Source organism: Mustela putorius, unplaced genomic scaffold, assembly GCF_011764305.1.
Source record: "Mustela putorius furo isolate JIRA1106 unplaced genomic scaffold, ASM1176430v1.1 tig00003858_pilon_pilon_pilon, whole genome shotgun sequence".
Lineage (NCBI taxonomy): Eukaryota > Metazoa > Chordata > Mammalia > Carnivora > Mustelidae > Mustela > Mustela putorius.
The window spans coordinates 40,919,241-41,063,419 of NW_025422010.1; the positions used below are offsets into that span (position 1 = coordinate 40,919,241).

At 41.8% G+C, this 144,179-nt stretch overlaps 1 protein-coding gene across 8 annotated transcripts; it reads right to left on the minus strand.

Annotated features, from left to right (window-relative positions):
- Window positions 1-41,213: 41,213 nt before the first annotated feature.
- SMAD2 (SMAD family member 2) lies at window positions 41,214-116,277 on the minus strand. 8 transcript variants are annotated; one of them, XM_045065606.1, is made up of 12 exons: window positions 115,937-116,078; window positions 115,508-115,591; window positions 93,409-93,697; window positions 65,261-65,350; window positions 64,016-64,209; window positions 63,044-63,178; window positions 60,149-60,223; window positions 50,223-50,276; window positions 48,697-48,909; window positions 45,916-46,053; window positions 45,591-45,735; window positions 41,214-41,946 (listed from the first exon to the last, which is right to left on the minus strand). In XM_045065606.1, the coding sequence occupies exons 3-12, from the start codon at window positions 93,642-93,644 to the stop codon at window positions 41,823-41,825; spliced, it is 1,404 nt and encodes a 467-aa protein (XP_044921541.1). In that variant the 5' UTR covers window positions 93,645-93,697; window positions 115,508-115,591; window positions 115,937-116,078; the 3' UTR covers window positions 41,214-41,822. The 8 variants fall into 8 exon arrangements, with proteins under 8 accessions (XP_044921541.1, XP_044921538.1, XP_044921537.1 ...); XM_045065603.1 differs by lacking the exon at window positions 115,508-115,591 and having other exon boundaries at window positions 48,697-48,861; window positions 115,882-116,276; XM_045065602.1 differs by lacking the exon at window positions 115,508-115,591 and having other exon boundaries at window positions 115,882-116,274.
- Between the last annotated feature and the right edge of the window lie 27,902 nt (window positions 116,278-144,179).

Genomic DNA, 144,179 nt, shown 5'->3' on the forward strand with positions numbered 1-144,179 from the left:
AAATTTGGTAGAAAAACTGAGAACAATCTGCCTTTAAGATGTAAAACTTCTTGGGCGCCTGGGTGGCTCAGTGGGTTGAGCCGCTGGCTTCGGCTCGGGTCATGATCTCAGGGTCCTGGAATCGAGTCCCACATCGGGGTCTCTGCTCAGCAGGGAGCCTGCTTCCTCCTCTCTCTCTCTGCCTGCCTCTCTGCCTACTTGTGGTCTCTGTCTGTCAAATAAAATAAATAAAATCTTAAAAAAAAAAAAAAAAGATGTAAAACTTCTTGAGAATCGAGCAGATTTATTTTACATGCAAGGGCTTAGTATAAAGCTTTCAACCCTAGCTTCTGGATGCGTTCAAGCCAGACATCACCATAGTAATAACATCAGCCATTTATTGCATATTTTTAGTGTATGTCAGATACTCTGTTCAGTGTCTTACAAACAATTGGCCATTTAATCCTCTCCACAACATCATCAACTCCACCATAGCAAGATGTGGAGCACAGAGACAGTCATTTCCCAAAGTCACACAGCTAGTCATTTCAGGAGCCAAGAATTGAACACAGAAAGTTCAGCTTCAGTTCTCAGGCTTCTTAACTACCATGCCTGGTCTTGGGGGAGAGTTTATCAAATTATTGCCTTCGGGAATTAGGGAGCTTAGCTCTGCCACTAGAATACTTTGAATCATCAAATACAAGAACCACAAAATACTGAAGGAAGAAATAGTTAGATAATTCTTTCCAAAGTGGCACAGTCTATATCCTAATTTCCCGGCTGTAATCAGTCTCCCGCCACCTCCTTGATTCCGTCCTCACTGCCATAACCTGTGCTCTTAGTCACTTAATATCTTTTAAATCAATTCAATTGTTTTGCTTAAGTAAATTATTTTAAAAGGAAAGTGACCTCATGTCACTATTGTAAATGGAAAAGAGTATCATTTACCTTAAGTAAATGGTAACCTAAAAATAAAGACCATAGAAACAAAACAATGTCGATAAATTACAGTTAGATGCTAGCACCTGCCAAAGGCTCTGAGCCTCAATGAGCGATGTTCTCTTGGCTGAAACAGGGGAGATTTAAGTGTTAGAGAGGTGGTCAGGACAGACCAGCATCAGAAGTAATCAGAAGAATTACCAAAAAACTGGAAAAAAAAAAAAAAAAGTATAGTTTCCTCTGTAATTTGGGATAAGGTGACAGAAACCCCAAAGGAGGAGAGCCTGGGTAGCTCAGGGGTTTAAGCCTCTACCTTCAGCTCAGGTCCTGATCTCAGGGTTCTGGGATCGAGCCCCGCATCAGGCTCTCCACTCGGCAAAGAGCTTGCTTCCCTCTCTCTCTCTCTGCCTGCCTCTCTGCCTATTTGTGATCTCTCTGTCAAATAAATAAATAAAATCGTTAAAAAAAAAAAAAAAGAGAGAGAGAGAGAGAAAGAAACCCCAAAGGAACAGTGGCTTAAGCAAAATGGAAATGTATTTCTGTCTCACAGAGAAGTCCAGAGGTAGTAGGACTGGGACTGGTGTGACACCCTACAGTGTTGTAAAGAGATGCTTCTATTTTGTGGTCCCATCAGGTGTGGCTTACAAGGTCACTTCAAGGCCAAGGTTGTTGCTCCAACACCAGCCATCGCATCTGCCTTCCAGAGAGCAGCAAGAAGTAAAGAGGAAGAAAAAGGAATACTTCTTCTCTTTAAGAAAACCTCCTCACGGCTGCGTGTATCCCGTTGGCTAGGACTCAGTCATATAGGCAGGGAGCCAGGGAAAAGTAGGTTTTGTGAGGGGCAGTTAAGAGCTAACTAGAAAAAAAAGCGGGGGAGGGAATTCTATCATTAGAGAAAAAGAGGAAAATGGATGGACAATAGCAACATCTGTAATGTCATGGCCTTCCATGCTGTACCGGTCAGCCTAGCCCAAGCCCCACCCAAGCTTGGGAAAGCACTTCTCTCTCCCCACAAAGTTTGTATTTTCTTACCAGGCCCCTTCAAGCCAGCCCTGAACTCTGAGTCCACCTCCTCCAGGTGTGGCCTGGTGCCCTCCCAGAGAAGGGAGCACTGCTTACAACATCAGTCAGACACAGGTCTGCTTTCCGACCGTGCCCCTCACTAGCTGTGCCGGGCGTCACCGACTCTCACAGACTCGCCCTCACTGCCGGTGACGCTGCAGTGCCAAAGGCAGAGGTCCTGGCCACGGGCCGTAAGAATCCACGGCCCCAGGTCCAGTAGCAGACTGTCAATAATTCTGCCCCCATGCTCAAGGAGTCGCCCTTCTCACGCAGAAGGTGTGCCACGTGTGACACAAAGACCTATTCAATAGTCATTCTCCACATGAAGATATAAACAGAAGTTGCCAAGGATGATCTTAGCACTTGGCAACAAACAGGAGATGGAAACCCTCTCATAGCAGATGACCTTCAATTACAACCAGAAGAGGGAGGACCAGGGTAGGGAGGGAGGTTATGGGACACAGCAGTTGACAAAGATGGGTCACCGATGCTGGGCACAAATCCAGGGTAGGGCTGGGATCATGGGCTTGTAGATCAGGCAGCCATGGTGGGGCAGGGGGAGGTGGGAGGGGCTCAACTCAGTCATTCTCCACCTTTTTAGAATCAAATGTGCCTTTTAGTAAGGCCACCCCAAAAGACTTCTATTTGAAGAGATGCTTGCCAATTAAATAGTATAAATCCGAATTAATTCAGTTTCCTGGCTTTTTCACCAAAGACGGTCCGGTGGTCAGGGGCCAAATTGCAAGACCAAGCCGGGCTGAGGGATGCCTGACAGGCGGGTGTCCTACTGGGGCTCAGGTTGGAGGAAATCTCACCATTTTATGAGGAAGTTTTCAACACTGAAACGAGCTTCTCACCCAGCCCCACTGTCGGCCTCTTTCACCTTCTTCGTGGATCTCCCACCTCCCCCCAGTTTGGAAAGAGCTAATCTTCCCATCCAAGCCCCTCAAGTTACTGGTGGGAAAATGAGGACCCGGAAGGGGAAATGGCTTGGCCAAGGCCACACAGCTCTGGATGGACAGCTGGCCTTGGAACATGCGTTGCAGACCTGCCGGCGGCTCTGTCCTTCCCACCTCGACACGCTCCAGAGCTCAGCAGCACAGCGTGGGAACCAGCTCGGCAGAGTCGCGGGAGGAGGGGGCTTGCTCCCAAGGCAAGAGGTTGAGACTCATCCACACCCAAGGATATAAAGCAGAGAGGACGCCTGGATCAGAAGGCCAAGGCTGCACCAAAATGCCAAAGGTGCCATAAATTAAGCCGCCAAACGTGCCAGACTCGTTCTAATTACCCAGCACGCTGACAGCGTGTCTGAAGGCTGCCGTCTTTATGACGAGTCCCATGACATTAATCTGGCTTGTTATATGATCTTGTACAGGTGATAAGGGAAAGTATTGTTTTCCCCAAAAACCATCTAGATCAAGCTCAGACCAGACCACCCAGAAGGCAGTTGTCACCGGTCATGGTTAATGGAAGAATAAATTGCAGTATGCTGTTCCTCCCAGCCCCCGAAGAGCTCCCTGACTTCCTCATGTAAAGCGTCAAACATCCTATGACAGTGTCAGGAAAACCAAGCGTTCATTGGGTTTTCTGAGCCCCTGTGTGACCTTGAGCAGGTCACGGTTCTCAAGGGTCCGCAGGTCCTCCATCATAAAGGGGGAGTACTAGCCCCCGGATTAGTTTGCTGCGGCTGCCAGAAAGAAGACCCAGAGCAGGGACAGCATCAGCAGCAGACGTGTGCTGCCTCCCAGTGTGGAAGCCCGAGATCCAGGGGTCCGAGGGCAGGTTCCTCCCCAGAGGTGGTGGGGGCATCTGTTCCACAGCCCTGCGGTAGCTTCCAGCACAGTCCTGGGTCTTCCTTGGCTTGCCAACCCATCGCTCCCACCTCTGACTTCATCTTCACATGGCGCTCTCTGCGTGTGCACCTGTCTCCATGTCCTCACTTTTCATAAGGACTCCGGTCACCTCGGAGAAGGTCCCACCCATCTTAACCCGTTCCATCCACAAGGATTCCATTCCCAAATTGGGTCATATTCAGAGGTTCTGGGGGTTAGGACTTTAACATATGAATGGGGACTCCCACTCCAACCCATAACTGTCCTCTTTCCCATCTCAGCAAGGCCCACGAGCATCACAGAAGGCCGTGCATGTGACAGCATGTAGGGGTAGATAAAGCAGGCAGGACGGAAGAATTCATGGGGTCTCTTCAAACCATGGGTGCCACTGGGAAGTGGCCATGGCACCCCCAAGAGGCAGGAGCCTGGAGATGCCAGAGATTCGTGGTCATTCTGGAACCTTCCACAGAGGGCCCGGGGAAGGGGAGGTGGGGGGCAGGGTATCCTTGCTTACCTGAAACTCTTGGTGTAAAAAGGGAAACCCGTGAAAGTGTTTTCAGAGGCAAGGCCTGTCCGGTGGTCTCCAAATGACTGGGGAGACTTTGCTTTCTCTCCTGTCCCAGCCCAGGGTCTGCTGCAAGCTCCAGCAAATTCACTTTACCTAGACGTTGTTGGTGTCCCCAGAGAGTGTGACACACACACTAGGACTGAAACGGAAGGGACTGCCGCTTAAATAACTTACCCACCATGTGGAGAGAGGGATGCCCTTTCCTGTCACCATAGAGAAATACGATCTGGTCGGCCTGTACCTCATAGCCCAGTTCGGGGGTGATGAGGGTCACCTGCCCCCTGAGCTGCCCCTGCTCCCCTGTCCTGCCGCCTGGACCACCCTCTCGGCCTGTGCTCCACTCCCTCCTGGGACACAGAGAGTCAAAGGAACTTGTCCCAGGCCCCGCAGACAAGAGGCGGAGCCCGCATTCGGACCCAGCCAGTGTGGTGCCTAAACAGCCTACCTCCATCAGGCTGACAGGGCGACCCTCTGCAGACCAAAGAGCTTGGTGGACGATTAAAAGGTCCCCACAGAGGGGCTTAGCCTGGGAGAAGTGTGGAGGTTCTTACTCTGCACTTTGGATTTTTCCAACGAAGCTCCTCGAAGAAGTCAGGGCAAGTCCCATGGAGCAAGGACTGACCTTGGGACAGGTGAGTCGTTTGGAGTGGAGTGGAGTTCATTAATCGATTGATTTTTTTGGAATCATCAAGCATACGGACAAGGACAGACAATAAAATCCCTCCCACCACCTGGCTTTATCAAATTCAGCACTAAACTGTATTTACATCATATTCTTGCTTCTAAGAAATGGCGCAAGAGCGGAGCGCAGGGGCCCTATGGACCCCTCCGGCCATCCTTCCCTCCCAGAGGAAGCCACCATCATGCTGTGTTCACCATTCCCAGGAATGTTTGTGCACGCTTATGCATCCATATGCATTTCATAGTTCTGACCTGTGGGTCCTCAAGCCTCGCCCCCATGGCCATACCGGACATTCCGTGTGTGACTTGTTTTTCCTCTCTGCCTTAGGTCTCTGTTTGTAACCATGTTGATACGGAGGGCTGGGGTTCATTCATTGTCACTGTCATATAAATAGGCCACAATGTCCAAATTTTATTTTCTGGTTGTTTCCCTTTTTTTTTTTTTTTTTTTTCTGTTACACATGATCTTAGAAGAAGATTGTCCTCCTGACACAGCTCCCCTGCTCCCCTGTGGCAGAGACCGGGAAGCGGGGACGCCCAGGGCAACGAGGCAGGGGCACCTTCAGTTCTACTGACGATTGCCAAGTGCTCGGAAAAGTGTTTCTTCAATGTAGCCTCCCACTTGCAAACGTGTGAACTCACCACATCCTTGTCTACACTTAGGATTATCAGACTCGAACGTCTTCACCAAGCTCAGGGGCATGAAACAGCCACTCACTGGGATTTCCATTTGTATTTCCCCTTATTAGCAGTGAGATTGGGTAGCTTTTCATGGTTTTACTTTAAGGGCCTGAATCTTTAGGTATCTCCCTCTGTGAGGTTCAAGGGGAAGTGCAGAAGAGCCTGAACCTAAATCTTTGTCTGGGCCCTAAGTAACCCCAGAAACTCTCCCAGCCCCCAGGTAAGATATTCCCCATTGCCTGGATAGCCTGGAGTCCCTGGTCTTGCAGAGGCTGAGCTGGGGGAGTGAGAGAGGAGAGGCCTGTTCCAGCCCATCCCTCCACGGAGGCTGGGGCTCCAGTACGGCACCTGTGGTGTTGTCCCACGGGTGTTGGGAGGACAGACCACGGCAAGGCTTCTCAGTCATGGCCCAGGAACACCATGACAGCACAGGAAACTTCTGGAGAGAATGTAAACAAGGGAAGCAGTCAGATCAAGAGACTGCTCTCCCCTTGAGCAGAAACCACAGGGAAATTCTGGGTGATATGTTCTAAATAAACTCTAAGGAAATATAACAGATGATAGAAAAGTACACAATTGTAGGTACTCGGCCCTATCGATTTGCATGAAGTGAATATATTTGTGTAATCACCACTGTGATCTAGAAGAGAAAGTCATCAGCACCCCAAAAGTTCCTCTCGTCTCCCCTCCCATCACAACTCCCTCTCTCTCCAAGGTAGGGAGATATAGATAGATAGATAGATAGATAGTTGGATGATATAAAATTCTGGCCACTGTAGGGTAAGAGAATACAAGTTTTCTGGATCTTCCCTTGAATTGCACTAGGGAAGGTACTGAAAGTCTAAGGTCATCATAAAACATATGAATTTTAAAGTATTTGAGCACATAGCCTCCAAGGACAGCCAGGTGTCTGGGGTCCCTTGCTGGGGCCTACGGGAGGGAGGGCGGGAGGTTGGTTGTTAGGGTGGGGATGGAGTCCTGGGCTGCGAGGTGGCTCGGGGCAGCGATAATTTACTAACTGGCAGGACAGTGCATTCTTCTGATGCGTTAGTACCCAGCATGGACGCGCTGTGTGTGTAGCAGAGGCTCCACAGAGGGTACAAGTGAGAGAAACGAAGCCATTTAGAGCCTCCGCAGTGCAGGTGAGGGAGAGCAGTGGCTTGGCGTGACTGTGGAGAGGGAGAGAGAGATGAACAGCTCGTCAGGATATATGTTGGTGGAAGCATTCACAGGACCTGCTGATGGACTGGAGGCGGGGGTGAAGGTGAAGGAAGGTGTGTGAAAGATGGCACCCAGGGTTCTGGCACATTTGCCAAGACAGGGTTGGGGCCCAGAGGAGGAGCAGAGTGACGGTGAAAGTCGTGGGCGCTGTCTGGGACACATTACATCTGAGATGCCTCCAAGCCCAGCCTGGGGAAATGTCGGATAGAGAATGCAAAATAGGGTTGGGGAGCCGAAAGAAAGATCCAGATTGAAGATTTAAGCCTGGGAGTTACTGGCTCATGAAGGCTGCTTAAAACCATGGATGGCTATGAGATTCCTAAGGAAAGAAGCCAAGGACCTAACCGGTTACTGTTAAATAGCCTTGAAGTGTGTTAATGATATGAAGGCTATGTTTTTAAGAGTCCTTATCTTTTAGAAACATACCAAACGTTTGCATGTAAAATAGTAGGTATTATGGGATTTACCGCAAAGTAAACCAGGGGGAGAAGGACTATTATGAATATGTAGGCCTTCAGTTGGTGATTGTTGGAGATGGGTGATGAGTCCATGAGGGTTCGTTATGCTATTCTTTCTGTTTTTATCTATGTTCGAAGTTTTCTATACAGAAAGGATTGGAGGAAAAACAAGGGTACAACATAGGTCCTGACGTCCTCCAGCATTTGGCAGCCCGTTGAGGGAACGTGGGAAAGGCTTTTTTCCAACCAGTAGAACGGGGTCCCTGAAGTTAGTAAGAGGGAGGCACCAAAGAAGGAACAAGATGGCAACTGGCCTAGGAGGGACTGAGGACAAGTCGGGCAGATGTTTGGTTGTGCCTGCTAGGTTCAACAACGTGAAAGCCACTGGTGAGCCCCGTGCCAAGAAAGCAGGTTCAGGGCCAGGACTCCACCCGCAGTGAACTGAGGGCCAGGAGGCGTGAGACAGGGCAGGAAGACGTGTGGAAAGCTCTGACTGGGAAGCCTGATTGGGAAAGAGAGCAGAAGGCAGGCAGCTGGGAGTAAGTTACTTCTGCAACGGAAGAGACAGAGCGTTTTGATCCAAGAGAAAAGGGGAAATCAAGACACAGGGCAGGGTCAGTGAACCCATGGAGTGAGCCTCCAAGGGTCCCCTCGTCTCTTGCTGCGAGAGGGCAGGGGAGAAGCCGGTGTGGACAAGCCTGGCTGGAAGGTTCGCGGGCCAGTGTCCAGCTGGCGGCTGCTCTTCCCTTTTCCGGGAGCAGGACACGTGGTCCTCGGATGCCTGGGATGGGAGGGCATAGGACAGCTGGGGAGAGTGAGGTGTGCTTGAAACGGTCGTGCAGGATGGGGGGTGGTCCTGTTAAAAGAATCCTGCCAGACCGTCCCCCCCGCCCAGGCACCACTTTGGGAATGCAGCTTTTAATTCTTGTTTCAAACTCGGAGGCATGCCTGCTCACCGATGCTGCCGGAGGACCAGGACGCGGGAGCATCATCGCACTCGGGTGGGAAGTCACGGCGACGCCGAAGAGAGGGGACCCATGCCCTGAGAGCTGGAGGCCACCTCTGAACAAGAGATAGGGTCAGAACTGACTCAAGACAGGGCTCCAGGAGGGACAGACAGCCCCCACACTTGGCAATGATGTGTGAAAACACTGTAACTCCAAACGGGACATCCTGAAGAGCAAAGTAGCCACCATGATTGGCTTAATTCCCTCTTTTCACAACTTGCCTTCTTCTGTTTATTTCACAAATAAACATTTTACCTTTTCTCTTTTTTCCATAAACTGTGTTTTTATATAATCTGGCAGAAGGAAAAGAGATGGGTACAGTTTCTGGTTAACGACTAGCACTTATTTCTCACTTTTTCTTTATTGCTTCAGAAAATTGATTTTTTTTTTTTTTTTTTTTTGCTTTTGGAAATCTTTTTCTTTTTTTCTTTTTTCTTTTTTATTAGCATATAATGTATTATTAGCCCCAGGGGTACGGGTCTGTGAATTGCCAGGTTTACACACTTCACAGCACTCACCATAGCACAAACCCTCCCCAATGTAGAAAATTGATCTTGACTTAAATATTTTTCAGTGCCACCCCCTTTCAAAGGCTGACGGGTCCCCCAGCTGGCTGTCTCCCCGCCGCTGGCGGTGCATTTATTAAACAATAAAAGAAGCCACAAACCTGTACCGTGCATAGTGCCTGGAACTTTCTAAGCTGTGCCCTCAGCCCCAGCTGTCTGGGGCTGAGGGCAGGCTCCCGCTCCATGCGGTTGGCAAGACAGGATGGTGGTTCTTTTCATTTTTCTCTTAAATCTCCACTGGCCAGTTGAAGAATATGCGGGTCCAGGAGGGGACGAGATTTGCAAAGACTCCCTGGCTTGTTAAAGGCAGTGTCCACTAAAGCCCATCATCGGGCTCCCTAGTCAGGGCTCCAGGAGTCAAGGGTTGGGTTCTGAGGGACGGAGAGGCTGGGGGGCCGAGGGCGGGGTGACCGGAGGGACCCAGAATGAGAGCTCTGGCCGGTCCTCGGGCGCCCTCTCCTGGTGTCGCATGGTTAACCCGCCACAGTGGGTTTGAGCAGGAAGTCTTGTCCTCAAAGACAGCAGCCCTCCCAGGGCGGAAAGCGGTGAAAAGCTCCTTCCCTGCCAGAGAAAACTAGCGGCCTGCCAGGCTTGGGCCATCACTTAGACGTGCTCCAAGTTAGAACAGAACTCTGATTTTCTTGAGCCACGAGGAAAGGGCCAAAGGAAACACCAGTGGGACCCCCCCCCCTCGCACCGCCAGTCTCCGGAAGCAAGGCCCCTGCCCCCAGCCCTTCACCGATGCCTACCCCTCTACAGAGGGACAGTGACGGACCTAGTGACTCACTCCTCCCCAAGGAGCAGCCTGTGGAGGAAATGGCCCCGGGAGTGCATGGGAGTAGCTCCATATGGACGGACCTCAGGAAGGTCCTGGTCTCCAGGAAGGAAAAACAGAAGGACTGAAGTCACCATAGTTGGCAACAGTGTTATCCTCATGGGGTGCTGGTGCCTGGTGAGCGGCCGGCGGAAGGACGGTGAGGGGCTCAGTTGCCCTGGGAGCCAGCTTTCCTGGCCGCGCCAGGACGCCTCCCCTAGCTTGGTGGTGGGGATAAGGACAGACCTCAAGGCGCCTGCCTGCTTCTCCAGGCACAAGATCATGGGACCGACCACCCAGTCAGGGGTGATTCGCTGATCACATCTGTATCACCACCTGTGGACAGAATCATTGAAATTTCTCTTGCCCCAAGGCTAACATTTTTTTTTTTTAAAGATTTTATTTATTTATTTGACAGAGAGAAATCACAAGTAGATGGAGAGGCAGGCAGAGAGAGAGAGGGAAGCAGACTCCCCGCTGAGCAGAGAGCCCGATGTGGGCCTCGATCCCAGGACCCTGAGATCATGACCTGAGCTGAAGGCAGCGGCTTAACCCACTGAGCCACCCAGGCGCCCCCAAGGCTAACATTTCTAAGGATTTTCATTTTGAACTTCTTACTAAAAGAAAAGTCTGACTCCCGACTCTCCTCTGTCTCAAACCCCATCTCTGTGGAAAATAACGCAGAAAGTAAAAATACTAACAAGGAAACAGTGCAGACATTCAAAGCCGTGCTCCCTTATTGCCAGAGCCCCAGTCTCCGTCCCAGACCCTCGCAGACACAGCGGTGTTGGCTCTTGGTGTCGGCTGGACAGGACAGAAGAGAGCCAGCCGGCTGCATGGGGCTCCCGAGACGCTCTGGGTGGTCAGCTTCTCATCCGAGAAAGGAAAGTTCCAGGATGGAGCTCCTGGCAGGGGAGCACTCCGTCACCTTTCCTGGGGCATGAGAATGTGAGTGGACATGGGGAGACGGACTCTACAGTGCCCGGCACGTGTCCAGAAAGGCACTCGCCTCTTCCTGTGTTCACACAACTGTTCCCGCGGCCACCTGCGGACAGGTGCCGGTTGCCCTCTGGTGCCCAACGCCAGGCTGGGCTCCGGGCTAGATCCAGAGGGCAAGGAGATGGTCCTTGCCCAAGAGGGGCTCTAGAAGCCAGAGGGAAAAGAAGCTTGAACAACTACCGCTCTGGCAACATGATGCATGACAGGCCTCAGAGCTGTTGCAGTCCCTGGGCCGCGCCCTGGGAACCGCCCGCATCTCCCATGCTGCTGGGGTATCGGCTCCCCCACTTCCTTCAAGGGGCTGCTCCGACTCATCCATGCTGGGTGCCCTCCCTAGCCGCACCCCGTCAGCCCTGTCTTGTTCCCTGAGCCCGCTTTATGTTCCTTCAAGGCATGTATTACCCCCTCCTGGGCTCCCGCTGATGGATCATCTGGCCCAGAATGCCAGTTCCAGGAGGGAAGAGACAAGTCCTGCTCACCCGGGAGCTTGCAGCACCTGTGGCCGGGCTTAGCACAGAAGCTGCTCAGGGCCTATTTGTTAGAAAGAAGGAAGGAAGGGAGGGAGGGAGGATGGGGGCAGGGAAGGTGGGCAGGTGCCGGGATTCTTCAACCCTGGCAGATCTGAGAAGGGCTTCCCGGAGGAGGTGGCGTAGGGCCGGGTCCTAGAGCAGGAATAGGATTTCCCTGGGCGGAGAAGAGAGGATGGGCCGTTAGGCAAAGGGAGCGGCGCCTGCAGTTAGGGAGACTGGAAGGAGCCATAGGCCAAGCGCTAAGAGCTTGGAGCAGAGCAGCAGGAGAGGAAGCTCCAGACTAGAGGGGACAGCTCCTAAAGGCCTGAGCGGCAGGGCCGTGGCCTTGGGCTGTAAGGAATTGTCTAAGGCAGTTAAGCAGAAGACAAGGAAGGGTGGGGTGTGCTGGAACGGAGGGATGGAGCCCAGGAGCAGGGCTTGTTGGCAAAGAACTTCTTGATTTAGCAGCTGTCAGACATGCCAGCAGAGCGGGAGGAAATTCAGGGCGCCGGAGGGTCCCAAGCACAGAGGTATAGCCCAGGCAGAGCTGGGGAGGCTTCCCGGAGGAGACATGCTCTGTGCAGACTTCTGGAGACCCCCAGCCGACACCAGAAGGAAGGTGAGCTCTGGCTCGGGTGGGTCTCAGGGCCACTCGATCAGCAGGGTGAGAGGAAGAACGAAAGGGCTGGAAGGAGGGCACCAGGGAAGCTCTCAGCAGCCTCCCAGAGGGGCACTCTCACCCCGCCCTGCCACGAGGGCTAACTCTTGCCAGAAAACCCCTGTGTAGACAGGCCCACATCCCCAGCAAGCCTCCCCCTCCCTCTGCCCGGGCTGGCCTTGAGTAGCCTCTGCCCAGCCCTTGCCTGGTGCCATCTCAAGGCTGGAGACTTGCCCCAGACACAACTCAGCCACCCACCCTGCTCCCGGGACCTCCTTGGCTCTGTCCCAGGCCAGACCCTGCTCCCCAGCTATTTGGAGGGGGCTGCTCTCTGGGTGTCCCCGGCCAGGGCAGAGGCTGGGGGACAGGAGGCCGGGGGCGGGGTCTCCTCTTGTCTCCTTAGCCCCCTTGGCTGTGCTGCTTCTCCATCCCCTCCTTCTCCCCCCACACAGGAGGAGGGGGCAAGATGCTCCCCAACACAGACACCTCGCCCTCAAGACCCACCCACAGCCGACAGCAGGCTCTGGAAGCCTCGCAGAACGACACAAACACTGACAATTAGCAAGTCCACAGCCGTCACCCCACCCAGCTTTGGGAAGAAGGGGAGACACATTATCTTATATTTAGCACCGCTCCTTATAGCTCTAAAGTCACTTTTTGGTGCAAAAACATAAAAAAAAATGTATTATGTATGACTTGATATCACATTTGATATATTTAGATAATTTTTCAGAAAAGAAAACCAACAAAACCTCTCTGGGAAAAAGAAATTCCCTTTTCCCAAAAATTTCCAGGTTATTTTCGGTGCCTTCCAGGCTCTCCTCTGGCAAGCCAAAGGGTCGGGGGGCCCCCCCACTCCCAGCCCCAGGGGCCCGGCTCCGGGGAGAGGCGAGCTAGCAGCTCTTCCTCGGGCGCACACGCCCCACGGACGGGTGTCAGATTGATTAACTTCTTGATGGTAGAGAGCTCCCTAATGTTTTTCTTTGCAATGTCTCGGCTCTAAACGATCGTGACCCAAGGCAATTTACAGTTACTTCCATTTTTTTTAATGAAGTCTGATTTAATAGTCGGAATGGTTAATGGCCTCGTCTGTCACACATAATAAAACAGAGCCTAATTGTATTTTAAAAAGGCCCTTTTGGTATGAACAGAAGCAACAACTTGATTGCATTCGGAGAGAGGGTTTTGGTGTGTGCTAAGATGGCTTCCCAAGGGCACCAGACAGGTCTCCGTGGGTTGTCTTTCCCCTCCCCCCACACACACCCATAGGCCTTGCTTCTAAAGGAATTTCTCAATTCCCCCAGCCAGTTAAAGCCTGTGGCCCTCCTGCCAGCCTCCTTAGGACGCCCGTCCTGGCCTCCCAGGGCTTTCCACACCGCACTGTAATTACAGCCTTGCAGGCTCTCCCACGGAAGAAAATGGCCTGATACCCATTTTATACCTGGGAAAACTGAGGCTGGCTTGCCCGACTGGCCCGGAGCCCCAGGGCAGTGAGTCAGTGCCTCTGGTAGGTTCTGCTGTCAGCTCCAACCACCTGACACTCTCCACCCAGCCAGGCAGCCCCGAGCGCTCCTCCTGCGGCAGCAGGGGGCCCCTGGGAAGCTGGGGGGGCCTGTCCGCTCAGCATCACTGTGGCTGACCCCCGAATGCAGAAGCCACGAGGATGCTAAGGCAAAGAGAAGCAATTCACCCAGGAACACACAGTTTGTTCAAGGGGACCTGAGATGAAGGGCCTTTAAGCAAATACCCACTTGCCTTTATAAAATAAAAAAAGGCTCCCTCCTTTCCAGGAGCCTGGAGCCTGGGGTGCACACACCAGCCCACTGAACCCAGCGTTACAGGCAAGGGCTTGAGGATCCAGGGGGCCTGGCCGAGGCCTCTAGCTGGCACCACGCTGGGTGCACAGTGACCCTCGCCCCAGGCACCGGACCTGTCGTCATGAGGCCATGGGCTGGTTTGTCCCCAACCTTGGGTTCCCTCCCTGAGAGCCAGCTTTCCCTCTGGAACACACAACCTTGCTCTTCATGCCTGCCCTTCCCTCCGGCCCTGCTGCGGGGTCGTCCCCTCCAGGCCCCTGCCTTCAGTGGGAGCTTGGCTGAGGGCGGATGAAGGTGCCAGGCAGGTCCACAGAGTCTGCCTGGAGGGAGACCGGATTCCTGTGCAAGAAATGCCTGGCCACGGGGGCTGCTTGGCCTTGCCGGGGCATGCGCCCTGCGATGCTGGGAAATGGGGCCTGTCTGGACATTCCTATCCTTCGTCTTGTGGCCTCTTTTAAGCGCTGGTGCCCAAGCGGAGGCTGAGGAGGAGGATAGAACATGTGGGCTCTTGTCCAGTGTCCTTGGCCAGAAGGGTGGGTGGCTAGGAGAATTATCCAGGCAAGACGAATGCTGCTCCCCGGAGTTGGCAGGGCAGAGGGCCTGCGGGCTGGTGCCTGGACTTCCAGAGGCGTCTGCGGGCACAGCCAGGGCTGCAGGCTCCCCTGACTTCTCTAACAAGGGGAAGGGGTCATGAGTCTGGGGATCCTTCTAGCCCCTTGCCGCTACTAGGTCCAGAGAGGAGAAATGGGCTTGGGGTCGGCCGGACTGGGTTCCCAGCTGCCCACCTTCCAACAGGTGTGCCTGAAGAGCCAGGCTCAGGTGGTGGAGGGGATGAGCAGACCACACAGGGCCACGCTCACCCAAGCAGAAAGCCCTACGGCTTAGGGGCAGGTAGCAAACACTTGGGGAAAATGGAGAGGGAGCATGTGCTCTCTCTCCCTCTCTCTCTCTTTCTCTCCATCTCTAATCTTCAAGCTGAAAAGGACAAAACAAAAGTGAGTGGCAGAAATGGCTGCAGCAGAGGCTCTCCTGGAAGGAAAATTAAAATGAGCCCTTGCAAAGAGAAGGCTTGATGACTCTCCGTGTTGCCAGAAGTTCCAACTGGGCACGGGGACAATTCTCCTCAGGGACACGAGAAGGCAAGATTTCCTCCCGATTGTCTCTGCCAGCCCTCCGGCAACTATAAGTAGAGTAAGGAACCTTGGGCTGAATCTGGCATCTCCCTTCCCTTCTCATCCAGCCCCAGCCTCACGAAACACAGCCGCTGCGTGCTGTCCTTGCCTCTTCTCTCATTCTTCTCTAGCAAAGTCCCAGTGCTGGATAAATCCAGTGTCCATTCTCTCTGCTCCCGCCCTCAGACAGGGAACGGAGCTGGAGAGAAGCCCACGACCAGCTGTATCAGTCAGCATTGGCCGCACTCTGGTAACGAACAACCCCCAGACCTCAGAGGACACAGGCCACAAAGGCTCATTCTTCACTAGGAGAGAACAGGTGCACCCCGGGCGGCGCTCCCCTGTTGCCCCTGCTCCGGCATCCGGATTGTCCGGGCGGCCTCTGTCTGGGATGGGGCCAGGCTGGAGGCAGAGAGAAAAGAGAACATGGTGGAGACACCTGATGGCTCAAAGCTCCTGCTTTCCCTCCCACTGATGAGTGCAAGTGTCCTGGCCAAGTCTGATGTCATTAGGGCAGAAATAAGAGTTCTCCCCCAGGAAGCGCTTGCGACTCTTTTTACAAAATAATAGAGGCTAGCCAATGTGGGAGTACAGTCTCACTTGCACTACTGGGGCCTCCAACAGGCCTCCATCTGTCCTGTCCATTCTTCCCCCACAACCTGAAATCTTTATTTGACGCCTTTCGCACCCTTCTCCAATGCCGGGGCCAACCCACCCCCCACTTGCACTCTAGCTGATGCTGTCCTTCAATCACAGAAGAGACAGAGGCAACCAGAAGAAACCTTTCACTGCTGTCAGCACCAAAGCGACCAACTTCAAGGCCCAGTCGCGTGCTCCCTGCCCTCTCTCCCTTCCGTAGTTCCTGAGCTCTCTGCGCCTCTCTCCTCTTCTGGGCCCCAGCCTTCATCCCCTCCTTATCCCTCCACCTCCTCCTGAACACCCCTCTGTCTCCCTGACACGCCCCTGTTCCCTTCTTGGCTGCATCCTTCTTCTCAGACTTCAACCTGCTGCTTCAGCCCCATCTAAAAACACTCTCTTGACCCCACCCCCCACTCCAGCTCCCAGCTCGCAGCTGCTCCTTTGTATGGCAAAATTCCCACAAAACGCTGCTCTGCTCTGCCTCCACTTCCTCAGTGGCCCTTCTCTCTAGGCCCACTCCACCGCCCACAGAAACGGGTCTCCCTGGGCCCCCAGCTCACTCCACATTGTTCATCCCATGGTCCGTCAGTCTGTCCTCCCTTTTCGCAGTCACCAGCAGCCTTTGACATAAACAGTCCTCTGTCCTCCAGGAACCCTGGTCTCAGGGGCAATGCTATCCCTTGGTTGTCCTAGTCCCCTGGTCACTTCCACTCGACCCAACACTTACTAGTTGCCACTCATATTTCTGACCCTTAAACTTCAGAGAATCCAGGGCTTAATTCTCACACCTCCTTTCCATCCTCAGTGGGCTCACAGACAAGGCGTGGAGCACCACCTGCATCCTGATCAGGTCTCTACGGACACCCTGGCCCCATCAACTTGCCCCTGACCTTCAGATTCATCTAGGCAGCTGCCTGATCAACAGCTCTATTTAGACACAGTGAAACAAGGCCAAAACCCAACTCTTGACTTTTAACCCTAAATCCTCTGTTCCCACCCCTGTTGTTGACTTAACGGTTGTCTTGGTTACTGGCACCCACATACTTACCCACCCCAGTGCTCTTCCTCCCTTTCTACATGATATCATTTCCGTTCTGGTATCATTTCCTCTCAGCCTGAAGGACTTCCTTGACTGTCTTTCCTTGTGTGGGTCTTGCTGGCAAGAAATTCTGTCAGCCTTTGCTTATTGGAAAATGCCTTTATTTCATATTCATTTTTGAGATATATTTTTGCAGGATATAGAATTTTATGTTGACAGGGTTTTTCCTTTCAAGACAGTCAAGATTCATTCATTGTCTAGTAATTATTTTTCTGATGAGGAGTCAGCCATCATTCCTATTGTGGTGCATCTTTTTTTCTCCTGCTATTTTTAGGATTCCCCCCCACCCCCACCCGCCACTGCCATCTTTGGTACACTGGGTTAGCAGTTTAACATGTGTATCTAGTACTCTTTAATCTTTTTTTGAAATTTAAATCAATTTTATTTTCAGTGTTCCAAAATTCTTGCATAGGATTCATTGCTCTTCATGGATTTGTGGGTTGCTGATTTTGAGGAAACTTGGAAAATGTTGGCTACTATTTCTTCAAGTATTTTTCTGTCCTATTGTCTCTTCTCCTTCTGGAATTCCAACTACTTGAAAGGCACACTTTTTGATACAGGTTTTTGAAGCTCTATTTTTTCTTTCCCTCAGTATCTTTTTCTCTGGGTACTTCATTTGGCTATTGACTGGTCTTCAAGGACATGGTTGAATCTAATCTTCTAAATTTTTTCTTGTATAGATTGTATTATGCAGTTCCAGGATTTCCATTTGGTTCTTTTTTAGAGTTTTCATATTCTTCCTGAATATTTCCCATCTCATTACCAATTAGTCCATTATTCCTATTGGTTCTTAAAAAAAACTTTTCACATTTATTTTAGAGTCCTTGTCCTTGATTCCAACATCTATGTTATATCTGTCTCTACTTGTGTTGACTGATTTTTCTTTGACTATGGGTTACATATTTCTGTTTTTAGGAATTCCTTGTAATCCTGGATTGTATGTTGGACATTATGAATGATTTGTTGTAAGGGTCTAGATTTGGTTATCTTCCTTTGAAGAGTGTTGTGTGCTATTATTCTAACAAGCTGTTAAATTACCAGCAGATCATCTTAATCCTGAGATGGCTTAATTTTAGGATCTGTTTTGGTAGGTTTATTTCTGTTTTTTCCTTAGTTATGGAGTGAATCCCTTAGTCCTGGGATATATCTTTACTTCCGAAATGTGGGCTTCCTGGAGTTTCTATGGAAAGTCTGAATCCAAAGCCCCACTAACTTGAGTGTGGTAGGAAGTTGAAATTTCTGCTCAGCTCTTTTAGTCTTGCAGTTGTTGACTTCATTGAGGCACCCTGGAATTTTGAGCCCACAAGGACAAATAAGGAGTCAGGCAAGGATTTGAAAAGAGTTTATATACAGATTATAAAAAGAGGCTCTCTGCCCTATGACTCCCACTTTTCTCCTCAATTTCCAGCTTCTCTAAAAGCCTTAGCTCAGTAAGAACTCTGCTTGAGCTCTTTCACTGTGCATTGTGTGGGCCAATGAGTACCCTCAGCAAAACACTTGTATAAATGTGGGTCCCATTCAGTGTGTTTCCCTTCTCTCAAGGATTGAATCTCCTCTAGTAGGTGGTTGCGTTAGGTCATTCTCCCACGCCTCCAGAGTTATCATTATTATCAGTACAAGAGTTAGTCTGCTACAGGCTGCTCTGTGATAACCAGAGACTGGAGGTTCAACCTTTTGGACTTAGATACCAGCTATTATCTGGCAACTCTCAAATTTATATCTATACCCCAATGTCTCCTTGATATCCAGACCTGTATATTCAACAGCTTCTATACTGTCAAATAGGAATTTCAAACTATTCATGAACATAAGTAATCCCCTGATCATTTCCCTAACAAAATTGCTCCATGGCAGTAGCTGAGCCTGGGTGGCAATGTGAAAAGTAATGTGTCCTTCATGGCCACTTGAACCCCTTGTGCTCCAGAACCTCTGTGTGCTACTTTGTCTCAAGAATGTGTCTGGAAAACAAACCATGAAACCATCCCAGTAAAAATACCTTTGTCAGGCCCAGAGAAGACAAGGGTCTTGTCAAGACCAAATAGCTATTGGTGACAAGTGGGTGTAAGACCTTAGATATCCGGGGCTCCAGCCCAGCACTGATTCATTTCTTGTTATTAGGGTCTTAAAACTAATCACACCTGTCTCTTATCCCAGTCTCCAGGACTTCACCTTCCCACAGGCCCCACCTGTTCACCCACAGGTGGCGGCAACACAGGTTCCATGACCTCTAGGGTCTTTTCTTTCTTTAGACTTCCTTCTTGTCTGCTTCCCACCACTACTATGAAACTCAACTGTCTCACCCCCCCTTCTCTGAGGTCCCCCTACACATATGCACACACACACATGCACATACACACACACACACACACACACACACACACATCACTAAGCTCTCTCAAGGACCACCACCACAGTGTCTCCACCCATAGGACCTCCCAGGGTGACCTATTAGACTCCTAGGCTCTCTTATACACTCACCTACATCTTTTTTCCACCCATCAGACTCAAAAGTTGCTCATCCTATATCCCCATTACTGTGAGTCCTCTTTCCTAAGGGATCTAATTAATAACAACTCCAGATTGCCTTGGGAATAGGGTGTTTGTTTCATAGCTGTCCTGGGTGAGAAGCATTAGGGGCAGGATTTTCAATTTAATTTGTTTTCTTGCAGACCCTCTGAGCACAGGTGCTAGGACACTCCCTAATCCATCACCACTGCCCTCTAAGACTCCCCGAATGGGACCCAGGTCTCCAGACCCTAGGTAGTTTGATTCTCCTTATTCTACTCATTCTTTCTCTAATATCAAACTAAGAAGTCAGTGGCTGAATCCTATCCTGACCCTTAAATTTCTGCATGTGAACCAGAGACTTTGGGAGCCACTAATAAGAATGACTAATTATGGGAATGACGGTCACTTGGCAGGCAAACAGTAGTGTTTTTTCTGGGACAGGCTTTCACCTAATTCCAAGGATATCAAATACATCCCTCTCTACTCTTCTCCTGGAATGTTGGTAGCTAGAGGGGTCGGGGGGCTTAGGTAAGATTTTGTACTCTGGGAACCATCTTGTATAGACTCCATCTTGCTCATGCATGGACCACCTTTTGATCCCATGACACCAGGTACTTTGACCTCATGACACCAGGAAGAAAAGTAGAATGAACAGACCTCAGTGCAGGCAAATAAGAAGCCACAGACCTCAAGGTGGAAATTACTCGCTGTGGGCTCACAGGGGATTGGGCTCTGAGCTCTAAAGCCACCTTCCTTTGTTCAGTCTGTTATATGGGGTGGCCACAGAGTAACACAGGTAACTATACATAACTAAATGCCTTATTGATCCTTCAACACATGATGTGTTCAATGACATTCCATGACATGTCTAATGTGCTGTCCTTCACTAGCCATGCAAAGTTCAATGTGCTGTGCAAAATCACTACCAACACATTGCTCTAAAGCAACACTTCCATCTATCCATCTCACTGTGTTCATGATGTATTGCCTCCAATAAATTGTATCTCTGATTTTTCTGGATCTGTAGCTATAGCATACCCCAAAAGAGGTAGTCTCAAGAGGGCTCAATTTGGAAAAATGAATGAATGAATGAATGAACAAATAAATAAATGACATTATCTACATGTTCAAACTTGATGGCCCCTTTCTGGTCTCTAAAGCACTTATGCAATCATTATTTGTCATTCTTGGTGTTCTTCTTCCACCAGCTATAGCCCAAGTCTCATATAGAGAGTGCCCTGAATACAACAGCCCAAAGAGCTGTTCTGTCCAAAAAGAGTAGAAACCATGCAGATATTGCCTCTTCCTCCTCTCTACAAGGCCTTGTCTATGCTCCACCCTGAACTTGAGGCTGTTCTGATCACCAGCTAGCCCCACCTCCCTGAGGGAGATGAAACTATAGAGCCGGGAAGCCTAGTAGAGCAGTGGGATGGACTAAGGAGATGGGGAAGGGGTTGCTACAGGCGGACAGCTGGGAAAACACACCTTTTGATCCTCCTTCCTTCCCATGGAAATAGGATCCAGATCCCCGAGATGGTAGTGAAGGGGCTGTGCAGAGCCAGGAAGTTTCTAGTTCAAATCCTAGGTCTTCCACTTAAAACCAGGTGACTTTGGGGGAGCTACTTGGCCTGGCTGAGCATCTGTTTCCACACAGCCCTGTAGAGATACAAATTAGAGGACAGCCTCTGCCCTCGTGGAGCACAGGAATTGTGACTTGAGTAAAGGTTCTTAAATCAATAGATCCATTATTTTCCAATGAGAGATACCCTTCAACATAGAGACAGGCAAGGCAGTGTCAGGATCGAGAGATCAAGCTCTGACATCAAAAAGTCCTGGATTCAAATCTCCCCTCCACCATTTGTCTCCTTGGATTCAAATCCAAGTCCTGGATTCAAATCTCCCCCTCCATCATTTAGCAGCTCAGTGGCTCTGGGCAGGATGCTTGATTGGTGTGTGACTCAGTTTCCCCTTCTGTGAAATGGAGCCATTACTAGGAGTGTGTAAGGATTATGATCCTTACATCAGGAAATGATGTATGCCAAGCCGTTAGTACAGTGCTTGGTACCCTCGGTACATGTTAAGACTATCTACGTATCTCAGTGAGCCTTGCTCTCAGGACTTCTCTTTACAAAATGGATACGAGAATCAATTTACAAACCACAGGAAAAACAATTTCATTGTCTCAGTTCCTTCCACCTTTCCTGCTATCACCAAACAGCACCTTATACAGTCATCAACCCAGTCATTTGTGGCTGCTTCCAGCAGTCTGCCGCTGGCCCAGGCCGTGTAAACAACAACTAAAGGTATCAACGACAAGGCTCAAGGGAAAGTTCTCAGTAACGTCCTCAATGCTAGCATCACATCACGGGAGCAGGTACCATGCTCTGGCCCCTCTGTGGCAGATGGTGGTCAGCGGGGTGGAGAGGCTCTGCACAGCTATGGAAGTAGGCAGATTGTGGGCTCACAATCTAGTTTCGATAGTTGTCTGACCCCCCCGGCCCCCACCCTCCCCTGAAGCGTATGATAGATGTCAGTTTGGTGGTAAAGGGATGTTGCAGTGTTCCAGGCCGGAGGCCGCCAGGGTCAGTGGGGGTTGGGGGGAGCCCTGCGTTATCCCTCCGGCATGGAAACTCAGCCAGGCAGAAGGTGAGGAAAGCCACAGGGGACTGTAAGTGAGCCTAGCCCGTCTAGCTTTGTGTACTCATAAAGAACAGCCCACCCCTGGCCCCCCTTCCCAGGTTGCTAAAGAGGATCCAGAACCAGAAAGACAATTAAGCACTCTTGCCTCTGTGCCAGGTCTCCCAGACTCCTCTTCCCTCCAGGTCAGAGCTCAAGAACAGGGCAGTGACTCCAGTCTTTTAAGAGCTTTGTTGGAAGGTGTCCAATGTTCAGCCTTGTCTGGCTGTAATTCTCTTTAAATCTTCTGAGGTTTCCCCATTACTGAGCACTTCCCTGGCCCTCTCCTTGCCTGATGATTAAGCATGGAGGGAGATGTTAGTTTTTTTTCCCACCACCTACCTGTTATTTGGGTGGAGATGTCTTCTTAATTCTTTAGCCCAAGAGAACAAGCTACCTACTTCCTTTGACTCATGGTCTGAGACATACTTGGACATGGAGTGGAGAGGCCTTGCTACAGAAAACCTTTTAAAGAGAAGACCGAGTATAATTTAAATGCATAATAGATTTCTATCCCACTTGCCAAAAGCCATCCTAAAAGGGCTGATACAGTCTGTTAAATGCTGCTAATTATATAGTAGAAACACGTACCCTTGCAGACTTGAAGCCAGAGGGCTCCTGCCATCCTGGCCTCCCTAGACCAGTTTTTCTGAGCAGAGTCACAGAGGAGCCCCTGGAAAATACCCAGGCCAGGGAAACAGGGCCTGTGGGATGGACTCTCATCCTAGAAGTTACCTGACCTGGGAACACTGGGAATCAAGCATATTCCAAACTGCACACACATGAAAAGAAACCAAGTGGTCACCATTCAAGACCCGTCCCTGTTCATTCCAGAAGCTCTTGGACTTTCTCCTTTTCCCCTCTTCCCTCTTCTCTACCACTCACCCCTGCACCCACCTTCCTCCATGCTCACATGCCCACCACGCATCTATGTTTTCAAACAAACCACTATGTTTTCAGAGTCAACTGGCAGAGTCAACCAATTTCATTGCTCTTGTTGGGACCCCCCCCCTGGCACTTTGTGTCACAGACTCTGCTTTTGATCTTCTGATTCCACACAGCTTTATAACCCAAGTGGTCATACCCATGAGAGCATATCTAAGGTCTTCCTAAGTAGGTAGTGCCTTTCTCTCACAGCACCCAGAGAGCTAGACACGAAAGCAGTGTTTAAAAAGAGTGGTTGATCCTCCAATATATTTGATTCAAAAGTGCAAATCATAGGGGCACCCAGCTGGCTCAGTCAGTTGAGCGTCCGACTCTTGGTTTCGCTTAGGTCATGATCTCAGGGTCGTGAGATCAAGCCCCACATTGGGTACGTGCTCAGCATGTACTGTTGGAGTCTGCTTGAGATTCTCTGCCTCTCCCTCTTCCTCTGACCCTCCTCCCACTCACATGCATGTTGTCTCCACCCCCGCTAAAATAAATAAATAAATAGATAAATAAATAAATAAAATTTTAAAAGAAAAAAGGAGAAACGGAAATAATGTAACCGCACAAAACCGCAGGAGCAGCCATGGGCTAGACCCTGAGACGCTCACAGTCGTCTGTGCTCGCTCAGTATCCTCTTCCTTGGGGGAGGCAAACTGGGGTTTCCTGACGCCAAAACAACTTCTGTGCCTGCCTTGTTCTCTAAGGACAGTAACTCTTGACTGAGAGGTTTTTCTGTCAGGATGAGCTCCACCAGCCCCCAAGGAGGAGGGTGATCGTTAGGAGCCCCCTGCAGTGCCTACAGTTCAACAGAGACCAATCTAACCTCTCGTTCCCAGACCCAGATGTATGATAAAGAAAGTAAGAACAGGGTGAGATCCACAGAGTTTATGGCCTCCCAAGTCGGAAAGCCGACATTGCTCTGAAAGGAGCTGTGTCTGAAATCCACAGGGATGCTTTTGCTCCCTGCAGAGGCCATTTTCCTTCTGGGCACTAACTTAGGTTGGTCCCCAATCCTGCCTCTCCCCACAGCTCCCACCTCAAATGCACATACTAAGGCTTGCCGAAAGATCCCAAAGGAGAGGATGAGAGCATCTTGTCAAGACGGGAGCCTGTGGAAGGTAAAAAGAAGGTGGTGTGGGGGTAAGCACATCGAACATTTCAAGGAAAACAACTTAAAAATTAATGGACTCTCAGGAAAGGAAAGCATCGCAAGATAATCAATCAGGCTAGGTTTTCTGAGCACCTGTCAGTCGATCAAAAACATTCACTGGCTGCCTGCTAAGCATGAGGCCCGCCGGAAATGCTGAAGTGGACACAGAGATGTAGCATATATAAAAAAGAAATGTTTGGGAAAAACTGGTTTTAGCCTCTGCCCTTTGGGAGGTTTAACGCAAGCGGAGCAAACAAATCTAATCTAAACCTCTCTTCCTGAAGGCCCCTGTGCTTACCCACGCGCTGTCCAGGTTCCTTTCTCAGATGCCCACGTCAGGGTCTCCTAGCACCCCCAGTCTCCCAGTCCTCCTAGTCTCCCAGTGCCCCTGGTCTCCCGGGGCTCCCATGCAAGTTTCCACCCATGCGTCTTATAAGCATCCAAGTGCACCACCAGTGACGGCTCTGGGGGCAGTGGTTAGGGAAGACTTCACAGAGGAGATCAAATTTAAACTGGGTCTTGAAGAATGGATAAATTTGGAAGGCTGAGAGCTTTCCAAGGCAGAAAGGAGCTCACCATGTCGTTAAATGTTAGGTGCAGACGGACCTAATTCGAATGTGATGGATGCTCTCTCACTGGGAAAAACAGATTCTGAAGGGAGTGCTGAGAAGGGGCCTCGAAATGAGGGAAGAATGGCCAAAGGCCAGAGGTGGGGGGGTGACAGTGTCCCAGCAAGCTGTCAAGGGAAGGACATTCAAGGTACTAAGAGCGGAACAGGCAAAGACAGAGGCTGGAAAGAGCAAGTCTGGGGCAAGAGTATCTACGTGGGGCCAAGACTTTAATAATATTAAAGACCCCGTGTTCCTCATCAATGTCTCTATCCCCCATCCCAGTCTGTGTCCTCCAGCTAGGCCATGGAGATTAATAATGGCACAAAAGGAAAGGAGGTACAGTAGGGTAACGACAGTCACTATAAAGCTGTGACCCTCAAGAGTCTTTTAGTACTTTATTTTTCTTTGGCCTCTCTAGGAAGACAATAAAGGGTCTTGAAAGTCAGGTTTTTACTGAGAATGCAAAGGGAGTTTTACATTTTTAAGAGCCCCATTCACATACTAGAAGCAAGCTTGGATGGCTGAATGTGTAGTTTGTCTCTAAGCTGCAGACAGAGGGAACTTAGTAGAGCTCCTTTGTGAGGGAGAGAGTGGAATGACTCCCAAGACAGGGAGAGGTGCTCAAGGAGAGTAGGTTGTAAAGAAGTTAGGCCACCTGTGACTGCTCCTGCTTTCTTGAGGCCAAACCTTGGGTATGGATGGGGTCGGGGGTGGGAGGCATGGGTAGAGATGGAGAATAAGACAGAAGCTGCACGGTGGGGTTATGGACGGCTTTCCTAGGCACAGCCAGTATGGCACGGAGTCACTGGCTCACCACTGGTAGAGGGAATTGTCTAATTAAGACTGAGAAAATACTGTTGGCTTCCCCAAGCTTGAGCTAGATGTTCAGGGCATTCCAAAGTTCCAGCTTTCTTCCCACCTCTGTCCCCAAGGTCCAAGGTCTCCCTCAAGGCCAAGCATTGGAGAACTGACTTCCCATAAGCCCTACCTCCCATCTGTCAGATGCCATCTCAGGGAAGAGAAGAGAAAGAGGCTCTGAGAAGCTGAGCATCTCTTCCAAAGAGGCAGTCCGAAGCCTAAGACAGACTAAGAGAGTGAGTTATCTTTGCTTTGCAAGTTTAAGGCCATCCACCTCTTCCCACCCCCTTCCGAAGCTTGATGGAGCTCATGAGGGAGTCTAAGTTAGTGGTATGAAATGAAGAAACTGCAACTTTGTTTGCACAGTCTGAGTCTTAAAGTGTGGGAGGTGGGAAGAGGAGCAAGGTCTGCAAATGCACAGGGAACACGGTCTCACGCAGTGGTTTGCTGGCTGACAATCGCTTGGGGCTTTCTAAAAATGCAGATTCCATTGTCTCAATTCCAGACGTGCACAGTCAGAACGCTGGAGGGGAGGCCAGAGAGGCTGCATTTGAACAGCTTTCCTTGTGACCTCGTGACTCCAATATGGAAAGCACAGTGAAGCCAGGGGGCAGGAACCAGCCTGGGACAGAGCATCCCTTCCTCGGACTCTAAGGGAAAAAATGAGGGCGGTGCCCAAGGGCAACCACAGCAAGCAGAGGTGAGTGGAAGTGGAGGGGTGGGGTGGTTGGGGGGGAGGGGGCGGGGAAGGGAGCCTGTTGGAATAAACTGGTCTCAATCCACTGCACTGGGTACAGAAGAGACAGGAAGTAGTTATGCAGGTTGCAAAGGAACTTTGTCTTCATTTTCCTGTTTTTTTTTTTTTGTTTGTTTGTTTGTTTGTTTGTTTGAAGTGAGAGTCGGGGAGGCTGTGTAGGCTGTGGGGACAGGCAGGTGCCGCGGAGAATGAAAATCTGAGAAGGAATGTCTGATTGGTAGTGCTCTAGAAAAGCCTTGCAGAACTAACTAGGGCTCTGAGCACCTGGCTTAGTGCCCACCTAAAACACACTTTTTCTCTGCCACCAGGCTGAGTAGGGAGGTGAGCAGGAAATGGTGATGAGCAGAATGGGTTTGGAGAGTCACTCTGGGAAAAGCAGGGAGTCCACCAAGGGGATGGTAAAGACCCAGGTCACGGGGGCTTCTCTGAACCTGGAGACAAGTTCAACTTCCTTGGAAAAAGTTAGCTTCCGTTCCACATTTAGTACCAGGACAAAAATACCAAAAGGCATTCTTCAGGGAGAGCAGTAGTGATGGGCTGGAATGAAAGGAAATGTAATTTCTTCTTTAACTGTACCTATGGATTATTCAGAAGTTTTGGGTTTTATGAAAAAATGTTCTTATGTAACCATGTGGCTTAAAAAAAAAATACCCAAAGCATATCATTACATTTTTGGATTATATGTGATATGTATAATACTTCTTGGCAATACAGTTTATAAGTTGGAAAAAAGGGAAAAAAAAACAGATCTTAACTTAATAAGTGGCTAGTAATTTATCAAAACATTACAAGGAAGTAATCACAAATGTTTTAATGTAGTATTACTAACTGACCATCTTGGCATCTTGAATACTCCATAAGTCCAATATACTTTCTATACTCACTATAACTGAACATCTAATGCTAGCTGATCAATAAATTCTTTGGTTCTATTGCACACTTTTATTTTAGAATACTTAGGCAAGACAAAGGAATGTTTGCTTCCAAATACACTGATTAAAGTATACACTCCACTGAGGTGCATTTAAAAAAAAAAAAAGCATGCATGAAAAGGATGTCTTAAATTTTCATACTTAATTTCAAACTCCAAACTTTTTTTTCAGGGCGCCTGGGTGGCTCAGTCAGGTGGGCATCTGACTCTTGATTTTGGCTCACGTCAGGATCTCAGGGTCGTGAGATCAAGCCCAGCCTCGAGTGGTGAGTCGGGTTGGGGAGTCTGCTTAAGACTTTCTCTCCCTCTCCCTCTACTCCTCCCCACATGCTCGCTTTTTCTAATGGATAAATAAATCTTTAAAACAACAACAAAAAGCCAACAAAAAAAACAAGCTCCAATTATTTGTAAAGGTTTATTCACTTGAGAGAAAGCGTGTGTGCTTGTGGGGCGGGAGGAGGCAATCTTCAAGCAGACTCCTCGCGGAGCTCAGAGCCCCATGCAGAGCTCCATCTCACAATCCATGAGATCATGACCTGAGCCAAAACCATGAGGCGGATGCTTAATCTACTGAGCCACCCAGGCGCCCCACAAACTCTGAATTTTAAGTGGACCACATGGAACTTTTGTGTTCCTCAAAGCCAGTTAAAAGAAACTATATTACGTGTCCATTATGACCTGCTGAATGGATTAATATGTTTCAGAAATCTTTTCTTATGATTTCTAATAGCTTTCTCAACTGAATGTGCTGTTAGAGAAGCTTGAAACGTTTCCGATTAAGTATGTATGTACATCCAAAGAGTGGAAAAAACATACATCAGTGTTTTTCTCTGATTGTTATAATCTGGATTATTATTATTATTTTGGTGGTGTTTTTGTATTTCACAAAAATAGGGGGTCTATTAGGAAAAAAAAAGTTAAAAAAGCCCCATTTGCTGCCGGCCAGACTACAAAATACCTTTGTGTCTTTACATGAATATGATAATCAAAAAGGATTTGTGTGACCATTAAAGAGGAATGAGAAGGGGAGCCCCTTTAAACATATATTCACGGAGAAATACTCAGTGCTCTGAAAAATGGGGCAAACAAATGCTGGACGTAATTGCTGAAGGCGGAGGTCAACTCTGCTGTCTAGGGCTACCACGCCAGCCAAACCACCAGAGATGCTCGCCTCCTAACTTCCTCCATGGCAGAAACTGACTCTCTGGACAAGTTTGGATTCTAATATAGAAATATAAGCTGTGGGGCACCTGGGTGGCTCAGTGGGTTAAAGCCTCTGCCTTCGGCTCAGGTCATGATCCCAGGGTCTTGGGATCGAGCCCCGCATCAGGCTCTCTGCTTGACAGGGAGCCTGCTTCCTCCTCTCTCTCTCTGCCTGCCTCTCTGCCTACTGTGACCTCTGTCTGTCAAATAAATAAATAAAATCTTAAAAAAAAAAAAAAAAGAAATATAATCTAGAAACGGGACACAGATAACTGGTGTTTCCTTCCTAGAAATCTGTGTCAGAGTTACAGCATACTGTGATCGTGGCTAGAGCAGGATCAACAGGCTATAGGTAACATCGTTGCACCTAAGAAGCCCCAGAAATGTTTCGGAAGTGGTACTAATGAATGTAAGTGCTTATCATTAAAGGTTTCTCTGAAGTGAAGAACTCTTCTAGCTTGTACAAGCCAGGCTGGTTCTAGTCACAGGACAGTGGCAGGGGCAACCCTGGTGAAGGACTTCCCGAGCAGGCCGCAAACATGCTCTTCGGTTCTAACTCACCTTCATGGCGTAAGTCAAAATAGGCTTCTACTAAAGGCTCCCGGAATTTAAAAAAGCACTTGAACCAGAGCCCCTGCCTTGGCATCTGTTCAGTGTCTCCACACTCCCCACTCTGGACAACCCCAGGCCCGGGGGTGGTGGGTGGAGGGCACGGAGAGCCACCATTCCTCCTTGTTCTGTGTGGCCAGTCCCTGGCCTCTCGGCTCGGCAGGGCCTCTCCGCCTGCGCCTGGGCCTGTGGCTTGGCTCCAGGGAGCGCCCGTCAGCAGGCAGCAGGCAGCAGGGACAGGGGCCATGGGCTAGCCGGGGGAGGACGAAGGGGACGTGGGAGAGGACTGAGTCACACCAGGCCAGGCCAGCACTGCGGTGAGCCTGGCGAGACTAGGTCTGCCCTGAGCCACGCAGCCTAAACCCCGGACCGGACTCCTGAATGACATGAACTTCTACAGCTGCACAGCAGTGGTCTTCGGGCTTGCCCCATGTTACTTTTGGGGCCACAGAGAATTTGCTACAATAGGTCTTCCTTGGACACCTCGGAGGGTGACATCTGTCGCCACTTTTCTGCGAGGGGGAGGAGGTGGCGGGGAAGGCCGCACGCGGTTCCCCGCACATTCGGGCATCTGCTCCCGCACACCGGCCTTGTGCTGAGGGCTCCCGTTCAGTCCTCACAGCTGAACCTCAAAAGTCACTTCCTCATTTCGGGGCATCTGAGGAAGTGAGGAACCAGAGGCAGTCTGATGGCATGGTTTATCTAGTCACCATCCGTGGGCAGAATCGGGGCCCGAATCTGAGACCTCGGATTCCGAGTGGAATTGCACTTTCCATGACATCAGAAATGATAACCAAGGCTTCAGACCAACAGAATGGTATTCTGTCCAGTCATTAAAGACAGAAAAAGTTTGTTTAAAGAACACAACGGAGTTTTTATTCCATCATCCGAGATAACGGAAGTATTTGACCATGACAGGGCGGTCTCCTTCAAGCATTCTACCCTTCCTGAGCATTCCTGTGGTTTAAATGGCCCTAAGAATACTGCGATTCCCAGCTGAGAAACACTGAGACCGCCTGCCTTGTACAGCTCTTCTATTTCCCAGTGTTACCTTTAAGGATTTTATGTTCAACAGCCCTCTTCAGCCAATCACTACATCTGTAAATTGTAAATCTGAAGATCAGGTGTTCCTTGGGGATAGTACTGACTAGGAAAAAAGCACATCCAGGCAAATATAAATGAGGGAATAGTGGGCACAAAATGTGGACGGATTCTCACAGGTCATTTGAACAACCAGATTCTTAGACATCTCTCCCATAATGACTTCAGTTCTTACAGAAACAAATCAATGAAATATTCTAAGATAAGGCCGTTTTCTCAGGGTTTATGTGCAGGGGATCATAAGGGGTAGGGCAGAAAAGGGGGAAACAGGACACAGAGGAGAGAATGAAGCTGACATTTGGCAGATGAAGATCACACCATCGGAGGTTATACAGACATTGCTAGAAACTCCAAATTGAGTTCGCCAAATCTCACTTGATTTTATTAACACATTTGATTTTTATATTTATGTAAAATTTAAGCACCTGGATACTGAAATGATAAGACAAGAAAATAATGCTTTAGTTAATAAAATAGTTAAGCTTTTAGAATATAACAGTTTGTCAGTGGTTGTCATTTGAGAGTTTGAAAACTGAATTTCCTCTGCCTCATACTTCCTTTATACAAGTTAGCTGCAGTGGAAAAGTCCCCTTTGACAACTTCGGAGCACAGGAAGAAACCAGAGCAGTTTGCAGGCCACTAATTCTGTTACAGATGAAAGCATTCAATTATCTCTATAAAATTCAATTCCTTAGAAAATGTGTTTGTGATTGACTAAAGATGTCTCTAAAATGTGGTGCTACCACACACTATTATTCAAGATCTTGATTTAAAAGTTGGAATGATGTAGCTTGTGGTTCTTGGGTAAAACAAAGACAACAAATCTGGTTTTTTTCAAGATAGAAATATTTTCAATATAAAATGGCAACCTAGAATGCTTTTTATTCCAGATGTTAAGCTAGGTTCATTTAAATCTTACTTTTTCCTGCTGCAGCTCAAACATAAAAGCTTGTCATTGCAAAGGGGGTCATTATTGGCATTAAAATCTTTATATGGCATAAAAGTGGGATCAAGAATGGTTTAGAGGTAAGGTATCTCATGAATAAAACTTGGTCAAGATTTAAAATCTGAGTCAGTTGTAGCTGAAGTTCAAGATACATGGTCTCAATGGAGTATCAGTCAGGCAGTGGGTAAGGCCTCTGATGTTTGCTACTTATCGTCAGAAAAATCTACATATACACAAAATCCTGCATAAAATCCCGAAGAGTTCTCTAGATTAATAATCTCCAGCTCAAAGTGACCGGAAAATTGTTTCAGTCAATACACACACATACACATGTATGTGTTTCAACTCCCCACACCCAATGAGCAGCCCCTCCTTGGCTGTGGCCATGGCTGGGACTCTCCTATCCTTTGCTCCAGACTCCTTGCAAGGTGGCACAATCTCATTGTCAATGATGAAACTCAAGGTCCTGCACAGCTTCCTCTGGTTTTTACCTCCTGGAGACCCAGGCTCTATCAGTAGGTGTGGGCTAGCATCTACCTAGCTTGTGGTGGTCCATTGTCTGCTCACCGTACATGGCAGTAGCTCAGTGGTGTTGACCGTGCAAGTGTGGCTCCAATACCTAATTTTGGACAGCTTCTCGAGTCCTCTCCATCCATCCACGTTCAATGCATTCTTGAATGCCTTGCTTCAATGGTATTTTGTCCATCCTCTTACTGCCCATTATTCAAAAGGAGAAAACCAACTTCTCCTTTCTCGGGGATCATCATCTTTCCTAAACTACTTGAAACACTTTCAAGCAATCTTACTACGTCTTAGCTGTAAGGTAGGTGCAGAAGCAGCCGACAAAATTACTGAAGACAGAAGGTAAAACGGTGGTCAGTCCCTATCTCACACCCCATTTACTCCATAAACAACTGTAAGGTCACATAGCTTGCCGCCAAGCATAGGACCATGTTCTGTGGATTAGAGCTTCTGCAAGGCAGGCTTAGTCTGTTGTGGCTTATCCCTGAACTTGTTACCCATATGTGATTCAATGTTCTTGCCTTCTAGTAATGTGGTTGATTTTAAAAATGCAATTGTCCTCCTCTGTGCAAACCAGCATGACATTTGCTTTTTTACAAAATAACCGCTAGTTAAGCCATTTCTACAAACACTTCCCTATCTATTCATCATGGCAGAAAATAGCTTTTAGGTATGCCTTTGATTTCTTTCGGATTCCTACAGTTGTGAACTTTAAATTTCCACTTTAGGCTCATCTTTACATTTTGATGGAAAGGAGGAGTTTGTTAACAAGGAAGCTGGACAGCTGCATGCTGCAAATAGGCTCTTGAGGAGCAAATGAACATGGTCTTCACCTTGGATATATCAGGTGCTTAATATGACCACGCCAGAATAATGGTAACAGACCTGCTTCCAAACCAAAGGGCTTTCAATCTGTTTTGAAGCAAGGGGGAAGAAAGGGTTTGCCGAATGGGGATAAAGACCCAAACATACCACATACTTGTCTCCTAGCCTTCAGCCCCTTGATGACCATGTATAATTATGGACACTGGTTCTAGATGAGAATCTCCCAGGGCAGAAAACTAGCGTCACTAACAGGTTAATGAGCAGGCATGTTCCCAGGGTGAGGTGACAGTGGGAGAGGATCTCTTCCAGCCATCTGTCAAGTGCAGGGATGCTGCAGTCAATGCTGGAAGGTTCCTTCTAGACTGTTCATAGAGTTCTATGGGGTGGCAATTAAGTTGCACTTGTTTACATAAGTTTCTACCAACGCACCATGGTTGCTGAAGCCATGCCAGTCCCCGGGCCGTTCGAGGCCAAGCAGGGGCATGGAGTTCAGCTTCTGAGGCCCCTTGTTTTGCATCCTAAAGTGTGTCTGTTTTCAGTGCTTTGAAGAAAGCACTCTGCTAACCAGAAAAGTACTGATTCATCCCAGGAGCTGAGCTCTTACAAGGCACAAAGGAACAGGCTGATATAAAAAGTTATTTTAGAGTTTTCAATTACTTCATGACACTATAACTAATTATGAGTAAGCTGTGCCTTACTTGAGGTTTTTCAATGGAATCTTAAAAAAAGTTTGTTTTGTTTTGTTTGCTAACAGTCTATTTGGAGAGTAAATGTGAATTTCACCTTCTAGTGTGTTTTTGTTTGCAGCACAGATGATGTGTACCAGAGACCATTAATTTGGGACAAGCAGGCTCTGAAACAGACTAAAACGTGTAACTTACCAGCATGCGGGGTAGGCATATGTGTGTGTGTGTGTGTGTGTGTGTGTGTGTTGTGGGGGTAGTATCAAGCAGTGCTATCTGTCTGCCAGGGGAGGGGAGTAACTTTTTATATAAAACAAAACTTAAAAAAGATGAACTCTTAACCACATCATACTGCCAGGACGTGAAATACATACATGTCTTTGTTTCCGTATCATTTAGGGCACGGACAGCAAAATAGAACCCCCTCTTAAAAAAGATCTGTTTAAATTAAAATCAATTAAAAACAATGAAAACTTAGTCCCATAATAACATGGTAAACAACTCAAATGGCTTTTTCTTTTTAATGCTAGGAAAAATGTTCACCTTTCAATGGTGAAAGTACTGTTAACACAGGTAGAGAGCAAACAAGGTAAAAAGTGAAAGCACATACAGACACACACAAATATATATAAAAATTGACCAGAAATCACAGGACATTTAAGCAATGTTTTCTCTTAAGTAGAACTATTTTTTTTTTTGTACTTTAAATAGACTAAAATATTTGGTGTGGGCGGGGGAAGGAAATCAGTATTTCACAATTTTAACTTGAAAACCAGCTGCAATAAAGCCTCAGCTCATCATTTTAAAAAACGGAAAAAAAATGTGGAACCACGTCGTACTTCTGACAATCATAGGATTAAAGCTGACAAAGAACGCATCTACCGTCTACGTCACAGTGCACAGAGGATGCAGCCTCTGAGGACCACCACAGGCAAACGACAACAGGCTCTGCATCCGGCATGTTGCATTACAAAATTAATGCTGTATTAGAAAAATCTCACCTCCCGGGGTTGGTGTTCTAGCTGGTAAGCACCTGAGGGGTCGGGGGTCAGCCACACTGAGGGCACAGCTCAGTCTGGATCAGGACACCCAATGCCTCCACCTGCCATTGGCTGATGCATTCGGTAGCCTCAACAGAACATTCGCTGAGAATAAACACTACATTCTGGCTTCCTGAGCAGGACAGTCTGGGGAATGTAGCAGAGGACAGAGCATCAAAGGCCGAATTTTCCCTCAAGCGAAAAGAAATCCACAATACCACAGTTTTCTCTTACTGCTTAAAAGGTAAACTTCAGATCAGCTTGAACCCCATCAAGACAGGATTTGTACTTCCATACACACAGGTTCTGAAGAACTTTGCTATCTAGTTGTGTCTTCTCTGTTTCGTTAACCCCCCCCCCCCACCCCCCGGTTATCTTCCCTGGATTCCTAAGTGTTCGTCTCACCACCGCGCTGGGTCTTGCTGGTTACGAATCTCACATTCCACCCACAGCAAGAAGGGACTGGAGGACACCTAACCAAGTATCCCAAATGTTGGCAGCCCGAAGACTGTGAATGTAACGGCAATGATTACAACGTTTCAGGGAGTAAGGGTCAGTCACAAGAACACCTAGGGTGACCCCCTCCTCCCGGTGTGCCCAGGACTTCTCCTGGTTTGAAACGTCAAGTCCTGGAGCCAGGGAATGCCTCAGTCCCAAGGCCTCTGGGGGCCGTCGGGTCACCCTGAGCACACCACTAACTCTTCCCTTAGGATCACAAGGGAAAAGATAAGAATTTTCAAGAGCAGAAAGCTACCTATGAGGGCATCAGCTCAAAAAAATTTTTGAGGACACTTGCTAATGGCTAGCTCCTAGGAAGTCCACACATACCTTATTTAATGGTGTTGATTTTAATAGTCGGTAGTACCCTAAGCAAATTAGTGATCAGTGTATATAAACGATCACTCTTGAAACTTGTTTTCAGACAAGTCCTCTAAAGGTCCTTCTGGTTTTGTCCCAGTTATACAGTATTTCACTGAATCTTTTTTGAGATTTTCAGAGCTAAATGAATTTTTTTAAAAGATTTTATTTAATTGAGAGAGAATGAGAGAGAGTGTGAGCATGAGAGGGAGGAGGCTCAGAGGGAGCAGCAGACTCCCCACCAAGCAGGGAGCCCAATGTGGGGCTCGATCCTGGGACTCCAGGATCATGACCTGAGCCGAAGGCAGTTGCTTAATCAACTGGGCCACCCAGGTGCCCAATAATGCAGTTTTATATGTCTTTCCATCTTCTTTTTTAGGTGAAAACACTCTCTGCCAAGTATTTCCCACATTCTTGCTTCATATATTGAAGAGACTGCCAACCGGAGATACTCCCCTCAGATTACAAAGGCCCTGAATTGTTACTTCTAACAGCATTCTGCCAGAAGGCCTGGCCTTGGAAAGAGATGGCAGAGTATTCTCAGATATGAACATTTTTATTTTGCCTACAACGCTGTGATCTAGTTCAGCACTGCTTTCATTTTACTCTTTAGTTCTGCTGGTTTTGCCCTCTTGTATAAAAACAAAAAACGGTTGGTGTCACAGCTTCACTATCACTAATAAAAAGATACAAATGTTTATGCCTTAACGGTCAGGGTCAGAAAAGCAAAAATGAAGCCTGAAGTAAAGTTGGTCTAAAAAGGGACCAATTTGGGTTCTGCGTTTTGCCACTGAATAGGATTTGGAGGGGAAAAAAAAAAATCATACCCATGCAGGTTACCTACTTGCTACATGTGATTATTTCCCCCAATTTTCACTAATCTGTATGTTTATTAGTTACACGAACCAACAAATGACTACATTCTTAAAGCCGGTACATATATTCACCGGAAAAGCTCCCTACTCTTATTCACCAATGTATTTTTTTGTTTGAACAATCCAAGAAAGTGAATAATGAGATTGACAAACATACTTCTCAAGGGACTTACTGAAAAAAAAGAAAAGCTCTTTGGGAGAAGAGACTTTAGTAAGACTTTTATCCCTACAGACAGATGCTAAGAATCAACTTTCTGCTACGGCATTGTAAAGGGTAGAACTTAATATAGAACCAGAAATATGGCAAGCTATCTAGTGACTAACAGTGTAAAATAGCCAAAAGCTTTAAAGCCACAGAGAGAAAGAAAAGTGGAGTGTGAGATAGAAAATACATAATGAAGTATTTTTAGAATTCTAAAACTTCACTTTCATCCTTTTATCAATAGATTATAGATTTCATGGTTCAATAAATTATCATCCTTAATTAGAAATTGAAAGTAAATGCCTAACCCCTCACCCAAAAGAGCAAACTGAAAATTCCGGAGCAACTAAGAGCTTTTTTTTTTTCTCTCTCTCTTTCTTTTGGAGGGTAGGAGAACATCACTTTCCAGGAACTGTTCCGAAGAGAAATCTAAAAGTCCTTTGTCTAGCATGCATGGATCCTTCTCACTGCCATCAGCAGCGGCATTCTTCTTCCAAGGGTCCTTATATTTCAACCAGGGGCTGAAATTTGGGGTCTATTATGGATCTTACAGCAGGAAACCAATCAATACTGAAGTTAACTTGGGCTAACACACTCTGGTCAGATCCTCTGTGAATCAGAGAGGACCCAGAGAACTTTGGGAAATCCATTTCTATTGAGCACAGCCAAGAAAGTTAGGTCTGAATCACCTTCGGCTGCCCATAACTACACGAGAACTTGACTTGGTGGTGCTACTTCCCACAGTATCTTAAGCAGCTTAGCAATCTTTAACCAAGAGGAAAAGAATGGGAAGAGGCAATCTAACATTGAAAAAAAAAAAAATCCTAAACTAGTACCTTCCAGAGACCACTGGCTAGATAATGATTTAATGAATGGGTGTCTACTGCAGTTCTGATGCTCATGAGTTCCAGTTATGATTCTTAATTATCAAGCTGTCTAAAAATGGCATTCTAACTGAACCACCAAATCACGACTTGGCTGAATAAATAAATTACCCTGAAGATCTGAAAGGAAAATGTCTGTAAGCCAATTAGGGAACTTTTACAGAGATCTGAGATTTAAACAACAGATTCATTCAACGGTGTTAAAATATGAGCAGATAAATGACCCCCACTGTTCAGGTATCTCGAGGAGTGTGTATATATACATAAATCCATACATACACGTTATATAATTTATTTCCTACTAAAAAGATTTAAGGCAGTTATGCTATATATAAAGTTACCTAAAATATCCAAGAAAAAACAGTTCCTACTCAAGAAATTACATGAACACTTAGACAAGTTCTTATCATAAAGGCTATTATGAAGCTGTCTACATCTAGCATAGCTGACATTTCCTGGTTGAGGCTCCAAACACAGGAATTCCACTCCAAGAGATGATTTGTCCTGCAGTCCCCACTCATAAAAGGTAGTCTGAACAGATAAAATGTTTGTGAGAACTTGAAAAGAAGATATTAAAGGAACTCAACAGTAGGGTTCTGACTACCTCTAGAGACCATAAACCACCATTGTTACTCTTGATTGTACTAAATACAATCCAAAATGCTCCGTGGTGGAAATGGGCTAGTATTATAAGAAAATCACTGGCTGCAACTGCTGGAGAAGTTCCTAATCCTAAACATAACTTGAAATAGAATTCATGCTATTTGTCCGTCACAAAGACATTTAACTGGAGAGAAGTTCTGAGCCATTTGTAAGATGTGAAATGACGGACCAAGTAGGAACAACATGAGTCTTCCCGGTGAAGAAATTAGGACCCTGGGTAGGAAAAGCACCGTCCTTTTTGGTCTTCCATAAAGATCAATGGAGGGAAACATTCTGATGTCTGCAGATAAAACATGGTTGGCAAGGAAGAGGGCGACCAGCAAGACCACAAGAGGTACATTCTGTTGGGGGTTGGGGGGAGAATACAATTCAGTTGATGAGTATCAAGAATTTAGCAAAGCTCATGAAGCAAAGGAGCTGGGCAATAATTTGCCATGTCGCAACATCGAGGAGTTAGATCAAAGTAAGAGAAAAGATCACGTGTCGCTTATGGCCACAGACTACTTAGTTATTTCAAGAGATATGGGGAGATGGTGTGGAAGGGCACAGTCTGTGTAGTTCTAATATACACCTACTAAAGTAACTGATCAGAAAGACAGATTTTGAGTAAGGTGAACATCTTCTGTGTTACTTTATCATTCACCATCGACCAGACCAGTTGAGTACTGAGTTCTGAATAAATGCTCCAAGTGTTTAATTATTTAAAAAAAAAAAAAAAAAAAAAGACAGATCTTAAAGGTATATTTGGACAGCTTTTGGAAGAGGTAGAGAAACCAACTGAGCACGTATAATCTTTACTTGATTTCAATTAGCAAGAGACCAGACTGATTGTTTTTCACCTTCAAAGTCTTAGTCTTGATTGAAACCGACCTAAAAGGCACAAATAAATTGAAATTAAAATAATTTTGACAAAGGAGAAAATTCGTTAAGTTTAAAGGCAGATGAATCAAGCAAAGCTGATCTGGTTTAAGGTTAAGAAAAATGCTAGATATTAAATAATTTGCAATTACGTAATTAGAATACAGAATAAGAGTATTGAATAAGAATATTTAGCTGTCAAGAAAAATTAGGGAGATTTCCTTCTGGCAAAGTGGCAGGTCCTGAGAGAGGCGTAAACCCACAGCTTGAGGGCCAGGACTAAATCCTAGCTATCTTTTTATTACTCAGCACCTAGCACCGCATCAATAAATGTTGACTGAATGAATGGCTGACATAATGTATAATTAGTGTAACTGGTGTAGTTTGAACCTCATCAGGAAGGTTCCCTGAAGTAGGAGAAAAGAACACAAGCAGACTTGTTTCCAAAGGTGGGCCGAAGTCCACTCATGTATCTTAATCCTAAACAGTGCTTACACAAACTTTTCAAAGTTTTTTTAAATTTTTTTTTAAATCTGTAAAACTCTTTTTTAAAAAGAAATCTATACAGAACTCCATTACAGGATGGAAACAAAGCTGCCACTTGAATTGGGGACGTCAATGGGGACGTCACCAGCCTCCAATTCCCTACGGTGGCTCTGGATGGACTGGACTGCAAATCACCATCCATCTTAGGAATGTAATGGAAAACGCGTTCACTCAGTTTTCACGTGAGACCGAGAAAGTTACCAGCCCTGTGGAGGGGCAGTTCTAAATAATGTTGCTCATTTAAACAGAGACAAAATTCAACATTGAGAACTTATCATTGAGAAGAATGAAAACAACCCCAATAAAGGGGGGGAAAAATCAACAAGATTTAAGCCACAGTAGACAAAACAGAATTCAAGAAATAGCATCTTCTAAAAAAGCATGTAAGATTACTGAACACCAGTGGAGTCAATGGCTCGATGGGTGTTAGGCGCTCAGTGTAACAGGCATTGCCAAAGAGCCGAGACCCAGTTGACTATTCTAAGGAAGAGCCCCGACATAGCTGGAGACAGAATCACAGCTGGAACTCTGTCACTGGAAACGGCTCCACGGAACACCTCCATCCAAGACTCATGGCCAGGCCCTTCTGCCTCTTTCAAACCTGTTCTCTACCCCCAGAACTGTTCCCTGACATCACCACAAGCTCTCAAGGAAGCTAAAACCTTTCAAAGGGCAGAGGCTTCACTGGCTCTCTCCAGCCAGCCTGACAGTGGTCATACCTGGGACAAGGGAAGCTGTCTATCAAGTAAGGCCACTATATAAACTATTGTAAATTAAAGAACCCTTCTGGTCCCCAAGTTTAGATCTGTGAAGAGACTTCTGGGCAAGCATTAATACCTAATGATGAGCTGCCTTCACAATGAACCCTGGCATTTGATGCCGTTCTCCTTGCCAAGAATGCCAGTCTCCCGGGCTCTCCCCATGGCCTGCTCCCTTCTTATGTCGAATGTCAGTTCAAGCACCACTTCCTTAGAAAAGCCTTCCCTGCTATGCTCTACCACAGTCCCCTGTTTACCTCCTTCGTAGACAAATGAGCTAATTAAGGGTTAGAGTAACTGATGTCTCAGCCATGGCCGGGACCGGATCTGACTTGTTCACCTTTACCCAAAGCAAAAAAAGTTCCCGGCACACGTAACAGGTGAACAGTTAACTACTTGCTGAAAGAATAAAAAATTGAGTTTGTATGAACACATACATGTACACACAAATACAGGAAAATGGGGGAATACCCAGTAGAAAACAATCAAATGCTGAGAGTATTGAAAATGATACCGGTAGAGACAGCTGAATATGGTTTCAAAGAACAAGTACCAAAAGTGTCTATCTCCAAAAATCTGAAAATGTACTAGTAGGGGGTCAGGAGTGGCAATTTCCCTCTTGTAAAGAGATGCAAACGAGAACTGTTTAAACTGCAGAGTCAACATTCCATCTAAAGATTATCTGCCACCAAACAGACTACCAGAACGGACTACCAATGTAGCGTAGCTTCTGGAATCTCCTCTGGCCACACAGCCTAAAATGTCCTTGGTTGTAATATCAACCACACATTTAGGATTAGTTCAGAAGACCCCAGACTGTAGGTAATTATAAGCTAAAAAACTCGCTAAACAGCTTCTCCCCCAATGTTTAAAATTCTGAATTCATAATTATGTAAAATAACAGATTTTTATAAATTTAATACAACATACTTTAAAAAACAGATGGCCCTTATCTGCTGATCATACCTCAGCATCACTTTTGTAGGTATTTTGCAGAAGCAATTACATTTACAAAAGGTCCATTTCATAATACAACCTGGTAACGAACGCAGAAGAAACTCAGAGAGCACTAGGTCTGCTATTGAAATATTTTAAAAGAGCTTTTAAAAAAGAGTGTTTTTATCTATAGACCGGCTTTAAAAAAAGGATAAATATACTGAAGTCATTGTAGCATATCCCTGAAAATGAATCTACTGCCATTTGTTTTGATGAGGTGTCAGGATAAATCAGCAGACTGCTTGGTTACACGAGTCTATTACTATCCACGGAAATCTGTTTTAAGACAAAGGGACTTATCCATATGAACTCGTACTGTGCTCCAGAACTAACTGGTGCTGGCAGTATTGGAGCCACCATTACTAGTGATGGATGTCATGCTACATGGTTTTGGTATCAGGGCAAAAGTGGGAATGGAAGAGAGGTCTGGAAAGATTTTCTGCAGTTTCCGTATAGTGAGATTTAGCAGTAAATAACACAAAATGAATGTTTAAGACCCACTGAACACATTAAGGTCAAGGATTTCAAAAGTTAATCCACTTTTCTTCCCCCAAGGGTTTATTTTTGGTAAAAGGCAGAAAAATTAGTTTTTCTACAAGGGAAATCTGCTTCTAAATGATAATTTGAAAATCTTGATATATATTATATATTAAAAAAGACACACAAAAATAACGGAGAAGTGGGAATAACAGATTAGGTACTGTAACTTTATAAAGGCTTGCCTAATTCAAGAAGCAGCACACACACACCTAATTTATGCAAACTAAACGTGTATATGAACAGCACAGTACTGTGATGCTGGATCATGACACATTACCTGTACACAGAGCTACTACTGGTATTAACAAACCTGTGGGACACTCGGTTTTATGCCCAACGAGACATCAGTTAAGTCTTTAAAATCTTCTCTTTCTCCTATATGGGAGGGTATTTCTAGACACTAATTTTCCCATCTAATATTCGAATATAGGAAACCGATTCCACAAGGTGCTTTAATGGGTGAGACCTCAAGTGCTGTTTTCTCTCTTGAATTTTTGGACAGTGAACAGTCCATGGGGACCACACACAAATACTATGACAGAAGAGTTGGTACACTGAGTCTTTTGATGGGACTTGAGTGGTGACGAAGCCTTATGACATGCTCGAGCAACGCACTGAAGGAGATCCCATCTGAGTTAATACTTTGTCCAACCACTGTAGAGGTCCATTCAGATGAAGCTCAATCCAGCAAGGAGTGCTCGTTACCGTCTGCCTTCTATTCAAAAGAATACAAGAAAAGAATTATGAAATTAAAAGAACAACATGGCAGTGTTTAGCGACATGCATTAAGAATTTAGATAAATTAAAAGGTTGTATATATGAAAACCTACATTCTTTTGAGCAAGTATTAAGTCAGGATAGCTAGTACTTTGAAAACTATTTAATCCTCAAAGTCTAACAAAATACTTCTAATGATATATATATACACACACACTTTTTTGCTTCTAAAGAGATTAACAAAAATATTCTTTTCTCCTCAAATTAAAATTAGGAGGGTGACCTGACTACTTACCATCCAAATTGAGGCACCTTTAAGAGTGAAGAGAGTCACTAGTAATAACCAGGCCAGGACAAGAGACACAAACCAGGACCGTCCCAAGCAAACCAAAGACACGTCATCCTAATTTATTAATCAACCACAGAGCAGATGATACTCAAATACCAAGTCAAGTCTAAATAAATGGAACAGGGTTCAAATTTCAAGCATACCGAAACAAAACAGAATTCTGACCAAAGCTTTTCATAGAATGTTGAGAACTCCGAACAGAGTTCGGCATTCCCTAAGTCAATGAGCAACATCCCCATTAGGAACATCGGGCAGGCTTGTGATAAGAAACACCTCTGGTATTTTGACATGATGGGACTGTGGGAACTACAAATTGTTCAATGACATCCTGTCACTTGCACGTACTGATTTGAGTTCTGTCTTATTTATTATATACAATAAGTTGGGGAGTCTGCTTGGTTCTTCAGTATGACAGCCCTTCAAACATGACAAAAGGCCATTATCAACTCTTCATCTCCAAGTGACACATGCTCAATAAAATTTAAAACTGTATTTCAGAGGATGTGGTTTCCTATAGCAGATGGTGTCAGCGCCCCACTATACTCTTCGAAGTTTCCAGTGTTCTCTAGCCAATTTTCAACGGCGTGTATCTGACTTTCTGTGCCGGAGAGCTCCTCTGCTCCAGCCACGTGTGCAGCAGACTACAAGTGTTAGGAAATTCACCTCCCCGGGAGCAGCCCTCAACCAATGACACGGGAACTGCCATTTAAATGCCAGTTTCCTTTCCTTCTGGGTGGGAGAATTCTCTATGTTCGTTACTGTTTCCCACATTTTCCTATGGGAATAGCTCTAATGACCCACCCGACTTGGCATATGGCTTAATGATGGTTTTGGCTGCCTTCCCTCCCCTACCTCACTTCCCTACTTCCTCCTTCCTTACCAGGGCTTCCTCCATTTCCTGAATAAACTCCTTGCATTTGAATCTGTGCCTCAGGGTCTGAGACATACGCAGAGACATGCTTTATGCGATTGTTCCTAAACCACGACACAGAGAACATAATACCACAGTCTCAAATCTGACCCACATAAACCCACTATCTTGTTTTGATTTAATAGCATACTTTGGTTTATGCAGCTTAAAACTGCACTGGCACACTTGACAAGTTAACTCACGTTATCCAGGAGGCAGAGGCAAGATTGCCCTTTCTCCATCTTCCCCTCTGTTCTTCCTGTTGTTCCTCAGAGAAAGTTCCTCCTGCCTTCTAGCTCTCCCTCAGATCAGGCCTTCTGCGGGCTTTTGCCAAGATCTCTTTTAATTCTGATTCTCCCATTTGCTGAATTCTGCATGCTTCTTAGTTTGTTTTCAATCAGATCATTTATTACTAATAAGCTGAACCTTCTGGGATAATTCTTGATCCCGGCCATTGAACGGGGGAGTAGGTTTCAGAAGGCTGTCACTCTTCTTATGTGGCCACAGAAATGTACCCAAGACATTATTTATTCCCTATTTACTCCAATACCAATTCACTTAACTCAGATATTTTTCTCACTTATATATAAATTCTTTGCACATCTGCATTTCCTACTTACTATGCTTTCTGATCTTTATACTGGCAAACATGCTGGTCTTACAGAAAATGAAAAAATAGTTTTAGAAATCTAGCCATTGGCTCTACCTCCTCAGCTCCAGTGTCATTAAGGACAAAAGGTTCCTGGCAACCACTAGAGTTCACAGATACAGAAGTACCTGGCGTTATTCAGATCTGTAAGTGTCAAAGGCAACTAGTTTATTAACTGAAGTAGATGTGTCTCTAACTCTATACCAATAAAAACATACTGTATGTTACTGCTTCTCATAATCACAGGTTTTAAGTTCTCTCTGGGCTGAAGAATGGCAGAGTCCACAGTGCACAGAGGGCAGCACCTCTCTCCGCCAATTACAACTGTCCTTGGTAGGAGAGCCACCAAAAGACATGGAGTTCCCCCCGCCATCTGCAGTTCATGTTTAGTTGCACGAAATTTCTACTACCAGGTCCTGTAATATTCTCATCTCGTGAAGAAAAAAAAGTGTGACCTAAATGCCTGGTTATCAGATGGTACCATTTGAATCTAATTTTTAGTATCAACTCAAGTCCAAGGCAAAAAGCCTTTAAAGGCATCACATCTCAAAAGGGAAATGATTAAATGAATTATTCTACTAATATAACTGGGACAAAATAATGACAAGTCTTCATTCTAGGATATAAATATGTAAAACAATATATATTTTTATAGAAGTATTCAACCAGAAGAGCTCAAGTTTCACCCTCTCAAGAGGCATACACCTCCTAAAATTTGTTGAAGATAGAGAATCAAGTCCAAATGATATGAAATTTATTTTGAAGGGCCCAAACTGCCAGAGAAAGAGAAATACTACTGCTATGCTGTATGAGTATCTTCGGAGTCAGGCACTCAGAGAGTAGCAGTATGAGCCGCAGAAGGACTAAGTATTTTACTTATAGTTCTAACCTTAAAGATGCTAAGGAAGTCTTCCCTTTCTGATGTGGAATCCCATGCACTGTTTAGTTTGGCAAGAACCTGGTCTATCTTATCCCCTGATGACAAATTAGCTTCTGTAGAACTCAATTATGTAATTGTTACTACTATCCTTGGAGAGGGTGTTAAGAGTCAAGAAGAGCTTTCTTCAAGTCCCAACTCTACCACTCACAAAGTGTCCTTGGGCAAATTATCAAATCTTTTCTAAGTCTACTTCCAAATAAGTATTAGTTTGAACCATTTAACATACCACACGGAAAACACCGCCCAGGGCCGGCCTGACACGGAACAAGTACGCCCTTCTAGCTACCTCTTAACCTTACATTCAACTGGTCTCAACTCAGCCGTCCAGCCATACTCCTCTTGACCTTCTGTACTCCAGTCAAACCAACTGCATTCTAGGGTCAAGACAGTAGTTTCCCAACCTCTCCTGCCTACCTCAAATGCCATGCATCTTTCAGAACCTAAAGCAGGTGACCCCTCTACCAGAAGCCTTCCCAGAGCCCCAGTGAAAATGTTTCTCCTTGAGTGAACGGACAGACGCCTTCAAATATACTCTTTTAATGCCATCTGCCACCCTGATCACACTTCTGCCAGCATCCAACCAGGTTTTCAATCTGTCTTCTATAATGCCAGCACAGGCATTTGGAGAACTTGTGAATGCCCAGACCTCCAAAGCCCTTTTGTTACTTGGCATGTGCTCTGCTGACTGCATAACCTTAAGGAAAATCGATACATGGGAACTCTAGGAGATGCAAAGAACGGAAGAAAGAAGAATTACATTGTGGAAATTTAAGAGCTGAATATGTATTTCATACCGGTATTCCGCTCCCCACCCTTTCACAAAACTCATTCTTATGGTGCACATTCTAGTTAGCTGATACACGGCTTCAAAACCCTGATTAACGGACTGAGCCAGAAGAGCAGCAAATTCCTGGTTGTTGAAGATCTTCAGATTACAGCCTATGATTGAAAACAGTAAAAACCGTGTAAAACGAGTATCATTGTAAGACAATAATTTCAAAAGGGCTACAGATCTTAAAAAACAAGCATGCAAATTCTCCCCCAAGTCCCAGAATTAACAATAACTATGGCAGCTCAGCAAGTCGATGGGATAGGCTGACTGACACTGGTGCAGCATACCTGGTGGGATTTTACACACGGTTGCAGGGTGCCAGCCGTATCTCTGATTACAGTTGGGGCTCTGCACAAAGATTGCACTATCACTTAGGCACTCGGCAAAAACTTCTCCACCGATGTAATATAAGCGCACTCCTCTTCCTAAAACAAAATACACATGGGATTAGTTATAACATTTCCTGTTTTTAGCATAACTTTGGAAGAGTCTCTTCTTGGACGAGTACTAAAATGATGGAAGCTATTTTGATAACCTCTTCCACAGCGATGCTTTTCTGAAGCCTAACTTCGAAACATACCACACTGTATTTTTCCAAGTATTTTTTTAACATTGTCTTACTGACTTCAAAAAATAAGACATGCTTATCAAAAGTATTGAGGCAATGTAGAAAAATACATGGCTAGTAAAATAAAGAATTTCATACAAATTATATATTATTTTAAAATAAGTAAAAGAAATTGAGGTAATTTTAAAGGAACTAACGCTTCAGATAAATAAGCCTTCACTATAATAAATAGTATTTCCTTAACAACCACACTAAAGTTAAGAAAAAAGGAAAAAAAATCAAGAAATTAGAGTCACTTGCCCTTTTTAAAATTACATATGAAGCTGACAACCAAATCCCTAGACAGATAAGCAGAACGAGGGAAGGAAAAAATATGCTGGGAGATTTTAACAAGCCAACTGTGAAAGGCAGCGATCTAGACAGCACCAAAGGTTCTCACCCCTGGTGTGTATACATCTCTATTATTCAGTCAGGCATGAATCGAGGTGCTGCTGTTAAGGGAGTTTTTCAAATGTAATTAAGATCTCCAATCAGCTGACCTCAAGGAAAGGAGATTCTCTTTTGGTGGGCCTGACTTAATCAGGTGATATCCCTTAGAAAGGACTGGGCTGTCCCTGGTGATAGTGGGTTCGAAATGTGAGAGAGAGGGTTCCATAGCAGAGATTCTCTGTGCCTCATTGTGAAGACAGTGGGTCCATGGGGAAGGAATGCTGGTGGCCTCTAGCTGCTGAAAGCAGCTCCGAGGTGACCGTCTATAGCAAAAGAGGACCTCGCGGATACAACTTCAGGGAAGTGGACTCTGCAACAATCATGTGAGCTCAGAAGGGGACCTCAAGCTCCAGACGAGAACACGGCCCAGTCAACGCCACGGTCTCCCATTCTGAGACTCGGTGGATACTCCTAACCCTTGCCTGGACTCCTGACCTGCAGCAACTGTGGCCTCACAAATGTGTGTAGTTTCAGGCTGGTTAGGTGTTCTGTGACACAACCACCTAAAGCCCAGCTTTAACACATAAACACAGAACCGACACCCTGCTCTCACAACCACAGAATGTGGTAAAGCCACCAAACGTGTACCTGACCATCAGGAAAAGATTAAATCCCAAAAGGAGAGATTTCCCAGGCTACAGTCTCTGATCAAAACCACCCGATAAGTTAGAAATCCAAAGTAAAAAGACAATCCAAGAGGCGGCTCGTTGGTCTACTGGGATGATTCTCGCTTTGGGCGCTAAAGACAATCCAAGAATAAGAGCAATCTAAGATTGTGGAGAGAAGTATGTATAGTAGAGAAAACCTCCTGTTATCTGTATGCAGAACCCTAATTAAAACACAGGCAGAAAAAGAACTGCTTTAGTTAAGGGTCAGGTATTCGGAAGCCCTCGTTATCCCCAAGACATCTACAATTATACAAAATTTACACACCAAGCAAGACCTGAGAAATTCCACACAGAGCCAAATCACAGCACTGCGCAGAATCACACCTGTTCAGTGACCAGCGTTTCTCACAAGTGATGGTTAATTCATCAGAAACAGAAGCAAACCATTGCTAAAAGAAGTTCCTTTACAGTAATGAGAACTATGTTCAGTTATATTCGTGACACTCCAATTCTTTTTTTTCCTTACCTCACTGCCAAAAAAATACTGGACACCCCAAAGAGTCACTATTAATGTGGACTACCACCTATGGAAACTTAACACGTTCGGTATTAAAACGGAGATTCAAAAAAGTATACCAGTTCACTGAGAAATCTAAATAATAAAGCCATTACGAATTCACATAAATAACATTGTTATGAAAAATAACAGTTCCCCACCCCCCCCCAAAATTAGTGAGAATAGCAATGCTTCACGTTTTTGCAACTCTCTCTACTGTCTGGCTTCATGGAAGAAGGTTGGATTCTCATCAGATCCTACATGTAGTTGCCTGCAAAATCATATGCCTTGTAGTTTCTGGAATGTTTCACTGTACATTCACAAGTGAACAAGAGTAAAAAAAGAAAACAGGATCTTAGTAGCATTATGAAAAGAGTTTTGACCTCATAAACGTGCTAAAAGGATATTGGGACTACTACATTTTGAGATCCTCTGAATTATGTTCTGAACTAGGTATTAAAGAACAGTTTTTGTTGAAAATCTCTTCCTTTAGGTAAGGGTGAGCAGATTTCATTACTTAATATATGAACTCCTGAAAGGGGGAATCCTTGGAGACGTCAACAAACTGAAAAAAGTCATGATTTGTTAAAATTAAAATTCTGAAATCTGAACATGACAATCTTAGGACTGGCAGAGACTCTGCAACGTAATTTTAATGCCAATTTACTGACGGACTGCCCAGTATCAAGGGTGCCCAATAGAGGAGAAGCCAAAGTCAAGGGCATGCGGGTCGGACGCGGCCAGACAAGGCAAGCAGCTGCACACAAGCTCCAAACATGGTAAGCCACGCGGCGGCCCCACTATGAGTACATAGCAGTGGATCCTCACACAAGGGAAAAACACGTACCTATATGTCTTCTTGTCATTTCTACAGTCGCGTTTCGGTTGACGTTGGAGAGCAACCCTAGGCAGAACCTCTCTGAATTGGATGGATCTGTGAAACCGTCGACAGTGAGTGAGGGCTGTGATGCGTGGAAGGTCTCGCCAACCCTCTGGTTTAATTCGTAATAGGCTATTGAACACCAAAATGCAGGTTCTGAGTAAGTAACTGGCTGCAAATCTGGGGAAAAAAACCAAACCCATAAAAGCAAGAAATGTTGTGTGAACAGTTCAAGCCAAGAAGAGATCGAGTATCAGCAGCTATCTGCACATGCCCTAGGCCGGCTTCCACTGGCTACCGTTCAGGAAGCTGACTTAACATCTACACTACAAATTCCAGTTTCCATTAGATCATACCAGATTTTCAGTGTCTCAAATTTCCCCCATCTCCTGAAGTCATCTAATCTTCAAACATCTTTCTCAGACTTTATGATGGGTCATGTTCTACCAGTAGTTTTATTCAAGTTCATGTTTGAATATAAAATCATTGCAGGCAAAGTAAATCAACTTGTATAATAACACTAATTTTGGGGTAGGATAAAATGGAATAAAGCTGGAGCAAGGATGGAGTCAAAAGCCACAAGAAGAAAAAAATCTATCATAATAACAGGATACAAAATACAAAATATTTCTGACATTGTCTATTTTGACAGGCGATCCTCCATGAGTTACCCTAGTTACAAAAAGAGAAAACCCACGCACACACAAGGAACAGAAAGTAATAAAACACAAAAAGCATGCAAGTTAAAACAGAATATGGACTCAAAAGAATTTACATATTTTATGGGAAAACTAGGAACCCATGGATTTAACTTCTATAATTTTAATTAGAAGACGTGAGGAGGGGCACCTGGGTGGCTCAGTGGTTAAGCATCTGCCTTCTCAGAGGGGAGTCTGCTACTCCCTCTGCCCCTCCCACCGCTTGTGTATGCTCTCTCTCTCAAATAAATAAAATCTTTAAAAGAAGACACAAGGAATATCATAAAAAAAAAATTTTGTAGACTGAATTCGTCATGTGTAGAAACTGAAGAGACATTGTGAAATACCGAGGTAAACTGAAGGCCAAGATTTAACTACACAACGCATATACACACACCCCCCGTACCGTTAGACATAGGTTCATGCGTGTATATATACATACATACATATATATGGATATACACCTCATATTAATAACTGCTATCACAAAATATATCCTGAAATAAACATACCTATTTAAATCTAGCCATAATAGGTCATTAAACTTTCCATAAAGAATATAATTTCCATGAATAGACTTATTAGGTTTTTATGCTCATATGTGCCAGTAGAAAACAGTTTTAGTAGTATTAAGGCAAATTATCATTTTTAAAAAGCATGAATTGAAATAATCATTTCATTATTCGTTAGGATCTATTTCTCATATACATGAAAAATAATTACCAGTGAAGACATACAATTTACTGACATAGTGTAAAACAGTGTCAGGGGCAGAGGGTAGTATTTGCAACTTACCCAAACTATGATTAACGGGGGAAAGAGTAGTAGGAGATAGTTCTGCTGGAGATCCTGAAACAAAAGGATTCAATCTTATAATAGATACGCAAGTATTTCTAGAACTTTTGACCAAATAATAAATAAATAAATAAAATTAGGATGCATCTGGTTGTAATTAATGATCATAGATAATACAGATAAGTTTATCCCCTTAGAATTCAAAATACACAAGTGTTATATGGGAATTTAATTTTGAAGGCTTCAGTATATAAAAGGTACAGAAGAATATAAACAGCCCTGGCTTCTAGCCACCCAGTTCTCCATCCCAAAGGCACCCAGTGTTGCCAGTTCTTTGTGTACTCTTCCAGAAATAATCTGTGAACCTCACAAGCAAATATATTGTTCTGTGCTCCCCACCTTGCTTTTTATATACAAATGGTAACAGTACTGAACTTTGCTTTTATACTACTTACTGACTGAGGAATGCTGATGTGTCCTTATGACTCTCTCCCTCTCTCTACTAGCCACAAAAGCTTATATTATGCTGTATAATGATCCTATATTGGTAGATACTCAGACTATTTGCAATCTTCTGCTTTAAGAACCAAGACTGCAATGAGTAATCTTGCACATTTTGCATACTTCCAATCATATTGTTCTCTCAGAGAAAACGCCAGGTCCAAGAGCTATACAACCATGATTTTGATAGATTTTGCCCCAACTGTCGTCTATAGGTTGTACCAGTTTACAGTCCCAGTAGCAAGTGGTGTTATATAAGGATGAATGGTGTTAGCTCATGTGTTAGCACTCATCACTGAAAACAGGATTTCCCAAGTATAGCTTTGATCTGTACTTCGCTTATAAATGACATGGAGCAAGCAGTTTTATACTTCTTTGTACTGTACTGCCTTTGTGTGAACAGTTTCTTGTGCTCACATTTCTATAATGATGGGGATCACTCCTCTCCCTGATTTCTAATAGGCTATTTATGTACTGGGCTATTAGTCTTTTTATGTTATGGGTTGCAAATATTTGGTCATCTGTCTTATGACTCTTCATAATTTTGATTAAACAGAATTAAAAAAACCTTGGGGTCTCACACTTGGATAAAACAGTCATGACAGCTAGATATTCTTGATCTACTCTTAACTTTAGGGAGATACTTCTAGTATTTTACCATTAAGTAGGACACGGATTTAGAGATGAGAGATAAAATTTCTTATTTAGCATTTTTGCATCAATAATCTCACCCGGGGGTAGCTGGGTGGCTCAGTGGATTAAGCGTCTGCTTTTGGCTCAGGGGATGATCTCACGGACTTGGGAAGAAGACCTGGATTGGGTTCCCTACTCAGGAGAGAGTCTGCTTCTCCCTCTGCCCCTCCCCCTGCTCACGCTCTCTCCAATAAATAAACAAAATCCTCAAAAAAAAAAAAAAGATCTCAAACAATACTGGTCTACAGATTCACCCTATAAGTGTAATGTTACATTGCCTGAGGAAGACAATCTAGAAGCTTTATGTCTTTTTTATGTTCTATGATAGCTTAAATGGCACTATAATAAAGCATTTTTTAATAGTTTGGTGGAATTCCTGTGTGAAATTGTTTGTAGTTAATAATTTTCTAGGGTTTACCCTAGGACATTTCTCTATTTCTTCTATGAAAGTTCACTGCTAAGATAGCTCTATCTTCTGTAGTCAGTGTTGGTAAATAATATTTTCTTAGAAAATTATCCATTTCTTCCAGTTTTAGGTAAACAGGTTAAACTTAATCAAGAAAATAAGAGGAGAAGGCAGAAGTACATAAAATAAGCAATACCACAAACGCAGACCAAAAAAAATGGAATTATTCAGAGACTACTTCAGTCAATTCCATGTAATTAAATTTTAAGACACATATTTTGTGAATGTTGTTAATTAATGTAATTACAGAATACATTTTGTTTTCTGATCATTTTTCCTATACATTTTTCAGAAAGTTATATAAAAAAGCATGACTACAGCTCCCACACCTCAAATATCATAGCAAGCTGTAGGCTAAGACAGGTTGGACCCCTGACCTCCCACACTGTGACAACCGCAACATAAAATAGCAGGTAACACCCCCAGATAAACAGATGAATCAAAACTAGAGAACGGGTGATAATCAGAACAAACTTCCATAAGAAAATTAAGCTCTTTTTTTGTTCCTGTTTGAAAAATCTGTTGGCAATTCCAACAGGTCCTACTAAGAAAGGTCAAAATATATTTAGAACAATGAACTAAAACTCACCATTTCCTGAAGCAGATATAAAATAAACAAAGCTACGAGAAATGGAGGAAACTGCCCAATTATTCATATCTCTTAACTACTGATTCCTCTCCTAAATGCTTATCACTTATCAAAGTGACCAGTTAGAATTACAGATTTAGAAGAATGGTTCATTATAATCATACATAAAGTTTTAAGAAGTTGAACAATTTATTAGAAATTTTGTAAAGAGGCATATTAATTGATAAATTAATCTATTAGTTACTCATATATTCATGCTGCTACTAAAGTCTGCAACTTCCAGTTATAAGAAGTAATAAATACTCTCAGTACTTAGGCAGTGGTTACTAGTAGTCTTGGCAGCTAAAACATTTAGAAGAATCCTTGTATATCTTTGTATACAAGTTTGCATAGAGTTGTAGGATAAGTTTTTCAAAAGGAAACTTTAGATCAAAAGATATGTGTATTAAGTTTTTATAAGTGCCAAAGTACCTCCCCAAAATGCTTAGTCCCAACCCAGAATTTATGAGCTAGAGTTTCTTCACCCTGTGTCACTACCTTTTGACATTTGCCTATTTGACTCAAAGGGTGAAAGAGATTACATTTTTAAAATTTTTTGTTGTTGTAAATAGTACACTCATATACTTTTTGTCCATTTTTCTTTGACTTATTTTCTTTTTCTTCTTAACTTGTAAGTGGTCTTCAATTTTGAAATCTATTAGACTGGTCATTCATTTGCAAACATTTCCCCAAGTTTTTCGTTTCTTTTGATACAGCTTTCAAGGTGACATTAATTTTTTAAATCAGACATTACTTTTTAGAGCAGTTTCTAGGTTCACAGCAAAATAAGCAAAAAGTACCAAGAGCTCCCAGACAGCCACGTACACATACATGTACAGTCTCCCTTGCAATGAGTACCTAGCACTGCAAGGGTTCATTTGTTGCTGTCAAGGAATGGACATTGACACGTCATTATCACCCAAAGCCCATAGTTAATATGACGGTTCATTCTTGGTATTGTACATTCTATGGGCTTTGACAAACACACAATAATACATATTCACCATGTAGTATCTTACAAAATAGTTTCACTACCCTAAAAATCCCCTGTGCTCTCTCTATCCATCTCTTCCTCCTCTCTGACCCCTGGATATCACAGATCTTTTCATCATGTCTATAGTTTTCCCTTTTCCAGAACGTCATATAGTTGGAATCATAAAGTATGTAGCCTTTAGAAACTGGCTTCTTTCACTTGCAATATGCATTTAAGTTTCCTCCATGTCTCTTCCTGACTCAGTAGCTCGTTCCTTTTCAGTGCTGAATAATATTCCATTCTCTGAAAGTACCACTGTTTACTTATCTACTTACCTACTCAGTGCTTCCAAGTTTTGGCAATTATGAATAAAGCTACTGTACATGTCCATATGCACGATTCTGTGTGTCCATATATTTTCAGCTCTTTTGGGGAAACACTATGGAGTGTGATTGCTGGCTCATACGGTAATAGTATATTTAGTTTTGTAAGAAGCTGCCAGTGAGTCTTCCAGAAGAGCTGTACCATTCTGCATCCCCACTAGCGAGGAATGCGAGGTCCTGTTGCTCCACTTCCTCACAAGCATTTGGGCATTGCCAGTGTCTGGATTCTCGCCATTCTAATAGGTGTGTGGTAGTTAACATTTTATATTTTATTTATTCAAATTTGCCAATATTTTCTGATGGTTTTATACTTTACATATTTCTCACTTAGATTATTTTAAGAATTCCTCATCATGTACTGAAAATTATAGTTTCATTTTTTACTTTTAAGTGTTTGCTCCAAACGGAATTCATTTAGTTTGAGATGAATTACATGTTTAGTATTTAATATTTTTTTGAAGAGTATTAAAATTAATTTGAATTTCTTGAGCAAAGTTAATGGCTAAAAATGTATTAAGAAGTTTGAGTAAATTACCCAACCATAAATTAATAGCATACAAGTGCAATAATAAAAAGTGTAATTCTTTCAAAAGGACTTATGGGTCTTTGTTTTCTTTTCTTTTTTTTTTTAAAGATTTTATTTATTTAACAGACAGAGATCACAAGTAGGAGGAGAGGCAGACAGAGTGGAGGAAGCAGGTTCCCTGCTGAGCAGAGAGCCCTATGTGGGGCTCGATCCCAGGACCCTGGGATCATGACCTGAGCCGAAGGCAGAGGCTTTAACCCACTGAGCCACCCAGGTGCCCCCATTCCTTTGTTTTCATATCACAGAGAAAATCCTGAAAAACTGAAATTATCCACTATTTCACTTTTAGACCAAAAAGGCTTAAAAAGCAAGATTTTAGGGGCGCCTGGGTGGCTCAGTGGGTTAAGCCGCTGCCTTCGGCTCAGGTCATGATCTCAGGGTCCTGGGATCGAGTCCCGCATCGGGCTCTCCGCTCAGCAGGGAGCCTGCTTCCCTCTCTCTCTCTCTCTGCCTGCCTCTCCATCTACTTGTGATTTCTCTCTGTCAAATAAATAAATAAAATCAAAAAAAAAAAAAGCAAGATTTTAAAAATCTTATTTACTGAGTACAGACCAGTCACTTTCACAGACCCTTCAGAAAACTAGGAGTCATGCTGGGGTACTCCACCAACCTTTGCCGTACCTCATCACCAAGCAATGCATCTCAAAAGCATGCATTTCTCCCTACACCCAGAAACCAGCCAGAGGACGTCTACTGCAGTAGTCATGAATAGGGCATCCAGAATTTCACATCTAGGTGCAGACTTCGGTCACTTTTTAGCTCTTTTTCTATGATGTCCACTGCAGTGTTTTATTTTTAGTTTTAGTTTTTGTAAACACTGAACCTTTTAAAATTAAGAGTACAATTACTGCCAGAGGATGGGACTTACACAGAATGCTTATATTTTCTTTTTTATTTTTAAAGATTTTATTTATTTTATTTGACAGAGAGAGATCACAAGTAAGCAGAGAGGCAGGCAGAGACAGAGGGGGAAGCAGGCTCCCTGCTGAGCAGAGAGCCCAATGCGGGGCTCAATCCCAGAACACCGAGATCATGACCCGAGCCAAAGGCAGTGGCTTAATCCACTGAGCCACCCAGGCGCCCCAGAATGCTTATATTTTCTTGTTTTATCTAACTTTTTTTTATAATGAACATCTACATGGTATAGAATTCAAAATGTTGCAGCATAATTTCATCTGTAAAATACTCTCTTTTCTTTGACATGGAATGGTAGAAATATTAGACAAAGCAAAAAGAAAATGGAAAAAAAGAAAGCCATGTTGTATGTAGTATGTCAATTCCAGCTCAAAAAATATACATTTTCCTCATGTGTCTTTATTATGTGCTATGCATTTTCAAATTTTCAGTGAGCAAGAATTCTATTATAAGAATAAAGATGCTTTTCTTTTGTTCTTATTAATAACTTCTACAGGGTTCCCCTTATAATTAGAACACAGAAGGCTAAGAAAAACCCTGGCTCCCAAAAAAACCATAAGAAAATACTGGAAACACTAAAACAACTTTATTATTCTTTAGGGTAACCAAAAAGCTATAGATCTATTTAAGTCTAAGTGAGCTAGCTTGCGGGGGTTGGGGTGGGGGGGTAAAGTCTCTCTAAGGAAGCAGAGAGGGGGGACCATCTTCATCACTGACAGTGCCTGCCAAGTCAGGACAGACACACAGGACTGGGCTTGTCAAAGGAAAAATAAACCAACATTTTAACAGCCAAGTGCAGGCACATGGAATCTAAGAAGCCCAAGCCAGGACGTAGTCCTCCTCTTGGTCAGCCAATTCTAAACCACACATCTTGAGCTGAGTATGGAGTAGCACAGGAAATTTTGGGAAAGGCTGGAAAGCAGTGAGAGATCTGCAGTCTCGTATCTAAAAACCTGCTGAGGTAGGAGGCTACCCCTACCTTCAAGCCTACGGTGATCTGACATTAATTAAAACATCAAATTGGGGAGCCTGGGAAGCTCAGTGGGTTAAAGCCCCTGCCTTCAGCTCAGGTCATGATCTCAGGGCCTGGGATCCAGCCCTGCATCAGGCTCTCTGCTCAGCAGAGAGCCCGCTCCCCCCCTCCACCCCCCGCCCTTGCCTATCTCTCTGCCTGCTTGTGATCTCTGTCAAATAAATAAATAAAATCTTAAAAAAAAAAAAATCAAATCATCACCCATCCAGCTCAACTCCTAACCATGTGGAAGAGATAAGCTCCTCAACTTAACAACCAGAAAGAGAAAAGGGGAAGGCTTTCCAGGGGAGAATATTATCTATATTACTGTCTAGTATTATTTTAGACAAAATACCCAGCATGCAATTAAAAAACAAACATGAGACGTGCAAAGTAGTAGGAAAAACTGAACCCTTAATTAAAGAGATAAAAATCAACAGACGCAGACTACGTACGAAGCAGGTACTAGCATTATCAAAAAGACTTCCAAATGTAAACTGTAAAACTAAAAAACAGATAATCTGAAATGAACTCCCTCAACTGGCTCAACAGCAGACCAAAAGTTACACCTGCTTATACACAAAGGAGCCAAGGTAAATCAATGGAGAAAGAAACGTTTCTTCAACAAGTAGTGCCAAAACAAGTGGACACACATCTGCAAGAACGGAAGAAAGAGTAGAAATGGTAAATATTCAGGTCAACACAAAAAGTTAATTTTAACCCTTTAAAAATTAAAACAAAACAGAACAAAACCCTCAAAGGTACTTTGGGGTTTATACACACACGTAATGTAAGACAAATGACAAGGGCAGCACCGAGGCAGGTGGATGGAATTAGTGTTACAAAATTCTTACACTGCACATGAGGCTATAAAATACTACAAATTAACTACCTAAGAAGGTGATAAAATTGGGATATACATTGTAATCGTGATAACACTCACTGAGAGCACTGCTAACTGGTACTGTTAAAAAGTCAAGAGAGTAAACAGAATGGATTCCAACATAAATATATGTGATTAATCTGAGAGAATTCAGGAAAATGAAGAAGAGAGGAACAAAATTTAGATGGGATAAATAGTAAAGAAAACAGTAAAATGGTAACCCAAACCCAATGATACCAACAAAGACACTACATAAAAATAGGCTAAATATTCCAATTAAAAGAGACTGACAAAGACATGCAGTGCTGTCCACAAGGAACACATTTCACATATAAAGACAGACTGCAAGTAAATGGATGAAAGCTATCCCACACAGCCAATGAAATAAATAAGTTATGGTGATATGAACAGGAGACACACTTTATAACATGGGTCAATTCATCCGAAGGACATCATCATTCTAAGTGTGTGCCAGTGAAGACAGAGACTCAAAACTCATGAAGCAAAAACTGACAGGACCAAAATCAGAGCTGGAAACACTAACACCACTCTCCATTACTGAGAGGACAAGTAGAAAAAAAATGAGAGGATTAGGAAGATCTAAACACCACCATCAAACGCCCTAAATGACATAGAGAACTCTGTAAGTGCAGAACATTCTTTTCAATTATACAGAGAATTCTTTTCAACACAAATAAGACATGTTGTAGCATAAAATAACTTTCAGTAAATTTCCGAAGACTGACATCATGCATAGTGTATTTTGGAGCATAACAGAATTCAGTTAGCAATCAATGAAGTATCTAGAAAATTCCCACAATTCTTAAAAAACCAGAGATTAAAGAGAGTTCAGTTTTGTTCTAAATTGGGGTCCTAAATCTGTCAGAACTTTCTTGCCATAGCACCGAGAAAGGAATGGACAGCAGAGAGAAGACTGGTAGTCAAAGCAACTCTTAGCATCTCATGAATCAAATACGCACAGTTGTCATTACAAGAAATGTTTTACATGCACTGTTTCGAAAAAGTAACAGAATTAGAAATTTGAGGTTAGGTTCAAAGCAATCCCCCAAACACCAAATCCATTTTTAGTTGAGTCCATTTATTCTCTTCTCAAATCTGACCCTTTATCATCATACCCACTGATTACCTCCAAGTTACTGCTCCTCCACTGTGTCAGCTCTATGATCAAACTGGGCTCTGAGCACTAATGGCCTCGTGGCCTTCTGCGTCCGGCTTCTTTCATCTAATACAGTGCTTCTGAGGTTCATCTTTATCATACCACGAATCAGTACATTGCTTTTTCATACAGTTGAATAATATTTTGACATACGAATAACACCTCATTTAATTTGTCCATTCATCATCTGATGGACAATTGTGTCACTTCCAATTCTGGACTAGGATAGATCATACTTCAGTGAACACTTGTGTTCAAGTTTTGTGTGGACGTGTTTTCAATTTTCTTGGGTCTAAACCCAGGAGTGAAATTGCTGGGTCATACTGTTGCTCTCTGTTTAACTTCTGAAGGAACAACCAACTTTTCCAAAGCAACCCAACCATTTCTGCATTCCTGACGGCAACACATGAAGACTCCAACTTGTCCATATTCTCACCAACGCGTGCCACTGTCCTTTTCTGATCATAGACACTGTAGTGGGGGTGAAGTCCTGGAGATGGGCACTGTGGTTTTGATTTGCATTTCCCTGAGAGCTAATGACGTCAAGCATCTTTCTCTTGGCATTCACTTTCAAATGTCACAGTGGCGGTGGTCCATCAAAAAGGAACATGGTTGGTCCAGGAATACCGATCTTTGGCAAATATGGGTGTATGAGGAAGGTGTATTTGGAAAGCCAAATACCATTTGCAATAAGAAATCTACATTAAGAGGTACATAGTATTTCCAGTGATCAATCTAATGATCTATATTTCTGGGTTATCTACTACTCTGAACAGTTAGTTACATGTATGATTAGCTAGAACAGAAGCTTCTTTATCTGGGAGTTTAATAACAGAAAGATTTAAACAACAGAATTATTGCAAAAGCCAGTTCCCAGTCTCAAATAAAAGCCCCTGCCACCAATGTTAATTCATTTAAAAATAACTTAGATTATCATAACTACAGAATGCTTTAGTATAAACTGTGTAGAAAAGCTGACAATGTAATCTGACAGGCTGTGACATTCAAGGGTCCAGTCCTTAAGACTGCAGACAGCATGGAACGGAGCAAACCAGACAATGACAATGACACCGCGGCTACTTCACTGCTAACCTAATTAGTTCTGGTGGATTATACATTTTATCACGGAACAACTGTTTTAAAGCTTTGACATGTGTAATACTCATTACATGCTAAAACTTTTTCTCCACTGTGTCTGTGGAGTGGATAGCTAAAAATGAGAAATTAATTGAATTAGGTCAGGTACAAGGTATTTTATGTGAACAATCTACTATCACTCAGAACTCACAATCTAGTTAAAGGAGCACTGAAAATCTGATCCTCATTCTCCAAATTTCTCAGAAAATCTGTTAGTGGGCTCATTTTGGTTTTTCATCACAAAGACATTTATTCATTGGGTAACTAAAACTCTGACCAGAAGCACAGAAGACTTAAACAGAAAACTGCGAGACTGCTCTCAAATTTTCATTTAATCTAATGAGAGAAAATTATTATCAATTATTCTGCAGAGTAGCATGTGTAACTTTTTCACTGACAACAGGGCCCTCCTTTGGAAGGTTCGAATACAATTACATCAATACGGAAAGTTCTTTCTGTGATGTATGTCCCAACTTCTCCACACTGACGAGTCACCAATAATTCTCGTGGGTTTTAAGCAGGGCAAAAAATGTGTATCTCATCACTGAGGAATTTTGAAAAATAAGTTTTACCTGTATCCATACTTTGGTTCAACTGCTGATCACTTGTTTCTCCATCCTCACTGATATATCCAGGAGGTGGTGTTTCTACAAAAGTTTAGAACAAATAAGCACAGCTGCAAATGAAATCTCACCACCTTTCTCCTAGCTACCAAAGATAACCAAAGAATCACTCTAAATAATAAATATGAAAATTATGTAACGTTATTATAAAACATAGTATTTGGTATTGAGGACGTATGATTCAGGTTCTGATCCAAATCTTACAGGTGAATCCTTAAAGCCTACTTGTAATATAACCAAGCTCTCTAGGCATATTTTCTTAGCTATTATTTACATATCTGGCTCATTCCCATATGTATATTTTCTGGGGCAAGAGCCAAAAATAGAACTTCCAAGATGCCTCAGTTCTGAATCAGTATGCTTCAAAGACATAAAGACATTAGTACCTACTTTTCTTTTCTTTCTTTCTTTTTTTTTTTTTAAACTAATGGCCATCATGGATAGGTACATCTAAGAGATGATTAAAGAACACACAACACACATGAGATTTCAGATTACATGATAATATGGGCTTACATTAGGTTCTATGGGGCAAAATAAGGTAATACGTTTCAGGACAGGACAGGCTTAAATTCCACCTAAAAAGTACATTTCTCCATGGATTTCTAACCAGTAAATTGTGAGTGTTTGAGACAGAAATTTAAATTCAAACACAGACTATTGCACAAACCTGAAGCAAAATACTCCCTGAAAAGAAGATTCTACTGTGCCATTTCCAACATGTTTAATGAACAAAATGTTTATATTCAAGAGGCATGTGAATAGCTGAGTAAGCTTCATATAAAATAAATACATGTATATAATTTTACCAGTTATAATTTCAAGGAAGAAAATTAAGTTTAAGTGACTATCAATAGTTTAATATTTTCATGGCTGGGCAGTTTGAAGCAATTTGAGGTACTGTAATTACCAAAAGGGAGAGGGAGAAATGTGGGTAAAAGGGCTCATCCACTGAACCCTCACACTCCCCCTTCAATAAGCTAAGTACACATCTGAACTTAAGCAGAGAATTCTTCATTTAGTGCCAGTACCCCAAGATTGTTACGATGAAATTCTAAGAATAAAATACCTTCTACACTCAAACAACAAAGAACACAAAAACAAGATCAGTATACTATCTTAAAGGTTAAAAGCTAACAAAATTGAACAGGGCTATATTTTGTCAGTTTAACCACCCATGTCTTAAAGAGGAAGAAATGCTGAACTTCATTTTAAAATAGTTTATCCTGTTTTACTTTTCTCCATTATTACCTTAAAATAATAAATAATAAAGCTATTAAGCATTTTGGAGAAAATACTAAAATTTCTTTTGAAGTGGAACAAAAAGTGAGCCCTTAGCTTTCACTGTCAGCTGGCACCGGGTAAAGCCCCATTGTCCAGAAAAGCAAATAGGTGTGACCAAGCTTTTGATTTTCCACTTTGTAAAATAAACCAAATCTAAACAAATAAAGAAAGGAAAATAAACCCAAACATCTCCGTAAGTAAAAGCCACTAGTCACTTTGATTAACATCCTTCCAAATAATTATTGGGGAGGTGTCTTAGAAGACTGTATGCTTACACCTCGGTTTCCTGGTATTGTTGAGTAATACAAATTCCCACATCAAGGACTAAAATGCACCCCCTCCCTACAACATACACACATAACCACCTCCAGCTAAGTCTTCTCCCCAGCAAGGGCCTTTTCCAGTCCTGACCCCACTAGTCCTCATACTCCATCTGCTCTGCACTATCCTCTCCTAACTTCTCAAAAAGGTCGCTTCCGAACAACCTAAAAAGAAGCCTTAAACACTCTTTTGGAATAAAATAATAGCTTAAAAAGTGCATATTAAACCAATCAGGAAACACTTTCTACCTTTAAAATAAGCGATTTTTAAAAAGTCCTTGCTTTTCTTGGGTTTTTTAAATTGTCTTCAATGAACAAGCATTATTTCCGTGAGACACATTAAAGAAATCTTATTTAAATGTACTTGAAACTAAGTTCCTTACATATTTTCTGTTGCATGAAAAAAAAAAAAACAAGTCAGAGCGGAGTAGAGAAATATTACAAAAGGAGAAAAAAACTGAGACACTAAAATATCCAATGTATAGCTCAATCCTCATCCTAGTATTGTATCTTTAGTTTCTGCTAGGGAAAAACCCAAAAAACAAAAAAGGGAAATACAAATAAAGAAAGTAAGAAAGTATTAGTTGTTCTTTTTAAAAAAAAAAATAGTGAAAACTAAAACTGCATCAGGGAATACTACTAGATTACATAATATAGTAATTAGAGCCATATATAATACAGTAATTCGAGAACCATGTGGTTAAATTCATTTATCTTTCAGCAGAGGTTACTGAAGCCCAGATGAAAAAACTAAATTAGAGGAGTTATGATTTTCAGTACCGCAGTGTTGCTATGTCTTAGAAATCAAATACTGTATCTCCTACAGAAATATTACATTTCTTTCCAACATTATCAAACTATTTATGAAAATTATTATGTCACTTGTTTCAGGAACACTTTTTTCTTCTACGACTTATTTTGCTTACATTCTGTATCTCTCTTAGCTTCAACAACTAAGACAAACTTACTAAGATCTTTTCTGTTCTGCTTCTCACAGTACTTTGATTAAAGCCACTGCAAAAGAAAATGAAATATAACGTAAAACTTTTCTCCAGACAAAAGCGTTTGAAGTACGAGGCTTACACATGTCACAAAATCATCAACCCGCAAAGCAGATTTGTCTATTCAAAATTCAGAAGCCTTTTTTTAAAAGGCAAACAACAATTCATGAACACTTGAATGTTTAGGAACAAAATTTGTATCTATCCCATTTTTTAGGAGATTCAGAAGGCAAAAATACCTGGGATATAATTACTCTGTGGCTCAATTCCCGCTGGGAAATTAGTGTTTTCTGGAATGGAGTGGGTATAATCGTCCAGAGGAGGCAGCTCTGTTAGGATCTCAGTGTGCCGCGGCACCAGTACGGGAGGCAGAACTGGAAGAGGCAGAGAGATCCAGGTTAACAGCAAGGAAGCAAGGACTGGCACTGGGGGAGGGGCACACACCAGACCTTCTTTGAAAAACTTCACACACATACAAAAAGAAGAGAGTAGCCTGCTTAATTTTTAAAATTTAGGGTTCACCAATTTGGCATTATACTAGCTGAGAAACTGACAAATCCGATTGGTTTTAACTTGCCATGTAGTCCAAAATCCAAATTTCCAAGTTCCAATTTATCCTGTACTCTGAGGAACAAGGGCATTCTGGTAATACTATATTACCGTGACAGTTCATAAATTCCCATTGGAAAAGGTGCAGAAAGATCTGTGAAGTCAGATTTAGGCCATTTCTAAAAATACAGCTGTATACACTCTAAAAGTTTCAAATACACAGCTAAGTAAACTAAAAGTCTTGTTATGAACTTCACTAATCTGCTTAGATGTAATCCAAGCCACTAAAGGACTTCAAAAACATGCTCAAAGAACAAAATGACTGAACACAGCTCAGGCAGTAGACAGGTAAAGATGTCTATCAGTTTAGTTCCAAGCAGTCTATGAATGTGGGGATTAGAATTTCTCAGATCTGTAACTCTTAGGTCAAATAGCATACTCTCCCCCAAGAAACTGACATATCTGACCCTCTAAGGGTTTATTTTTCCCTTTTTAAAACATTTTAAAAGTCCTTTAAATTAGTAGCAAATAATGCTGTATTTGAGGTAATTTATCAGAATTTTACACCAAAGTTTCCCAGAGGCAATTACCTAGGAGTACCTAACATACTTAAGTTCAAGTATTTAATTTAAAACAAGGAAAAAGAGCCCCGATTTTTCTACCTGGTGTCTCAACTCTCTGGTAGTGGTAAGGGTTTACACATACTTCATCCTTTTTAAGATTAAAAGCATATTCGCAGTTTTCGATTGCTTTGAGCTCATGGTGACTGTGAAGGTCAGGCCAGCGCCACAATCGGCAATATATCACGTGTGGCAGTCCTTTCCGATGGGACACTTGTAGACGGCCATCCAGAGACCTGTTGAGAAGCAAGGGGAGAGAAAGGTGGGAACTTTAAAAACAAAACAGGCATAGTCGATTGGGCTAAATTCATACAGTAAGAGCATAAAGAAAGGAATGACAGACATTCAGTTAGTTTTAGTGAGTACAAGGAAGAAAAATGTACTGTTTAATGGGTCTGCTATAAAAGTAAACAGCGGCACTAGCAGGTGTTTCTTATAAATATGTTACATAAATGACTCGATGTCAGCGAGTGGCCAACCACTTGGGAAGAAACTGAGTTTTAAAAAAGGACCATCCTAGTATACTTGAAAAATTTCTGCCAACTTACATCTTGAGTAAATCAAACTCTTAATTAGGGATGCTTTGGAGGGCATTAATACTGTAGGTGACTGAATTATCAAAAAAAGGAACTAGTGTGAAAAATGGTAAGTACCAACAATGATGTAAAGTAACTTACTCAAACTAATGTTAGCTCATTACCCAGTTGTGACTGTTCTGAGTACCGAGGTGTAGTTCTAGAGCTCACACAGTAATGTAGATGGTGATGAAATACAATGAGATGAAATGGACAAATACCAATATGTTCCAAAAGAGAATAAGGTGATTTTAAAAAAAAATAGAGAGAACATAAAATGAGTTAGCCTAGCGTTAACTGTGATATAAGGGGGTCGGTAAATAACTATGTATTTATTAGTATAAAGAAGATGAGATTTAGATGATAGCAAGAAATTTAGCAAAAACTGGTTATAGATCTACTTGAAAATTAGGCCAACAACAGATTATAATCTAATCTCAAACTCAAATGAGAATATAGGTATCAAAGTTCCTATTCTTTAGGGGATGCAATAATTTAAAGAAGGTTCAAAACTAAAATTTCATTGATCAAAACATCAGCTGACACATTTAATATATCGTTAATACTGGCAAGCAGGTATTTTAAATGCCATGCCTTATTTACATTAAGGAAACATCCTAGGCAAAATGATACTGAGCAACCCATAACAGGTTTTCCAAAACAGCCCCCCGCCCCAAGATTGCTAGGATTCCATAGAGGGCAGAATATTCACCTGGTTTGTTCAGAGAAGCTGTAAAGGCCTGTTGTATCCCACTGATCTATCGTATTTGGTGTACTCAGTCCCCAAATTTCAGAGCAAGTGCTGTGCATAAATTGAAAAACAAAAAATTGATGTGAACATGGAAGCATGGTTATTCAAAATACCATGATGTAAAACATGGAAAATGTACAGAATACTTCCTTCACCCAGAAAATATATATGTCGCTTCACTTTTTCACGGGCTTTTCGCGCTGGTTTCTATATTTTCCATATGAAGGAAGCCAATAAAATGGAACATGTGACTCCAGGTAAGTTATGATTATGTTTTTAAAATGTGAACACCAATGCTCTCTAGCTTCATGAAATCACACCTATAATGCCCTTTCCAATTTATTCTACTCACGACAAAGGACTAATACCTATGCCATTAGCCTTACTAAGAGTGATTCATTTTATGATCTAGTTTTTTTAAAAAACTTATCTAAAAATAGATGTCAACTGGTCTTTTCAATACAGGAAAAATTTCACTTAAGTTAGATACATACCCGCAGTTAAGATTTTCACATTATTTTTTTGAGATACTTCTTTATTCGGTTTTGCAAATACTACACAGGAAAAGGAAGTGCCTTCTGAAGTCACTCAAACATAGCCTAACACCTTAAAAGCTTTAATTGCTGTGAGGACTAAAGATATGTGAAAGCACCAAATTCTTGAAAGATGATAGGAGTGTATGAAAAATCAGCTAGGTCTAGTTTTCAAAAATCAGTACACCTACAGGACAGAGACCAGGAAGACCTCAAGGGTTTTCTTCCACATCTCATTCCAGAACATGGGCAGCCCAGAGAAAATTCTACCTGCTTCCCCACCATGACTTTATTTCACAGTCACTTCTCATGGGGAAAGACACATGGGGAAAGGGAAGAAGGGCTTCAAAGGCCATCTGGACTTCTGCCTGTCGACAGGTCTCTGGTCCTAAGTTGTGCTTCTTATAGTTAGAGTCAAAAGGTAATTTCTGAAACAAACTCAAACTCCATGTCTCATATATTACAGAATCACCAAAATTTCAAAGAGGAAAAACCATTTTAAAACAATTTTTAGAAATAAAATCAAATAATTTATTAACTGCTTAAACAAGGTGATGTACACATTGCTAATAAGCTAACTGAGACAACATTTCAAAGGACACTGGTAGAAAGCGCTGTCTTCCGTGGCCTGGTAACAAGCCTGGCAGGGACTGCGGGGCTGCCGGCCTCTTGCAGAGCCAGCAGAGCCGCTGGACCACATTTCATGCCATGCCCTGGGGGCTAAAGCAGCCACACTGGACGGTTTTTACAAATGCATTTGCAGACACTACCCAGCACCCTTTTAAGGTATTTTATAGATTCTCTTGCTTTTTAAGCTGTAGAAATCTTTCAATTCCCAAACAACCAAAGTTGGAAAAAGTCAAGAAACTGGAAGATAATGTAAACTTTTTCTTTTTTCTCCGAAGATGTACTGTAAAAAATCCATGACAGACAGTTTTCTTTCTTTCTTTTTTTTTTTTAAAGATTTAATTTATTCATCTGGCAGAGAGAGAGACAGAACATTAGCAGGGGGAGCAGCAGGCAGAGGGAGAGGGAGAAGCAGGCCCACCGCTTCAGGGAGGGAGAAGCAGGGAGCCTGATGTGGTACTTGACCCCAGGGTCCTAGAATCATGACCTGAGCCAAAGGCAGATGCTTAACCGACTGAGCCACCTAGGCGCCCCACTTGGTTCTTTTATTTTACTTAAGATATTTATCAAATACCTACTGAAGAAAACACAGAGCACCAAGTTGTCTAAATCACAATAAAATCAACTACATTCTAGAGTGTTATGAATCTGAATTTAAACCTCGAAAGGGAAAGTATACAGCTTACTCTTCATCCTTGAAATGATTAAGAAAAGATTAGATTAGAAGCTATTCTGCTCTTTTAAGAGTTTAATGAAGATCTCACCCAAGTGTTTCTGACACAGACACAGAACCAGAATCTAAAAGAAAGCGCAAAGAGCTTAACCTGGGCTTGAATCAAGCCCTGAAATAAATCAGAAAATAATGAACAGTCGTTTTTCAGAACATGCAGTCAATTTGGAGGCAGGCCGACCTAGATCACTGCACCGCACCCCCCAACTCAGCCACATTCCAACTTCCATCATAAGGTATGGATAAGCCTTAGTCCTACTGTTTACTGTAACATCGCTAATTGGAAGGTTTACTTCAAAATATTAAATTTGCTTCTAGCTAGTAAAATTTTTCCTTGTTTATATAAGAAATCAATTCATATAATAATTTATGTAAGAATTAATTTATAACAAAACACACAAAGCACCTGGAATAAAAGTATGTATAAATGTGTCAAAACTACACAAAGAAACATTTTAATTATTACTAAAGGACATAAAGGCAAAGTAACCAAAGAGAAAAGCATCTATCTTCCTATTCAGGAAGGTATCATAGTGATGTCAATTCCGCCAAAGTAAAATCTCAGACAAAATTACTCCAAATATAACATACCAAACTAAGTAAGAATGACAAGAAAAATTCAACAAAGAAGAGTAGAGAATGGCCCTACCAAATTCTGAAACACGTTACAAATTCTCAGTAGAAACAGTATGTAGTTAGCAAGAGGACACAAACAAAACAGAGGTCCTACCTGTAGGGCAGCCTCAATTAAGCAAACCTTCCTTCAGGTAAAAATGACAGCCCCTGAACAAGATATAATAAAATCAACCACGTGAAAACAGTGGAGAGAGACCAAAAGGACAAAAGTCAAAAGGAAGTCAACCTTTGAAAGGGGGCAACTCTACTGGATGAGCTGCATTTAGGTGGCTTTGTAACTAAGCACAGCGCACAGTGTGAGCTAGGCAGGACATCTAGACCTTAAGCAGAGAACGAACTGCAATTTTACCTACGGGCACAAATAATCAGAGAATGGATATGGGGCTCCAAGAATGGCTGGCAAGAGAAGGGGGAAAATCTGGTAAAGAAGGAACCACAGGGGGATAAATAGCAAAATATGAGTATGAACTCTGCCCAAATCCCTGGCTGACCTCTCAACTACAAATGTGGGAGAGACATACCACCTGCTGAAAACTAGCACTCAGGCATCTAAAAGAACCAAGTCCTGAAATCCCAGCTGTTGTTTACATCAGAGGCAAACCAGAGTTTGAGGCCAACTGAAACAAACTGCTGGAACAAAAATCAACTCTTCAGAGGAAGATAACAGAATTTAGAGTCTCTACAATGTTTCATCCCAAATATCCAAGTACAAAAGCACGAATTACTAAACATATCAAGAAACAGGAAAATGTTAGCTCCTAGTCAACAGAAAGAACAGCCAGTAGAAACAAATCCCCCCAATGAACCAACAGACAAGGATTTTAAAGTAACTACTATGAATACGCACATGGACTTAATGAACGATGGCAATCTCAGCTGATTAGTGGAAACTATAAAAATGAATCAAATGTAAATTCTAGAACTGAAAATTAAAAAATCAGAAATTAAAAAGTTGACCTAATGGTTGGGGAAGACAGAAAAGTCAGTCTGAAGATGAGTCAAGAGAAATCACCTAATCAGAAGAAACAAAGTGAAAAAGTGTGAATAACAAAATGAACAATCTCAATAACAACAATGTGCAGTTGGAGAGGAAGCAAGAACAAACCAGAACCAATGTCTGAAACAGTAATGGCTGAAACATTGTCAACCTCAGCTGAAACTAAACTCATACTTCAAAGAAACTCAGTTAATACCAAGCAGTTTAAATACAAAGAAAATCACACTTGGGCATATCATTGTCAAAATAGTAAAGCCAAAAGGTGAAAAGAAAATCTTCAAAGTGGGGAGAACTACAAAAACTCTTGGCACAAAGGACTCCATCTAAACCCAAGACTTGAATAAGCTTTAGCATGGCTTCTTGGAGCCTAAGGTCAAGTCCCTGGTAGGATCCAGACCCTTTTGAGTTCCTGTGGGGGATGGGGGAGAGGTCAAGATGGCCCAAAGAATTTACCATTTGTTCCTGCCAACACCTGTCAATATAGACCCCTGACCTCCTTTTCTTAGAGCATTTATTTTAAAAACTTGTACTTGTAAATCCTTCTCCAGACTCTGTGTCTCCTACAGCCCAAGAGTCTTTCTCAAGAACCTGAAATCTAGGGGCGCCTGGGGGGCTCAGTGCGTTAAGCCTCTGCCTTCGGCTCTCTGCTCAGCGGGGAGCCTGCTTCCCCCTCTATCTCTGCCTGCTGCTCTGCCCACTTATGACCTCTCTCTGTCAAATAAATAAATAAAATCTTTAAAAAAAAAAAAAAAGAACCTGAAATCTATTCCTTCGAAATGTAATCAGTCATAGAAAGGTCAGATCTGTTTCCCAGACTGCCCTCAGAGGGAGGGTAGAGGCCTAACTTGGAGAAATACCATTTAGCAGACACATATGGCCCAATCACACTGATACTGACCAATCCTCTTACCCCCTTTCTTTTTTGGCTAATTTTTCACTCTCCTGACTCTGCTCAAGCCTCTACTCATTCCCCCAGCTCCACCCTCACCTTCTCCCAGTTAACCTCTATGCAAACTGAAAATGAGCTCAGCTCTTCTACCACCGTGATTACTGAATAAAGTCTGTTTTTAACCAACTTTATTTTTTTTTAAAGATTTTATTTATTTATTTGATAGAGATTACAAGTAGTCAGAGAGGCAGGCAGAGAGAGAGGAGGAAGCAGGTTCCCTGTTTTTACCAACTTTAATCAATATCTGGCTTTACCTTTCACAGCAGTAAGACAGAACAATCTACATATGTAGAGGAATGAACACATGAGCAACAATGTCTCAACAGAAATAGTACAAGCCAGAAGACAATGGAACACCTTTAAAGAGCTGAAGGGGGGGGGAACAAACTCAACCTAAAATCTATATCCAATAAGAAATATCCTTCACATAAGTCAAAACAAAGCCATGTTCAGGAAAACAAACACTGAGAATTAATTTGTAGCAAACTCTGCCCAAAGAAATGCTGAAGGAAAAGTTCTTCAGGGTAAAAAGAAACAGCAACAGATGAAAACTCTAAAGTCACTGAAAAAAAATTAAGAGAACTAGAAAGTATTAAGTATGCAGGTAAATGTAAAAGACAGTATCTTTTTCTTAATTTCTACAAAAAGAAGGAGATGGCCAATTATAGCTAAAATGATAACTCTAAAAGTATTTAGATACAATTTGTATGACAACAGCCAATAGAAACAAAAGGAGGTGTTAAAAACAGCTACACTGTTGCAAAGTTAAGGATTCATAGAGTCATCTGGCAAGCAACCTCTGCCCAAAAAAAGGAGGGACACAGCAAAAAAAAAGCTTACAGAAAATTAAAATGAAACACTAAAAAATAATTAACCCCAAAGCTAGGAAAGAAAAGGAGGAAGAAAAATCAGATGGCAAAAGAAAACAGAATAAAGTGTAAAGAGTAAAACAAAGGTAAGTTCAACCACGTTAATAATAACATTATACATAAATACACTACATATTCCAGTAAGTGGTAGAGACTTGTCAGAATGAATACAAGATGTAAAACAGTTCCAAAAAAGATGTACTTCAAGCATAATATATTTATTAGCTGAAAATATAAGAATGGAAATACACAGTTCATATAAGCAATAACCTTAATAAAACCCAATACCAGAAACAATAAGGCTTTAAGACTATTACCAGAGATAAAGAGACATTTCCTAAGAAAGTCAATTCATCAGAAAATATTAACCATCCAGTATACATCTAAAAATACAGCTTCAAAAGACATTAAACAAAAGCTAACAGAGCTAAAGGAAGAAATGAATACATCAATAATCAGAAACTTCAGTAACTCTTTGAATAGTTAGACTGCAAACAAAACAAAACAAAACCATGTATCACAGAAGAGCTGTACAATACTATTAACCACTCAACCTGACATAAACAGAATCCTTTTCAAGTATACAGGGAACATTAAGAAAAAGAGAAAATATATTGGGGCCATAAAAAAAGGGTCAATAAATTTTAAAACTCTGAATTCTTACAGATTATGTTCCTTGGCCAGAAGACAATTAAATTAGAAACCAATGACTGAAAGATTCTTTAAAAAATCCCAAATATTTAGAAATTAACAACACATTTCTAAGTAACTCATGGGTCAAAGAAGAAATCACAAAATAAATACGGAAACACTTTACATGATAATGAATCTACAGTATAAGAAGCTGGGGAAGGGGTGCTAAATCTAAACCAGTGCTTAAAGGAAAATTTATTGCTTAACAACTATGTCAGAAGAAAGACTTTAATGACTTGACAATGATATGATTTCTTATTAACATTGTACTGGAGGTCCTAGCCAATGTAATATGGCAAGAAAAAACAAAAACAAAAACAAAAACAAAAAAAACAAAATACTGGTAAGGGAAGAAATGAAATAACTTTTTTTGAAAAAAGCCAAACTCAAAGAAAGAGAGAGTAGAATGTTGTTTAACAGACCCTTGCAGGTAGGAAAAACCGGCATATGCTGGTCAAAGAATACAAACTTTCAGCTATACAATGAATAAATTCTGGGGAGCTAATGTATAACATGGTGACTATAACTAACAATACTATAGTATGTACTGGAAAGTTGTTAAAAGAATAGATCTCAAAAAGTTCTCTCTCCCCACACAGAAAAGGTTATATGACAGGATGGAGATGTTAACTAACTTTACTGTGGTAATCATTTTGCAATATATGCATATCAAATCATCACACTGTACATGTTAAATTTACATATTATATTGGCAATAATCTCAAGAAAGCTGTAACAAAAGCCCTGCTTTTTTGGACAATAATATAATTGTTTATATAGAAAATCACTGAAGCAACTTCTTGAATTCATCAGTATATTTAGCAATGCTCAGGCTATAACAACAACTTATAAGAATCCATTACATTTCTATATACTAGCAATAAACAATTCAAAAATTAAAATTTTAAACTGCATTTACGATAGTGTCAAAAAACCAAAATATTTAGACAAAAGGTTTAAACTAAGATATGTAAGGCCTGTATACACTAACATCTAAAAACTGTGCTGAAAGATATTAAATATACATAAGTATACAAAGAGATTCACTGTATCTAAAGATTACACGACTTAAGATTTCCATCTTCCCTAATAATATTTGGTCTATTTTTTTTTTTTCCAAATCCATTGCAATCATGATTTCAGCAAGGTATTTTTGTAACAACTGACAAGCTGATTAGAAATACAAAGGATCCTGAATAGCAAAACAATCTTGAAAAAGAAGAATTAACACAGATGAGATGTATTTATCAGAAATACTTAGCTGGCTAAAAGAAGCTGAACATAAAAGACTAGGAACTGAATGATTCCATTCACTTGAAGTTCTAGAAGGGGAAAAAAATTCAAAGCAAAAAAAAAAAAAAATTCAAACAGTGATTGCCTCAAAAACCTTTAAGAAAGAGTAGGTAAGAATGTTCTGGATGATAAAAATGTTCTACTATCTTGATACACTGTAAATGTATTTGTCAAATATCACTGAATAAGATGATATTTGAGCACTCACAATTTAGGTACTTTGCCATTTGGAAACTGTACCTAAAAAAAACTAACAACAACAACAACAACAAAAACCAAGGGGAAAAACAAAACAAAAGAACTCAACAATTAAAACTCAGAATGGAAATCAGCAACAAAAAAATATTCATATAGTAATTCAGTATATGATAAGGCTCTCTATGAGCTGATAGGGAAAAATCTCTAAAAATCATATTAAGTGAAAAACGTGAGCACAGTTTTTATAGTAAACTACTCTCTTAAAAAAATAGAAATATCCACGTATATGTGTATGAGTCAGGAAACACACACATACACACACACCATGAACAGAGGTTATTATCTGAGGTGAGGAGGAGGAGGGACAGAAGACTTTTCAATACAAGTCAAGTCATCTTGACATTTCTATAAAAAGATAGGCTTCTAACCTTAGATAACTAAGCATAATAAGTACAGACTGTTATTTCCCATTCTGCGTCATTTCAACTCACTTTGGCCATTACTGTAGGAGACAATAAAGTGCCAGCCAGAGTCCTTCCTATTCATTCTCTTCTGACACAATGTCTTCTCTCTCTACCACAGGGCTTCGGAACCCATTTTCTTCCACACTCATTTATGTCAACAGTCCCCTCCTAGTCCACCTTTTGACTTAACTTCTAATTCTTTAGGTATGCCTACCAAACCAGGTCAATTTTTAAGACCTAACAATCTAGGGGACTTGAATCAGGAAGTTTTAATCACCCCTTCTTCCTAAAACACTGATTTTCTATAACCACATTTTATTTTGCCCATAAGACCCAGACCTCCCAAAGATGTCTATATACCTACCGACTAGCAACAAGGTACTGATGACTAAGTATTTTTAGAGCATAAAAACTGGATCACAATACTAATCACACTAAAACATCTATTTCAAGTAACAGTGCAGAAAATGGATCTCTCAGGTTTTCAAGTTTGCCAATAAGGAATGGCAAGTTACAATTTCAAGTATGGAGAGTTTCTAAGAAATATTAAAAGAAACAAATGCAGGAAAAATGTTAAAGAAATAGCACTGATTTTAACAACTATATAAAAGATCTTGTGTACATTCCCTAGTCCAATAAATCTAGAATGTCACCTATTTAAAATAAATTATTGTGTTAATATAAAAGAAAAAACTTCTAATTTTATTTACAAGATGCACCCCAAAGTGAATATATGCTCTTAGAATCAGTGAAATATATAGTAACAATTACATTCATGTGTTACCTACTACATGTCAGGTACTGTGTGTGACTTTTTATATCATGGACCTTTATAATAACCTGCAAGCTATGTATTATTATTTCATTTTAAATTTAGGAAAACTCAGTCTCAGAGGGAAAATAAAATAATCTTACCAAGCAAGGTCATACACCTAACAAGTGCAGGGCCAGGATCCGAATCCACTTCTTATCAAACAATGCTTTCTACTCTGCCAAGAGCTTTCTGAGCTTTTACTTCAACACCAACTACACCTGCATTTTTATGACTAACGCCTAGGGATCCATGGGCACCTCAAATATAGTACTTTCAAGGGTCTGTCTGGCTCCTACAATAACTTTTTAAGTTACATTTTTATTGTGAGAAAACAGTAACTTACATAACCACATCTCTTGGGTCACTGGGTAAGCGCCAGTCTTTACTGCTTCATCACAGTGGTGTCTGGGCTTGTGTCTGTTACAAACACCTCAGCACCAAGGGTAAGTGCAGAGACTGACTTAACGTGGATATGATGACATCACACCAGAAATGCCAAATGATATCAGGCCCAATATATCTTTTTAATATTTTATTTATTTTTTTGTCAGAGAGAGAGAGTGCACAAGCAGGGTGAGTGGCAGGCAGAAGGAGAAGCAGGTTCCCCTTTGGGCAAGGAGCCTCATGTGAGACTCGATCCCGGAACTCTGATCATGACTTGAGCTGAAGGCAGATGCTCAATGGACAGAGCCACGCAGGCACCCCAGGGTGTGTGCTATTTAAATTATGTTTCATAGTAGTTGTAGAGAAAAGAAGTAGGAGAATTTAGCAAGACAGGACACAGAAAATCATTATTAATAAAGAAAAACAGCATTTGTTAAATTGACATTAGAATTTTCTTGGTTACAGGGCTCAGTATAAATTAGCCTTTTTTGATAAGCTTAAAATTTACACTAAATTAGGTTTCTTTGTTTTTTTATTTATCTGAGAGAGAGAGAGAGAGAATGCACAAGAGAATACAAGCAGAGGGAATGGCAGAGGGAGAGGGACAAGCAGGGTCCTCACTGAGCAGGGAGCCTGGCCCAGACAAGGGGCTTGATCCCAGGACCCTGAGATCATGACCTGAGTCAAAGGCAGACGTTTAACTGACTGAACCACCCAGATGCCTCACTAAATTATGTTTCTACATATTTAAACACTATTAAGGGAAGCCACAAGAAATGTCTGTTCATTATTTAAATGTGAAAAGCATCTACCTGTGCAACATCCAACTGTTTACAAGTAGTAATAACAGAGGATAGGTCTGAGAAGGCTAAACTTGGTGAAATCAACAATATTTCCCAAAGAAAGTACTGAATTTTATTATTATTATTAATATTATGACAGCACTATTCCAAACACTAAGCTCCACAGTTCAATTTGTTTGACCATCTGATTTCAGGACATTCTAAAAACTCCTGAGTACTAAAAAATACCATGTTAATGGTTGAAAACATGAACCTGTCTCATAAATTCTGCCCGATCAAAGCTTGATACTGTTCACTAATGCAATTAACACAGAATATTGCAAACATATGTTGAAACAGAATGTAACAGACCATAAATCATCTGCAATGCTGTCCCTGCATCGACACGCAGACAGTTGAGCAAGCATGTCCATGCAAGAATCTGGTGCCAAGTCCTGCAGGTCTTTGTAGGGAACACAATTTCTTATTTTTTTTTTAAGATTTTATTTATTTATTTGACAGATAGAGACCAGAAGTGGGCAGAGAGGCAGGCAGGGAGAGAGGGGGGGGGAAGCAGGCTCCGAGAGGGAAGCAGGCTCCTGTGAGCAGAGAGCCTGATGTGGGGCTTGATCCCAGGACCCTGAGATCATGGACCTGAACCGAAGGCAGGGGAACACAATTTCTTACAGGCAGATTACCCCCTATCAACTGTGTAACCTTCTTGCTTATACTGATTGAATTGTAAAAAAAAAAAAAAAAAAAATGGGGGGAAAGAGGTTAAAACAGCTATTAAAATCAGGATATTAAAGTGCTGAAAAATTTGTGTGGCATACAATGTATTGGTGATCACTGGACTAGCCAGATGATTAGCTAGTAAACCTAGTAGAAATTCTTGTAGAATTTCCCTAGTCATCACTGTTATTATTAATATCAATAAAATTAACGCATCAAAGCTTTTCTTCATCTAAGAATAAGCTGACCTTTGAAAACTGAAGTTAAAATTTTAAGTCTAGTATACAATTTACCAACTCTATACACGCAGAGGTTATTTTCTACATGCACCTACATTAACATTTTGTACATTTTTCAAAATGACACTATGTTTGTTAATACACTGTCTGCATTAAGGACATGTATATTTATTCCTATACTTGGTATCAGAACACAAAAGAGAAGCGATGAAAACTAACTTCAAGATTTTGATGGCTCATACTACAGATTCCTATAAACTATTAAGTGAGTTTTACTGTTCTTGCCATATCTGCATGATTTACCACAGTTCAACTACTACTGTCAAGTAATAAACCTTACGCTGTTTTACCAATTTATTATTTTTCAATACCTTTTGTCTAAAGAGTGTATTTCTTCTACTAGACAGGAGTAAGAATCCAGCTTGTCACGGTGAAAAAGGTTATAAGGCATGCTGAATACTGAGTAAAATTAAAGGGGTTAACAAATTAGCAGAATGGTATCAACAAAGGAAACTTCACTCGAGGTTCCAGCTCTTGATTACAGATGTACTCAAGAAACATGGCCCTCCACGGAACGACCTGTAACTACCCATCTGTAATTACCTCTCCTTAGAACACAACACCCCTTTCATTTCATATACGACTAGCAAGGACTAACATTTATATTCTAAACAGCTCAGAAATCAAGAACTGATCATTGCAATAAAAAAAAAAAAAGACCACGTGTCTCTATCATTACGCATACTGTATCGGTCTGTGTACTTCATCACCACTATATAGCTAAGGGGTGGGAAGTAGAAAAAAAAGAAAATGCCCACCCCCAGATTAAGTTTTTTCATTTTTGTTTTTGTTTTTTTGTCTTCCTTCTATCAGAAGCTTTAGGAACAACCTTGTCCTTAACAAATTAGCAAAGGGCCCAAATGAACAATTAAGAAATTTTCATTGGCTACAGAAAACTTTAAAAATTGGCAACACTTAGGGGTGCCTTAATTAAGCATCCGACTCTTAATTTCAGCTCAGGTCATGATCTCAGGGATGGAGAAATTGAGCCCTGCATCTGGGTCCGCACTCATCGCAGACAGAGTCTGCTTGAAGATTCTCTCCCTATGCTCTTCCCCACCATGCGCGTGCGCACGTTCTCTCTCAAATAAACCTTAAAAAAAAAAAAAAAAGAAGAAAAAAATCGGCATTTATTTTAAGCATTTGCTATGTACCTGGCCTATTCATTGTGCTTCCCATATACTACCTGATTTATACTCTTACCAACCCTATTAAGTGACTTAACATTACTAGTACTTTCAAACAAAGAAATAAATGTGAGCAGTTAAATAACTCAAAAGGTCACAGAGCTACTGAAGTAAGAGCCAGGACTTACCCCATTTCTGGCTGGCTTAAGAGCCTAAGATACTACTTTTCAGAATGATGGTGTAAATGAATGGTTTCAGACTTTTATATGAGTACTTACTGACTTTATTTTCTCTTCTGTATTCTTAATACTCTGGCATTTGGGACCCTGATGGGGAGGTTGTCCCTCTCAGGGCGAATTCCTAGAGATAGCAAGAGGCTCCCTGGGGAGTGCACCTTTCTCACATAAAAACCAACCACTCTAGAACCCATACCTTTAACTAAACATCATGCCAATATTCCTCCTGCCATAAATCACCCTAGAGTTAGGTACTCAACAAGTAGCAATGACCCCTAGTCCAGAGCCTGCTGAAATTAAACTACCCAATCCAATCTCTCAGCATTATCTACCTGGCATGGCCTGTTCCTTCCCTGGAAAATTCCAATAAAGGTTCTGCGCTGTGCTTGGTCTTGCCCCTCTATTTATTGACCCATCTTATTTTTTGATACATTAAAATTTAAGTTGCAGATTCTTCAGATCTATAGGCACTTAAACATGCATGTATTAACTAGAATTCATTGGTCACTTTTGGGTTTTGTTTTTAAGGTAAAATCTACATAACATGAAGCAAACTTTAATAGGGCCATCTTGTTTTAGGATAACATTGCATTAATGTGGTTGTCAACCCCCAACCCTGTCAAGAAATCCACCCAGAAAACCCATGATGCCCTTTTATCAGTCAATTCCGGCCGGCCCTCCTCCCATCCTCAGAGGCAATCATGGATCTGGTTTTTTTTTCACCATGTTTAATCTCTTTTAGAACTTCATATAAATAGAACCATACACTATATTCTCCTTGGGATCTGGCTTTTTTGACTCAGCATAATGATCCTGAGAGTCACCCATGTGACAGTGGGCCATTCTTTTTGGTGCTAAATTTTCCATTACACAAACAGACCACAATTTGTTTAGTCATTTTTTCACCAGTGGACACCTGACCTGTTGCCAGATCTGGGGTATGATGAATAAAGCTGCTGTGAGCATTCAAGTAAGTGCATGCCTTTTTGTGGACACATGTTCTGTCTTGGGTAAATACCTAGAAGTGAAATTCTTAGAGGTTATTGGGTAGATGCATGTTTAGTTTTAGACAGACCTTTTCTCCCAAGTGGAAAGCCCCATTTTATATTCCCTCCTTCAATATATTAAAGCTTTTGGTTGTTCCACAGCCTCCCCAACATTTGGTGTGGTCAGTTTCCTTAATTATAGCCATTCTGGTGGCTGTGCAGTGGTATTTCATAGTGGTTTCAATTTGCATTTTCATGATGACTAACAATATTGCACACTTTCCATTTGTTTACTGGCCCTTGGTGTATCTTCTTTTGTGAAGTATCTAAATGTTTTCCCCATTTTTAAAATTAATTTTTACTACTGAGTTCCAGAGATTCTTAAAAGAAAAAAAAAAAAGATTTTATTTATTCATCAGAGAGAGGGAGCACAAGCAGAGGGAGAAGCAGGCTCCCCACTGAGCAGAGAGTCCAATGTAGGACTCAACCCCAGGACCCCCGGGATCATGACCACAGCCAAAGGCAGCCACTCAACCAACTGAGCCATCCCGGCGCCTCCAGAAATTCTTTATAAATTCTGGATACAATCCTTCTGTCAGAAATGTTTTACAAATATTTTCTTCTATTTTGTGATTTGCTTATTCATTTCTTAATAATGTTTTTTGAGGAGATCCTTTTACTATTCATGAAGTCTAACTTACCAAATTCTTCTTATTGCTTTCTATATAAAAACCACAATAACCTTTGCCTATCCCCAACTCACAAATATATTCTCCTATACAGGCTTTTAGATGAGAACTACGATCCATCTGGAACTGATTTTTTCTGAGTGGTGGAAGGTGGCATCAAAGTTCATTCTTCTACATGGATATCCAGTTCTTTCAGCATTATATGTTGAAAAGACTTTCCTGTCCCTATTGGATTACATTGGCATCGCTGTCAAAAACTAAGTAACCTTATCTCTGGGGTTATCTATTCTATCCCATTTATCTGTTTTTTGGGTTTTTTTTTTTAATAGTTTCTGCTTTTTGTATTTACTGAATGACTGAAATTCTTTTTTTTTTTTAATTTTTAAAAAATATTTTATTTATTTGTGAGAGAGAGAGAGATCGAGCGCGTGCGTGTGCACAAGCAGGCAGGGTGGCAGGCAGAGGCAGAGAGAGAAGCAGGCTCCCCACTGAGCAAGGAGCCCAATGTGGGACTCGATTCCAAAACTCTGGGATAATGATCTGAGCCGAAGGCAGGTCATGAGGCACCCAGGAGTCCCGGTCTATCGGTTTGTTTTTATGCCAGAACCACACAGTACTGTGGCTTCATGGAAAGTCTTGAAGTCAGGTAATTTAAGTCCTCTTTGTTTTTCCTTCTCAAGACTGCTTTAGATATTCTAGGCCCTGTGCATTTCCATGTAAATTTTAGGGTAAGTCTGCACCCTTTCACAAAATAAATAAAGTTTTTAAGGAGATTCATTTGGATCAGACTAAATTATAAGAAACTAACTTAATATTACTGGGTGTTCCAACTCATAAACATATCTGTCAATTTATTGCACAGGAGTTCCAATACGTAGGTCATCTCAGGGCTGGTCTCTGTCAGTCTCCTTTTCAGACAGGGTCACATTTTCTTTATTCTTCATGTTGAGTAATTTGGGGCTGTATGTTAGACATTGTGAATGGGATGTGACAGAGATGCTAGATTCTGTTTTGTTTCTCCAGTAAGAGTTACTGTTTTTGTTTTGGCAGGCAATTAATTTGTTTGCACTTAAACTGCTAATTCTGTCTTTGAACAATTCTAATCCATTTTTTACCTTTAGCTAGGCGGCACTAAGTCTACCCAACATATGTGTGGGTTCAGGGGTCAGTCTAGTGATTTTGGTGAAGGTCTTAAGCAGAATCTGGAACTTGCACTCTGTTCTGTAGCTCTTTCCTTGCTAGGATTTTCCCCTCATTCTTCAGCCACTGTGGTTGTCCCAAACTCAAATCTGTGGTTTTTTAGGACAGAAAAAGTGGATTTTGGAATGAAATTTTAGCTACCTCGCACATTCTGCATGGATAAAGAAGTTTATTAAAAACATAAAATTCACCTTTTCTTCTAAGAGTCAAATCTCCTTCAAAAGAGGTCTACTTTTGTTTATTCTCTAGCTCCCTGTTTTTCTTTTTATCTTGTGCAGTTTATAACTATTATCGAGGGAGTGTCATTCTGGTAAAAGCGTATCTGTCTATATAAGAATTCTCTCTCCATTCACCTTTAATTTCCCTCATCAGGGTTTTGAAATTTCAGTGTAGAAATCTTGTCTTTAAAAAAAAAAAGTATTTTAAATTTTTAATAGTTTTTTTATTTAATTATTTTAATTAACATATAATGTATTACTTGCCCCAGGGGTACAGGTCTGTGAATCATCAGGCTTACACATTTCACAGCACTCACCATAACACATACCCTCCCCAACATCCATAACTCAATCATCCTCTCCCCACCCTCTAATCCCCCCAACAACCCTCAGTTAGTTTTGTGAGATTGAGTCTCTTGTTGTTTGTCTTCCTCCCGATCCCATCACTACTTCTAAGTTTGATACTATTCACAGCACGTTTCTCTTAATATCACTTCCCTATTTATGAAAAAAAGGACTTTTAGACACTGGACCTATAAAGTGCAATCTTGCTAATAAATTTAATCATTTGCTTTAGATGGTTTTGTAGATTGCTTTTAAAAGGTCTCTTACACAATGCTATCTACAAAAAGCAAGAGTTTTGACCCAATCTTTCAGATATTTATGCTTTTACATTTCATATTCCACTGGCTAGGTCCTCCACTAAAATAATGAAGACACAAGAGTGGACATCCTTGTCCTCTACTGATCTCAGGAAAAAACACTATTTTATGATTGTCTTAGCTGTTAATTTTTCTTAAATGTCTTTTATTAGACTGAGAAAATCTCTTTACATTTCTAGTTTGCTGCACTGTTTATCATGAATGGATGAATTACTTTTGGCCAAATGAGGTGATCTTATGGTTTTTCTCCTTTGTTAGTACAGTAAATTACACTAATTTTTGAAATTTGTAAATTAACCTTGCATTTTTGAGATAAATCTCACCTGTGATGTATCCTTGTATATATTTAATATACTGCTGGAGTTTATTTTATTAGCAAATTTTTTCATCTATGTTCATGACAAATATTAATCTCTAAATTATGTGTGCCATCTTTGCCAGGTTTGGGCATTGGGTTTATGTTGGCCTCATAAAAGAACGTTTTTCCTGAATTTCTGTAAGACTGATGTTATTTCTTGCTCAAATGCTTGAAATTACCAGAAAAGCTACCTGGACCAGTAGTTTTCTTTGTGGTAAAGCTTTTAATTATGAATTCAGTTTCCTTTTTTTGAAGATTTTATTTATTCTTCTGAGAGGGAGTGAGCATGAGTAGGGGGGGAAGTGGGGGCTGAGGGAAAAGCAGACTTTCTGCTGAGCAGGGAGCTGGACATGGGGCTTGATCCTAGGATCCTGGGATCACGAGCAGAGCCTAAGGCAGACACTCAACCAACTGAGTCACCCAGGCACCCCTAAATTCAGTTTATTTAATTGATAAAGAGCTATCCTAATTTACCACTTCTAGCATTAGCTAGGATAACATATTTTTTTAAGAAAGCAATTGCATGAAGTTATTTAAAATATTGCATGAAGTTATTTAAAATATATGCATATGATGCTTTTAATGTCTGTAGGACCTAGGACATTACATTTCTTTCTTTCTTTCTTTTTTTTTTTTTAAGATTTATTCATTAGAGAGGGAAAGAGAGCGCACACAAGCAGGGGGAAGAGGGAGAGGGGGAAGCAGACCCCCCGTTGAGCTGGGAGCCTGACATGGGGCTCAACCCCAGGATCTGGCCAAAGGCAGACATCGAACTATCTGAGCCACTCAGGAGCCCCAGACAATTTCATTTCTAACAGAGGTAATTTATGCTTATGGTCTCTATCATGTTCTTTCTCACCATTAGTCTAAGAGAGGTGTACCAACTTATCGATCTTTCTAAGAACCAGCTTTTGGCATTGATAATTATCTCTATTGTTTCTCTTCTTCCCTTCCACTTACTTTCCATTTTCTTTGGCTTTTGTTTCTACTTTCCTACATGAAGTCTTAGGTAAGTTTTCTGATACAGTTAAAGCTATAAATTTCCCTTCAAGCACTGTTTCAGCTACATCCCACATATCTGATAAGCTGTAATTTCATTATCACTTAGTTTGAATTATATTCTAATTTCTCTCATGGCTTTCTTCGAAGTAACCCATGGGTCAAAGAATTGTGTTAATCTTCAATTTTTAATAGATGTTTTATTGGTATTGATTTCTAATTTTGTTCTGTTTTTGGGGGGAGAACATACTCTGTTGATTTCAATCTTTTAAAATTTATTGAGACTTGTGCCCTGCAAATAATCTTTCCTGGTGTTCTTACCATGAGTACTTGAAAAGACTGTATTATACAGATATTAGATTTAGTAATCTATAAATATCAAGTCAGTGGATAACAGTGTAATCTAGATCGTCTATGCTGTAACTGACTTCTTGGGCCTAGCCTAACCCAACTCTTCAAATCCGTGGATTTGTGATTTTGATCCATTAATTCTTCCAAGTTTTACTACACCTATTTTAAAGCTTTTTTTTTTAAGCAAGTACACATTTATGACGTTTTGATGTCAGCACTTCAGAGATGTCATTTTACAATATACGTACCAGCACTAAGCCCTTACACATATTACATCACTTAACCTTCCAACAAACCACAAATCAGGCATTGCCCTCCCCACCAGACAAATGAGGTAGTGGAAGCAGAGAGGCAAATGCAGCCGACAAGTGGCCTGGAGAGGCTGCATTCTTAATTACCAACGCTATTCTGCCTCTTACCCATTTATTAAAAAGAAACAATAAAAACATAGTAAGTCAAAACTAAAACAGTAACTTTGGTATAATATCCCAGATAAGTAAAACCTTCATAGCATGTGCTTAATTATAAAAATTAGTGATTTTGTGATATGAGTTCATTTTCTCAGGAAAAAAAATTTTTTTAAAGGATTCATTCATTCATTTGTCAGAGATAGAGAGAGAGAAGAAGCAGGGGGAGCAGCAAGCTCTCCGCTGAGCAAAGAGCCCAATGTGGGACTGACCCCAGGACCCTGGGATCATGACCCGATCTGAAGACAGCTGCTTAACCAAGAGCCACTCAAGTATCCCGGGGGGGGGGGGGGGGGAATTCTTAAGTAAACCACCACAGCCATTCCCATAGAAAAATAGGAGGAGACAACAGAATCCCTATGGTCAGAGTCCTATAAGGATAAAACTGATACTCTTAATTCTTCTTTGGTTTGGTTTAGCTTTTCTTAGAAGCAGAATGACCAAGTAAGAACTGAAAAAATACTTCACCTTTACCTCTATTTTATACTGAAAACACTACCTTGTGACCTTGCTAGATGTTCCAACTGCCTTTAAAAAACATCTCTCACACAAATAAAGTAGTTCCTACCATTGAAGTCCCCTATAATTGATTTTAAATATCAATTCTAGGGTTGCCTGGGTGGCTCTGTCAGTTAAGGTTCAGACTCTTAATTTTTGGCTCAGGTCATGATTTCAGGGTTGTGTGACTGAGCCCTGCATCTGGGTCTGTGATCAGCGGGAAGTCTGCTTGAGATTCTCCCTCTCCTTCTGCCCCTCCCCAAAGCCCCTCACACTCACTCACTCCTACTCTCAACTATATAAATAAATCCTTAAAAATTTGAAAAAATAAAATCAATTCTAAAAATAGTTGCTCAAAATATTTCAAGTTCACCCAAAAACAAACTTTTCACTTGCCAAAAAAAAGCCTAATAATAAAAGAGGCTCAGAATATTTTAATAATGTAGCTAATGGGTTTTCTACATTTATTTTAATATTTTGTTTTTAACAATTAAAAGTGTATCCTAAATGACAAAAAAAGATCCTAATGGAAAAATCTAACTAGGGACGCCTGGGTGGCTCAGTCAGTTAAGCGTCTGCCTTCGGCTCAGGTCATGATCCCAGGGTCCTGGGATCGCGCCCCATGTTGGGCTCTCTGCTCAGCAGGGAGTCTGCTTCTCCCTCTCCCTCTGCTCTTCCACCTGCTTGTGCTCACTCTCATTCTCTCTCTTTCAAATAAATAAATAATATTTTTTTAAAAAATCTATCATTCCAATCTTTTAAATTAAATAAAATAAGAAGAGCAATACAGAATAGAATTCTGTAAAAACTCAACTTTCTAAGTCATACATTTTTGTGGTGCTTGTTTTTGGTTGTAAAGAAAGAATTTTAATCTGATAATTTTAAAAATTAGCATCCTATAAAATAAAAATCAACTCACATTTGTGTAACACTTTAAAGCTGACAATGTTTTCACATGAAGTTATAATGTATAGGTAATATACACAGACAAATGTATTTTTATAACTTAATGCAAATTATACACAGCATTACATAAAAACAATGAGGAAAAAATTCCCTCAATTTCTTAAATTACTTTTCATTTTAAGTTTTTGTTCAGTATCAAACTCTGAACTTTCACACTGTCCTTAGGACAAACCTAGCCTTCCTTCACCTGCTCTCCTGCACTGGCCTAGCAAACCTGGAAGTAAACCAAGTCAGGGAGAAATTATATCTTCCTACAAGCATATAAAGTCCTACAAATAAAGCAAAGTTCATAAAAGAAAAAAGTGTGGGAGGAGGGAGTTAACCAAAGTCTTACATAGTTCTTTTTTTTAATTATTAAGATTTTATTTATGCATTTGGCAAGCAGAGAGAGAGGAAGGGAAGCAGGCTCCCTGCTGAGCAGAGCCCGCATGGGGCTAGAAGTAGGGGGTGGGTTTATCACAGCCCTAGCTGTCTTGTGGAATCCCGTCTGCAAGTTCTGCATCTGAACGGTCCACTGCTCCTCAGTTCTGAATGCAGGTTACTTGCAATCTACTGATCTCAGGTTTGGGGGTCTCTGAATAAACACTGTGTAAGTTCCCATTTGAACCTTCTGTTAGAATTCTACTTCCAGGTAAGATACAAGAAGGTCATAGCAGGCTACTGTTACTGTTGCAACAACTAGAGGAAAAAAAGATATCCCCACCACCACCACCAAAAAAAAAAAAAAAAAGCAAAATGACAGAATAGCTGCTGAAGTAACCAGATCAGGATGAATCAAAGTTGTAACTAGGAATGGGGCACCTGGGTGACTCAGTCAGTTAAGCCTCTGCCTTGGGCTCAGGTCATGATCCCAGGATCCCAGGATGCAGACCCATGTCTGCCCCTCCCCCTGCGTATGTTCTCCCTCAAATAAATAAAATCACTCACAAGGAGGATGAGGAATATATTCTCGGTGAACTGAGGACTGCCTGTCATTCCCTTTCCAGGGCTCATATGCAGATTCAAGGAACAGGATGTGGGTCGGGCTTGGTCTGGGAAGAGAAACTCTACTGAAGAAAATAACAGAAGTTTGAACAATCACAGGAGTCTCCTTCCTCAAAGATGGTTGCCAGGTTGTAAAGCTGCAATCCATAGGAGGCTCAAGAGTCAAATTCAAACCATGGAAAGGACAGAAGTGAATCTCCCACCGTGTTTGGGGCAGTAAGTGATAAAGGCCTACCAGGGGGCCTCTCACAATCCCAGGGGAGCCCTATTCGAGAAGGTATGAGACAGTGGTACACTGAAGCCCAAGAAATGACAACTGAGCCCCAGTCCTGCTCAATCCCCACTGAGATTCAGAGGATCAGCCCCTCTATCCACCAGACAGAGGAAAGGTCAAACACTTTTTGGGGGAAAGCATCATCTGCAGCACTTGTCATTCCCTCTTACACAATATATGCCATACCATCAAAATTACACAGCACATGAAAGGCAGAGAAATGTGATCATTAAAAGACTGAACAGACCATGATAGAAGCAGGCCGACAGATACTAGAGTTGGCAGATGGACTTTAAAATAACTATTATAAATATACTAAAGAAAATTCAGGAAAACAGAAATGGAGGAAGAATTTCAAATGAGAGCTGGAACCTACAATATCAAAGGAGCATGCTAAAACAGAAAAACACAGGATTTTAAATTAAGAACTCACTGAATGTGTTTAACAGCAGACTAAACACAGCATAAAAGAGGATCCGTAAATGCAAAGTTAAGTCAAAAGAAAATATCCAAACTGAACAAGGAAGGAAAAATAAAAGAATGAAAAGAACAGAAGATAAGAAACATGTGGTATCCAGTCATTTTAGCCTAAGTACCGGGGAGGAGTTAAAACCAGACTTCAGGGTAGCCTAACCCAGTGTTTTACTATTACTTTCCATCTCTGCGGTCCATGTGGGGTGCTTTCTATTTCAGGCCCTTAGATGGTGGTACATTTACTTGTGAATCACTAGTGGGGACCACAGAGGCCCAGAAACACTCTACCGCAAGACAGGAAAGAGAAGGAGTAAACAGTATGGTTAAATGTTCTCCCCAATAATTACAATCCTCCCAGAATGTGGTTAGTAACACAGAAACGGTCTGGGCAAGCTGGAATGGATCCAGATAAAACTGGAAACAGACCAAAGATGCTAGCAAAACAAAAGATGGCTGTAATTTCTTAAATGCCTATTAGATTAGCTAGGTTGAGGAATGTATTCTTTAAGCCAAGACAGTACATTAATGGGGCAAGAGAAGTGGAGAGGATGCTTAGCGCCTCAGGTGTGAAACACCACATTTACAAAGATTAATGAATTTGGATTCAATTCAGTAATTCTATGAAGAGACAGAAGTCCTACAGCAGGCTGTCTTTGCTGATAAGGTAAATGATTAAAAATGTCCTATGTAAGAATATGTCCTCTACACAGAAGGGCTCTCAATCCCAGCATCCTGCAGCAGAAGTGTCCTCAAAACACCTGACAGTAAATGTAGGTACCAGATAAAGGTTAAGGGTCTGGCAAAGCACCTTTCAAACTGGTTTCACGGGGCCCTACAGCGCACCAGAAGTGCTTTCACAACTGACACAGGGAATGCACAGAAAATGACAAGTTGGAGCCTGAGGCTGATAGAAGGGAGCTGTGACCATGATTTCAACGTTCTCATTTGCAGCTATAAAATGTTTCCAGTTTGGATTTTATGAATAAATGCTGTACATCTAAATAAACCACGTTCTACCTAATGCAATGTCGCCTGGCAGAAACTCTTCCCAAGCATAGACAATACAATTTAATGCCTACAATTTAAGTCCTCCTAGAGAAACTGGAAGGGGAACGAACATACGGAGTATCTGTAACTATTTCAAATAAATCACATTCTCGATTACAGTGCTTCACAATTCACACACCAAATTTACATTATTTCAAAGGACCCAAAAGTAGTACTGAGAAAATCCTGAGGCGGTACCTACCACCCCTTTTCACAGATTACGAAATAGTAAAATGCAGTCACATGTCTCAGGATCCACATTCACCCAAGACTGAAGCAGACTCAAAAACAGGTGACCAAACTGCAAATTCAGAGTTCTCTCACATTCTTTCTTTCATGCGCACAAGCGCTCTCTCTCTCTCTCTCTCTCACACACTCACACACACACACACAGATACTGGTAAATTTTATATATCCATCTATGAACGAGGGACAGAGGATTATTCTTACTCCCTTCTGAAAAATGAAAAGGAACTAGTTTAAGAAGAATTGAAGGATACCACTGCTTGAGTTTAAAAAGACTTCTCTTTAATTCTTCCTGCATTATACAGAAAAGTAAAAGGGGAAGAATATGAACTTAGAAATAAAAGTTGACAATCCACATTTATTTAAGTACTCTTATGTTTAAAACTTTAGAAGATGGAAAACAAAACCAAAAATCAGTAACAGCATTAAAAAGAAACATATTATCCTGAAAGGATACGTAAGAAGCAGATAACACAATGACTTCTGACGAAAGAAAGTGGGCAAGGACTGGGCACACTACGGGAGGGGAGACATTTGTCACGTATCACATGTGGGTGAATTCTCAACATGTATACATGCTACTTTTTGTTTTTAAGGAATATACTTTTTGAGGGAAAATACAGATATAAATGTATATGTTTCTAAAAGAATGTTAATAGAATGAAAACATAACTGTCCTTTAACAGAAAAATTGACTTCAAAGGGTAAAAAAAGTAAAAATAAGAATAGTTCAAGTATTGCCCAAAAGTCCAATTTAAACATTTAAATTAAATGTGCTAGCTATAAAAGTAAAAAACACTTTCATATATATGTACACATATTAAGAAAACCTATAGGACATTCCTGATAATCCATAAATAATTACTATTAACAATTTGGTGTATTCTCTCTAAAGATTCACGATTCATGGTTAAGTGTTAACATTTTTAGAAGTATGCTTTATCAAGTTAAGAAAATTCCTATTTCTAATTTGTTTAACATGAATAAATATGGAATTTTATAATAATCTCCTTCTAGAGGGCATGGGGATGGCTCTGTCAGTTAAGATTTGGACTCCTGGTTTCATCTCAGGTCAAGATCTCAGGATCCTGCTCAGCACAAAGTCCGCTGGAGATTCTCTCTCCCTCTGTCCCTCCCCGACCCCACCCATGTGCAAGCACTCTCTCTCCTGCTCAAATAAAAACAATCTTAAATTTTTTTTTTTAAAAACTTCTTTCTAGATTCATCAAGATGATCAGAGTTCTTCTTAAATAGGACTATGAAGTATCTTGTATTAATAGATGTCTGTAGTTGAATTACACTTGCATTTCTGCAATAAAATTTCCTAGTCATGGTTCTATCACTTCGTTTTTAGTAACTCTAGTTTCTGGTTATTTGTTTATAATTTTTTTATCTATTTTTATAAGTAACACTGGTATAAACTTTTCCTTTAATATACATGTTCAATTCTGGTAAAAAAAAAAAAGAGTTGATAAGTTTCCTTTATTATTAGAGTTAAGAAAATTAAGGGTCAGGATTGGGATTTTTCTAATTCTTCACTATTACAAACAACAGAAATGAACACCAGCCACCTTTGACCATATTCCTGACCATTTCCTTAGGATGAAACATCAAAAATCTGATTTCATGATCAAAGCACCACCCATGTTTATGTTTATGAAAATGAATTCATTATCCCTACACATTCACATATAATGGATATTATAAAATTGCCATTATTAGACCTCGCTTTTAACTTTAGAGTCTCCAACCCTATAGCAGTTTGGATTTTGGTTTATTGTAGATAATACACACTAAAAGCTTTTTTCTTCTTCTGATCGATTCGTTACCCAAATATCAATGTCATTCTCATTTTATGACTTAGTTGTGTTCCATTCCCTGGTCTCAAAAATGTTGGAGATATAAAAGCCTCATGAAGCTTTATTTATACTAGTCAGCTCACTGCAGCTTGACAGTTGAAGTTCTACCAATGAACCACTTTGTGTCACCACATTCAACAACAGGGAAGAAGCAGTGACATACGTGTGTAACTATAGCTTCTATCCCTTCAGAGACAAAACTATGAAGCCTGAGTAATTATATGAGGGGCATGGAGCCAGGACTAGTACTGCCCTAAATTTAGTCCCACTTTAAGATGAGAAGAAAGGGGGTTGTGGGGGAAGAAATAGTTAACAGTCGATACAACAGGTATTTTAACAGAAAATATTTGCCATTTTTAAATACTAGGTAATTTACGTTTCACGTTTTTCATCCAATGAACTTCTTTGTATTTTTAGGTTTGTAAAACCTTAAGATTTTTTTATAAACAACTCTCTTGCAAATTTAAGTACATAAACTCAAACAGTAAATCCATTCTGGACCAAATATTAAATAATTTGGCCTAAACTATAGTTCGGATTTATCCATAATGGACCTTTCCTGCCCCCATTCCCCAACCATTACAGTCGACATATTTAAACAGTTGACTGAACGTTTAAGACCATTTAGTAGTTAAGAAATAACCTATAATCTAACACAACAGTAACTGCTCTGTACTAAAAACAAAGCAAACTCTATAAACGTATGGGACCAAACCATAGCAAAAGAAGCCTAAACTTCTTGATCGACAACAACCAGGCTTAAGAAATCTACATTACTTACCCAAAAACCACCCACTAAATTAGACACACCAAGTTTCTAAGCTTTAAAGAACTTCTGACTGTAAAACACGGTAATGTTCAACCACCACTCCACTTTCACTGTTAGGTAAAAGAGCAAAAAAGAATTTGTTTTAGCGATCAGAAAGCCCTAGAATACACAAAGTCTTTAAAATCGGCTATAAGTAGAAGAATGGAAAATAGGAAAAGCATGATGACCACTGTGACCTGTACACATTTTCCTCATCGGCTGCTTCCTACCGTCCCTGGGTCTCCCTACAGGAAGGGCCCGCCCAGCTCCCCTCTCAGCTTGGCCAGAACCGCCCCGCAAGGCCATCTCAGTGGAGCACTTGAGGCGCAGAGACGCGGCGCCCGGTCTCCGGTACACACAGTTCTTCTGAGGAGGAAGAGAACCCACCAACCAGTCTCCCCGCGCCCACTCTCTCCAGTCTCACAATCATTCTCCTCCCTGCAGCCAGAAGCCGTGCTCAGACTCTTCAGAGACTCAACCTTCATCACCACTCAGGTTCAGGCTCACCTTGCAGTTCCTTAACCACCTACACAGCCTTCCTCCAGGACACCAGCCGGCTGGCTCAGTGCCCTTCACCGTGCCCCTCTGGAGTCACTCTCAACAGAACAAGGCCACTCTGGGAGAACCCGGCCTCTCCTGACTAAATCCCTCCTTCACACCCATCAAGATTCAGCTCTGGCACCAATCCAATCCTTGTGGAGAGAAGGAAACTCTCCACAAGCTGTAGGGTAGGCAGAATTCTTCTCCTCCGGACACAGCTACAGGAGCACGCACCTTTCTTAACACCTACACTACTTATGAGATGATTTGTGAAGTTTATCTCCCTTACTAAAAAGCAACTCAAAAGCAAAGACCGTACTTTAACTCCTGTGAGGAAGAGCATATCACCCACACGTAGTGGGTGTTTAATAAAGTGTTTGCTGAACTGAAATTCCAGGCACTACACCATGAAAAATCAGCAAATGTAGCTTGACTTATTCTTGGCCAATTCATTACCAAGTCCTTTCAGTCCTACTTCATCCTGCTCTGTCCACCTCACATGTCCGCCCAGCCGCCATTGCCTGTCCACCCTCCAGCATCTCCCAGTTAGATGACTTTACTAGCCTCCCGATCGCCCTCCTTCTAGACCTACTATCCAGTCTGCTACACACACATACCCACAAACACACCACTACTTAAATTTTTTTAAATCTGTTTAAAAAGCCTTGTTTGCTTTCTCTTCTATTTAGACTAAAATTCAAACTCCCACTGTGCCTTACAATGCTGTATTACCTGACTCCTTCCAAGTTTTATACTTGTATTGCATTCCTTCATCTCTACTAGGCTTCTTTTAAAATCGTCCAACATGATAAGCTATTTCTCACCTGGTGTCTTTACACTGGCTCCTTCCTCTCCTAGAAGACTCTCCCTTCAGCTAGCTGCTATTTCTCAAAGATCAGTTTAAGTTTCACAATCCAATCCGAAGCAGCTTTTTTATCCCTCAGTCATGGTCTTCTCTGCACTGACTGCCATCTCAAATTATCAATCTGTCCACTTGCTTACTGTGTAGATTTAGGCCTATGAGGAGGATCTTTGTTTTGGTCAGACCATACCCCAAGGGCCTGAAATAGTGCCCTGCATTCAGCAGGCCCTCATAAGCATTTGTAAAACAAAAGCATAAACCAAAAAAGTGACTCTAAGATATATGTGAAAACAAGTAAAATCAAAGAAATGGATAATTAACCTACCAAATAAGGCAGGAAACATTCTATTGTTAGTATTTGCAAGTAGATAGGCTGGTGTTACTGGGATCTAGTTCAACAATCCAGCATCCAGACTGGATTTCCCAAAGCTCACTGGAAACCTGTCAATCAAGGAGCATGGTTTCATGTGCTATATGCTAGCACACATCTAACACTACCAGAAGCCATTTTAGAAAATTCTATACGCTGCCACTCCCCAAACCCCTAGAATATCTACCAACAGTAGTCAAACACTGAAAAGCCACTTGCTACTTAAAGAAAGTGTTAAAGAAACAGCATTTCTGATAGTGGTACTTATCCACAAATAATTAAATTTATACTAATAAAACTTCAACCTCTTAAGTAACAGGTCCTTCCAAGACAAGAGGTAGGTAGGTCTCTGTGCCAGGTTCTGACTCCCTGGACATCTAAGAAGCTGCCCCCTAAACCGTTCTAAGAAGTAATGCTACAACTCAAAACAAAAATTATATAAATAAAATTCACCACAGTATCAGCTGCCTCTGTTAACCCTCTTACTGACAAGACTTTTGACCAAGGCAGGAACAAACTGTCAGGTTGCACTAGGAGAGGAAAAGCCTTGACTCTTTATTCAAATGTCATTCAGTCACAGAAATGAGGATAAGCTACAATGCAGCATTTAGGCAATGAAGGTAAATGAACACAGTGAAGATAAAACAATACAACTAAGTATTTTATTTTGCTCGATTAAACTTCATTGGTCAAGAAAATGACTTGTAAAACAAGTCTTAACTGGTCAAATAAAACTGAAACGCCAAGTTAAAAAGAGTGGTCATATGTTTTAATAATCACTATTTACAGGTGACTTGACAGTAACAAAATTTCAGTGACCTTCCTTTGGCTTCCTTTAAGCAATTTTCAACAGTATGATCATAGAAGTTCTGCTCTAGCGACACTTACCTTGGTATGGTGACACATTTAGTATTACAATTTTGAGTGGTGATGGCTTTCTCAAGCTCATCTAATCGTCCTGTTTTCTTTAGTTTCTTCACCAAACTTTTAACTGCTTTCTCACACCACTTTTCTTCTTGTCCATTCTGCTCTCCTCCGCCTGCTCCTCCAGATCCACCAGCTGATTTCTTCCATCCCAGCAGCCTTTTCACAACTGGTGGAGTGAATGGCAAGATGGACGACATGCTCGCACCAAAGGCCGCAATCCGCACGGAGAGAAGACACTCCTCTACCTGACCTAGAAAAGATACGGAAGGGATCGTTCAGAGGCTAACTTTAAAATCCAGTCATAACTTCAACATTGTCTCTAAAGCAAATCTGAAAATGAGACAGAAATTCAGATCATCACCGCAGACTTTCAGAAGTCATCTTCTTCTCCAATAACAATGTCTTTACTACTTTAAAGCAACTGTGGAAACAAATTCTAAAAAACAAAACCATGTTATAAGTGGACAAATACAACAATTTTGCAGGTAAGATCTGTACCAGCACTGGTGAAATTTATTACTACCAATACTACTTCATTTTTAACTTTTAATAGTGTCAATAACTAAGATATTTTCACTGATGAGTGAAAACCAATTCACCAAATGTTTTTTTCAATTCACCAAATATTTTAGGACACTTAACAAAAGTATTTTTTAAATGTATTAAGTCTACTTTCCCTGAAGTTTTACATTTTCATAACGAAGTATCATAAAGTAAAATCTAAAGCTGTAAAAAGGGAAAAGGCATCATGTGTGAAGGAAACAACAAAAATTTTAAAAAATAAAGGTAAAACGGTGTGTGAAGAAAAGGTGTGCTTCACTTTTATGATTCCCTGAGAAGGCTTCAAGTTAGGCCTCTTTTCAAAAACTTTTTCATTTTTATCTAAGTAACAAACAGTATGCGTCATAACTAAAGTCAAATATATTTCCTCTTTTCACACTGAGGTACAATTCCTTAAAATCTTTTAACTTTGTTTCTGGCTATTTATACTTCGAGGAAAAGGCTCATGATGGTACCCCTTGAAACATCAAGTTTAGGTATCATCTACTGTTTCTGGAAAGTGAAGATTTATACCACAACTATTCACTTTCCTCCAACCTTAATAATTATCTCCCAAAGGTAGTTTTGTGTCTGATGAGATCGTTAGTAAACTACTATATAATCATGTTTCCCTTTTTGTACAACTCTTTCTTTTCCCCAGTTAATGATCTCAGTTTGTCATGTGCTTACTTTTCTATGTGCCTACCATGAATTCTCCCCACACTCTTCACAAGCCCCATAATTAAATTTTAAGGTGGATGACTTTAGTCTCAAAATAAGAGATAAGATCATTTACCACTTGAGGATGGAACTGGAGAGCTGAGACTTGAGAAGAGTGAAGATTTAGAAATGCAGCTCTAAGAAATAGCTACAGGGGCGCCTGGGTGGCCCAGTCAGTTAAGTATCTGCCTTTGGCTCAGGTCATAATCCTAGGGTCCTGGGATCAAGCCCTGCGATGGGTTACCTGTTCAGCAGGGAGTCTGCCTCTCCCTCTCCCTTTACCCCTCCCCCTCTGCTCCTGTTCTTTCTCTTTCTTTCAAATAAATAAATAAAATCTTAAAGACAAAAAAAATCTATTAAAAAATCAGCTAGAATGAAACAGGTATTTCCAGGCTATGAAGTAAAAGGTGTAGAAGAGCTCCCACTTCTAACTGGGATGTAGAAATGACAACAGACCATCATTTCACCCTCACAGTCACATAAAGACAGATAAGGCTACAAAGACAGGTAAGACTACAAAAACAAGACAGATAAGGCTACAAAATCAAGTGTTTTCTGAACCCATCAGAGCTCAGGATGCAAAGTAACCGAAACCGAACTAAATTCCAGACAGTGCTGAGACAGGAAATCGAGGCCCATGAACGGTTTCTTACCTGGTGGAGTGGCTAAGGGAGAAGAATCCTAACCTAGAGGAGGCTAAGAAGAAAGCACCCTACTCTTTAGTAAATTTTAAAAGCAACATGTCTGCTGACAAGACATACTAAAATTCTGAGGATTTCAAAGAGCAAACCTATACTATCCAACCACTCATTCGCACAGGGCTCCACTGCATGTTTGCCAAAGTATGCCGAAGATCGGGAGACAGGCCTAGAAGGCTGAGAGATGCCCTAAGAAGCTTATGGTCTCAGACCCTCAAATGCAAGTAATCTGTCCTCTGACAAGGAAGGGAAAGAATGGGCAGGACGAGTGAGAGAAGTCAACCTTAGAGACCTCAGACATTCAGCTGTCAAGGGCTGAGGTGGGACAGGAGAGCTAAGAGAAAAACTTCCACCCAGATACTCTGGACCTCTGAATACCTAAGAGCAAACGTCTACTGGGTTTAACTGCAGTTTAACTGGAGTCCCAAAAGGAGAGGAAAGAGAGACTTGGCAGAAAAAAATACATGAAAAGATACCAGCCAAGAACTTATCAAAAATGGTAACAGGTATCAACCCACAGATACAAAGGAAGCACAGTCATAGTCAATGGGCTCAATGTTGAAGACAGACGTAAAGATAAAGGCTGAGTGTCCGCTAGGATGATAGTTAAGAGTATGTGTAAGATCCGGACAGAAGAAACCTGCACTCATCACAAACTCTTCTCCATGGGCTTCAGCTGAGATCGCCTGAAAGACTGGCATGGGGCAAGAAATGAGAGACAACTCTTCGCTCTTAGGGGCAGGTCCTATAAAATAAAAGCCTTTAGCTAGGAGGGAGAATAGGAAAGCCTCCCACACGGAGAGCCCAAGGGAAAGAGCAGAGGAAAAGCTATGGTACTGTTGGGGGAGGAGGAAAGAGAGGGGGCAAACCTACTTGCCCACCTACCACACACCAACAAGCCTTTCACTGCGTAACAATAACCACAGTCTACTCTGCTAGCAGAGGGGAGGAAACACAGCCACCACCAGTCCCAGACAAAGACACACTGATGCTGAGGAACGAGTAGAGGAAAAAGCTATCTGACCCTGGCACAGGAGCAAGAAACTGGCTTGGACCCAAGATCCTGCACTAACACAAAGCAAAGGTCTGCTACTCCTAGATGGAAAAATCCTTAACAAATATTAGCAAGTCACATTCGTAACATATATAGAAAAGGTAGTATCCTCACCCAGCGAGGGTTTATCCCAGGGAGCAAAACTGTCTTGACATAGAAAAAGAAACAAAAACAAAAACAAAAAACCCAAGCACCTCATGTATAGTATAAAGAGGAAAATCTTTATGATTTTCTTAACTGATGCATAAAAAAAGCATTTGACAATGTTAATTTGATATCCATATAAGATTTAAAAGTCTCAGCAAACTGGAAATAGAAAAACAGAAAAGAGGAGTAAGTTCTTTATTCTGAAAAAGAACATCTATGAAAAACCTAGAGCTAGAAAAACATGTAATGGGTAAAACATTAAATCCCCTGTCCTTGTAACTGGAAATAAGCCAAGGATGTCCATTGTTGCCCCTTCTATTTAATAACGCACTGGATGTTCTAGCCAGCACAGTAAGATGAGAAAGAGAAGAAAGAAAGACAGACTGACTGACTGGAAAGAAAGAGGTATGTTCTCTAGTGATATAACCGTCTCCATGGAAAACTGCAGTAGTAAAGTTGTTGTAATAAAGCTATACATTTTCTAAAAAAAAAGAAAGAAAGAAAGAAAGAAACAGAAGTGTAATGCTCAAAAAAAGACTTTGGATTCTCAAAAGACCATTCTCAAAATGGTCTCCCCGCTAAAGACACTTAAGCCTTGGTATACTTTGCTAGGAAAAAAAATGGTCACAACCTAATAAACAATCCTATCCATTCCCTCAAAAGAGAAGAACGAGTAATGAGATTAAGGTTCCCATCCTCAATTCAGGAGACTGTCCCGAGGATCTCCCAGAAGAGGCACTACAGCCAGCCAAATTTCATATATTCGGCCACGGATACACTTTTTAAGGGACATCTCCTGGAGCTCCACAACAAAATGCCGCCCTGGCACTCTGGAGAGCCCAGCTCTGGTTTAGATACTACAAATGTAAAAGGAGCCAATAAGCAGGATTATGTGACTCAGGCTCAGAGCAATACAAAAGTTCGCACAGAGCTAGAGATCTGCAGGGTAGGTAAAGAACAGAGAGAGGGGGAGAGCAGCACTATTCAGCTGTCTACGGTGGTGGACTCTGCCGTAACACACGCAAGTAAGCACTCCACTCCATAAAACTACAACTTGACAAATAAAGCAAACACACCGAATTCTATCAAACACATGTAGTAATCCACCAGAGCTCCCGATCGGGACCACCCGGCAGCAGAAGGCAGAGCGGGCACCCTTGGACTTCTGTGGAACGCCTACGCTGCCGCCACGCCTACGCTGCCGCCATGCGTGCCAACGGAGCTGGCCACATGCACCTCAGTGCTGCGTGACAGTCCTACCCGAGCACACACAACACGCTTACGACTCAACCTTTAGAAGGGAGAGGTACCCCAAAAGGGACACCAGAGCAGAAGCCTGGAAAGAGGACAGAACATCAGGCAGGACGTTTGGCACGGGTTTTCTAGAAGCCGACAACACTTTAGGAGTTACCAAAAACTCCACTGCTACAGTGTGGGTCCAAGGAAGCACCGCGGTAGCCCCCAGGGAGGGGAAGGCGTGCCAGGAGCACAGAGCCAAAGCCAGATATTTGAGCTAAGGCCAGCAGTATTCCTTCAGTTCCTTTTGAGAGGATTCACGCGTCACCGGCCGAGTGGATGTGGACACTGTAGGGAAAAGGAGTCACCAAGACCACTGCCACGAAGGCACACAAGTGAAGGCGTGGAGTGGTGGAAAAACCACTAACCGAAAGCAAATCGGAAAGCTGCCCCAGCATCAGCCTTTACAGGCCTGTAGGTAAGTCCCCGTGCTCATCACAGGCCCAGAAGACCACAGAGGCTCGGGAGAGGGTAGTCAGCCCACAAGCGAGAGTGCACCCAAGCACAGCAGGGACACCCAGTCCTGCCACAGAGCAGAGGCAGCCAGTCTCCGGCTTGGCTTCTAAGGACTCCCCAGGTCCAGCTCCGGGCCCACCCCGACTTCAGCCTTAGAACAAAGCTCTGCGTGAGCTCCGCACGGGATCCGAGCTCCTCGTGAAAAACGGACAGAACAAGCAAAATATAACGAGAATTTGTCCAAATGCATCTATCTGCACCTTTGGTTCAATTAGTCCATGTATGAGAACTCAACCTAAGTACGAATAAAAATTAAACTTCTGTATGAATTTGCAACACTGAAAGGATTCTAAGCAGTAGGAAGAATCTGAGTAACAGGTTCTCTGTCACACTTTTATTAGAGGAGAAATGTTTCCTAGGAGTTCAGATGTATTCTTAGGGATCTAAAAGTTTTCTATGAAACCTTTTTAGTTGTTTTTTTTTTTTGCTTCATGGAAATGAACACATGAGAAGTTTAAGTCTGCTCTGGGTCATCTGAGTGACCTCATGGCCTAGTACAACCACATGATCTCAGTGTCCCATGTCCTAGAAGAGCACTTCTGACCACTCTGGAAGATGTAATTACCAGCGTCAACTTGTCATGTCTCTGTAACCATGGCTGGCTGACACCTGGCTAATTATCTCTGGAGAATTATGATATTCGGTAAAATATTTTTCAGTAATGCTGGTAATACAATTCAACCAGTTGAGCATTTTAAATAGCTAAGATATATTTAGCCAACAGTCTTGAAATGTTAATAGACTGAATTTAGGTTTTTTCAAGGAATCCATGTCAATATGCTCTAAGCTGAAGACAAAATGAAATAAGAAAACTAGACTTATGATCAAGTTATTGAAATATGAATGAGTCATTTGCAGAAAATACAGATTTCCTTCCACAGTGTGGCAGCAAGCACTTTAGTGAAGTTAGATTATTTTTTCCAGCATCTGCAAGAACTGAAAAACAAGCTCAGATACTAACTGTGTACTAATTTCAGCAATAAATGAGACATACAAGGCAGGATTCATTAGAGTAGGAAGACTTTATCTGTACAGCTCAGTAAGAAAGCTTATCAAGTGATAGATCAGTAAAATTGGGATTCAAAGATTACTCACTGGAAAGTTTCAGTTAAGTAAGAGGTCTGATTATCCTAAATTCACAAATAAAGCCTGCAAGTTATTAATCATTGTATAACACAGTTTTACAAATTGGATTCTCTACATATTTCCTTAAACTACAGCTCATGTTATTTGTAGTCTTCAACTCCCTTCTTTGCTTCTTGTTCTTATTTTGATATAAACCCTATTACTGCATATGTATTTAAAAAAAAAAAAAAAAAACCTCCAAAGCCTCAGAACATCTTCTCATTTTCTTATACCTTTAGCGTACACGGATTTCATGTTACAGTCTTATGGTCCACTTTGCTTCTAACAAAATCCCTTTCTGCCGGCAAACACAGTAGGCAACGCTGCTTGAGAGCCGGAGCTATGACACAACAGGTTGGGCTCAGCCACCGGGTAAGCATTAACTCATCTCTCACAAGCATCCAGTGGGGTAGATACCCTTATTTACAAATGAGGAATGTGAAGCGTGAAGGAGCCAGATGGTACAAAGACACTCCTCCCTAGATATTCTTCCCTAGATATTCTGGGGGACAGTTTGCTTTTCACATTTTCACATTTTTCTAACATAGGAGGAATGTGGTTTTGGTTAAGGGCTGAGATAGTGACCTAAACACCTACTGGCAGGATAGCCCACTTTGTCAGGGCAATGTACTACATAGTTATCTTTTCTCTGGTAATTCACACCGCTCCATATGAAACAACATCTGATTGTGGGCTTTGTACTTTGTTCATTGTAACTGTTCAAACCTACACCAGTATCACAGGATTTTACTTACCCCTGCTTTCTAGTAAGCTGATTATCTGCAGGGTGAGCCCCTCTTATTTTTCAAATCGATGTTAGGGATATTAAGTTTAGTCTAAGCTCCACCAAAACTCCATAGGACTTTGATTACAAGTGCAATGAACTTACATTAATTTGTGAAGAACTAACATATTTATAATACTGAGTATCCCTGTTTATAAAAATGATATGTTTCTCTTTATTTTGGATTTACTATCCAGCAATAAGTTGTATAATTTTCTCTGGAAAGGTCTCACACATCTTGTTGAACTTATTTATTCTTCCAAATACCTTGGGTTTTACTTACAGTGTTTATCTTATAAAGTTAAATATTTCAGTCATACCAAAAAAAAATAAAAGGAAACATCCTTGGGCCTCACACCTAGCTCTGTCAATTCTTAACATTCTGTGGTACTTGTAAGAAATAAGACATGATAGACGGATACAGCTCAAGCCCCAATAAATACGTTTCGATTTCCATTCCCCTCCTCCTCGATTCTCAGATCATCACCACCCTGATTTTCCCCCATCGTCACTTAATGGTTTTGCTACATATTGTATTCGTACATCTTTGCATTTTATAAATTTCTATATGAAACTTTAATACTGTTCATGTCACATTGTTTTTTTCACTATTATTATCCATGCTGATAATACATGTAATCTTGTACTCTGGCTCATTCATTTCAGGTCATATAGCACTGCACTGTCTGACCATTAGAGCTCACTGTCCTTTCTCCTTCTGATTCCTATTCAGGCTGTTTCTAATTCTCCACTCCTACAAGCTGCCATGAGTGGCCTGATGTATATCTTCTTACAGGTGTTGTGAGACAGGTTCAAGGGAAGAAACTTTCAAACTTGAACAAAAAGAAGAGCCACCATAAGAAACACACTGTACACTGCAACCTAATTTTTTTGGTCTCTCCCAGTTAAAACAGACATTTTACCGTATGTTATTCTTTTCTATTTCTCTAAATTCAGGGTCATGAACCACTGCTGAACATGATATCCATTTAGTTAATTCTGAAAAATATCTTTCAAAAAGCAAAAGAAAAAACATACAAAAATTATAAAACTCACAGAGAAAATTAGCCAGAACACAGTAGAAAGCAGAGTACACTTCTTTTAAAATTTTTAATTGTTTCTGTCACATGTAAAATATTGTTTTCTACCTGGGTCTATAAAGAACAGATGAAACCCACTGCCTTAAGACATGTGCCCAGGAGCAGAAAGGCTGCATAGGAGGACATGCACATATCCTTTACCAAATCTGGTCAACCTGGTGATAGCAACAGTCATTCCCACCACGGAAGTAGGAGCTCCTACTTAGTCCAACATTTGACACTATTTGGTACCTCCATTGTTAAAGGAATGGGTGTGACACGGAGTGTTGCTGATGTTTTGCACTTCCCTCACTTAGGAGTTTGAGAATATTTTCATGTTTATTGACTTTTCAGGATTTCTCTCCTTTGACTTATCTGCTCATATTCACCATCTTTCCCTTAATTCAAAAGGTTTATTTACATATTCTGGATGATAATCTTTTGTTAATCACACATGCCACATATCTTTACCCAGCAAGTGACTTTTGATGGTTTTTTATACTGAAGATTTCACTTTAATGAGCTCATATTTCATCAATATTTTAAATACTGTATTATGTATACATTGGGATCTTTTTAAAAATCCTTCCATCTGTTGTCATCTTTGAAAAGTCATAAAGTCTAAAGTTTTGCTTTTCATCTTTATAACTTACTTTTGTGTATGTTGTGAGGTAGAGATCTTCTCCCCATCAAAGATAACCAAGTATCCCAGCACCATATAATGAATCTTCCCTAGCAATTACAAAGCTACTTGCTTTTCCATGATCTCCTTTTTTCCTCCCATTAATCTATAGCTGAGGTGGTATGATCACACTGTATCTACTAAAGCAAAAGAATGTGTCCTGGCATCTGATGAGGTGGCTCCTCTTTCATGTCCTGGAATTTTAACTGGAATGACACCAAATATATAAACAAGTGGAGGAAAACTGACACATTAATGATACAATTTTCCATTTATAAACACAGTATATCTGCTTATAATTTGAATTACAGGGGTGTTAAAATTTTCTCCATTAAAGTCTCACACATTTTTTTGTTTTATTTTTTCCTGGATACTTGGTAGTTTGTGTTGTCATTTTAAATAGTAGCTTTTGAAAATCCTGTCTTGTTGGCATATAGAAATACCCGGTTTTTACATACTGTTTAAAAATCAACTTTATTGAGGCACAGTTTACATGCAATAAAATGCTGAGATGTTAAATGTGTAGTTCGATCAGTTCCAGAGGAATGCACACCTCCACATAGCCGCCACCCCCAGAGCGCTTCCTGGTGTCCCTTTTCAATCCACCCGCCTCACCCCAGGCAGTTACTGATCTGATTTCTATCAAAGTAATTTCACCTGTTCTAGAAACTCATATAATTGGAATCATGCCTTCTGTACACTTCTGGGTCTGTTTTTTTTAACCAACACCATTCAAATTAAGCAAGTCCTCTTATACTCCTAAGTTTTCTAAGAATGAGTACAGAATTTAGTCATACGCCGTTTTCCCCTTTAACCATGAAGATCATATGGCTTTTCTCCTTTGATGTGCTGATTTCGTTTACGGGTTTTCTAATGTTTAATCATCTTTATGTTCCTGAGACACACTCGTTTATTAGTCATGGTATTTTTTTAAGCAAATATTAACATTTTACCTAAAATTTCTATTGCCACATTTATTACTGAGACGTGGTCTAGCCATCTCCTTTGCATACTACACTTGTCCCACCCAGAGTATCAAGATTACGGTAGCCTAACAAAATAATTTTGTGTTATTTTCTGTAACATTTTGTATAAAACTGGATTACTGAGTCTTCATTTTTTTAAAAATTTTATTTATTTGAAAGAGAGAGAGAGAGCACACACAAGCAGGCAGACGGGCAGAGGAAGAGGGAGAAAGAGACTCCCAGCTGAGCAGGAAGGCCAAAGTGGAGCTTAATCCCAGAACCCTGGAATCTCACAACCTGAGCCAAAGGTAGATGCTTAACAACTGAGCCACTTAGGTGCCGCTCTTCATATGTTTTATACAATTCGTCCATCTGGGGTTTTCACTTGGGGTTTGGGTTTTTGGCTTTGGGTTTTTATTTAATCTTATTTTGCTGCAGGTAGATGTCTAGCTTAAGTCTTTAAATTTTCTTTAAATTATAAATCTTGTCAGTATCCCTGGGTGGCTTAGTCAGTTACACATCTACCTTCTGCTCAGGTCATGATCCCGGGGTCCTAAGATCAAGCTCCACATCAGGCTCTTTGCTCAGCACCTCTGCCTGCTGCCTCCCCTGCTTGTGAGTGCGCGCTCTCTCTCAGAAATAAAATATTTTAAAAATAAATAAATAAGTAAATAAAATAAATAATCCTGTCAAGTTTCTTATTCTTAAGCCAATTTTGGTCATTTACTTCACAAGAAACTATGGATCCTGTTTTCAAATTTAAAGGCAAAAAGCTCTTCACAGTGTTCTCAGTTTTTTTTAAATCTCGATTTGTAGTCATATCCTTTTTGATTTCTAATACATTTGTGCCCTTTTTTCTTCCTCTACCAAACTTAGCAAATGTAGTTTTTTCAACTTAGCACCTTCCATTTAATTGATCTGATTACTTTTTTCATTAACGTTTCTCAACTTTATTTCCCTCCTTTTTCTAATTCATTACATTGTATACTTAGCTCATTAATTTTTAGTTCTTTACTAACAAATATCTCCTCATGAGTGGGATTAGTGTCCTTATAAAAGAGACCCTAGGGAATTCCCTTGCCTCCTCCCACTATACACGGTGACAGCAAAGGAGGAAGCAGGTCCTCCACCAGATACCAACTCTGCTGGTGCCCTGAACTTGGACTTCCCAGCCTCCAGAACTATGAGAAATAAAAACTTGTTTTCCATTAAGTGCCCTGAGTCTATGGAATCCTGTTACAGCAGCCCAAGATGGATTAAGACATAGATTACACCCAGTGTCTATTTTTTTTATTCCTTTACCTTGAAATTATGTCATCATAGTTTTAGGTATGTCTACTAATAAAAAGCATTTAGTTGAGTTTTTTTGTTTTTTTAATGTTTCATTCTCTTCTAATCAGTAAGCTTTTCCTGAAACTATGTATTGGGTTCATGAAAATACTTCAGCTAATTTTCTATCATCTTACTTTGTATTTTCTAATTCCCAAGCATCTTCTTTGCTTTCCCCCCTTCTACCTTCTGTAGGAATGATCAAATTTATTTCCACTCCCTCATCCTGATTTGAAGTTATACGTTCTAATTCTTATTCATTCAGAGAATTATCCTTAATAATATTTTTAATGGAAAACTTTAATCAGTAAGTTGCAGGTGAAAACAGCAGCCTATTAAAAGTCATAATAAAAGAATTAGAAAAAAGACAATCTCATCATAGAGAGAAGAGTAAAAAAAGAAAACAAGCAAAATTTTGATAACTGGAAAATGAATGGATGAGTAATCACTGTTGAACAGATCAGAGAACTACTAACTCTATGCGAGGTGTGGGGAAACATCCTGATTTTCACAGAAAAATTCTCAAAGGGTTAAGTAAAAGACAGCACCAGTCATTGAGGGCTGAGAGAGGAGAAAATGAAATGGGCAGGATTCCGTGAGAGATATCTGAGAAGCAATGACATCCTCAGACCTGCTCCCCCACTCTGTCACTGGGTACTTGTTCCTCTCCCTCTATGGAAGATTAGATGTTTATTCTCAGCAGAGAGTGAAACAGTCTCACTGGACTAGGAGAATACCCAGGGACCACTAGGAAAAGAAGGGGAGTAAAGGAACAGGAGTACACGGTATGCTAAATGCAGACTCCTGACCCCTTCCTCCCTTCCTCCACTGGGTTCTGGCTCCCAAAATACTAGCAGCCAGACCTTTACCCATTTAGTCAGATCAAGACTCTTTCAGGGTACCTGACCAAACCCACGAAGGAAGACATACAGATACTAATACTGAGAGTTTACCAACAAACAGCCCACACAGACCACTCTACGACGAAACCGAAAGGAGACAAGACTCACCCACCTGCTCAGTTTCCAAGCAGCTTTTTGGACCCCTACCCTTGTAATAAAAAATGCCTCTCATTACCTAAGGGAAAAATAGCTAAAAACAGAAAAATGCAACTCAAGAAATCTGAGAGCATACAGAAAAAGAAAACACTGTAAAAATCATCAACACAGCTATAGAAAGAGGAGGGAGCAATCCTGAAGCAAGAAGAGCTTGCTTTACAAAAGACACATTCACAGAATAAAAGAGTTCTTGGATAGCTTGATAGTTTTTGATTTTTGATAGCAGAAGTGGGGGGCATCAATAGAAGGGTTGGAAAGTAAGGTAGAGGAAATCTTCCAGTAGGACGGAAAAATAGGGAAAAAAAAAAAAAACAGGAGGGAAAATAGCAGATAAAGTGAAGAAAACTGGAGGACCAATTCAGAAGGTCCAATATCCAAACAGGACTTCAAAAAGACATCAGAGGTTGGGGGTTTGGGGCGGGGGGGGGGGGGAGCGGTCAAAGAAATCTAGAAATAACTAAAAGATGGGAGTTTCCAGATCTAAAGGGCCAACCAAGGATCAAGACCTCAGGACAAAAGAAAACATACCCACATCCAGGCTGGTGAGGGTAAAACTTCAGAATGCCAAAGACAAAGAAAAAGCCTCAAGTCTTCTGGGAGAAAGAGCAGGTTACTTAGAGAAGAATCAGAAGAGCTTTGGTTTTCTTAAGAGTAATACTGTAAGTGAGGTCAACAGACCAATGCCTTCATAATCTGAAGGAAAAAAAAAATACTTCCAACCTAGAATTCTATTAACCAACAAGGGCAAAATAAAAGTATTTTCAGGCATATTAAATCTCCAGATTATCTACCCACCACATTCCCTCCCAAAAAAGGTCTTGAAGGATATGTTCTATCAAAGGAGGGAGAGCCAAAAGAATAAGATATCCAACAAAGAAGAAAGTGAAGAACGCCACAGGAGGACCATGAAGGAGAATCCCAGGATGACAGCTGTGTCCTAGGTGTAGAGGCAATCACTGCGAATTAGCTTCAAAAACATAGACAAGAATAATGTCTGGCTTCTCTCCAAAGTGCACAAACATCATAAAAGTCAATGGAAGCATGTGTTTCATTGATGAGACCCATGAGTGATCATGGTGAACGGGTAAGAATAAATGAGACCGTGAAGAACTAACTGCCTGATATGTCTCTTTTAACTATCATCTTCGCGAGAGACTTCTGCTTCCACAGACTATAATGCAAAAGAAAAAAACACCTGCCTGAGAAAAGAAATCCTCATATATTCCTACATGTTTGTATCCACATGGAATTTCTTTAGGTCCATGCTGCCCAACAGAAACAGGATGCCATCCACATACTCAACTGTAAATCTTCTATTAGCCACAGTAGTAGCTGTGGCTAGTAGAAAAAACTAAAGTAAAACTAAAAAACTAAAGTAAAAGTATTAATCAGTTAAATAATTTAATTTATGCCAGTATATCCAAAATATTCTTTCAGTGTGCAATCAGCACTAAAAATTAAAATACATTCTATTTTTTGTACTGTTGTAAATCGCCTGTGTATTTTATACTCACAGGCCATCTCGGCTTTGACTAGCTACATTTCAAGTATTCAATGGCCACAAGTGGCTACTGGCCACATTAGACAGAGCAGATCTAGAAAAAGATACACAGGAAAGAGGCTCACTAATGGTGGTTCCATTTCTGGAAACTGGAATGGGGAAGCAGGAGGTAGATCTAAGGGAGACTTACTTTTCATTATTTACTATTTTGTTCCTTTTGAATTTTGCACCATGTGCATGCACTACCTCCTTAAAAAAAAAGTACATTCCCTAAAGTAAACATGTATTTATTAATAAATGTACAAACAAAACATAAATAAAATGTTTATTAACCTACTTATAGAAATCTACCTCATGCATGTATAGAATGATGAATAAACAAAGTTTACTTGTTGCGACACTTTTTAATACCACGAGACTGGAAATAACCTAACTGTCCACCAATGGACAACCATTCAAATATATTACAGGCACCCACAGAGAGAATAAACCAAAGTAAAAAGGTACTTATTATATACTGATGTGGACTAATCTACAAGATTCACTGTTACATAAAACATACGACCATTTGTACTAAAAGGTACTATATGCACAAAGTTGCTCATATATCCACAGAGCTTCGGGAGCATTACACAAAAACATACTAATGCTACTAGCCTTTGGATAGGCAACTGGGTGGGCCAAGGGACAGGCTGGCAAAGAATTTTCACCATATGTCCTTTTGTAGCTTTTGAATTTTGACAACTGTGTGTTACCTATTTTAAAAGCCCATCATTCTACATATAGCCGCTATCTGCTTTTTATCCAATCATGCTTGGCCTTCATGGGATATTTAGGTCCATCTACAAAGACTAGTGTTTTTCCAGTTCCTTCATGGAGAGGTTTGATTGAGTCTTGTTTTTCCCAGAGGCCACAGATGTTTCAATATTGGAATAGTTCCTACACACACACTCTCTCTCTTAACATATAGTTCCCTGCGTCCTAGCATTACAACTCCAACCCTAGCTACTAGATTCTTCTCTAGTAAATTCCCCCAAAGCCAGTTTTTCCTTAACACAGACTGATTTCCAGGTTTCTGGTACATTTCTCTCTCTCTCCTCTTTTCCTTTCCTCTCCTCCTCCCTCTCTAGATCAACTGTATACATAAGAGAAATAAAGTCCTTCATTTTATCCAATATTTGTAGCAGGTGGAATGGGCCTAATCTGGGTCTGTTTCAGCAGGTGTGTGAGATTTTAAGAAACCTAGGTAAAGAGTCTAGTCAGTAATGGTAAACACTGAAAACAGTATAACTGAAAAACACTGCTAAACTTGGCTATTCAGAATTCACTGGTGACTTCTGAAAGGGAGGTAGGAAATGGAATATGAAGAGTGGCAAAAAAACATTTCACGAGGTTCAAGTGTAGAACAAAGGAAGTGATTAAATACAGAAAGCAAATGTAGGTTTCAAATGTATTCAAACTGAAAATACAAAATATTCCCCAAATACCTTTATCAAATTTTTATTTCAAATGAAAATCAAGTCAGATATTTCAACATAAAACACTTGAAATGTGATGGTACTATCTCAAAGATCACCTAAAGATCCTTCCAGTAGTAGTATAAAATCACTTTAAGATTTTTGGCAATCTATGTTCAAACGAATATCACAAGGGTAGAGAAAAAAGCAAATACTAATGATGTGGATTTTTACAATGGTTTTGTCAAAGAAATGAGGCTCACGGAAAGCATTAAAAAAAAAAAAAGACACTGAAAAACAGATTACTCAATTCTCACTGTTACTATGTTTTTTTCCAAAATTGCAAGCCAGTAAGGAAGGACATTGCCACTGGAAACCTAAGGTGGCCCCACAGGATGAGAACGATGGGTGCCTTTAAACTAAAGCAAAGAGAAAACATTCACATATTCAGTTTTATGGACTTTCAAAACCCAACGTGACAACTTGAATTTAACCCTGAAAGTAGGTCGTCAGTTCAGTGAAAGTCCACATTACACAGGGACTGCTGTGTAAAGAGACTACCTGTTCTTGGGAGTTCTATTCCTTTCACCTTGAATGAGTTGTATGGAATCTGTACGTCTATAATCAGTTTATAAACATAAAATTACATACTGATTTATCATTCCCAGATTTTTTTAAAAAAGGAGGGGGCATCCAATTATTAGGAGACCACACAAGGCCCAGGCCCAGACTTAACTCAGCAAGAATATTCAGTACTCAAACTGCCCTTCAAACTCCTGAAGTCTGTCTTGACCTTCTGCTGAAGCAGCCACTCAAAGCCACATCAAGTGGGTACAGTCCTCAGGCAGTCAAAGCCAAGTCCGGAACAGGGCTGTTCCACAGAACTTTCTATTAAATTAAGCTTAACATTTATTTCCTCAGTTACTGTAGTCTCAATTCAAGTGCTAAATGGCCACATGCAGCTAGTGTCTACCCTGTTAGTTTGGGTCTGCAGCCAAGGTTTTTCTTCACAATCTATTATTCTTCAGTGGAGCTCCAAAGGCTTCCCCAGGAAGAAGAAAAGGAGGCAGGGCTTCAGCAACTGCTCATTCCCCTTACATTTTGAGATTCTGCAGAATGTTTTATTTTGTTGTTGTTTAGATTTTTTTGCAAAAGGCTTCTGGTTGTTGTGTGCATAGGTGTTTGTGTGCTTTCAGTCTGATAACTATGGGGTTAGCAGAAATCACCAGCGTACAAACTTCAGGCCAAAGTAGGACCCTCCTGATACTTAAAACATTTTATAAATAAAGTTTAATTGGCCAGTTTACAAGAACTACACCCTAACCACCTGTCTAGGAAGTAAAAGGTTGGTCTAAACAACGGAAAATTTGCATTCACTGCCACAGATAGAACAGCTCTACTCAACAAAAAAGTTTCCATAGTTCATTCAAATCAAGAGAGAAAGCCCATGGGCCCAACTCCCATTGTAGCATTTACCAGGAGTTTTATTCTGTGAACTTTGCAAATCAGATTCACTGCCCCACATTTTGTTATGAAGGATGGGATTAAGATAGAACATTTCCCTCGTATTTACAAAACACCTTAGCCATTATCTCTTTATAGAATTGTTGGAAGAGCTGAAGCAGCATATGAAAATGTACTTTACCTTAAACATGGGCAAATTACAAGATCACAGATTTCCCCTGTTACTTCCTCAGATCCAGTCTTCTTTGAATTAAAAGACTCAAGATAATGAACTTGATGGACTTCCAGTGGCTCCCCTCCATGATTATTCTTCCTTACTAACTGAATACATTAAGCCTGAAACTTTGCCCTCTCCCTAAAAGGTTAGGAGTAGGGACACCAGATTAAAGGAACTGCAGGTCTTCAGCTGCAAACTGGACCTGTGGACTGAACAGATAAAAACGAAGGTCTACACTCACTTTCCATTGCTTTTGTCTTGAGGCCAAAATAATTCCAAATCTACAGAACTACCCAGGAGAATTAGTGACCTTTTCATAATAAACTCACAAATTTTAATGGGATTAAAATCAATGACTTTAGGATTTCTGTTTTCTTGTGAGCACCAACTAAAGACAGATCTAAATTACCAGGCACCAGTTCCACTGCTGGTTCAGATGCATTAAGAGGAACCCGTCCACTCTAGAATGTAAGACAACTATGTAAATCAGAGAATTACCCTAATGTTTCTGGCTATGTGGCCAAATCAGAGGCAGTGTCTAAATTCAACTAGCTTGGCAAAATTATATTCTCCTCACATGAAATTACTGAAATTGAAGCTGAAAACTACCCTAGATATATGTCTATCTAGAATAAGCACCGAAATATGTCCTAATTGAATATATTACAATTTTAACAATCTGGAATAATGATCAAAATTGATCAGAAACCAGCAAGAAGCTTCAAACTGCATTTTTAAATGAGTGAGACTGAATTACTTTTGTAATACTTGTGGAAAAAAAACCAACTTTAAAAAATAGCAAAGGCTATGTATAGGTCACCAATGAGTATTTAATAGAGTAGATGATTTAGAGAGTAACTCAGAGGTAGGAGGGAGAATAATCCAAAAAAAAAAAAGAATTTTTAAGGCTAATACTGGATCAAAGTCACACAAGAGGCTTCAAGAAGCCTCAGCAGACAGACTAGCCAACCATCCACACATGTTCTGTCCTTGAAATCTAGCACACTGCCTTTTTTTTTTTTTAAAAAAAGAGTTTATTTATTTATTTGTCAGAGAGAGAGCGAGCACAGGCAGACAGAGTGGCAGGCAGGATCAGAGGGAGAAGCAGGCTCCCTGCGGAGCAAGGAGCCGGATGTGGGACTCCATCCCAGGACACTAGGATCATGACCTGAGCTGAAGGAAGCTGCTTAACCAACTGAGCCACCCAGGCGTCCCTAGCACACTCTGTCTTAAAGCTGGAGTAAAACATTTTAGATGACACTCCTGCAGACTGACAAAGAATGACTTACTCTGAAGAAAAGGCGGGGGGCATAGAATGCCCCATTAGATCACCTTTCTTTACTACTGGCCTAAAAGGAAGGCCTTCTCAGTCAGGAATCATGGTGCTGCTCTAAACGGCAGAACAAATGAAAACCATGTTGGTCATAGTAGATACTGTGGATCTTCCCAAAATAAGTCATTTGATAGCGCATGACGTTCTACCCCTTTAGGAACATTTGCTAATCATCCTGAATGACAATCTAAAGTATATTATGTAGATTACTGCGCTCTTAAAAAGATTTTCCCAAACATGGTTTAAGCTAATTCATGAACATTCATTACTCCGCTTTCAGGTCTGGTCCTGCACTGAATGGTCCCAGACATGTTAGTTAGGCTCTGAATATTTGTTTTGTGTCTTGTAGATTATCTCTATTATCCTCACCAGGCTGTTATCTGTTTTTTCTTACAACAGTAGGCTAACAGTTCCCCATCCTCCTACCTCACCCCCCACTACACTCCCCTTAATCTCCCACATTACCCACAATCTACTTCTTTTTAATCTACTGTGGGCTTAGAAGCTAGATAACTTTGTTAGAAACATGTGAAATATATACCAACAGGTTCTACTGATGGGTCTCAATGGTTCTCCTGTGATTAGAACTTCAGGTGTGGACGAAGGACCACTGACAGCTATCCCAATCCTTTTTGCTTAGTGTCTGGTTCTCAAATGCATTTTATAATAGGTCAAGAATAAGAGTGTAGGTAAATCATTTGGATTAGAAAGAAAACGACTGAAAGCTACAAAGAGAAGAGAGCAAGAGATCATCTGGGAGGACCCTAGGTCTGAGGAACTGTTCAATGTATTTCAATCACAATCATTTAATCCTTATAATAATGGAAGAGGCAGTTGTCATTACCTCTGTTTTCCGTCAGAAAACCAAGGCTCATGAGTTAAGCAATTTGCCCAACACTGTAACTGAGAAACCAACCACCAGCCTAGGTTGTTCAGACTCCATAACCCAAGACGGTTCCACTATATGAGATTGTAGCCCAATCCTTTTCCTCGATGTAGCTCAGTGTCTTTGCACTTTATTTCCAATTCTTTCAATGGAACCTGTCTGATGCAGATTTGCTTTCTCTCTCCAGCCAGTTTCTAGAAGTAAAAGGCAAAGGATAATCAAACTGAGGCAAGTTAAGCTTAGAGCTCTACATGTGTTCATCTGTTCAGCAACAAGTATGTTTCTGTAACACTGGCCATATCCTCAGTTTGTACAGATTGTGCAAAGATGGTGACAAGTTCCCCTCAACCCCCACCCCCCAAATACAGACTGTTCCCAGTGACACTATGAGTTAACACATCTTCCCTGGTGATGTCCTCTACATGTGACAGAAAGCAATGTAAGCATACTTTAGGAACTGGCTCAGTAATACATCACAAGCTCCCTCAATTTGTACAATAACATGATTTTTCTTACTCGAAAGACTGGAGGATAGGCAGGAGATAGGAGGAGTTTCCACTTCTCTACTTCCATTAAGGAACAGGGGCATACTTGTTTCTTGTTAGATCCTTTATTGCTGAGTCCAGGGCCTGACACAGCAAAGACTATTTTATTTGTTGAGTAAATGAATAAATGCTACTTGTTCAATAAATACAAGTTATTTTGTTGAATAAATGTATAACCTCTCCTGAATTGCTCTTGAAATCTTTGGATTTCTCATTCCTGACATACCCTTGCAATACTTGATGGAAAACAGCTTTCATCTTACAAAAATTAAAAGCTTAAAAACCATTCTTCTCCCCTCATCAGAAGACAAAGTATCTAAAACATGTCCCTCTCCATCCTCTAAAAATGACTCTTGTCCCAAGAACATGAATTAAGTCCCCATCTGCCAAACTGCACTAAATACAGCTTTTATATGCATTACAAAAACACCTGTATAAAAAGCTGCTACAAAACAAGGCCTTTGGAGTCCTAAAGCACAAAGCTAACAGAATAAAAACCAAATAAGAATAAAGAGATCTTTCATTTATAAAAGCCAATACAGAAAATATTTGCTAAATGTAAAAATGTAATGGGTCTTTGATCAGATGATGCAGCTCAACTGTTTCACTCCCATATCTCCCCTAAACGTGAAGTAACAAGATCACAGCAACAGAATTCTAATATTTACGATATGAAAATAAGAGGACCTTTTCCCAACCTGAAGTAGAAACAACCTTTTTTCCTATTAAAAAGAGTGACTGCAGAAATACACCAAACCATCCCCAAATTCCTACTTCGTTAAAACACATACCAGGCCTGACAAGCCACAAACAACAGGAAATTACCCGGCATGGTTTCTTACAAGACTATTATTACACGAACCTTACAGACTGTGTAGAGATTTGATCACTTAGGACTAGGCATAGGTAAGTTCCAACCATGAAAAACCAAACTTTTGCTCATCATCTACAATGTGATATTGCTTTACAAGGTATAACTACAAAGTACAAAACCAAAGCTTTAAGAGCCACTTCTTCCTCAGCAAGCCCAGAAATGAATGTTTCAAATCACATGAATAAAAATTTGCCAATAAACTACTTTAAACTCAATTTTAACATTTAAGAATACTAAGTGTACACTTGGACTCAAAATACCCTTATTTACTACCACAACTAATTTTATGGCAAAAATCAAGGAACTTTAAAAATACATTAAAAAATCAGTGTTACTAAATAAAATAAAAATTAAAAATTAAAATTAAAAAAATTAAAAATCAGTGTTACTTTCTGAGTTTAATATGTTTGCTAAATGACCTTCTCATTGAGAAAAATTCCACAATATCCTGTGTGGTTTTTTTTACGGCAGATGAAAAAACTGTCAAGCTACAATACATTTATGAACTGTATTTTACATTATTTCACCCATCTGTGTTACATTTGCTTCACTTATCTCCTTATTCACATTAAAACTCCTCAAACTTCATTTAACTATTTAACTTAAACTTCTCAGGAAAACTTTTTAAAGGGGGTCAAAACTAGAATAATAATAGCAAATGCACTTTCAGAGTAAGAGCAAATTTATTATTTATTCGGCTCAAGGAAAAACATCCTTACATCGCAAGTACAGTACGGTTCAATTCATATAAAATCAGAGAAGAACAAACGAAAAGAAACTGAAATTACAGAATTATTAAGAATTCTGAAATTAATTCAAATTTCTGGAAGCACTTCTGAAAGATGGACTCCAAGTCGCTTTGCCTGACCATTTATTTATTCATTAACAGCTACTTTACGTGTGTTCCTTAGAAGTCTAAAACAAAAATTTAGGACACTCCAAACTATAACAAACAAGACACGATTCTGATGGGAAATGCTGCGTTCAAACTCGTCTTACCTGGATGGAGATGCTTTTTTAAATAAAGGTTTCATTGACAACAAACCGGTAGTACTTAGCTTTTAAGGGGTCAAGAGGAAGGAACAACAACACCAACCTAGGTATTGTTTTTCTTTTGTTTAGGATCAAAAGGAAACCATAACCACAGAAAGGTTAAGTAAGTAAAAGGCCAAAGTACCCAACCCCCCCAAGAGAGAACTAAACAATTAACGTTGCCAACGTGTAAACCAAGTCTGGAATACGTGAAATCAATTAGCGTGCTTTCTTAAAGGCGTGTGACAAAAACTAACAGGCTCCACTCCCAGAGCAACTTTCACAAGTGAATGCAGAAGGCTCTCGACAGAGTTTATCAGCCGTGTGCGTGCCTGCATGAGAGTCACACGAGCAATTCAGACCCCGGGACCAGAATGGTTAACAAAGGTTACAGGACCAAAAAAAAAAGTGGAAGCTAAGTATCGCACGCTCCTCACACGGCTTGCCAGCAACTCCCGAAACAAGAGCTCGGTCCCTCCGGCTTTGAAAATCAGAACCACAAACTACTCAGCGTGTTCGCCCGGGAGAGGACCGGCCACGGCCGGCCCCCAGCTCCGCGCCGGGCAGCTCCGGCAGCTCCGGCAGCTCCGGCAGCTCGGGCGCCGACCCCTTCCCCGCCCGCCCGGCCCCCGCGCCCCGACCCCGCCACACCCCGTCCCCCGGCCCCCGTGGCCATGTGACGCGGCGAGCCTCGCCGACCCGAGCCCGACGCAAACACACCCCTAGCCCCGAGGGCCCGCCGGGCGCCGCCGCTTTACCTGCACGGAGGCTCCGGGTCCCGCCCCGTCAGAGCCGGGGGTCCGGGACCTTTTGTTCCTTCCTCTTCCGAATGGGATGAGGGGCTGGGAGGGGAGAGGGGAAGGGGCGATTGGACGCGGAACTGAAAACACTCTCGCGGCCGCCCGGCCCGCCCTGCCCCGCCCCCCCAGCCACTGCCCGGCCCGCGGCCCGACGCGCGGGGAGGGGGCGAGGGCTCGGCCACCGCCCGCGGGAGGGAGGGGGTGGGGACGCGCGTCCCGCCGCCGCCGCCGCCCCTCCTCCTCCCCTCAGGCGCGCGCCCGCCCGCATCCCACCCTCCTCCCCCGGGCCGCCCGGACGGCCGAGCCCTCCCCCGCCGCGCCCGCCGGCCCACCTCCGCTTCCGCCCTGCGCCCTCCGCCGCCGGCCGCAGCGGCGCGGCGCACCCACCTCCGGGCGGCTCGCTCGGCGCTCGCTGGCTGCTGGCTGGGAGCTGCTCCGCCGCCGCCGCGGCCGCGCAGTAGACCCGCCTCCCACCCCGGGCCGCGAGCCCCGCCGATTCGCCGGCGCAGCCCCGGGGCTGGCACCCTGCCGCCCGCTGATTGGCGCCCCCGGCCGCCCGTTACGGCGCGAGGCACGCCGGCCGAGCGCAGCGCTCGGCGCGCACGGAAGACGGGGTGAGCGGAGGAGGGAAGGAAGGAGGCCGAGCGCCCGGGAAGGGCCGGGGCGCGAGCGGGGCTCGGAGAGTCGCGGGCCAATACCTCCCCACCTCCTTTCCCTTCGGCCGCCCCGCCCTCCCGGCCGGACCGGCGGCGCGCGCAGCCAATGAGCGCGCGCGGTGCTCGGGGTGTGAGCCGCGCGTCGGGGGCCTCGAATCGGAAGGGAGACGTCGCTCGCTGATTGGTCCCGCCTCCCCCGTAGAGCGTGAGGCGAGGCGCGGCCGGGCGGCGGGGCGGCCGAGGACGAGGTGGGGTGGGAAGCCCACGGTTTCGGTTGACTACGTCTCGGGCGCGCTCCCACGAGAGATTCTGGGAAGGGAAGGGATGGTGGCAGGCGAGGGGAAGGCACGTAACCCGCCGCGCTGCCGACCACCCGTCTCTTAACGGCTCGGCCCGGGGCCCCTTCCCCGGTCTTCTGCCAGCGCCATTGGGTGGGGCCTATAGGGGCCGCCGCCTAGTCCACCTTCCGTACTCGAGCTGGGAGTGGACATGTGCTCGTCCCTGGGTGGGGGGCAAGGGGCGCCTCGACGACCCGACGAGCTGGGGCAGAAGAGAGGACCGCCTAAGCCCGAGGACCCGACCCACCCCGGGTCCGCCCAGAGGCGAATGGGTGGGCGGGGCCCTCGTGGTGGTAAACGGGGCGGGGTCCGAGATGTAAATAAGCCCAAGCGGGGATCTTTCATGGATATTATTAGGAGCAGGGTAGGGGATACCAGGTATTTTTGAAGAACCAGAATCTTGGTTTTGTTTTGTTTTAAAAATGGTGATAATAATGCATGCTCTGAAAGGTCTTCGCGAAGTCTGAAAGATAAGCGCCTAGCCTGGTCTTCCCCTCCTCGAAGTTTCTCCGGGGCTCGGTCGATAGTCGAAGTCTCCAATCTCGCACATCTGCGATACAGGGCCCTAAGCTGCTGGCTGCCCAAAGCTGTTGGATGGGTATACACACTCCGGTAATCTTGTGCCTTTTACCCTAGGGACACCCAAGCCTCTGCCAGAAACACTGACCCAGCTAATCCCACCAAGTATTTATTAAGCATATACTATGTTCGGCAGCCAGCACTGTAGAACTACAGTTGAAAAGAAATCGAGGTCTTAACACAGGTAGTTGGTGCCAGAGACAAGACCAGAACAGAGTTTTCTTGGCTCCCTGGCCAGCACTCGTCCTCATCAATCCTTCATGATTTCATCTGGGAACTCAAGATAAACGAGGAAGGTGGCCCCAGCAGTACAAATCTGTTTACTAACGGGTAATATCAGATGATATTTCAAACAGCAGGAGTTCTTGAAGCATACTCTTTCTTTTCCGAAAAGAACGCTTCCCTGAAGAGAGAACCTTCAGATGGACCCAGAGGGATATTTGGCCAATCTCAGTGTCTCACAGCTTTTCCAGACTTACTTTGAGAATCTTCATTTCTATCTCTGTCCTCAAATAATGGAAGCCCTGGGGTTAGACAGGTTGTAGTTTCGAATGCTACTCTGTTCCAAATCTGTGAGCTTTGACAGGTGGAACTCACCTATGATAGCGAGCTGTTTAAGTATAGTTCTACGTTGATTAAATAAAACAATGAACATAAATAGCAATAGGGCTTTGAAATTAAAAGAAAGTCAATAATCGTTATCATTTCTTCCCTTCTATTGTTTTCATGGGTTTGTGCAAAGATGAACCTATTAAGCTGAAATCCTCCCTTCCGAAGTTTACCTCTGCTGTAGTTTCTTCCATTGTCAGGTTGCAGTCAGCTATATATTCACACCTAACAAAAAATAGCTTCTGAAGGAGACCCAGGAAGCCAATTGGTGGAGCTGTTCCACCTCCTAAGATTTCTGTTTCCACTTCCCAGAGACACCAGGGAGGATAGTCTAGGGCAAAGCCTGTTCAATTTAGAAGTAGGAAGGCTGTTTTTGGTTTTAGTCTTTCTTCCTACAGACACAGCCAACAGTTTTAATATGAAATAGCTTATAAAAAGCTATCCTGGATCACACAAATATTTTATCCTTTGTGACCAGGATGTGCATTTCATGTCCGCGTGGGTGAGAAGGAGTAGAAACAAAAGCAGGACTCACTCAAATTCCAGAAGGATCTGCTCCCAAGATGGGAGTTAGGTGCTTTGGGGAAGATTAATTCAATGGAAGACTAATTCAATAGACCTCAATGCTTGAGGTCTACGTTAGAGCATCTCTCCAAAGTGTCAGAATTTGGGTTCCTAATCCTTCATTTAGAAAGCTTTCCAGGATCTCGGATTAAGGAAAGGAGAGGAGGGACAACCTGACTACAATGATATCCCCAAAGGGCTTAGAAACAGGAGCATGCCTACTGCCCCCCCTCTGCTAGAAATGCATCTAAACCAAAGTGGGTCAAGACAGAAACTAAAGGCAGATGGAGCAGAGATTACTGTGGCGACAATCCATGTGGAAATCCACTGGGGTACCTCAAGACAGACCTAGACAGGTCCCTATTGCATAAAGTATATTGAGTGGATCTTATTTTTATGTAGATAGACAAATTTAACCCTTCGTTATGCAGGACCTTTCAAAATCAATTAAAAAATTCAGAATCAATTTAAAAGTAGTTAAACGTACAGGAAAGACTTACAGGAAAAACAATAATGGTGGTTGCTTCTGGAAAGAGATCCATGGAGTCATGAGTGGAAAACTTAAAATTTCATCATTCATTACTCTGCAGGTTGAATCTGTAGAAAATATATCCTTGTTGTACTGATTTTTCAAAAGATGAATCCTATTCCATCTCCTCTCTGATAAATCTCTAAAGCCCTCCATGGTTCCCTCGCGCCCAGAGGATCCATCACTCACCTACGATTGAATTTTCTCTCATGGTCGCGATGACTTACATACCGTGAAATCGCTTTGATTAATGTCTTGATCTGTTAGTTTAGTCTTGAGCCGTTTTTTAACTTCTCATGTGTATGTTTTGTCTCCCCGTTTAGATTGTAAATTCCTGAAGGACAAGGACAGCATCTTGTTCCCAGCTGTCTTCCCACACTCTAAGATAAAAAATTCTTCGTAATTGAAGAAAGGTGAAATACAGCATTCAGATAGCAGAAACACGCTCTGTGTGGGGCAAGGGTCTGCGGGTGTTCTACACAGCTTTGCCCCATCCATTCAGTGATACTCTGTTGCGTATCTTGTCAGCACCCCATCTCTCTATTCACCCATCCTGATGGAACCACATTGCAGGGAGCATTACTGCATCTTAAAGATTCAGTTATTTGCATCTAAAAGGACACTGATTTAATGAGATAACCTGAGTAAAAATTGTAAAGAATAGGTGTGTGGGGTTATTTTAGTTGCAAATGATGAAGCTACATTTTTATCCCAATATAATGAAAAGTCATGTTTTGAATGAACTTAGGTTGAAGATGTGTATCTATGCATACACTCGGTCAGTATTGACATGCGAGTTTTTACTAAAAATAAGATAACATATTTAACATCTGATGGAAAATGCTGGAGACAAGAATAAAGTATTTACAAGAACAAAGAATTAAATTTGACATTTAGCTGGTATCTGTGATGTGCCTATCATAAAACTATGCTGAAAAATTCTCATTTCATGGCCAATATCTCTCAAGAGAAAAAGACATACATGTAGGATTTTTGAGATTTGAAAAGAAAGGAATTGAGAAGTTGGCTCTGGTTGAGATAAACATTTGTAGTGAAAACCAAAGTTATATATATCATCATCCTCCAGGCATCTGATAATTAATATTATATTTCTTATCTGTACACTTAAAAGCATAAATAATCATTGGATCAATTGATTTTGGGGATAGCTAATCCAATGATTGCTGAAATATTACTTGGTAAATTATAGTACTATTTTAATGCAATGAGCACAACCATAAAGAATTTAAATATTATTTGAGATCCACACATTTGGGGAAAAAACTAGACAAAGGCCCATGTCTAAATGCTGAAAGAACAATGTACAAATTATTTAAAGTTCAGTTGTAAAGAGGGATAATTTGGTAGTCATATGTCAACAATAGGGCCTTATGCCTTGATTATAATTGTCTGTGTGTGACAATATTGACTGAGCCAAGCTGCTGCTAGGCAGGATTAGTGTATGAAGGTATAATGCTCTTGGAAAATTTCAAGCATGTTAGCATAATTGCTCTGATGAAGAATGAAGAGCTTATTTAACATAACTGACTAGAGTAGACAATAGATGCATAGTCAGTGTCCTAATGATTGAATTAATGAGCCCCAGTTGTTTGTCTTTACTGTAAACAGTCCTCAGCTATGAAAAAGACATTTTGCTGAAGGAGTCTGACCATTGTGTTAGCTGAGGAGTGGCCAGAATATCATGAATGATGGGAAAGAACCAACTACTATTGGGTCCTAAAAGACGCCGGTGGTGGTTTCAAGGAGTAAATTATTTAGCTACGTAGAAGTTTCATATCAGCTCCTTCTTGCCTTCGTACAGTCATGGAGCCTGATCAGTGCTCTTACGCTTAGATAAAGAAACCAAGGCCCAAGCTTCTTCAAAATCCTATGGCCACTAAGTGCCAGAAGTTAAACATGGTGTCTACATTTCCTGCTGGGATACACCACTCATTCTTCTCCCTATTCCTGGTCTGTACACTCACCCATGCCTTTGCTACCCTCTTCAATCTCCCGATTCCCATTACCTTCTGTATACATGTCCTGACCAACATTTTCACAGTGAAAATAGGAACAAATTTCCTGTCCACACCTAAACCCCCAGCACTAGAAAATATGTCTATCTCCAGATTTATGCTTCCCGCCAATTCCTATTCCTCTTTCTGGAAAAGCCTTTCCCTCCCTACCTCTGTTCCTTTGACCACCTGCTCTAGGTTAGCACACCACCACCTCAAACACACACACCTGTCACACTGTCATATCACCTTATTCAATTTCTCTTCAAAACTCTTGTCACTATCTGGAATTATACCCATTTATTTCTATACTGATCTATCATTTGTCACTTCTTCCCTCTAAATGTAAGCTCTACAAGAGGAGGAAACATGTCTATTTTGTTCACCGTATTATCCCTAACATAAGCATACATGGAGGCACTCAATAAATATTTTTGAACAGATGGGTAATTTTCACTCAAGTTCACTCAGACTCAGCATGTGAAAACGAAAGTCATCATCTCCTTCTGTTTTCCTCTCTGAGAGTGTTTTAGTCCAGTTTCCTGGAAAATAGAGCTTGAGGCAAGGATGCTGATGTTTTAGTTAGGAGATATTATCCCAGGGCAGTGACCAGGAAATGGGAACCATGCTTCATGAAGCATTACTACGCTAAATACTGCTTCATGCTAAGCCTTGAAAAGATACCAGCCAGTCTTTTGACAGGTGCAGCCACTTGGCCCATATAGGACATCTCCAAACTGACAATAAGTAAAAGTCATGTCTGGGAGCAACCAGAGAAAGGGAGGAATGTTATCTTCATGTCTCCTGTCTCCTGTTGGTCAAAGCTTGTCCCACAGGGAACTCTCTTTCTCATACTTCCCTACTTCCCACTGTGTTATTCATATGCTTTGACAGCCCCTCGGAAAGCCAGGTCCCCTGCCCTGGAGTCCAGGAGTGACATGGGACTGTAGGGATGTGGCTGGTTGGTCTCAGTCAAACCACCAGGGACTTAACTAAGTCACTCATGGTGGCCACTGAGACAGAGAAGAAGCCCAGAAAATCTGTGAAGACACATAAACAGAACCTAATAAAGAGCAAAGGTAGGAACCGGTCTGTTTTATTCACTGCATCATACTCAGCACCTCCCACAATCACTGCTAATCAGATTTTGGTTGAAGGCATGGATGCAGGTATACACAGCATCACCATCTGTTGGTTTATTTAAATGGAAACTTTGGAGTCATTGTGATTGTCCTTCTTGCTTAATTCTCATACATCAAAATGGGGACAAAATTCCTCTTGGCTCTACTTCCTTAATATATATCAGATCAATGCCCCCTCTCCACGCTCACTGCCTTGATTCAAACTTCATCATCTTCCATTGGAATTATTGCTATAGCTCCTTAACTGGTCTTCCTGTCTCTAGTCTCGCTTCCTTTCAGTTCATTCCCCCTGCTGCTTTCTTTATAGCATACTTTCCACATGCAAATCTGATAATGTCACAATCTTGATTAAATTGATAGTTTTCCTTCTTTTTTCCCCCCCAGGATAGAATCAAGACACTTTAGCATATCCTAAAAGATTCCTCATGATCTGTGGCAGGCTAGTCCCTTTGGCTTGACATCTCACCAGTCCCTACCTTGCTCCTTACACCTCAACAAGGCTGAATTCTCAGTAGGACACCAAGCTGTCTCACCCCCTCAATGCCTATGCTGTGCTCTTGGTTCTGCCTGGAATACATCTGTGCCCCATGAGCCTCTACTCACACTTCAACACTGTTTCCCTGAAGCGCCATTCAGCCATTGCTGCTTCCAGCCATCCCTTGACCCACCCACCCGGGATTTGTCGTAACAGACTTAAGAGAAAGGGCCCTAGTGAATGGATATTGGCCAGCTGACACAGTAGCTGAGAAGGCTGCAGAAGCAGGCCAGGTGATAAGCAAGAACAAGGAAGTCTGGGCAGCAGCTAGGGTCACAGCCAAGATTACAGCACCTCGCGTTGAGGGAGGTGACCCTTGATGCTGCCACCATTCAGCCAGATGTCGCTGGCTGCTGTGCCTGTTCTTTGCCATCAGAATGGATTCTGCACCAGCCCTGCTTTGCATTACGAGAGCTCCCTCATTGAAGCCTAGGGTAGATCCATTAGTTTTACTAAGCTTAGCATATGTTTCTTGCTCTAGTTACAGGCAGGGCTGGGCAAGCAAGGAGTTGCCCTTTTTTTTTTTTTAACTTCTCTATTGTAATTGGGATCTGCTTCTCTCCAGTAATCATTAGATTACCCCAAACAAAGAAAAGTAGGTCAGATGCCAGGGAGTCCCCAAATGGCATATGTTCATCACGTTCTCAAATTCACTCAACAAATAAATCGTGTATCTGCCTGTGCCAGGTTCTTCTGAAGGCACTAGGCATGCAAAAATGAATCAGGTGACCACCTCACACCCACAAGAACGCCTGTAGTCCAAAAGACAAAAAAACAAGCATTGGCAAAGCTCTAGAGAAACTGATGGGAGCAATATAAAATGGGCAGTCACAGCAGAGAACAATTTGGTAGTTCTTCAAAAGATTACACAAGTGTAAGCATATGACCCAGCAATTCCATTCCTAGATATACAACATAGGGGAGAGATGACAACATATGTCACACTTGTACACAAATGTTCACAGAAGCATTATCCATAACGCCTAGAAGTGAAAACAACTCAAATGTCCATCAAATGATAAATAGACAAACCGTGGCATGTCCATGTGAGGGAATATTATTCAGCCATGAAAAGGAACGAAGGTCTAGGGGACACCTGCCTGGCTCAGTTGGTAGAGCATGGGGTTCTTAAATCTCAGGGTTGTGAGTTTGAGCCCCACGTTGGGTGTAGAGATAACTTAAAGAGGTAAAATCTTCAAAAAGAAAATGAAGTTCTCTGACAAGCTACCACAGAGATGACTTGAAAATGTCAGACAAAGCGAAAGGAGCCAGTCATGAAGGGCCATGTACTGCATTATCCCATTTACATGAAACACCCAAAATAGGCAAATCTATAAAAAGTAGCTTTGGGGTTAGCTAGGTCCGGGATTGGGGGGTGGGTGCAGGATGGGGGATGACTGGTAATGGGTATGGGGTTTCTTTCTGAGAGTAGTAAAAATGTTCTCAAATTAGATTGAGTGACGATTATATAAATCTGTAAATATGCCAAAAATTATTGAATTGTATACTTTAAATGGATACCTTGTGCAAATATGTGAATTATGGCTCAATAAAGCTGGCTTTGAGAAACAAATAAGATAGAAGAGTCTCCCTTTTCCTCAAGGAGCTGACTAGCTCATTGGACAGCAGACAAGAATGAAGAAACAATACAACTTCAATTAATGACAAGCCTCTTCCTCACCCTTACCTCTTCCTTCTTCATTCCTCAAGAGGGAATAGGTCCTTTACTTCCTGTTATAGCACTTACTATACTTTTGAATCGTCTTTCACTGAAAAGTGAAATGCTTCAGGTGGAGACTCTGTGACTTTGAACTTCAGGTCAACAGGACTAAATTGCAACACCTGGCATACAGTAGGCTGACAATAGTTGTTTGTTGAATGATGAATAAATGACAGAGCCAGGACTAGAATGTGGCTGTCCTGAGTCCCAGATCAGCACTGATTCCAAATAGACCAAGCACATCAATGTCTGAGATGAAGAAACCACTTGCCACCCCTGCCGCCAAATGTGACAGCTAGCCAGGAAGAAGGCCACACAAAAGCAATCACGTTTTCTATGAGCTGTCATTTTCCAGGTATGTGTTGATGCTTTACATTGTAAACATAATTTTGCTGTTTCCTTCCTAATTATGCTGTGTCCTTTGAGTAATCTTTTTTTTTTTTTCTTTTTTTTTGAGAGAAAGAGAAAGCATGAGCTGGTGGGGAAGAACAGAAGGCTAGGGAAGGGGAAAGAATCTCAAGCAGGCTCCGCACCCCACACAGAGCCCAAGTTGTGGGGGGGGGGTCTCAATCTCACAATCCTGAGATCATGATCTGAGCTGAAACCAAGTCTGATACTGAACCTGCTGAGCCTCACACACACCCCTTGAATAATCTTTCCACTTACTTCCCACGCAGCCCTCTCCCTTGAGTGCATTATGCAGCATCAGCTTCCCTCACCTCTTTAGCATCTTTTAATTGTGACTTCTTACCAATTGCATAGTCAACAGTGAGTGCGGCTTCCTGGCCTCTGCACAGGGTTTCAAAGGCCCAAGTTGCAGAGATCTGGTTTTCCATTTAACAAGATGCTTCAGGTAGAACTATTACAGATAAAGATTATTTAGAGACATATTTTTTTACAGCCTACTGAGGTATAACTTTGCCACATATGTTCCCTACTATTTTTTACAAACAACTTTATCAAGATATTATTTCATATGTTGTATAATTCACTCATTTAAGCTCTACAGTGTTTTTTAGTATATTCATAGGGCTACAGAACCATCATCACGATCTAACTTTAGAATGTTCTCATCATCCCAGAAGTAGACCCTATACTGTTAGTTTTCACTCCCCATCCTTCCCCTTACTCCTGCCCTAGACAACTACTCATCTACTTTTTTGCCTTCATAGACTTGCCTATTCTGGGCGTCTCATGTAAATGGACTCATACAGCATGTGGCCTTGCATGACTGTCTTCTTTCCCTTTGGTTGTCGTCAAGGTTCCACCATGTGGTAGCATGTCTTAAGATTCTGTTCCTTTTCGTGGCCAAATAATATTCCACGTGTGGCTACGTTTACCTGCCTTGTTTTTCTCTCTGTTCATCTACTCATCAGTGATGGGCATTTGAGTTGTTTCCGCTTTTGGGTCTTATGAGTAATGCCGCCATGAACATTCACATGCACGTTTCTCTATGACCTTCTAGATCATAACAGCTGTATTCTAGATCTTCCTCCCTTCTGCCAATGCTCCATCTCTAAGCATGCTGCCTATATCAGCTTACAAGATTCTGCCAGACTTTTCCACAAAGGTTTCTTAGTGAATACTAAAGGGCTGGCGAACATAAAACTTTGCTGTTGTTGGAATTGGCTGCCAATATATAAAATGTTTTAATGAAATAATAAAATGATGATCTCTCCGGTGACATTTTCTGACTTTCTGTTCAAAGAGGCCAGGCAGCCAGGCTTTCCCCTTCGTTCAACAGAGTTATGTGTTCTGGAGAATCTGTCTACTGTCTGTCAGGGAATATGCACTACGTGGGAAGAGAAATCCTTGCCCTGCAAAATCTTCTATTGTGTTAGAAGTCAGAGAGCCTTGGGTCGGGAGCGGCAGGGCACTCACCTGGTCCTGGTAATCAGGGTAGGCTTCCCAGAAGAAGAAGCAACTATAGCTGAGATGGGACAGCTAGGAGTTAGGCAGGTGAAGAAAACAGAAAGTGAAGGAAAACGTAATTACCAGATGAGTAAGTGTGGGTGGGCAAGGGAGGGCCTGCAGGGGCAGGGAGGCGGGGTGGCGGGGAATGAAATTGAGCAAGGCCAGAGGAATAACCCCATTCAAGACTTTGAATGCCAAGTAAAGAGAAAATCCACAGCCTGAAGGGGAGGGGTTCAAAATTATGCAAAATTAAACGTTCACTGAGTGTTTGGCCCTCTAAAAAAACAAACACAAGAGCTTATTGAAATACATACAGTGTGAAAAAGGACTCGCGGATTGCTACTTTTTAATCTTCTTATTAGATGCAAATAGGTTTCTCTTTTAATCAGATTTTTCAGATTTGGTATCTATGGGTAATAATAGTGATGTTTAAAATTATTTTATTTTATTCTTTAAGAAATGTGTTTAGACCCTCCTTTGTACAAAAGGTCACTGTGATCTCTGAGGCTATAAAATGGTTCATAATGCTGGCTTCTTAACTTCTAGGTGTGATGTGGTCAGCCAAGTGAGACACAAAGAAAAGAAAAATATCCACAAAGAGATTTTACAGATTATATGTATTTAAGGAATAATTTATGTAGAGGAACAAGCAATACACTATATTTCAAAAAGTATCAGCACTAATCTCTCTCTTTAGCACAATTATAATTCATAAAATTTTTTCTGTACCAGGAGACCTTCAACTAAGAGTCTCTTAAATATTTTTGCTTTGGAAACCTTTGTATCCTCTGATCCAATTCAGGATGGAACACTGGGGGTATCATAACTAAGCATCTATTAAACGTTACAGCCAAAGTACTATTCTGTGGGCTGTGAGAACATAAAGAAATGGCAGGTGTGGTTCCTTCTCTCAGTGAACTTCACCTGAGAATGTGGACGGTGGTGTGAAGGTCAGGGGAGGGGGAGAGTGAGACTTTATTGTTACTGTCAGCACTGTGCAAGGGATCTAAAGCTCATGGTATCTCACTTCATCTTCAAATGACTCCCGAAAAAAGGAATTTTTCTTATAAACAACAGTCTCCAGACAGGTGAAATAACCTGCCTGAAATTAGTAAGGTACCGTGGACATTTCCAATTCAGGTGAAAACCAGGAAATCCACACCAAGTGCAGACATGGGGACAACCTCCTAGTTCAGCTGGGCAGGGATGTGGCTGAGCTCTCTCGTAACTGACCTTCGGGGGGTCTCCTTTGCATCTCTACTCTTTAGCTCTGGGGAAAGTGATGAAAAAACCTGAGGCTTGGCCAAACGCTCACCAGGGAAAAGAGGGTGTATTTCTGCAAGGCCTTGGTTCTCCTTCTGTGCCTGGGAGGAGCACAGGGGAAGGTGGGCTGCTGCTGTGCATGTCTAGGCTCCTCCCTGCCAACGAAGCCTGTGTGAGTCCCCAACATGGGCCGCATCATGGGGTCCAGGGGACTTGAAGAACGGGGAGGGTGAGGGGGAAGGACAGCTAGGAGCAGAGTGATTCTGCCTTCATATACAAGCAAGGTAGCTCAGAGGGTCCAGAAAAGAGGGGTCCAGTAGCCAGAGGGGTGCATTTAGTGTAGGATCACAGGACTGTATAACTGTAGAAGTGGAGGGTAAGATCACTGCAGGTGAGAGATCAAGGACCTGAAAGGGCAAATTCCCCTATAGAAGAATGATTGCTTTTTATTTGCCTTCTCCCTCTCCTAGAGCGTTATTCTGAAAATTTAATGATGCGATCTACCCAAAGGTGCTCATACAGAGCTGGGCACATAGTTAGTGCTTAATAAATGTTAGTAGAGGTCCGCAGTGGGCATATCATCCAAACCACACCAGCAATCCCTTCCAAGGATTGTTAGAACTCAATCCATGAGAGAAGCACTCTCTTTCCTCTTTGGGTGTAAGGTTGGAAGGCCACAGCAGTCCTATGGAGAGGACAAAGGACTTAGGGCAACATAAAGGCAGAGGAGAGAGAAGACAGAGAGAAGATCCTGGCAGTGTTTGATTCCCTAGAGACAGTTTTCTCTACAGTCAGATCTACCTTGCCGTCTCTACAATTATTGACTTCATTTCAATAAGATTTTTGTAAAATCTTTAATTTCACTAGTTTGACTTGAGTTCCTACCACTGGCTACAACAGTAAAAACCATAAAATAACTGATAAGGGAATTCCCCTCTTGCCTCATGCTGGCCAAAGGGATCTACTAGAAAGTTCACACAAGGAGATCTTTTCAAGCCTAGAGAGAAGGAAATATTATGAGGTTTAAAAAATATCTCAAGGGGGCACCTGGTTGGTTCAGTGGGTTAAAGCCTCTGCCTTCGGCTCAGGTCATGATCCTGGGTCCTGGGATCGAGCCCCGCATTGGGCTCTCTGCTCAGTGGGGAGCCTGCTTCCTCCTCTCTCTCTGCCTGCCTCTCTGCCTACTTGTGATCTCTGTGTGTCAAATTAAAAAAAAATCTCAAGAAGAAATGTACTTGAGTCTGTCTAACTCAGCCATTTGCTTGTTGAATGGGCATTATGCCTTGGCATTTCACTGGAACACTCCGTAAGCCTTCCTCATATATGTTGTAGCAAAGTTGTTGAAGACATTTTCTCTACTTCACCTCTCAGTGTCTTCTCTATGATGCACACAGGAGAAATTTACTTTAGAGTTTTTGGCCAGAAATCTTGACTTTTCTCAAAGAACTGGCAAGGGTTTTCTTTGTGGAGAGAAAGAACTAAGTAATCAATTGTATTTATTTGGTCCCCTGGAAGCTCAGAGTCAAGAATACAGAAAGACTGTACACATGATGTGTAATATAATCTGCCTATGGGAATACATGAATTTTATGTTATCCTACTAATCTTAATTTCTATTCTAACTTGTACTTTCCTGATGACTTAATTATATTTTATTATTTTATGACAAATGTTATATTAAAATTCCTCAAGTTGTTTAGGGAATAAAGCAAAGTATACATAAATAAGCACACATACTAGTATTCAACCTGAGAAATATCCCTTTGCTTCTTCACTATCAAAGGATGGAGTTAAAATTTCCAGTGGAGAGGGCAAATCTGAAACATCCCCTTACTCTAAAATGCGGCTATAATAGATGCCTATAAAAAACAAAACTAAAATAACGCATCTGGGCTCAAAAGCAAAAACAAAAAATATCCATGACCCAGAAACAAAATAAAAACATCAAAAAGTAAACAGGGCTGAAGCCATGGCTTCCTGGGCTTCTGGTCTAGGGGCATAGCCATGGCTAGGAGTTCAGTTCCTGTAGAATAATGGGGCCCAAGTGTGCACCACATGAGATGAAGTATTGAAGCCAGAAATACCTACCTGTCTGTGAAGAAAGCCTGGAAAAGAAAACTGTTGTTGGCTAATGTGTGAGCTTATAGCCTTTATGATGGCAGAAAGGAATTCTGGGGAGGTAGGAGACAGAAACACAGTGGCACAAGCAGAAACCAGAACAAGCTGCCAACTGGCCTGGTGACTGGATCTGAAATATCCTGTATCATCATAGAGCAGGAACCTCCATCCATATATATATGAGATCTGCTTCTAGAGTTAGATACCTGGGCAAAGGTGAGAAAAACTAGTAAGAAGCACTCACAAATGAACTAACTAGAGCAGAGAGAGAGAAATAAGTCTTCCTCTCCAAATAAGTTTATAAACTAAAATTACTGCATTTGAAGAAATCTAAGGTTAAGAAAGACTGTAATCATGGTCAGAAATTAAAAATACAAATTTGTTCCATTAGATACAAATTTTAGAGATATTCTAAGAAAAGACTTAAATGTAAGTGTGTTTAGTATGCTAAAACCAGGTATATAAAAATAAAGACAAAAAAGCAAACAGGCAGAAATAAGAACAGATTTACATAATGAAACTGATCAGAAATTTTGAAAGAAAAGTAGATTATGTAATTAAAAACTTACTAGGCCACTGGGCACTTTTAAAGAGCAACTTAGTATGTTAGATGATGTTATCACAAAATTCACCCAGAACACAAAGTTTTAAATGCTAGTTTAGAGATATGGAGAATAAATTGAGAAGCTACCCAATAAATCCAAAAAGGGTTCCGGATAAACACAATAAAGAAATGAAGAAGAAACAATAATGAAGAAGAAACAATAATTGAAGAGGGAGTAGCTGAATATTTACCAGAATTAAGGGTTGTTGCATGCCCTTCATTTGAAAGTACCAAGTACCAAGTAAGAAAAATGAAACTAAATGCACTCTTAGATACTTAATAGTAAGACTGCAAAACGTCAAAAATAAAGGAAAAGTCTTTAAGAATTATTAGAGAAAAAGGTAGATCATCTAAAAATAAATGACAATTAGATTAAGAGCAGCTTCTTATTGGCAAAAATACACACCAAAAACCAGTAGAATAATGACCTCAGGATGTGAAAAAATGTATTTGGCAAGCTAGAATTTTATACCCAGCTAACTTGCAGTTTAAGAGCTAGCAAAATATAGACACATACCCATAATATGAGAATTTACCACCCACAAATCCTCACTAAAAGGGAAAAATTGCACTTCTTAATTTAAGGAAGTAAGAAATGAAGAGGAAGAAAAAAATGAAAGAAACAAAAGAAAAACCTGGAATATAAGAAAAAAGTTGTGAGCACAGAATGAGAAGATATGCTTTTATAAATTTAATAAGAAACTGGCTGTAATAAAAATAAAAATAACTGATGATATATGTTTGCAAAGGGAGAGTAAATTGATATTCTAAACAATAATAGGAAGATTGGGTTAAAAGTTAATAGGTAAAATGTATTCATGTTTGTACCATCTTTAAAGAGGGATAGACATATGAGCTAATTAGTTAAATATTTACAAATTAAACATTTGGAATAACTGCTTTAAAGAATAAAAATAATACCCAGAGCTTCCTAAAATGGGGATTTAAAAATATTTCTATTTTTATCTATATACAGAAGTAAGGAATGCAAACAGAAAGCAAAGAAGAATATGGCAAACAGAAAACACAAATTAAGATAGTAGAAGCAAGTTCAAATGTATCAATAATTTTAATATATAGAAAAGGATTAAATTTGAATATTAAAAGGCAGAGATAATCAGATTGGATTAAAAATCTATCTATATGTTGTTTATAAGATACACCTCAACAGTCCATACAGAAAAGTTAATAAAAGGACGAAAAAAGTATACCATGTGAATACTATCCAAAAGAATGTGAAGACAGCAGTAATGATATGATAAAAATAAAATTTAAGGTGTAAGTCCCATATAAGGATACACCACATAATGATAAAAGTAACAATCTAACAAGACTATCTATATTTTGATTATCTAACCACAAAACCTTTAAATATACAAAATAAAAACTTGTACATTCACAAGGAGAAATCGACAAATCTGCAATCATGGTATAAAACATTACCTGCCTCTTTTAGAAACTGCTAGATTGAGTAGACAAAATAATAGAAAGAATATAGGAGATTGAAATAACAGTGTTAAGAAATATGATCCATTAAATTATTTAGAAACCCTGTTGGTTGGGAGATTGGTTTACAGGCTCTATGGAAAGATTCAAGAACAAACACTCACAGGTCTGAGCTTTGGGACATGCAGGCTTCCTCAGGCAGCATGCCAGTCCTCGCTGATTCTGAATTCCAGGGCAAGGTCCCTGAGGTGCCCACTGGAGGGTAGGGACCTAGTAGAAGGGTAGAAGCTCAAGACAGAGATTCCTGGCTTGGCTGAGCCACTTTGGGCAAATCACTCTCAGTATCTCAAACCCCAGGTTCTTTTTCTACAAAACAGAGATAATAGTAAGACGTATCTGTGGGTTTTTTTATGATAATCAAGTTGTTGGTTAATGTCTATGAAGAATTTAACGGAGTGAATGGCCCATACTGAGTGTCTGCTATGTGCAAAGCCTGATGGTAATTGTAAAAATGACAAAGACGATGACATAGAACCTATCTTTAAAGAAACAAGATTGGGGCCCCCTCACGAGGCTCAGTCAGTTGAGCATGCGATTCTTGGTTTTGACTCAGGTCATGATCTCAGGGTCATGAGTTGGTCTCTGTGCTCTGTGTGGAGTCTGCTGGAAATTCTCTCCCTTTGCCACTCTCCTAGCTCGCTTCTCTCTCTGTCTCTGTCTCTGTCTCTGTCTCTCTCTCAAATAATCGAATCTTTAAAAAAAAATAAAAAATAAATATACCGAGATGGTAGCAATGGTCCAACAACAATTTATTTCATCACTGAGCTAGACAAGCACATGCTTTGGTTTCAGACACACCCAGCTCTACCATTTACTGTCTAATATGACTTTTTCTCTATTTTGTTAAATTGAGATAATAACAGTGCTTATCAAATGGAGTTATTGGGAGAAGTGATTGGAATTATAATAAAGCACAGTGTTGGACATGTCTACAATATTCAGTAAGTGGCTATTGATATTATCTATGGGATTCAGCAAAGGACAACTATTACCATAAATGACATTAATAAGATTAATAAGATTAATAAGAAATGATGCAGAGTTACGATAAATGAAAATGAAGAAAAGACTAAGGGATTTGGTTGGAAAATGTATCTCAGTGTACCCAAGTCCAGAAAGACAGCAGGAACAATAGGACTTGGTAGTAGAAGAGTATTTCTCTTCCCTCAGGCAACCATCTTTGATGTGACGTAGGATTATCAAATTCAACGACTCACAATCTTTAACTCCCATGTAACAACAGCCACATCACAGTTCTCTGACAAGAACCAACTGATGAGAGCATAAAAATCTCTAATTAGGGATCTTGGATTGGTGAGGGAAATTGTGTCCAAATACCTCCTGGAGATTAATCTTAATTTTCTAACACAGATTATTGCTCTTCCTATGTTACGAACACTTCCACATTCATTGATTTCCTTCTTTGGTTTTCCTAGTTCCTTTCTAAGGTACATCTGAGCATATATGTTATGGTTCACCCCATTTTTCAGAAGATTAAATAGAGACACAGAGAGTTGACATACCCATCCTAAGGTAGCTATCTAATGACCTAAGGTAGGTATCATACTAAGGTGAAGCCAGGACTAGAACCCAACTGCCTGCCCAAGTCCATTAAACTAGGTCTCTTCCTAAGAGAAAGAATATGGGTCAAAAAACCTTCCCTGGATTGCACAGAGGCCAAAGAAAGTAGGTCAATCGATTCAATGAAAACGTTCTATACTCAGACTAACCACCTAATAAATGAGTCAATGTATTCTTTTAGCAAATAGTATTTGCCCCAGTTCTGGGAACACATGGAGTTTCTGTCATTAACCTATTAGAGTTTAAATTTAGCAAAGAAGGAGAGTGGAAGCAAGGAATTTTTCAAAGGAGAGAGAAATGGACAATAGGCTCACAAAACTGCCATAGTGGTGCTGTGGAAAATAAATATATCACCTCCCCAGTACATCCCTTTCTTTAGGGAACCAGACCCCCTTCTCTACAAACTGCTCCCCTTCCACTTATAAGGATCCCATAGATGCTACCATAATCTTCGATGACCTCAATCCTACGGCTGTAATTGACTGGCCCAACTTGTGCCAATCAGAACCCTAACCACGGCCCCACCACCAGCCCATATGATGTCTTTGTGGAAATTCCTCAAGACACATTCCGCAGATCTGTGAGAAAACTGTTGCAATCTACAGTGTTTATGGTACACATGGCACCCCTGGCTTTGTGCAGTGGCTCCCTGTGGCAGGATTTTTAAACTTCAGACTTAAAACAATAAAACAGTGTCTCTCCAGTAGCAGAGATAACATTCAGGAGTTTAGGACAGACATGGACCCTGACGCAGGGAGAAGGCTGGTGTGCAGTGAGACAGAATGACGTCAGTGTGTGGAAAGATGCCAAAATGCAAAACAGAGGGAGATGGTTCTGGTCATATTTGGGGCTATGATTCCAATGGTTCCTGGAGGCTCCACGGCATCCCTGCCTCTCTCATTGTTTGGATGTTCAACTCTTTTTTTTCCCATAAGCCAAAACATTCCTCTTTTTTGCCTATGCAAGATCAAATAGAATTTTTTGTGACTTGCAACTAATGCAGCTGTGAATTTAATTTCACTAATTTCCACATCCCTCAATTTTAAAAGCAAATTGGGGGAGAGCACATTAGCTTTAATCTCAACTTGATCGAGTATGATTTTTACACAAAGGGAAACAGCTCTGTTTCTATCTATTCCAACCCAGTAAGTAGTTTCTCATTCTATGTCCATGCCTAAAAAGAAAATTACATGTTGGCTGCCCGATTTAATTGTTTGTAATCACTGAAATTTGCAATCCTATCCTGTGGTGTGTTCTGAGACCTCTCCTCATGGGGCATTCTTTCAGTGTGTTTTGTTGGCAGTAGCTGTAGCAATTAGAAAATTGGGAAATGTATAAAATCCAGAGGGATATCAATTTTGGCATTTCTTTCCTTTAGTCAATATTTTTAGAAATGTGTAAGGCCCTAGAAAAAAATTAAATGGAACCATGGGCTTTGCCACTGAGCTCATCTTGTTTACACAGAGTTCATCCTGTTCCAAGAATCACTCCTTATCCCCATTGGTGAAACTGACTCTTGGGGGATCAGGGTCTGATGAGTCTCTTCATGGAGGGAGAGGAAGACCACTGGGTAAGTTTAAAGATCGGTATCTTTAGTGGACCACCTACTTTCCCAAGTGCACATGACCTTTTCTTAGGCTTCTCTTTGTTAGAGTGGAGTCCACAGTTCCCAACAGATACATAGGGCAAGAAGCTTAAACTTTATTTGCGTACATGCACACACAAATCTGCTCAAATGCAACTATAAAGTCGAAAGACTAATTTTAAAACAAGCATAGCATAACTTTCTCCACCTTCAGAATGCTTCAAAAGTGTGTCGCTCTTCGGATATAGGAAGGAACGATTTGGAACCACATTATCTGGCAAATAAGATGGGCAATCAAGCAGCAGCAGGCCATTTTGAGTCCCCAAAAAAGCGTTATTAAGTTATAAGTCTGGTTTTTCTATGTGGCTCAAAAGCTGTTTCCGCAAACAATTTCCAAAGGAAATCAGCAAAGAACTTGTCAGCAATGGAAGCATCCTTGAAATAATTATGTAGTCTTCTAAAGAGATTACTCAGAAGGGGAACCACTCCTTTGGATATAAGAGGCTCTATATGCTTACCATTCAAAAGAAGTTCAGTGATGAAAACATAAACTAATGCATCTGCACCAAATACAGCAATATAAATATTTATGTTTCTAGAATATTCACCAAATGATTCCAGAAAACTTGGCAACTTAGAAGGAGTCAAGTTAGAGTTTCACCTTACAGTCTATTTCTAAAATAGGTTCACAAATTATTAAAAGGAAAAAAATAAAATCATAAAAAATTCAGTGATTGAAAAAAGTGAGAGAAATACAAGTGAATGTTTTAAACGGTCTTGGGACAGATTTGGTAAGTAGAAAATTATGAAAGACATAGAACATTTTACATACATAAACATTTCATAAGACCAAATGCATTTTATAGGAAATGTTACATGAGATAATGTTTTTTCTTAATCTTACTAGTCACCCAAAAAATTGCACATTAAAAATTTTGTGACTGGAGTGATAGTTCCGAGTATATTAACGTGCTTGTTGGCTTACTCATCCTATGCATTTGACTTGAACTAGCCTGTGAAATCCATCTGTGTAAGTGCAGGGGACGGAGAGGAGCTAGGGGGCAGGGGGGGCAGGAGGGACCCAAAGAGGGCTTAGTGTAAGAAAAAGGAAGAGTTGGGTGCCTGGGTGGCTCAGTGGGTTAAGCCGCTGCCTTTGGCTCAGGTCATGATCTCAGGGTCCTGGGATCGAGTCCCGCATCGGGTTCTCTGCTCAGCTGGGAGCCTGCTTCCCTCTCTCTGTCTCTGCCTGCCTCTCCATCTACTTGTGATTTCTCTCTGTCAAATAAATAAAATCTAAAAAAAAAAAAAAAAAGAAAAAGGAAGAGTTAATAATTTGCTTTTGATATCCAAAATCAGGTTTTATACCATGTAAAAGGTCTTGAAAGACAGACATTGTCAGGGAAAACAGGATTTCTAAATTCCTATAGCTCCTGTTTTACCAGATTAGAGACTACTCCAAGAAGGCTCAGAGCACACAGTTTCTAACACCGTAGAAGAATCGTCCACTCTTCCTATGATGGCTGAGCTCTGGGGTCTGCTGACTTAGGGACAGGGAGGGTATGTTACAGAGACAGTGGAGAGTCCAAAGGCAGACCTGTTTTGCTCAGCTGGGAAGAACACAGGAGGAAGGCTGGTTTTCCTCTCCGCTCCTGACAGACAAGCTCTGGAACATCCAGAAAAGTCTTGAGAAGCCCAAGGCCATCGGAGCTAGCCACTCACTGCTACAGATGTAATGTACGAGAAACCCTACCTGTGGCCCCTTCAAGCCCCAAGAGGCACCGAGGTGGCAGGGGCAGGGGCAGGAGATGAGCAGTTAGGCAAACCATAAGCTCCTGGTTCTCCAGGGCTTGTTTGCTGCCATCCAATGACCCGCAGGAAGACTAATGCCTTAGTGGGGAATGCAGTGGGGTTGACAGGATCAGGGGGCTGAAGACCCAAAGGGGGGCTCAATTGCTTGGCTCATGGACGGAACAATGGTTACTAGTGCAGAATCCCAAGATGCCGGGTGGGGGCAGGTCCCCCCAGCAGTACCAGGTACCAGAAACAGATCACCCCGATCCCCAAGCAGCGGACACCTTATGGGGAACTGATCTCTGAGAAGAATTTATAAATTGAAAGTACATGTTTAACCAAAGGACATGGGGATGCGGTTCACTGGCAAATCTCACGGCTCCCACCATCTAGGGCTTATGAGGAATATCTGACTATTTTTAAAGCACAGTGAAACACTGGTTTCTTAACACAACTAAGTGTAGCTTGAGTAATTCGCCACCCTGCTAACACGGGACCTTCTTTCTTCTCCTATCATGAGTTTCGCCTTTTTCAACTACCTGTATCTTTATTTTCCAATTTTATTTCTATAAAAAAGGAAGTATTGCCTTTGAACTATGATTACCTTTCTATAAAAGCATGCATCACCCTTGAAATAAAAAAATACAATAGATGTTTCTATAGATGTTTGTACCTTAAACAAGATCAAAAGAGAATCTAGGGGGTGTTTCAGTTGAAATTAGTTTCTGTAACATTAAGTATACAATTAAAATTCAAAGGTTAACAAAGTCGAGCTTGATTTCATTACACCTTACCCATATGTGTATCTTTCAGCCTGTGTGTGTGTGTGTGTGTGTGTGTGTGTGTGTGTGTAAGATGAAAATGAGCCATCTCCTGCCCTGATTTTCAATCATCTGTATTGTGGAAGTCCAACACCCCCCTTTCTAATCAAGCATATGCTTACTGGGATTGAAGCTAGAGAAGAGATTCACCGTCTAACTAGGCTTGCTCGGCTCTCGACACCATCTGGGCGGCAGGCTGTGCCTAGAGCAGCCTGGGACAAGAGATCTGGTGGCTCACTGGAATCTGGTAGAGAGTCTGGCGAGACTCTGACAGAAAACAGGATATGGTAATTCTCTTGAGACTTAGCCCAGCTCGGCTGTGGTTTCCTTGATATGCTCTCTGATTTCCCAAGACCAGTCTTTGGTTTTTATTGCTCTGCAGCGGTTTTTCCACACACACACACACCCTGGCTCCGACAGAATGAATTAGATAGTGAATCTGTGCACTTGTTTCTTCTCCAGGAGGCCCAGAGGCAAGGAGCGTCGTGTCCAAGGTCACACCACGGGCTGGTGGCAGCATGAAGACCCGACCCGGGTGTCTGGACAGTTCCTCCAGGAGTACAAGAGTAAGATAGAACACCCCAAGGGAACTCCTCTTGTTTACTTACCAACAGTCCTGAAACCCCTTTTCATTTTTATGATCCACTTGAAGGTGGCTCAAGTTTAAACTCATCTAGTCCCAGAAGAACATGCAGTGATTGATTTCTAACCTTGGGCAGGCAGTGTTGAATTGTATAAAAATACAGGCATTCTCCTCCCTGGGGACTACCCCCTCCCCACCCAAAGGCTACCCTTTCCAGAGCCCTTCCCCACCCCACCCCACCCCCCATACTTGCCTCTAACAGGGTTTCTCAGTAAGGCAGCTAAGATTTGTTAGTATTGGTTTGATAGGTAATATAAGCACATTTCACGGGAGTAAAAACAACAACAAAAATATCTGGTGGAAAGTAATTCTCTTTCTCATGCTTAGTCACTCAGTTCCTCTCTTCAGACACAATTGCTGTTATCAGATTTTTCAGGTACCTTTCCACGAATGTACAAGTATCTATATTTATGTATAAATATATGTCATTTAAAAAATGGATGGAAGTATGCTATTAACACCGTTGCTCTTGCTTTGTGTCCTGATGACTGTTCTACATTAGTGCACATAAAACCAGGCTGTGATGTCTTTTCAGTAGCCAACATAAGGGCTTTCTTTCTGTTCCTTTTAAGACGATGGCTGGGAGTATTTGAACAATTAATGGTTAGAATACAAAGTCACCCACATACGTAAAAGTTGAATACTCTCCTTGTACAAGATCAGCACATTGCCATCATATCAGGCCTCACCTTGGTGCTGGACAGGACCTTCAGTGTCCTATGGTCTGACTTTTTGCCCAGAAAAAGAATCCCTTCCACGTTTTTCCTGACAGAGTCACATAATCTCTGTTGAGGTAGGCTCCAGAGGCATCCAATTTCTTCCCCACATAAGCCATTCAAAATCCACAGGGTTACAGTCTTCTATCAAGGCAGCTTGACTCCCTTTCAGGAATCTGATGACTGCCAACATGGCACCCCAGGGCTTGTTTTCAGATGGCCCTTCTCCGGAAGTACCCCAGTGTTCACACCCCCACCCCACCTGCAAGTGTCCTGGGCAGGTACCTTGCTGCCATACTGTCCGAAAGAAAAGGGTCAGACCAGGTGGGGACACACAGCAAGGGGGCCTGGCCACCTCAGACCAGTTGGCAGAGTTGTGCCTAAGAACAAAAGGATATTGCTGGAGACCCTACTCATCCTTTCCACGAATTTCCCTACTTTTTTTGAAAACACCTAGAACAAGTGTTGTCGCATGGGTCAGTGGCCATAGTTTCTGAGCCAAAAAGTACACGCATAGGCCACCAGGTAGAAAGACGCAGGCACCAGCATGGGCGTGTGAGGGGCTCCCAGCTCTCAGAAGTTCATGCGTTGTCTCTGATGAGACCGTGTGGCCACCATGAGGAGTGGTATTGATTCTGTGATTTGGAGTTATGATGTTGACTTGGAAAGAACTGAAGGGACAACTGTGCACATATGTTGCTCGTTCACAGGGATGTAAGTAAGGGACCCCGATTTCAAGGAAGAGGCTGGATAACTCTCATTCCCTGAGAGTAAAAATGGTACTAACCAATGCATGACACCGAAGAATAACCAACCATAGACATGTCCCCACGGAGCTATGGTGGCTTCTAAATTAGTTGCCAAGAAGACAAGGGATGCACCTGCATCAGACCTGCCCAGGTAACCAGGGCATGTCCTTCTGGTCAGATCACAGCATGAGAGCCAGGCCCCAGGCAGCCGGGAAGGTTCTGTGTGACCAGAGAAAGGCTCGGGGACCAGAGCGGAGAGACAGGCACACAGTCCAGATGAAGGGAGCAGAAGGGGACCATCTGCACAGCCGTCCTAGCGAAAGCATGCACACTCGAGCGGGGGCTTTTATTCTGGTTCTGGGCTCCTCGGTCTTCAGACTGTGGGTTTGGTTTTCCAGTTCCTGGATACAGGTAGAGGGGGCCAAGAACGACAGACATAACTGAGTGTCCTGGTCAAAGGAAAGGTGTACTCCCCCTGAGTTAGTCAATAGGTACATGGCTTTCTAGGTCCAACTTCATTAAGAGTGAGAGGTTGTTCCTGAGCCTCTAGCCAACCATGGATGAGAGGAAACCAACTGAGTTTCTGTGAAACCATCGAGACAAGACTGGCTGGTGAAAGCCAGGCTGGGTGCTGGCTCTTCCTCTCCTTAAATGCAGCACGCCATCCTGCTCTTCGGGACCCATTCCTAACCTTCTAGCTAACCCTTTGGCACCAGCCTCTCATTCTTTCTCTCCACGCGGCTATCACCCCAGTAACTTTCAACATTCATGTCAACAACCTGGCAAACGCCGTGACATCTGCCGCCTCAACTCCATGGACCGCACCTTTAGTCCCCACAAGTCACCTAGCCACCCGCCCTTTCTCACTCCCAGCTCTGCTCTGCAGAGGGCTTGTCCTTAGCCAGCCCTCTCTGCCTCAGCCCTGCTTTGCAGCTGTCCACAAGGGGCACTGTTTGGGGCAGACTCTATGCCCTTGGCCTCAGAGATGCATACACTCTCTGGTTCTCCTCTGAGCCAGCTGACCCTCCCTTTTTTCTCTCTCTGGTTTTCTAACCTGCTGGGTAGACTAGGAATTACAATTCGCTGTACCAAGTAGTAACCCCGCTACAAGAACTGAATAAAACAAAGATCATTTTTCTTCTGTCCCAAGTCTTGCAGAAGCAAACAGCCCAGGGCAGGTGTGGTGGCTCTCCAGTGTCCCTCGTCTCCCAGGCAGCTTCTTGCCGCTCTCCTATCCTTAGCATGTGGCTTTCGTCTTCTTGGTGAGTCATGGTTGCAAAATGCCTGTGCAATCTCTTGCCTCCTGCTCTCTGTCCGGGCAGAATAAAGAAGAAGGAAGCCACAAGGAAGAAAGGTTGTCATCCAGATGAAGAAACAAAGACTTTCCTCGAAATTCCCAGCATACTTTCACTTAGGTCGCATAGCTAGGAAATCTGTTGGTTGTTTCCTCCGAGCATGAGGGTGGGGGAGGGGACACAGGAAACGTATTTTAGGGGCTAGCATGGTGTTGCTCAGGGTGAAGTCAGGAAAGAATACTGAATGGATTCCAAGAAGGCAACTCCCACATTTTCTTTATCCATGTAATAGTTAATGGGTATTCATGTTGTTTCCACTTTGTGGCTCTTAGGAACAATGCTGTTATGAGTGTTTGAGTGCAAGTTTCTGTGTGGACACATTTTCATTTCTCTTGACTCCTCCGTCACTCGCCTCTAATACAAGGGTTAGCAAATTTTTCCAGCAAAGAACCAGATAACAAATATTCTAGGCTTTGCTCTACAGAAACGACTCAAGTCTGTTCTTGCTGTGCAGAAACAGCCCCGACAACATGCAGACAAACAGGCAGGGCTATACTCCAACAAGACAAAAAGAACTGGCCGGCTAGGATTGGGTCCACGGACCCTCTTTTGCCAACCCTGGCTAGAAAGCATCATCTTATTTACTTCCTTTGAAATGTCTATCATAAACCTTGGCTGGCTATCTGTTGCCTTATTTGATCTGTAGTTCCTCCCATAAGAATGCAAGCTTCACCAGCTGGCAGACAGCCAACATGTTGTTGAATTAATAAATGTCCTCTAATTTGTTTCATTGATCCCCTATAAATAGATGGTGGAGTTGTTTTCAGTTTTGTGAAGCTACAAATGATATTGCTAGGAATGATTCTGCCAATAGGTATAAATATTTAAAGTTTTAATAGATTTGACAAATCTTCCTCCTAAAGAGTTATATTAACAAATATATAAGTGTGTCCTATTTCCCATACCCTAGCCAACAATGGCTATTAATCTAATGGGAAAATCTCATTATTGTTTTATTTGTATTTATGTAGGTTTTATAGTAAGGGTTGACGAAATATGGTCCTTGGACCACATTTGGTTTATTACTTTTTTGTGTGTACTTTTTATTTTTTTCTTTTCTTTTTTCTTTTTTTTAAAAGATTTTATTCATTTATTTGACAGACAGAAATCACAAGTAGGCAGAGAGGCAGGCAGAGAGAGAGGAGGAAGCAGGCTCCCCGCTGAGCAGAGAGCCCGATGCAGGGCTCGATCCCAGAACCCTGGGATCATGACCTGAGCCGAAGGCAGAGGCTTTAACCCACTGAGCCACCCAGGCGCCCCATTGTGTGTACTTTTTAAACAAATTCTTATTGGACCTTGGTTTATAAGAGCTCTATTGATTTTTATGTAAGGAAATTTAGTGTCCTGTCAAAGGTGATGTAAATAAGTTTTGCTGTGTTTTTATGTTTTTGACTTTTGACTTTATAAGAATGTTCTTTTTTTTTTTCCCCTACACAAAATGTTCAGTTTTTTTTAAGTGGTCAAATTTATCAACCATCTCTTTTATTGCTTATGCTTTTTATATCATACTTAGAAATCCTTTCTTGGGAGATGCCTGGGTGCCTGGTTGGTTCATTTGGTTAAGCGATGAACTCTTGATTTTGGTTCAGGTCATGATCTCAGGGTCGTGAGATCAAGCCCCATGTTAAGCTCCATGCTGGGTGTGAAGCCTGCTTAGGATTCTCTCACTCCCTGTCTCCACCCCTCCCCACTCTCTCTCTCTCTCTCTCTCTCTAAAACAGAAAAAGAAAAAGAAAAAGAAATCATTTCTCATTGCAAGATTATAAAAATGGGTCATTCTTCCTTTCCTCTAGTAATCTTATATCCTCTCTCTCTAACATTTCAGTCTTTACGTTATTGGTAATGAACTCTAGGATAGGTGAGATAAGGAACCAGTTTGACTTTCTTCTAAATAATGAAGTGGGTGTCCGTATAAGCCCTGCTTTCCCTATTGATTTGAAATGCCATTTTTAGAAGACACTAAATGTCCAGAACTCTTTGGTATATTTAGGAATGATGTTCAAAATATTTAAAAGCAGGAGCAAACTGGCCACCCCCAATCACTGGGAACAGAGCATTAGCATGTCAGCATCTCGGGTGTGTGCAGGAAAGCAGTTGTTCTTGGGTTGGCTCTGGCTCTTTGACCCATCTCTACCTATCGACTCCCCTTCTTCCACCACTGAGGCCAGGACAGCAGGGACTACGGTCCCTGAGGACCTCATGAAATGTCTGACCCAATAAGGAAACCGCCTCCACCTAGACCTATGTAAAGTTTGATGATAAATACCTTGCTATGTAAGTCCCTTTTACTCGAGGATTCTATTACTTGCAACTCAGAGCATCTCCTCTGATAGGCAGGTGTGCACAGGTGAGCTCATGAGCCTGCCACATTCATCAGCTCTGAGCATCATCATAATGCTGGGTTTGTGGGGGAGGGGTAAGGGGGAGCAAATGTTGCCCCTATTTAGTAATGTTCTGGAATATTTAAATAATCTGTCCCTTGAAGTATTCACCCATAAAACTCTCCAGCCTGGCACTTGGGACAAAGTTCTTTCTCAATCTATCCCATTGTTTTTGTTCTTGTCGCTCATTTAATTTTCCCTCTTTTTATTCATTCATTTTGAATAATTCACATTTCTTAGGAACTTGTCTATTTCATTCAGAATTTTCAATTTATTTGAATAGAACAGTAAAAACTTCTTCTCACAGAGGTTAAAGCATCTGGGATTGAAGCCTAGTTCTGCTGCTAACCAGCAAACTTGGGACAGTTGTTGAATGTTCTCCTGTGTGATGCGGGGATAACAGTTGTATTGTTGTGAGAACTAAGTGACTAATAGCCATAGAACACTAAGACCAGGGCCTGGCACATCGTAAATAGTCAATAGATATTGGATTTTATTGTGATCTTGTGGGAGGGGCTCTTTTTGAACATGTTTTATAAAACGTTATGTTTTTAATATTGCAGAGAGGTTTAATCTAAAACAGTGTTTTTTAACTAGGATATTTGTTCCCTCGCTCTTTATCTGCCCTGCGCCTGACATAGTCCTTATGATCTTTTCCTCTTTTCTCTTTGTAGTATTAATGCATAGGCATCTGAGTGGGGGGCAGCGTTGTTATCCAGCTTTGGATGGAATATTCTATCCCAATTCACTATCTGCCTGAGAATCCTATGTGTGCATCATCTTTAATCATTCTTCCTTTTCCCACACGTGTACTTAGAAGTGGAGCGAGAACACAGGCCACTGAGGATAGCCTCCCAGGGTGGCCTCTGCCTGCAGGGAGGGCTGGGGAGGGGCCAGGAGCACAGAGGAGCCTACA

Coding starts and splice junctions, on each gene's coding strand:
- SMAD2 (XM_045065605.1), bottom strand. CDS start 112,287: ATGAGCCTTGGTTTTCTGACGGAAAACAGAG. Junction 93,698..112,256: donor TTTTCTGACGGAAAACAGAG/GTAATGACAACT, acceptor TATCTTTTCTAG/GTCAGGTAGAGGAGTGTCTT. Junction 45,736..45,915: donor CGTGTGTAAAATCCCACCAG/GTATGCTGCACC, acceptor TTTCAATCATAG/GCTGTAATCTGAAGATCTTC.